The sequence below is a fragment of the Pongo pygmaeus genome, chromosome 12 (assembly GCF_028885625.2).
Source record: "Pongo pygmaeus isolate AG05252 chromosome 12, NHGRI_mPonPyg2-v2.0_pri, whole genome shotgun sequence".
Taxonomy (NCBI): domain Eukaryota; kingdom Metazoa; phylum Chordata; class Mammalia; order Primates; family Hominidae; genus Pongo; species Pongo pygmaeus.
This window is the reverse complement of record NC_072385.2, coordinates 24,719,964-24,841,859: the sequence shown is the minus strand read 5'-3', so window position 1 is coordinate 24,841,859 and position 121,896 is coordinate 24,719,964. Positions and strand designations below refer to the sequence as shown.

General features: G+C 43.2%; 2 long non-coding RNA genes and 1 other non-coding gene across 9 annotated transcripts; 2 read left to right on the top strand and 1 right to left on the bottom strand.

Annotated features, from left to right (window-relative positions):
- Nucleotides 1-8,123: 8,123 nt before the first annotated feature.
- LOC134737837 (uncharacterized) lies at nt 8,124-39,781 on the top strand. Of its 7 annotated transcripts, XR_010123208.1 has the most exons (8): nt 8,124-8,190; nt 8,286-8,363; nt 8,969-9,106; nt 10,144-10,263; nt 12,288-12,461; nt 23,051-23,178; nt 26,094-26,130; nt 26,646-31,048. It is a non-coding gene; the product is annotated as an uncharacterized LOC134737837 (long non-coding RNA). The 7 variants fall into 7 exon arrangements; XR_010123209.1 differs by lacking the exon at nt 26,094-26,130 and having other exon boundaries at nt 26,646-31,047; XR_010123207.1 differs by lacking the exon at nt 23,051-23,178 and having other exon boundaries at nt 26,646-31,046.
- Nucleotides 19,371-19,477, bottom strand: LOC129031051 (U6 spliceosomal RNA). Its single transcript, XR_008500928.1, has one exon. It is a non-coding gene; the product is annotated as a U6 spliceosomal RNA (small nuclear RNA).
- Nucleotides 39,782-39,789: 8 nt separating the features above from the next.
- LOC134737838 (uncharacterized) lies at nt 39,790-48,826 on the top strand. Its single transcript, XR_010123212.1, has 2 exons — nt 39,790-40,076; nt 42,910-48,826. It is a non-coding gene; the product is annotated as an uncharacterized LOC134737838 (long non-coding RNA).
- Nucleotides 48,827-121,896: the final 73,070 nt, after the last annotated feature.

Genomic DNA, 121,896 nt, shown 5'->3' with positions numbered 1-121,896 from the left:
GCAGAAGGCCACAGGGACCTCTGCCTAGGAAAACCAGAGACCTTTGTTCATGTGTCTATCTCCTGACCTTCTCTCCACTATTATCCTATGACCCTGCCATATCCCCCTCTCCGAGAAACACCCAAGAATCATCAATAAATACTTCATTAAAAAAAAAAAAAAGTAAGGTGGGAAGGGAGAAGAGAGTGAGTGGTAATCAGGCAGGATTTGATGAAAAAAAAAATCCCACAGCAGCCATAAAATCCAATCTTAGGAAGCACTTAAATGAGAAGTTTTGGCACTTAATGAAGAAAACTGCAAAACTTATATAGGATGACTGTTATTTGAACTATCAGTTCTCAGATTGGTTTATAAATTCTAAGACAAATTCGTTAAAAATTGTAGAGTTTTTTTGGCTGGATCGTGAGAGAATTCTAAGTTTTAAGTAAAAAACTAGCAAGAGTAGCTAAATTTTTTGTAAATGAAAAGAAAAAAGTGACATCCTACTGAAAGAGACACTAAAACTTATCACAGTTACAGTAATGTGGTAGAATTCTGATGCAAGAATGGTACAGATTAATGTAGCAGAAGAGATAGATACTTCCGCATAACAACAAACAGGTGCCAGGCTCTCTTCTAAGCACTTTACATATCTCAATACACTTAATTCTCAAAACAACCCCCAAGTATATTAGCATCAACACTTTACAAGTGAGGACTCTGAGGCATAAATAGATGAAGGAACTCAAAGTCACAGACTCAGATTTCTTAAGAAACCTCAGGGTCACAGAACAAGTAACAGAGCAGAGCTGCAATTTTAATTCAGGGAGTCTCGTTCCAGATCTATTGTTTCATCAACTAAGCTATACCATCTCAGTAAAGTTTGAAACAGAAACCAATGAAGAAAGAAATTCCTTCTAAGGAATTAGGTTTTTATTTCACTCCACATAGCAAAATGTATTCTGGATGGGTTAAAAAATTTTGTGAAAAATATTTTTTAAAAACCTGGAGTGAAGTACTTGATCTTTTTTTTAACTGACTTCTGGATACAAAAGACTTTTTCAAACTTTAGATACTAAATTTAGGCCAGGTGCAGTTGCTCACGCCTGTAATTCTAGCACTTTGGGAGGCCAAGGTGGGTGAGTCACTTGAGGCCAGGAGTTTGAGATCAGCCTGGCCAACACAGCGAAACCCTGTCTCTACAAAATATACAAAATTTAGCTGGGCATGGTGGCACACACACTCATGGTGACTGTAGTCCTAGCTACTCGGATGGCCGAGGCACGAGAATCACTTGAACCTGGAAGGTGGCAGTTGCAGTGAGCGGAGATTGTACCACTGCACCCCTACCTAAAGTATTTTAACAAATTACAAAGGAAAAGATTGATAGATTTAACTACTTGAAATTGATATGTCTGGTCTACCTCTGGAAGAAATTAATAGATTATAGGGTCTCTTAAAATGTAAAGAAGCAAGTTCCTCATGTAACTTGCTCTTATGAAGAAGCCCATATATAAATTTTAAATGGGTTTTTTAATGGATTTATAAGATCTTTATATATAAGCATACTAATTCTTTGTCATGTATAAATTTAAATTTTCAAATTTCATTACCATATTTTCATATGTAATATAAACTTACGTATAAAAATGTGACAGGATTTAAGGTAGAACCAGAGGTGCTGAAATGTTTATTAATGTTGATCACTTTTAAAAACACATATACCTATGCTCTATTAGGTTCTTCAGGATGCATCATTATAAAGATACTGAGTAATTTTTGGAGTTTGTTAATTTGGCTAGTTTTTTAGTGTTCATATCACTTGTAATAACTTGTATCAGTTTATTAAAAGATCTGAACACACAGGAGTCCTAGAGGGACAATAATTTGTAATTATTCAGATGTTTAGAAGTGTCTACCCTGCATAAGGAAAGTAGGCTCTTGTATGCATGGCATTCGTTTTTGTTCCAAGACTCCCCTTAGGAATAATACTTGATTAAAATCAGAATTTCCCAAAGGGAGCCATTATTTATTACGCCTTGGCATAGCAATTCAGTTTTTACAGCTATTGACAGCAATTGGAACCAGAATGAGTAAAAATGAAGAAGGCCAGATAGAGACTAAGAGGATAAATATCTCTGATTTCTAGAGGAGCCTACCCAAATACTAAACAAGCACAGAGTCTTCTTTCTATGGAAAAGAAAAGACCCTAGTGATACCTCAACCCTGTATGCATGTGTGCCAAGAAGTAGCAAACTCATAAATAAACATAGAAAAACATACTTTGGAAGGCCATAGCTTGAGGATTGCCTGAGGTCAGGAGTTCGAGACCAGTCTGGCCACATGGGGAAACCCCATCTCTCCTAAAAAATACAAAAAAATTAGCTGGACATGGTGGTTGAGGCAGGAGAATTGCTTGAACCAGGGAGGTGGAGGTTGCAGTGAGCTATCGCGCCACTGCACTCCAGCCTAGCAACAGAGCGAGACAACGTCTCAAAAAAAATAGAACATAAGCCAGATTCTAGATTCCCAAGTCTTGTCTTCTGCCACTGAAATCACTAAATGGACAGACTATAAAATCAAAATTCAGATTGTAACAGTCAGCCACCAGTTGAGTCAAATAATTGACCATGTGTAAATGAGAATTAGAAACAAAAGTGCGTTAGTCAAGGATCTGATCTGGGAAGCAAGAGCCGGGCATGGTGGCTCACACCTGTTATCCTAGCACTTTGGGAGACCTAGGCAGGCAGATTGCCTGAGCTCAGGAGTTTGAGACCAGCCTGGGCAACATGGCGAAACCCTGTCATCTACTAAAACTGCAAATATTAGTTGGCTGTAGTGGCACACACCTATAGTCCCAGCTACTTGGGAGGCGGAGGGAGGAGAATCGCTTGAACCCAGGAGACAGAGGTTACAGTGAGCTGAGGTTGCACCACTGCACTCCAGCCTGGGCGACAGAGCAAGACCCCATCTCAAAAAAAAGATTTCGCAAGCACGATCCAAAAGAGCATAAATGCCACACAAGACCCAGCAGAGGCCGGGCTCAGTGGCTCATGCCTGTAATTCCAACACTTTGGGAGGCTTGAGGCATGCAGATCACCTGAGGTCAATTCAAGACCAGCCTGGCCAACACGGTGAAACCCTGTCTCTACTAAAAATACAAAAATTCGCCGGTTGTGGTGACACATGCCTGTAATCCCAACTACCCCGGAGGCTGAGGCAGGAGAATCATTGGAACCCGGGAGGCGAAGGCTGCAGTGAGCCAAGATCGCGCCACTGCACTCCAGCCTGGCGACAGAGCGAGACTCCATCTTAAAAAAAAAAAACCACCAGAGAAGCCTGTGGAGGTGAGCCAAGGACACAAGAGGTCCAGGTCCTCAGGAAAGCCACTGCCAGGCTTCACAGTCCTCTTGGTTAATGTCGTTTCTCTTTTACGCATAATATCTCAGTGGAACTTCCAAATATAAACTTTGCAAGAAAACAAACAGTGTGCTAGCAATAAAACCACAATTAGATACCACCTCACATCAGTCAGGATGGCTACTATTAAAATGTCAAAAAAATAACAGGTGCTGGTAAGGTTGCAGAGAAAAAGGAACACTTACACTTTTGGTGGGAGTGTAAATTAGTTCAGCCATTGTGGAAAACAGATCCCTCAAAGACCTAAAAACAGAAATACCATTTGACCCAGCAATCCCGTTACTGGGTATATACCCAAAGGAATGTAAGTCATTGTGTCATAAAGCCACATGTACGTGTATGTTCTCTGCAGCACTATTCATGATAGCAAAGACGTGGAATCAACCGAAGGGCCTGTCAGTGGTAGACTGGATAAAGAAAATTGGTATATATACACCATGGAATACTACACAGCCATAAAAAAATATGAGATTACGTCCTTTGCAGGGACATGTATGAAGCTGGAAGCCACTATCCTTAGCAAACTAATGCAGGAATGGAAAACTAAATACCACATGTTCTCATTTATAAATGGGAGCTAAATGATGAGAACACATGGACACATACAGACGAGCAACAGACACTGGGGCCTAACAGAAGGTGGAGGGGTAGGAGGAGGGAGAGGATCAGGAAAATAAGTAATGGGTACCAGGCTTAGTACTTGGATGGGGAAATAATCTGTTCAACAAACCCCTGTGACACAAGTTTGCCTACATAACAAACCTGCACATGTACCCCTGAACTTAAAAAAATTTTTTAAAACACCATTTTGCTAGTAATTTTGCAGGCACATTTATGGGAAGAAAATAGAAGTTTTCCAGAAACAAAAGCAAAAACAGGATTTATAAGGAAGGAGAGAGAGAGAAAAAGAACCACATGCAATCTCGAAACTGAATCTCATTTACATATTTTGGTGGATAACCTAATTAGCTTGTGTGTGGCAAAAAAGTCTGATCATTCTGTCCTTCAGTAGGCCAACTAGGAATATCAAAGAAAATTCAGTTGGCTTTGGATTCTTCAGGAAATACTGAAAGTGTCACTGCAGAGTGTGAGAGACTAAATCTATGAATGTCTTCCAGTGTTCTTTCATTAGCACTTTTACCTTATATTAGGTCAGGCCTGGAATATTTCTCTCATCAGAATTCTTCAGGTAGAGTTAGGTATCCAGGTTAAACTTTTTATCCTCTGTCCTTAAATTGTGTTTATTAAACGTTTTATCTATCCTTAAATTGTGGTTACATTTCAGAAGTTCATTTTTGTTAATGAGTAGAATATTTAACCTTGGAGCTATTATATTGTTTATATTTAAAATTTTCTTCTCCTTTCATATGTTTCCCCCACCCTCCAATACTAAAAGTTACCCAAAATATGCTAATTTTATTACCTAATGCTAGTTAGGTATTCTGTTCAACTTGGGTAAATATTTTAAGCATCCGGAATGGACTCATGAATCTTAAGGTGGCTTGATGATAAAGTCTGACCTGTTGAATGCATAATAATATGCCAAAGTTAAATCCTTCTTTTATTGAAGAATCTTTTATTAGAATATGAAAAGCAGTCAGAGCAACTGGATGTGGAAAAAGAACGTGCTGATAATTTTGAGCGTCATATTGAAGACCTTAGAAGACAATTAAGAAATTCGACTTTGCAGGTAATTTTTTAATAAATCCAAAAATGAAAACTATAACAGGTATATTTTAATCTCAATACTTTTTGCATAAAAAATTAAATATAGTCGGAAACAGAATTTATTCCCCCCCACCCCCCCACTTCACCCTCCTTCCCACTTAGGAGAGAAGAATAAGATGAAACAGCTAGCAACTATCTTGCTTATTATTCTAATCTCAGTTCCCCTAGAGAATTGTTTGTTTGTTTGGGGGTTTGTTTGTTTTTCATTTCTGCACTTTGCTCTGCCAGTGCAACCTGATCTCTTGTAAGGTTTACCATATTAGTATTTCAATGACAGATTTTAAAACTGATTCTTAATATTATTCTGTAGCATGGACTTGGAAATCTTCATTTGTCACACTATGCCAATATTCTCATTAATGTACCTGTTCATTCTTCCTCTGCTGTATATGTTTTCTGCATGTTTATAGTAATGAATCATTTGTCATTTCAGTGTGAAAAAATAAATTCTGATAATGAAGATCTCCTGGCTCGTATTGAGACACTACAGTCTAATGCCGAATTATTAGAAGTACAGATTTTAGAAGTCCAGAGAGCCAAAGCAATGATAGACAAAGAATTAGAAGCTGAAAAACTTCAGAAAGAACAGAAGATAAAGGTAAAAACAGTCTTGTGAGATTGATTCACATATATATGATGCATTTACCAAAATATTATTTAAATGAAGGGAAGACTTACTAAAGAGTAGCATTTATGAATACAGCAGAGTTCATTAATTCCTTAATACCAACCATAAATTTGAGAATCCATGCTGTGATTTGGAGGTGTATACATTTTAAACATTGAAATATTCCCAAACTTTCTGTATTTTAGCATGTCAGATTTATTTTATTTATTTATTTTTATTTTTTATTTTTTTTTTATTTTTTTTATTTTTTTTTTTTTGAGACGGAGTCTCGCTCTGTCGCCCAGGCTGGAGTGCAGTGGCGCAGTCTCAGCTCACTGCAAACTCCACCTCCGGGTTCACACCATTCTCCTGCCTCAGCCTCCCGAGTAGCTGGGATTACAGGCAGTCACCACCATGCCCAGCTAATTTTTCGTGTGTGTTTTTAGTGGAGACGGGGTTTCACTGTGTTGGCCAGGATGGTCTCAATCTCCTGACCTTGTGATCCACCCGCCCCAGCCTCCCAAAGTGCTGGGATTACAGGTGTGAGACACCACGCCAGGCTGTCAGATTTATTTTAAAGCCCCTTAAAAATACCTTTTTAATGTTGGTTGGGTTGTGTGGGTTGTTTTTATTTTTAATTTCAGGAACATGCCACTACTGTAAGTGAACTTGAAGAACTTCAGGTACAACTTCAAAAGGAAAAGAAACAGCTTCAGAAAACCATGCAAGAATTAGAGCTGGTTAAAAAGGTAAAATAAAACACTAGGATGAAAATTGATGTAATGTTCACATTGTTCTGTTTTGTTGTTCTATTTGTTCTGTTCTCTCTGCGATCTCACGATGTGGCCCAGGCTGGAGTGCAGTGGCATGATCTCGGCTCACTGCAGCCTCCGCCTCCCAAGTTCAAGCAATTCTTGTGCCTCAGCCTCCCAGGTAGCCGAGATTCCACGCATGCGTCAGCACACCCGGCTAATTTTTTGTATTTTTGGTAGAGATGGAGTTTCACCAATTTGGTTAGGCTCGTCTGGAACTCCTGACCTCAAATGATCCACCCATCTCAGCCTCTCAGAGTGCTGGGATTACAGGTGTGAGCCACCGCACTCAGCCTGCATTGTTAAACTATTCTATACATGTTGAAAAGAAGTATTTTAGAATGTTACTTGTGGTACTAAAATAATGCTTTATAAATTATTTGCTCAAAAAATTGAAAATTTAACTTAATTCTCTAAGTACCAGTCCTTTCAGAAGAATCTAGGCTCCTGATTTACAAGATTTTGGTTTGACATTTCATTTTGTATACATGATTGTTGTATGACACATTAAGATTTAATTAATGTCAAAGCTTGAAATTTGTATTATACTTAAAACTTTGGCTGACTTTACTCCTTCAAAGATGAGGCTAAAAAGAAATGTACTATAAGAGCCACTTGACATATTAGTATTTTATAAATAAGAGCTCTGCAAGCTACAACTGTCAGTTGTAGTTAGTTATAATGAAATAAAATGAAACTAAGAAAGTTGGGTTAAACTACTAGAAAATATTTTGTGAAATTAAAAACTAGAAAATATCCAACTCCTCATTTCTTTGTTACAGTGTAAACGATTTCAGTATTACAGAAAAGCACCCATTTATTGCTGTGGCATCATTTTAGCAATTTTACAAATGACAAAAAAAATTTACAAATGAACTGATCTACTATTGTGTAAATCTTCTACTTATAAAATGTGCAGGATGCCCAACAGACCACATTGATGAATATGGAAATAGCTGATTATGAACGTTTGATGAAAGAACTAAATCAAAAGTTAACTAATAAAAACAACAAGATAGAAGATTTGGAACAAGAAATAAAAATTCAAAAACAGAAACAAGAAACCCTACAAGAAGAAATAAGTGAGTTAAAGAAAATTCACTTTACCTTTTAATTATTTCATCATAACAACTTGATTTGGTGGGGGGCATTACTTGTTTATTTCACCAGTCTTTCACTGTCAGTCGGGTGTTTAACACAGTGATAAATGTTACTGGGGACCCAGAATGGGTGTAAAACTATTTGCCATTAAGATGTTTATAGTACACATTTATTCACTTTAACATTTCTTAAGTACCTTGCTGTTTCCTGGTCTGGGTTAACTAAGATTGTCTATGGGTTGTAATTGTTACAGCCAGGAGATGGGTACAGTAGAGTTTATGGCACTGTTGTTACTACTGTCACATATGTTTGAAGTATTCCATAATAAAAAAGCTAAAACAGGCTTAAAGATAAGCCAATACAAAGAAGACATATTTGTGTATTTAAATTCACTGATAAAAATTGTTACATCTTTTTCTGCTGAAATTATTTCTTGTGCTAGCTTCATTACAGTCTTCAGTACAACAATAGGAAGAAAAAAACACCAAAATCAAGCAATTGCTTGTGAAAACCAAAAAGGAACTGGCAGATTCAAAGCAAGCAGTACGTTAATTTTTCAGTTTTGTATTTTAGTACTTGTTCATAATTTATTTGTGAGTAACATTAAAAAAAATTTAACCAAGATTCTCATTCTGTAGGAAACTGATCACTTAATACTTCAAGCATCTTTAAAAGGCGAGCTGGAGGCAAGCCAGCAGCAAGTAGAAGTCTATAAAGTAAGGGTTTTACTTTTTAAGATTAAAAAAAGTTTTTTCATGTAGAAGTGAAGTACCATTTAGAGATTTTATTAATTATCCTATAAGGATATCTAGAAAGATTCCTCAACATTTTGAGGAAGTTACAACAATAAATCAAGTCTGGCATATAACTGGAGTATATTGGTTAGCTCAAGCTAGATTATTTTCACGTATTTGGAAATTTGTAATATACTATAGAATAGTGCAAAATAAAATAAGCCTGCATCTGAACTTAATGATATTGCAATCACAAGGAACAGTTTATAAAATGATTTTATATGTTTGCTATGTTTGTGTATATTTTTATATATATAATGTCTTGAAGTATTTAAACATTGTATGTTAAATATGTAGTCTGGGATGTTCATTTTTTTGAATTAATGTTGGTTTAAGAAAAGATAGCTTAGTGAGAAAATGTTCTACTTGTCTCTACTTTTTCAATAATAATACATAAAAATATTTCACTACTTAATTATGCCTTATATGTACTTATGTCTCAAACCTAAAGTTTGTATTTTAAGGAAAACCTCTTTAACTAGTGAAGATAGGATTTGCTAAAGCTAAATTTAAAGATTTACCCCCAGATACAGCTGGCTGAAATAACATCAGAGAAGCACAAAATCCACGAGCACCTGAAAACCTCTGCGGAACAGCACCAGCGTACGCTAAGTGCATACCAGCAGAGAGTGACAGCACTACAGGAAGAGAGCCGTGCTGCCAAGGTGCGTTCTTCAGCCACAGCAAGCCACTGGGATTTTATTATCAGCTAGTCATTGGTTTACTCCAGGGCTGTGCTCTCCCTTTTTAGTATTTTGCTGTTAAGAGCACTTATTAGATTAAGACCTGTTCAGTTAATCTGGGTCTAACCCCAATCCCATGCCAACCCTAATCGTAACTTGGATCACTTTTTTTGCCAAAAGGAAAAACATGATGTTTTTTCCATTTCAACCTTGTTTTGCAATTTGTCACTTATTTATAAAGCTTTTTTTATTAGAAAAGTGTTACAGTTCTTAGGGCTAAATGATTATAAAATAACATTTTAATAGCATGGCTGTGGGGGGCCTACTTTCTTGTCATCATCCAAAACAGACACAGTGCAGTGGTTGTGTTAGATGCAGCTCTTATTTAAGCAATCATGGCAACACTGTTGTGGGAGTTTACAGATCACTTCAAGAAAGTGGAAGACCTAGAACTTAACACTTAACCACCCTGTTTTGAAAACTGAAGTTCAAATAACTTAATTTCTTTGAGTTAATTTTTCTCAAATTTATAAAAAGAGGAGATATCATAAGAGAAAATGTTTATAAAGTTCCAAAAGTACATAGTGTCACTATAAAATGTATGGTTAGTAAATTAATCTACCAGGGTAGAAGACATGGTAGAAACGGATCTCTTATCAGAAAATATGTATTATTGAGAGGCCTTTAAAAAGTGTAAGCCCTCCCAACATGAAGACCTGATAAATGTTGGAGGCAATGGATATCCTAATTACCCTGATTTGCTTATTACACATTGTATGCATCCATCAAAATATCACATGCACCCCATAAATATGTACAATTATGTATCAATTAAAATTTTTTAAGTGTAAAGCCAACAGAAGTATGCTTTTTAGCAAGGTTAATCAAGAAACCAAAAAGAATGTCAGCTATCTTTCTCATTTTCAAAAACAGGTTTTTATCTCAATTTGTTAATCTCTGAAAGAAAACAGAAGGACCCTGTTACAATAGAAAACGTTTCTCTCTTTTAAATGTTATAGGCAGAACAAGCTACTATAACCTCTGAATTCGAGAGCTACAAAGTCCGAGTTCATAACATTCTAAAACAACAGAAAAATAAATGTGTCTCAGGCTGAAACTGAGGGCGCTAAACAAGAAAGGTAAAGTCTAAATTAAATATGCAGAGTTTTCCTCCCACAATGCAGGTTCTTCACCAAGTAGATTGAAAATCCTATTATGATTTTTTTTTTTTTTTTTTTTTTTTTTTGAGACAGAGTTTCGCTCTTGTTGCCCAAGCTGGAGTGCAGTGGTGCAATCTCAGCTCACTGCCACCTCTGCTTCCTGGGTTCAAGTGATTCTCCTGCTTCAGCCTCCTGAGTAGCTGGGATTACAGGCGTACACCATCATGCCTAGCTAATTTTTGTATTTTTATTAGAGATGGGGTTTCACCATGTTGGCCAGGCTGGTCTCAAACTCCTGACCTCAGATGATCCACCCACCTCAGCTTCTCAGAGTGATGGGATTACAGACGTGAGCCACAGCACCCGGCCTAAAATCCTATTATGATTTTTAACTGTGAAATTATGTATATTGTTACCAAAGAGAACAGAATTTCTTGGCTTCACTGTGTCTGCAAACAGTAACAGGGAAACTTCATTACAAAGGACACTGTTGCAAACTCTAAAATTAGATGTTAAAGTGCACAGTGAAGCCAGGATATGAGATAATAGGCTCACAGTTCAATCTTGTCTTAATAAGATCTTGTCATGGTAGAAAATACAGGCATTAAAATTACATTATGATTTGTTTTTCCAATTTTGAAAAATTGGAAGTAAAAATTAAAATGCTAAGTATACTTATTTGCCATTAATTTAGGTTAAACAGAAGTTGCTTTAAAATATTTCACTTATTTCAAAAATTTTAAATTTAGTACTGAATTTTGGTCTAGAATTAAACTTTTCTTATTTATGACCATTTCAGTTCTATTTGAATGGTATATTGTTTATGCTGCTTTAAAACTAGCATACAGATCCTGTTTGTACTGGGAGTAAGAGAGAGATAGGGCATTCCATGGCATCTGTGTTGAGCGGTTCAGTATTCAAAGCAGTTTTACATCTGGCTCTTACTGTTCTAAACAAGACTAATTATTCTGAAATTTTTGTATGTTTATGTTTCTGTTACTTTCATTTAGGAATCTATTAAATATAGAGACTGTAGATTGAAACATGGTATTTTCTTTCCAGTAGCTCATTATATAAAGGGGAAATTAGATACTGATACATTTCATAAATATAAATGTCACCATTTTCAAGAGCCATTTTTGACCATGCCTAAATTTTGAGTTCACATTATATGAATGTAAATGTTTTGTGTTCCTTCTACTTTCTTATAATATACATTAAAAAAAAAAGAAACTAATAGTGTATTGTACTCATTGTGGCAGAATCAGGATTTTAACTATTTCCACCTAGTGTTTTTTCCAAGTCTAAAAAGACCTGCTTTTCTTCAGGGATTATCTTTCACTGTAACTTGGTCTGACATACCATTCTTATAACAACAATTTAAGAACTGTGTGAGCGCGCCGGGCATGGCAGTTCACACCTGTAATCCCAGCACTTTGGGAGTCCAAGGCTGGAGGATCACCTGAGGTCAGGAGTTCAAGACCAACCTGACCAACATGGTGAAATGCTGTCTCTACTAAAAATAAAAAATTAGCTCAGTGTGGTTGTGGGCGACTGTAGTCCTAGCTACTCAGGAGGCTGAGGCAGGAGGATCACTTGAACCTGGGAGGTGGAAGTTGCAGTGAGCCGAGATTGCACCACTGCACTCCAGCCTGGGCAGCAGAGCCAGACTCCATCTCAAAAAAAAAAGTAGTGTGAGGTTTTTTCTTTAACTGACATAGTCCTGTAGCATAAAATAGGCTATTTTGATGCCCCTTTTTGAATATGAAATTCTAAATTTTGGAGAAATTTTTTGTAAATCTGTAGTGCCTAAGATTTTAAATCTGGCTATAGTATCTTTTGTATTATATTTAATCCTAGTCTTGAATTCTTCAGACTATTATATTTCCTTTAGAATCATCCAAGTGTATGGCATTGAAAGGTTGAACGGTTAAACTATATTTGAAACCACAAAATCAAATTCACCTTTTTCAAAAAATTTTAAAACTGTATTTCTGTTTTAGGGAACATCTGGAAATGCTGATTGACCAGCTAAAAATGAAATTACAAGATAGCCAAAATAACTTACAGATTAATGTATCTGAACTTCAAACATTGCAGTCTGAACATGATACACTGCTAGAAAGGCACAAGATGCTGCAGGAAGCTGTGTCCAAAGAGGCGGAACTCCGGGAAAAGTAAGGCTGTTAGCAGCACTAACGCTGTACCAGACAGCAATGTATTTCTTTGTTGAAACTTCTAATATGTTGATCCTTGAGATAAATGCAGATTAGAAAATAAAAAATAGACATTTCTAAAGGCTTGGTAACTTTGCTTTATCTACCTTAGAGCTTCGCCTTTTACGTTGCTTTTATATTCTGCATTTTTAAGAACAATTAATGTCTATCTGCTCATCCAGTATTGTGTCTGCTACAGCCTTGTTGGCTAGGATGTTTCTCTAGAAAAACAAACAAAAACATGCTGCTTTTCCAACCCAGGTATCAAATCATAAGCATTTTTTTCTAGAAGAAAACACCCAAATAGTTGCTAACTGAAAAAGAATATGCAACTTATCTTTGCAATTCTGTCTTCAATTTGTCATATTTTGTTCATCACTATAATACTTTAAATAGACATTAGAAGTATTGGCAAAATAAATAGATTATTGTGAACAGAAGTTTTCAACTCCTGTGATAAAGAAATTGGGTAGTAGGAGTATTAGGCTGAGGGAAAGAATTCTTCATTGAGCATCTTTTATCAAGGGTGTTAAGATAATTTTATCACAGATTTGCTTATATAATATATACCTAATCTTATGCTAATCGGAAAAATGAAAGCAGGTTTAGCTTTTTGTGGCTTCTGTCTGTTAACAGTGTAATTTGCCTGTTAATCATGTAAACCAAAGTTTCAGGGAAGATGTACCAGTTTTCTAACTGCCTATCACCAGGGTTTACCATGAGATTATCTTATATATAGTGATGTTTGCTTGATATTCTCCAACACTTATTCTTTAGGAAAGTTATTGCAAATTACATTGCTAACACAAATAAAGTACTGTTGATTCCTCTAAAGTAATTCAGTCTTTCAGTAAGTGTTTTTTGAGCACCTACTGTGTGCCAGTGAGTTTTCATAGCATTTTGAGATATCTTTAGGAGTCTTTTCTCTTCTGCAGTAATATTAAAAACTAATGGTATTGTTAGGTCTGTGCCCAAGTATGAAGAAATAGCCTTCTCTTTATATAGTCTCCACTTTTAAAAAATGTTTTAATATTCATACTTTCTCTATAGCAAATTGTGAAAATGATTCCAGAGGAATGTGATGATTAGGCTAACTAATTAATATCTGTATTACCCAGAGACTACAGTTAATATAAACACCTCTGTAACAACTGAGACAGAACAGTGAACTTCTGTCAGCACAATCATTCTGATTCCAGATGGGGGGTTTAAGCATTTAGCTTTCAAATTGGTAATTCATAAATGTCAGTGATACTGCCTGAGAATAGACACTTTACCCTACCTCTAATTTTTATCCTGCTTAGACTATTTTTGTAACCTCCGATGGTTCTTCCTTCACTTTCTTGGTAGATATTGTTTGAACAAAATGCTTGCAGAGAAATGTGTATACACTAGTATTTTCTAGATTCATTAATCAATATGAACTTAGTAATTAAGATTTCTTTCCTGAAACATGGTATTTTATTGCATTTCTCCTTTCAGCCACTAAACCCTGTTTTAAACCTTGTATGGTGCCCATATGTGTAGCAGGTAGAAAAAATATCTTGGAAAAGTACAGACTAAACTGTTAACAACGTTTATCTACCTGTGGAATTGGGATTTTATCCTTCCAGGCATGAGAGTAATAATAAGGGGCTTTTACTTTTTTCTCTGGCAGCTTTTGTATTTTTTTAATTTTTATGAGAGAATTCTGTGGATCCCCTGTATAAAAGGAAATTTATTTATTTATTTATTTATTTATTTACTTTTTACCAAAGCCAAACATATAAAACATGAAAACTACAGGTAAACCATTAAAAGTGATGGTTCCCAAATTGTAGGCCCACTGGTTAGTTTCAGGCTGAGTACATAAAAATCACATTGAAAACTACTAAAAGTAGGGAATTCCTAGAACCACTACTGAGATCCTGATTCAGTGGGTGTAACATGAAAACTAGACGTCTCTATTTTCAACAAGGTACTCCAGTGATTCTCATGTGCAGTGAGATTTGAAACAGCTATAGTAAACCAAGTCTGTGTTTGTTGTGGTTCATGTTAATCGACTCAAAAATGGATACTGTCCGCTAAAGTTTTCTGAGTAAATCAAAAGAGTGTGGGTTTTTTTTTTTTTTTAATGTTTTCAGGGTAGTAGATAAAAGGGAGATTAATCTTACATTTATGTGAGCTACCACATACGATGATGTGAAGAAGTGGACTAATTAAAAGTATAATTATTTTATGCTTTAAATATAGTCCTATTTTCTGATGAACCATGAAAGAAGTTCCTAGTCTGGACAACACAACACAGTTTCTTAACTGGAGGTCTTCATCTGTCATCACTACCATCCTTCTTTCTGTCTGTCTCCTCAGTTGTAAAATGAAGATAACAGATTTACATTGTTCCTCAGTTGGATATTTTTAAGATGAATGGGTCATTGCACTGGGTGTTCATGTATTTTGGTTTTTTGTTTGTTTTGTTTTGAGACAGAGTCTCTCTCTGTTGCCCAGGCTGGAGTGCAGTGGCGCCATCTTGGCTCACTGCAATCTCCACCTCCTGGATTCAAGCCATTCTCCTGCCTCAGCCTCCGAAGTAGCTGGGATTATAGGTGCCCACCACCACACTCGGCTAATTTTTGTGTTTTTGGTAGAGACGGGGTTTTGTCATGTGGGCCAGGCTGGTCTCGAACTCCTGACTTCAGGTGATCCTCCCGCCTCGGCTTCCCAAAGTAGTAGGATTACAGGAACAAGCCACCATGCCCTGCCTCATGCATTTTAAAATGAGATGTTCCAGGGACTAAAACTGCGCAGGGACCAAAGAAAAAATGAGTCCAGGAAAAGAGTTGGCTGAGAACATTACTGAGGAGAATTTACTCTGCTGCTGCAGGCTGCTAAGAACATAGACGACCACTGCACGGGCAGTGTCTTTATGGGCCAAAGTGGGAAAATGTCTGGCTTTGCTCTCTGCTGCCTTATCAATATGCAGCTGACAAAGGGCTGGGTTACTTGAGGCTGGAACCACTGGGTGCCATGCACGTACTAACAATCCACACAGGCCAGCAGGAACTGCCCCATTGTTCTGCCCATTGATCAAGAATATGACAGTCAGGGCCACCACCACTTTGTTCCTGCAATGTGGGGAAACTGCAAATCTATGAAACTTGAAAACTTTGCTCACAGAATGTGCTTAGGGAAATTGCATTCCTCCCACACATAGCACTCTCGCTGTCTACTTCCCACACAGGAATGGCGGATCAAGTATTTAGAAGGGGCTGCTCTCTGTCTGGGATTCTCCAAGGAGCTATTGGAATAGCAAATGCCACTTTGGCTGGCTAGACTGTTTCAACTGAATCCCAGCCAAAAATGGAAAAGCAGGTGCCCTCTCTCCCTTCTCCAGCTCTCTCTCCCCCTCAGTCGAGCCTTCCAGCCTTTGTCAGAGCAGAACTGCCCTGGGGTACAACACTGGTGGAGGAGGCAGCTGCCCAGTTTTGAGGAGGGCAAAATCTCTCTGCTCCCAGTCCCTAACTCACATCCCCATCAAATGTTGGGAGTTCCACCGTTAGAGATGCAGTTAGGGCCAGGCTCAGTGGCTCACGCCAGCACGTAATCCCAGCACTTTGAGAGGCTAAGGTGGGTGGATCACCTGAGGTCAGGAGTTCAAGACCAGCACGGCCAATATGGTGAAACCCCATCTCTACCAAGAATACAAAAATTAGCTGGGTGTGGTGGCGTGCACCTGTAATTCCAGCTACCTGGGAGGCTGAGGCAGGAGAATTACTTGAACCCGGGAAGTGGAGGTTGCAGTGAGCTGAGATCATGCCACTGCACTCCAGCCTGGGTGACAGAGCAAGACTCTGTTTCAAAAAAAAAAAAAAAAGAGAGAGAGAGATACAGTTGGGCTCAATGCGGTGGCTCACATCTACAATTCCAGCACTTTGGGAGGCCGAGGCAGAAGGATATATTGAGCCCAGGAGTTTGAGACCAACCTGGGCAACATAGGGAGACCCCACCAAAAATAAAAATAAAAAAAGCCGGGCATGGTGGTGCACGCCTATGGTCCCAGCTAATCAGAAGGCTGAGGCAGGAGGATTGCTTGAGCCCAGGAGGTTGAGGCTGCTGTGAGCTGTGATTGCACCTCTGCAGTCCAGCCTGGGCTACAGCACGAGACACTGTCTCTAAAAAAATAAAATAAATAAATAAAGTACAGTTGGCCCTTGAGCAACATGAGGGCTGAGTTGGCAACTCCTGTAGTGCTGTATCCCCAAAACCTTAACTACTGATAGCCTACTGTTGACCAGACGCCTTACCTGTAACATGAACTGTCAATTACCCATGTTTAGTGTAAGTATTCTATACTATATTTATACAATAAAGTAAGCTAGAGAAAAGAAAAGCTTATTGAGAAAATCATAAAGAAGATAAAATATATTTATTATTCCTGAAGTGAAAGTGGATCATCATAAAGGTCTTTATCCTCATCATCCTCATGTTGAGTAGGCTGAGGGGGAGGAGGAAGAAATGGAGGGGTTGGTCTTGCTGTCCCAGCGGTAGCAGAGGCAGAAGTTGTGGAGGGAGTGGGAGTCGAGGCAAGAGAGGCAGGCGCACTTAGTGCAACTTTTATTGAAAAAAAATCTGCATGTAAGTGGACCCCTGCAATCCAAACCCGTGTTGTTCAAGGATCAACTGTATTTCTCTAGGGTTTGTTAGTGACACTGGAGAAGATGCTTTAAAATGCCAGTATGGGCGAGGCATGGTGGCTCACGCCTGTTATCCCAGCACTTTGGGAGGCCGAAGTGGGCAGATCACCTGAGGTCAGGAGTTCAAGACCAGCCTGGCCAACATGGTGAAACCTCGTTTCTACTAAAATACAAAAATCAGCCGGGCGTGGTGGTGGGTGCCTGTAATCTCAGCTACTTGGAAGGCTGAAGCAGGAGAATCGCTTGAGCCTGGAAGGTAGAGGTTGCAGTGAGCTGAGATCACGCCACTGCACTCCAGCCTGGGTGACAAGAGTGAGACGCCATCTCAAAAAAAAGTAATAATAAATAAATAAATAAAAATAATAATAGAAAAATACAAATGCCAGTATGTAAGTATGTGGCCAAAGGAGGCCATATTTTTACACAATTTGTGTTAGTCTAGATTCAGTGATGGCATTTGCTGGCTGTCACCTTGAGAAGCAGGGAAGGGACCAGGAACACCTACTTCCTGACAGAACAGGAGAGGCTTAGGTGCATAGACTCCCATATGAAGTGCTGAAATGGAGACACACACAGCTTGTTTTGGGGGAGAAGAGCTTATGGTGTATGGTGGTGGGGGTGCTCTCTGAGGATAATTTTCTCACTATTTTGCCTAGGGCCTCTAAAATCTAAAACACAGAATTGGAAAATTCCTAGAAAGGCTGTTGTTGCTGTGATGTCATTCACTGTTAGGAAGATTTTTTGGTTATAGCTCTGGTTGAGTAGGATCCAGCTGCTTATCTGTTTACTGTCAAAAGTGTCATCTCAGCTGGGCACAGTGGCTCACGCCTGTAATCTCAGCACTTTGGGAGGCCAAGGCAGGTGGATCACGAGGTCAGGAGTTCGAGACCAGCCTGGCCAACATGGCAAAACCCTGTTTCTACTAAAAATACAAAAAATTAGCCAGGCGTAGTGGCAGGCACCTGTAATCCCAGCTACTTGGGAGGCTGAGGCAGGAGAATCTCTTGAACCTGTGAGGCAGTGGTTGCAATGAGTCAAGATCACGCCATTGCACTCCAGCCTGGGCGACAGAGTGAGACTCCGTCTCAAAATGAATAAATAAATAAAGTGCCATCTCCAGCCTAACATTCTTCAGCTTGAGGGCAATAAATTCTGAGTACTGAAGGCAGATACACAGAGGCGGCTTATGTACAACTACCTTGGTTCAAGTTCAAGGGCATTTTCTTCTAACAAAACCCATCATCTGTTTTCCAGCAACTATAATAGGATGTTGATTTTTTCATTTCATCTCCTATAAAGAAATCTGGAAATTCAGCATTTTTATTTCCTTTAGAATTTTTCTGTGTTAGTTACATGGTGTCCACTATATTTTCAAAAAATCTGGCCAGGCGCAGTGGCTCATGCCTGTAATGCCAGCACTTTGGGAGGCCAAGGCAGGTGGATCACCTGATCTTAGGAGTTCAAGACAAGACTGGTCAACATGGTGAAACCTCATCTCCACTAAAAATAAAAAAATTAGCCGGGCATGGTAGCACACACCTGTAATCCCAGCTACTCAGGAGGCTGAGGTAGGAGAATCACTTGAATCCGGGAGGCGGAGGTTGCAGTGAGCCGAGATTGCACCACTGCATTCCAACCTAGGCGACAGAGTGAGACTCCATCTCAAAAAAAAAAAAAAAAAGAAGTTTTAAATTTTGATGTAGTCCAATTTATCTATATTTTTTGTTGTCTGTGCTTTTGGTGCCATATCCAAGAGATCATTGCCAAATCCATTGTCATGAAGTGCTTTCCCTATGTTTTCTTTTAAGAGTTGTATAGGCCAGGTACAGTGGCTCACAGTTGTAATCCCAGCACTCTGGGAGGCTGAGGCGAGAGGATGGCCTGATCCCAGGAATTTAAGACCAGCCTGGGCAACACAGTGAGACCCCATCTCTAAAAAAAAAAAAAGGTAAGAAAGAAAAAGAAAAAAAAAGGGTTTTATCATTTTAGGTCTTACATTTAGGTCTTGGATTCATTTAGAGTTAATTTTTGTATATAGTGTAAGGGTCCAGTTTCATTCATTTGCGTGCAGATATCTAGTTTTCCTGAAATCATTTGTTGAAAAGGCTAATTTCTCCACTGACTAGTCTTGGGACCCTAATTTAAAAACTATTGGACTATATGTATGAGAGTTTATTTCTGGACCCTGTATTCTTTTAATTTTTTAAAATAATTTTTCATTTTTCTTGTCATCCTTGCACAGGGGCCATGCTAATCTTCTCTGTATCTTTCCAATTTTAGTATGTGTGCTGCCAAAATGAGCACTTCTGGGCTCTCTATTCCATTCCGTTAGTCTATATGTCTGTCTGCTATGCCAATACTCCACAGTTTGTTTTTGTTTTTTGAAACAACATCTCACTCTGTTGCCCAGGCTGGAATACAGTGACTCAATCTTGGCTCACTGCAGCCCCAACCTCCTGGGCTCACATGATCCTTCCTCAGCCTCCTGAGTAGCTGAGACTACAGGTGTGTGCCACCATGCCTGGCTGATTTTTGTATCTTTTGTAGATAGGGTTTTGCCATGTTGCCCAGGCTGGACTATACTGTTTTGATCACTGTGGGTTTGTAATAAATTTTAGAATTAGAAAGTGTGAGATTTCCAACTTTGTTCTTTTTCTTTTTTTTTTTTTTTTTTTCACCAGGTGTCACTCTGTTACTCAGGCTGGAGTGCAATGGTGCAATCTTGGCTCACTGCAACCTCCGCCTTTCAGGTTCAAGTGATTCTCCTGCCTCAGCCTCCTGAGTAGCTGGGATTACAGGCACCCACCACCACGCCTGGCTACTTTTTTTATTTTTATTTTTATTTATTTATTTTTTATTTTTAGTAGAGACGAGATTTATTTATTTATTTATTTATTTATTCTCTCTCTCTTTTTTTTTGATGGAGTCTTGCTCTGTCGTCCAGGCTGGAGTGCAGTGGCACAATCTTGGCTCACTGCAGCCTCCGCCTCCTGGGTTCAAGAAATTCTCCTGCCTCAGCCTCCCGAGTAGCTGGGATTACAGGCGTGCACCACCACACCCTGCTAATCTTTGTATTTTTAGTAGAGACGGGCTTTCACCATGTTGGGCAGGCTGGTCTCATACTCGTGACCTCAGGTGATCTGCCCACCTTGGCCTCCCAAAGTGCTGCAATTACAGGCATGAGCCACTGCAATTACAGGCGTGAGCTACTGCGCCTGGCCTCAACGTTGTTCTTTTTCAAGATTGCTTTAGCTATTCAGGAACCCTGGTGTCTGAAGTTTAGAATGGGTTTTTCTATTTCTGCAAAAAATGCCCTTGAGATTTGAAAGGAATTGTATTAAATCTATAGACTGCTTTGGTTAATATCAACATCTTAGCAATATTACACCTTTTAACCCACAAACACAGTATATCTTTCCATTTATTTGTGTCTTCTTTAATTTCTTTTGGCAATGTTTTGTAGTTTTCTTTTCTTTTTTGAGACTGGGTTTTGCTCTGTTGCCCAGGTAGCTGGAGTGCAGTGGTGTAATCATGGCTCACTGTAGCCTCAACTTCATAGGCTCAAGTGATCCTCCCACCTCAGCCTCCTGAGTAGCTGGGACTACAGGCTCAAACCACCATGTCTGGCTACCTTTTTTAATTTTTATTTTTGTAGAGACAGAGTCTTGCCAAATTGCCCAGCTGGTTTCAAAGTTCTGGGCTCAAGCAATCCACCTGCCTCAGCCTCCCAAAGTGCTGGGATTACAGGCATGAGCTACTGTAACTGGCAGTAGTTTTCAGTGTGTCATTTTTTACCTCCTTGGCTAAGTTATTCCTCAATATATATATTTTTTGATGTTACTGTTAATGCAATTATTTTCTTAATTTCCTTTTGGATTATTCATTGTTAGTATATAAAAGTGCAACTGATTTTTGTATGTTGAGATTGTATCCTGCAGCTTTGTTGAATCTGTTTATTAGTTCTAACAGATGTTTTTGGTGGAATATTTGTGGTTTTCTACCTAAAAGATCATGTTGTCTGGGAACATAAATCATTTTATTTCTTCCTTTGCAATTTGATGCATTTTTTTTTGTCTTGCCTAATTGATCTGGCTAGGATTTTCAGCACTATGTTAAATAAAAGTGGTGAAAGTGAGCATCCTTGTCTTGTTTCTGATCTTAGGGAAAAAGTTCTCAGTCTTTTAGCATTGAACATGATGTTAGTTGTGTGTGCTTCTCATGTATGGCCTTTATTATGTTGAGGCAGTTTTCTTTTCTTTTCTTTTTTTTTTTTTTTTTTGACAGGGTCTCGCTACATTGCCCAGGCTGGACTCAAACTCCTGCGCTCAAGTGATTCGCTTGCCTCAGCTTCCCAAAGTGTTGGGATTACAGGTGTAAGCCACCACACCCAGTTACAGTTTTCTGCTAGTGTCATACATCTTTAATGTCATATATCACATTGTTTGATTTTCATATGTTGAACTATCCTTGCATTCCAGGAATAAATCTTACTTAGTCATCATGTATAATATTTTAGTTGTTCTATTGAACTCTATTTGCTAGTATTTTATTAAGAATTTCTATGTCAATATTCACCAAGAATATTGGTCTGTAGTTTTCTTTTCTTGTAGTGTCTGTCTGACTTCCATATCAAGATAGCGCTGGCTTCACATAATGAATTTGGAAGTATTCTTTCCTCTTCGATTTTTTTGAAATTAATTGAAATGCATATAAATCTACTTTTAATAAAGTCTGTGGTTAGCATTCAGTTTGCAAGATTCCTGAAAACTTAACAGTGGGCTCTCCTGAGCTTGGATGAACTAGCTCCAGCACCATCCTGAAAGTGATCATGCTTGAGGAGTCCCAAAGTGTTCATTTTTGTTGTTAACAAGATTCTGGACAGAGAGAAGGAAAGAGACTACTTTAAATTTTTTTTTTTTTTTTTTTAATTAAGACAGGTTTTCACCATGTTGACCAGGCTGGTCTCAATCTCCTGACCTCATGTGATCCACTCGCCTTGGCCTCCCAAAGTGTTGGGATTGCAGGTGTGAGCCACTGCACCCAGCCAGAAAAGGGACTACTTTTTAATTGAGAAAGGGAACTATTTCTTACTTGATGAGAAGAAATGCTTTTCCTAATGAGTTCATATGCCTAACAAAAGGACATACATAGAAATTTTTATTGAAACTGTACTTACATTATAATGCTTAAAAGGTGAACGCAACTCAACTCTCCATCTGAAATAAAAGAGATAAGTAAATTGTGGTCTATTTATGCAATGGAATACTAAACCACCCATAAAGTGAATGAACTTTAGCTGCATGAAACAGCATGGATAAACTTCATATGCATAATGTTGAGTGAAAAGAGTAAGAGGGACACACAAAAATACATATCACTTGATTCCATTTATACAAAGTACAAGAATAGGTAAAACCAATTCATATTGTTAGAATCAACATAGTGGTTACCTCTGGGGAGCTCTTGATTGGGAGAGGGCAATGAGCAAAGCTTCCAGATGACCGGAAATGTTCTATATCTTGACATGACAGGTGGTTACGTGAGTGTGCACATATGTAAAATCTCATTGAGCTGTATACTTAAGATACGTGCGTGTTACTGAAAGTTTATTGTATTTCAATAAAAAGCTAACAAAATGCCTTTCTTTATTTTTTAATTCTACTTTTAAATTTCAAGAGCTTTTTTAAAAAATAGCCTATAGGCTTTTTTTAAATTTTAAATTTTAAATTAAAAAATTTTTATATTAAAAATGCCTTCATATTTCTACTTTCTTTTAGTTAGTCTGCATCACAGGCTTGTTTTAAGAGGCTAAAAAACAGAGGAGCTAAAAGAAAATTCCTTCCAGCCCCCTGACCCCTTCACTACTCTTTTTTCTAGTGTTCACAGTTTAATGTCTTCCTTCCACTCATTCTTGATACTCATGAATGCTGGAACAAAAATGGTTCTGTCTCATTCAGCCTTCAGAAAAAGAGCTGAAACCCAGCTCCTTCTCACCATCTCCACTGGTAAGACCAGGGTTCAAGCACAGTCCTCTCTTGTTGGGGTTAGTGCAGTCACTTCCTGTTATGAACTGAATTATGTCCTCCCAAAATTCATATGCAGAAGCCCTAACCCCCGGCATGACTATATTTGGAGATAGTGCCTTTAAAGAAGTGAAAGGAGATGATAATGGTGGAGCCGTGATCCAATACGACTGTTGTCCTTAGAAGAGGAAGAGACACAGGGGTGCACAGACAGAGGACAGGCCCTGTTAGGACACAGCACAAAGGTGGCCGTGCACAAGCCGAGGAGAGAGGCCCTTGGAGAAACCAAACCAGCCGACACCTTGATCTGGGACTTCTAGTCTCAGGAACTGTTAAGAACACAAATGTCTGTTGCTGAAGCTGCCCAGGCTGCAGTATCTTGTTATGGCAGCCCTCGCAGACTAGTACAGCTTCTGACGGGTCTCTCTGTCCTGCCCTTGCCCACAGTAGTCTATGGTAACACAGAAGCTGGGGAGCCCATTAAGATGTCATCGGGCATGTCTGTCTTTTGTGTAAAACTGTTGGCTTCTCCTCCACCCAGCAGTAGCCCACAACCTGACGCCGGTCACAGTCTTGTATCATTCGGCCTCTACTCCCTCTCTGACCTTGTCTCCTATAGTCTCACCTCCTCGCCTGTGGCCTCTTTGCTCTTTCTTGGACATTCCAAGCATAGTCCTGCCTTAGGGCCCTTGGCATTGTCCTCCCGCCCCAAACAGGCTTCCTCCAGAGAGCAGCATGACTAGCTATCCACTCCTCCTCCTCCTTCAGGGTGATCCTCAGTGTCCTGTTGTCAGTCAGGCTTGCCTGCCTGCCTGCCTGCCTGCCTGCCTTCCTGCCTTCCTTCCTTCCTTCCTTCCTTCCTTCCCTTCCCTCCTTTCTTTCTTTCTTTTTTTTTGACGGAGTTTCATTCTTCTTGCCCAGGCTGGAGTGCAATGGCGCGATCTCAGCTCACTGCAACCTCCACCTCCCAGGTTCAAGTGATTCTCCTGCCTCAGCCTCCTGAGTAGCTGGGATTACAGGCATGTGACACCATGCCCAGCTAATTTTGTATTTTCAGTAGAGACAGGGTTTCTCCATGTTGGTCAGGCTGGACTCAAACTCCTGACCTCGTGATCCACCCGCCTCGGCCTCCCAAAGTGCTGGGATTACAGGCATGAGCCATTGCGCCTGACCTCTTCTTTTTTTTTTCAAGATGGAGTCTTGCCCTGTCACCCAGGCTGGAGTGCAGTGGCATAACCTTGGCTCACTGCAACCTCTGCCTCCCAGGTTCAAGCAATTCTCATGCCTCAGCCCCTTGAGTAGCTGGGATTATAGGCACCTGTCACCACTCCCAGCTGATTTTTGTATTTTCGGTAGAGATGGGGTTTCACCATGTTGGCCAGGCTGGTCTTGAACTCCTGGCCTCAAGTAATCCACCTGCCTCGGCCTCCCAAAGTGCTGGGATTACAGGCACAAGCCACCAAGCCCAGCCTTTCAGTCAGGCATTCTGACCAAGCAACACAGAGTAACAAACTCTACCCTCATCCTGACATTCTTTTTCTTTCTTCCAGGAGTTAGGTAAAGTTATTTATGCTACATCTATTCCACGGAAAACTAGGCAATGATCCCACAATTCTAAATGACTGTGCAGATGTTAAGTGGCATGGGAGAGAAAGTAAACGTAAACAGAAGATATAGAACAAAATGGAGGGTGTCAGTTTGGATGTTTGTCCTTCCCTCAAACCTCATGTGGAAATTTGATCCCAGTGTTGTGGGTGGGTCTAATGGAAGTGTTTGAGTCATGTGGGTGGGCCCCTCATGGATAGATTAATCCCCTCCCTGGGGTGGGGGGTTTGAGTGAGTTCTCACTCTTAATTCCCTCAAGAGTTGGCTGTTAAGAAGAGCCTGGTGCCTCCCCTCTCTTTCTCTTGCGCTCTCTTGCCATGTGATCTCCGCACACACTGGCCCCTCATCACCTTCCCCAATGAGTGGAAGCTTCCTGAGGCCTCCCCAGAAGAAGATGCTGGCACCATGCATCTTGTACAACCTGCAGAACTGCCAGCCAAATAAATCTCTCTTCTTTATAAATTACCCAGTCTGATTTTCCTTTGTAGCAAGACAAACAGACTGAGATATACTGTATGCTCACCCTTATGTGGGAAAAATATAAACACATGTAAACACACGTAAACGCATGTATGTCTATAACCAATATTTGATGGAAGCTATTTTTGGTGATGGTATTATGGACAATTTTTTTCTTTTTCTTTCACTTTTTTTCTTTCCCTTTTCACTTTTCATTTTAAATTCTTTTTCTTTCTTTTCATTTTCTATACATAATGACTGCAGTCTATAATGAATATATATATATATATATATATATATTTTTTTTTTTTTTTGAGACAGAGTCTTCCTCTTGTTGCCCAGGCTGGAGTGCAGTGGCATGACCTTGGCTCACTGCAACCTCCGCCTCCTGGGTTCAAGCAATTCTCCAGCCTCAGCCTCCCAAGTAGCTGGGACTACAGGTGCCCACCACTATACCCGACTAATTTTTGTATTTTTGTAGAGACGAAGTTTCACCATGTTGGCCAGGCTGGTCTTGAACTCCTGACCTCAGGTGATCCGTCCACCTCGGCTTCCCAAAGTGCTGGGATTACAGGTGTGAGCCACCGCGCCTGGCCAGAATTTGTATAATTTTTATAAGAAGAAAAAAAAATTCAAATGAGGGTGACCATTTCATTGTTCTCAGGACTGGATGCTATGTCAGGACAGGCAGATTCTGATCTTTTGTGCCTCTAAATCTTAGACACAAAATGGGTCTAAAAATGAGCTGAAATCACTGTGGGAAGGTCGGGGTTTCTTTGCCTTGGAGATCTTTTAGAGTTGGCTTGCTGATTTTAAAATGTTTTCAATTTCAGCTCTCTTATCATTGCAATCCAGTTGAACCCTCCTAAGGTAACAAAAACATCCTCTTGATCAATTTGAGACTCCAACATTCTTTAACCAAAATTTACTTCTTTTCATGATTATTCTTCTGATGTTCTACATATTTGCTTCTTTGTTTTATTTATTTCTTTCTTTATGTATTTATTTGAAACAGAGTCTTGCTCTGTCACCCAGGCTGGAGTGGAGTGGTGTGATCTCGGCTCACTGCAACCTCCATGTCCTGGGTTCCAGGGAGTCTTCTGCCTCAGCCTCCCAAGTAGCTGAGATTACAGGCATGTGTCACCACGCCAGGCTAAATTTTTTGTAGTTTTAGTAGAGATAGGGTTTCACCATGTTGGCCAGACTGGTCTTGAACTCTTGACCTCAGGTGATCCACCTGCCTCAGCCTCCCCAAGTGCTGGGATTACAGGTGTGAGCCACCATGTCTGGCCCCAGCCTGCTTCTTTATTGTTTATTGTTTTGAATTTGTTTATTGAGTGAATAAATGAATGAATGAAATTTCTTCATGTTCTTCCTACCTGTAGGCATCCTCCTGAAGTCTGATTTTATTCCAAAGGACCTCTGATGCAAGCCTAAGGAGCCTGTTTGTGCAAATAATTAGGAACAAAGTCCTGGCTGCTTCTCAGATGCTCGGCCTCATGATCTTCAGTGGGGATTTATGAGTCTTCAAGGCTCTCGGGACCTGGGATGTAGCAAAAGATAACAGGTCATGAAAACTCGGTCCTTGTTACTCTGATCCTTGTGCTTAAGTCAGACAAGCACAAGCCAATTGGCTGCTGTGCTCCCATCTCTCAATAGGGGATAAATATATTCCAATTGCATATCATTAACAAAAAGTTGGTGCGTGAACTGGGGTGCCAGCTGCCATCAGCTGTCATTAAAATGGAGTGTTATGGTGTTACAATTCCGGTAAATGCAAAACTGTCTTGCGGCTAGTGGGAACACATGAAGAATGAATCTCATTAAACACAAGTACTTACTCAGATGGTTCCATCAAACTCCCTGAAGTGCCACTTACTGCGTGCCTGGGAGATGGCGGGTGGAAGCACACACCCTTTGATGTGTGTCACAGAGTGGCAGCTGCCCCAAGCAAAACAAAGCTCCTGCTCCGTCATAGCTTCAGTGCGGATTGAAATTGAGAGAGGATGACACAGCTGTATTTCTGAGCAGTGGGCATTTAGCGACATCCAAGGGGACAAATAAGCCTCTTAAATTCATTAGTATCTTGATAAGACTGATTATGCAGTGAGCGGTGAATGGCTCTGACTTCTCAGGAAAATGAAATGAGAAGAAAGGGCAAGGAGGGGGTGGTTCTTTCCTGGAGCAGCTGTGAAGTCCTCTCAGGAGGTGGTGAACCCTGGAGAGCAACTGATGCTACACAAAGGACAGCAGCTGAAAAGGAGCCTCCGTGGGTCACTGTCCCAGAGAGCCCCTAACTTGGCCGGCCCGGAAGGGCAGAGGAGAGGGCTTCCTGAGCTAAGCTGCCAGGTAACAGCTGCAGCCGCAGCCCCAGTGCACCCTACAGGGTCATTTTCCAGGGCTGAAGCTGGAAATGCGGATGGCGGCCCCGATTCAACTGGGTAATGCAGAACATTTGACATCGCATCTGGTGTCAGTGATTTGGTTGCTATTGTAGATATTTCATGTCACACTGGATATTAAGGATGAGGACGTCGCCCACAGAGGCAGGAAGTGTGGAGAAAGAACCCGCTTCTATGCAAGTCATGGGGTCGCGAGGTTAATACGCTTCTGCGGCTCCAGTAAAAACTCTGCTAATTGAGGCACGGCTGGGGTCCAGGAATATAGGAAGCTCTCCTCCTCTGGTCGTCACTGTATGATATGGATGCTTCATTTCACTACCTCCTTCTGGGGGTGACACCCTCACCCCAACTACCTTTCCCAGGAGGCTGCCAAGTGCCAGGGCAGCTCTTCCCCAGAGGTGGGTGTGGGTCATGTTTTTAATGTCAGTTGCCAGTAATTTACTATTAGCTCTGTGAAAAGAGAACATCTCTGATGCTTAACTCAAGTCATAGACATGAGATAGTCTCAAAAGAGGATGCAATTCCCTGAGAGTCAATAAACACGAGGTACAGTTATTAGACGAGGTTACTAGACTAACAGGGACAAGGAGGGCTGTTTGAGGCCAAGTGTGGTAATCTCAGTGCTTTGGGGGCCAAGGCAGGAGGATCAATTGAGGCCAGGAGTTCAAGACCAGCTTGGGCAACATAGCAAGATCCTATCTTTACAAATTTTTTTTTTTTTTAATGAGCTGGGTTTGGCGGCGTGCACCTGTAGTCCCTCCCAGCTACTTGGGAGGCTGAGAAGGGAGGATCTTTTGAGTCCAGTTCAAGGCTGCAGTGAACTATGGTGGTGCCACTGCACTCCAGCCTGGGCAACAGAGTAAGACCCTGTTTCTAAAAGCAAAAAACAACAAAAACAAAAAAACAAACAAAAAACCTTAATATAAATGATGTGTGAATATTGTCTTGTTAGGGAATAATGACAAGGAAAGAAAAGCCTATACATGTTTAGTACAGATGCAATTTTTTTTCCTAATATTTTTCAAACTCTGAGCTCAGGTGACCCTCCTGCCTTAGCAGTGGTGCAGTCTCAGCTCACTGTAACCTCCTCCTCCCAGGTTCAAGTGATTGTCCTGCCTTAGCTTCTCAAGTAGCTGGGACTACAGGCATGCGCCACCACGCCTGGCTAATTTTTGTATTTTTAGTAGAGATAGGGGTTTACGATGTTGACCAGGCTGGTCTTGAAATCCTGACTTCAGGTGATCCACCTGCCTTGGCCTTGCAAAGTGTTAGGATTACAGGCATAAGCCACCACACCCAGCCCTTTCCCTAATATTTTTGATTGGTGGTTGGCTGAATCCATGGATGTGAATCCACTGATGCAGAGGGCATGACTTCCTGCACCTTGCATCTGTCTGGTATTTATGAGTTACGAGGATAAGAACTGGATTTTTAAAGAGTATCTTTGAGGGGCAAAGAAGACTTTGGACTAACACTCCCTTTAGGTCCCTGTAGAATCTAACTTCAGCATTTAGAAAAAAAAGAAGGCCAGGTGCGGTGGCTCATGGCTGTCATCTCAGCACTTTGGGAGGCTGAGGTAGGAGGATTGCTTGAGGTCCAGAGTTAAAGACGAGCCTGGCCAACATAACGAGACCCCATCTCTCTTAAAAAAAAAAAAAAAAGAAAGAAACAAATTTGAAAAAAAGAAAATGAAATTCCCGACATTAACTCCAAGCTCTCCATACAAACATAACACTTTGCCAAAGCGATTTGCATGTTAACAAGGGAGAATTCCATATTAACATATGATATTGAATCATGGAGCTGATGGGGAGAAAGACTGTATACAAGCAGCCACAGATCCTCTCAGTAATCTAGGCCCAGGTTTCTCAGGTCAAGGCTCTTGGTGGATTCAGTCATTGACATATTTGTGAGCAAATGGTGTGTGGGCTTATGTCAGGCAACCACATGTGAATGAGTCAGAAGCACTTTTGAAAAAATCCAAGCTGTTCGTGAAATCAAGAAATTAAACACAGGCAGAAACATCAACACTGTGCCACTCCGAGGCAATCTTCAGACAGCTCTGATGTGGAATGAGTGAACTCAGATGCTGTCCTGAAATCATCAATCTGTCCTTGTTTTCTTTCTTACATTGCAGTATTGAAACTCAGAACATGTAACTCTGCTCAACAAGATGATTTTGACTAACAGTTTCAGGGCCTGAATGGAATTGAGCCAAGCTGCAAAGAAATCACATTTACACTTAAATTAAAGATGCTACTTGTTATGTGGATATGATGAGTTCCAGGTATTATCTCTCTTTGCCATCAAATGCCACTTCTGGCCAGGTATGGTGACTCATGCCTGTAATCCCAACATTTTGAGAAGCCAAGGCATGAGAATTGCTTTAGGCCAGGAGTTCAAGACCAGCCTAGGTAACATGGTGAGACTCTGTCTCTATAAAAAATTAAAAACTAGCCAGGCATGGTGGCTAGTGCCTGTAGGCCCAGCTATGAAGGAGGCTGAGGTGGGAGGATCACTTGAGCCCAGGAGGTCGAGGCTGCAGTGAGCCAAGATCACACCATTGCATTCCAGCCTGGGTGACACAGTAAGACCCTGTCTCTGAAAAAAAAAAAAAAAAAGCTATTTCTGACCTACCTTTATAGGCTGAGGTTGTTACGTTCTGCCTTTAAGAATCTGAACTCTGAACACATATTACATAATAAACCTGCTGAGTAAAAGTTCTTTCACTGTGTGTAGGAATCCTGGCATTCAGTTGGAGTAGGGGAAAACTCACTTCATATCTTCTGAATTTCTGTTTTCTTTAAAAGGTACTTCTTCCACATCTTCTCTCCTTATGAGGTGATCAAATGTTGATATGGAAATAAATTCACCATCTAAGACCTATCTTTGCTTTTTGCATGGAGCACCCCAAAAATTCTGAGGGCTTCCTTTCTAGTTTTACAGTTGCTTCAGATGGAGATTACTTGAGCTTCCACTTTGGCTTCCATCATTACCCACATCTTACTAGACACTTTTCCATGCTGATGTAATTAGTGTTCCTAAGAATCAGTTGTATCCTGTTTCCATGAATAACTAGTTTTTAGAATGGAAAAGAACGTGTAGGGCTGGGCGCGGTTGCTCACCCCTGTAATCCCAGCACTTTGGGAGGCCCAGATAGGTGGATCACAAGGTTAGGAGTTCGAGACCATCTTGACCAACGTGGGGAAACCCCACCTCTACTGAAAATACAAAAAATTAGCCAGGCATGGTGGTGCGCGCCTGTAATCCCAGCTACTCAGGAGGCTGAGGCAGGAGAATCGCTTGAACCCTGGAGGCGGAGGTTGCAGTGAGCCGAGATTGCGCCACTGCACTCCAGCCTGGGTGACAGAGCGAGACTCACTCTCAAAAAAAAAAAAAAAAAAAATGTATAGAAACTACTCATAATGTTTTGTCTTTTTCAAAAAGCACTAATTATTATAGTTAATGACAATGTATTATATATTTGAAATAGCTAATAGAGTAGATTTTAAATGTTCTCACCACAAAAAAAGATAAGTATGTGAGGAAATTGATATGTTAATTAGCTTTAGTTGTTCCTCCATGTGTTCATATATGCAAACGTCATCTTGTACACCATAAGTACATACAATTGTTTTTGTCAATTAGAAAAAAGAACGTAGGCCAGGCACGGTGGCTCATGCCTGTAATCCCAGCACTTTGGGAGGCCAAGGTGGGCGGATCACTTGAGGTCAGGAGTTCAAGACCAGCCTGGCCAACATGGTGAAACCCCATCTCTACTAAATACAAAAAATTGGCCAGATGTGGTGGTGCGCACCTGTAATCCCAACTACTCGGGAGGCTGAAGCAGGAGAATCACTTGAACCCAGGAGGTGGAGGTTGCAGTGAGCCGAGATCGCACCATTGCACTCCAGCCTGGGCAACAGAGCGAGACTCTGTCTCAAAAAAAAAAAAGAAAGAAAAAAAGAATGTGATTGGCCGGGGAACCACTAGTTGTGAGATTTGGTTCTTCTGGGCACAAAGTCGTTTGCATCTCAGAGTGTTCATGGCAGACTGGACGAGAAGATCTTCAGGAAATGAAGACTTTTCCTGCATATTCTTTATCAGGAAAAGTAAAACAAGTTTTCAGCCTGGCATAAGGAGGCAAGCAGACATCATTAGATCATTAGTAGGTGACTTTCCTGAAAATGTTAGTACTATTTCTGCAGATAATATATTGCTTTTTGGTTCAACTTACGAGATGCTTGAGGAAATGGTTACCATTTGAACTACATGATCATCTACTCAAAATGATCAACAAAATCGGCTTAGGTGGCCAGGTAACATTTTCTATGTGCATTTATCTCTCTCTCTCTTTTTTTTTTTTTTTTTTTTTGAGATGGGGTCTCACTCTGTGCTGGAATATAGTGGCATGATCTCAACTCACTGCAACCTCTGCCTCCTGGGTTCAAGCGATTCTCCTGCCTCAGCCTCCCGAGTAGCTGGGATTACAGGCATGTGGCACCACGCCCAGCTAATTTTTTTGAATTTTTACTAGAGACGAGGTTTCACCATGTTGGCCAGGCTGGTCTCGAACTCCTGACCTCATGATCTGCTCTCCTCAGCCTCCCCAAGTGGTGGGATTACAGGCGTGAGCCCCCGTGCCTGGCTTCCCTCCCCTCCTCTCCCCTTCCCTCCCCTTCCCTTCCTTTCCTTTCCTTCCCAAGACAGGGCTTCACTCTGTCACCCTGGCTGGAGTGTACTGGTGCAATCATAGCTCACCACAGCTTAGAACTTGGGAGCTCACCTGAACCTCCTGCCTCAGCCTCCATGCCTGTCTAATTTTAAAATTTTTTGTAGAGACCGGATCTCACTATGTTGTACAAGCTGGTCTCAAACTCCTAGGCTCAAGCAATCCTCTCTCCTCAGCCTCCCAAAGTGCTGGGATTACAGGCATCAGCCATCACGCTTGGCCAACCATGTGAGTTTCTTTATCATGCTAGAGTAATTTGGCCATATGGAGGCTAATTTGAAAATACATTAAGATGAAGCTATGAGATGATAATTTTTAATTAACAAGAGAAATGAGTTGTTCTTTCTCTTTTCCAAATCATTCCACAAGCCAATCCCTCACATGAGGCAGGTGGTCGGCTGTCAGGGACGAAGATGCACTAACGAGAAGCCGACATTCTAGACTTCCAGACTATGGCTGACGATGACAATGTCTAACACTACCCCTAGGATTCTGTCTAAGGAGTTAATTAAATGTCAACCAAACAGCCTCCCTTGGGAAATAACAACTCACACTCACAACCCACAGAATCCGAGAAAATGTCTACAAATCACATATCCGATAAGGGGCTTGTGTCCTGACTATATAAAGAACTCTTACAACTCAACAATAAAATAGAGCTGTGCGTTATTTCAAAGAGCTGGAAATAAACTTTTTTTTGTTTTTGAGACAGGGTTTCACTCTTGTTGCCCAGGCTGGAGTGCAATGGCACGATCTCGGCTCACTGCAACCTCCCCCTCCTGGGTTCAAGCAATTCTCCTGCCTCAGCCTCCCAAGTAGCCTGGATTACAGGCACCCGCCACCATGCCCAGCTAATTTTTTGTATTTTTAGTAGAGACAGGGTTTCACTATGTTGGCCAGGCTGATCTCGGACTCCTGACCTCAGGTGATCCGCTCACCTCAGCCTCCCAAGTGCTGGGATTACAGGCATGAACCACCTTGCCCGGCCAGACAGAAACTTTTGAAGCGGAAGCATCAAGGTAGCCTTCTCAACCATTCCCTTTCCTAGGATCTTGTATTTGTCATGCCTCTTTGCCATGGTTTACATTCAGATGTTATGTAGATCCTACCACTTTGTGGCATGGGGCAGAGCTCACCAAGTCCCTTTTGGCTGGGGCAGGCCTGGAGTGGGGGATTTGGGGCTCTGGTGGTGATGGGAGAGCTGGAGAGGCCAGGAAGGGCAAGGCCAGGCAGTCCTTTCTGCAGAGGGAGAGTTCCCACAGCAGGTGCCGGATGCCTTGTCCCACTAATTCCAGGATGGGGCTGCTTGGATCACCACACTGTCCACTCACATTCACCTCTGAACATCTTAACTTTCCCAGAATGTCCTCCTCATACTGCACTCACTATTTTGTACTATTTTTGTTTTTTTATTTGTTTCTTGAGATATGGTCTTGCTCTGTCACTCAGGCTGGAGTGCAGTGGCGTGATCTTGGCTCAATGCCATCTCAACCTCCCTGACTCAAGTAAACCTCCCACCTCAACCTCCCGGGTAGCTGGGAATACCAACATGCACCACCACGCCTGGCTAATTTTTAAGTTTCTTGTAGAGACGGGGGTCTCACCATGTTGCCCAGGCTGGTCTCGAACTCCTGGGCTCAAGGGATCATCCTGCCTCAGGTCCCAAAGTGCTGGGATTACAGGTGTGAGGCACTGTGCCCGGCCTTGTGCTATTTTTGAGTTAGGCTGTTGATGGAAAGTCAGCAGATACTGTTTTCTGTTTCATAGTGATGCTTTGGACTTCCATTCTGCTCACTCATTTTACATCTCCAGAGATGGTATTTAGAGAGCAAGGGCTGGACACTTGGCAGACGCTCAGTAAACACAGATTGACTGATTGACTGACTGGCTGGTTGATTATAGGCTCCCTGCTCTCTGCTTAGGTCTTGGTGGCAGAGCTAAGGGTAAATGCATCCATCTGATGGCAGGGGGTGGGGAAGGGCGGTGGGCGGTGGGCGGGGAGTGTGCTTTGTAAATTTGGAGAGTGGGCTGTGCTGAAACCGGCTTAAAGGTCTAGAAAACCAGCCAAGTACGGTGGCCCACGCCTGTAATCCCAGCATTTGGGAGGCTGAGGTGGGCAGATAACCTGAGGTCAGGAGTTTAGACCAGCCTGGCTAACATGGTGAAACACCGTCTCTACAAAAAACACAAAAATTAGCCAGGTGTGGTGCCGCACACCTGTAATGCCAGCTACTTGGGAGGCTGAGGCAGGATAATTGCTTGAACCCAGGAGACAAAGGTTGCAATGAGCCAAGATCGCACCACTGCACTCCAGCCCAGGTGACAGAGCGAAAGTCAGTCTCAAAAAAAAGGACCAGAAAACCACTTCATCGGCTGGGAATGGTGGCTCACACCTATAATCCCAGCACTTTGGGAGGCTGAGGTGATTGGATCACTTGAGGTCAGGAGTTCAAGACCAGCCTGGCCAACATGGTGAAATCCTGTCTCTACTAAAAATACAAAAATTAGCTGGGCGTGGTGGCAGGCACCTGTAATCCCAGCTACTAGGGAGGCTTAGGCAGGAGAATCACTTGAACCCAGGAGGCAGAGATTGCAGTGAGCCGAGATGGCAATACTGCACTCCAGCCTGGGCGACAAGCAAAACTTCATCTCAAAACAAAAAGAAAAACAAAATGAAAACCATTTCATCTAAGAGATTCAGCTGTGAGTGATGAAGGGTTGTATGATTAAGACCAGAGGAGCATCAAAACACTCACAGCCTCAGGATGAAAATGTCATGGGGTTGGCAGGGGGTGGGCAGCAGAGTTCATTTGTAGCAGCTCCCAGGCTGCTCTGCAATGTTTTGTGGCTCAGGGCCATGTGTAGCCAAACAAAAACAAGTGTTATAGGCCTGCTGGTTTCTAGATGAATTCACTATTCAGAAATATGGCCAGTTTTTTCCCCCATGAGCTTCATAGTCTCCTACCACAAAGAAGCTAGCAGATTCATGGATTTGAACTGCACTGAGAAAATATAACTCTGCTGGTATTCTTGAACTTTCAGTGTTTGTCTTTAGGTTTTTTTTTGTTTGTTTTTTGTTTTGAGATGGAGTCTCGCTCTGTAGCCCAGGCTGGAGTGCAGCGGCACGATCTCGGCTCACTGCAAGCTCTGCCTCCTGGGTTCACGCCATTCTCCTGCCTCTGCCGCCCGAGTAGCTGGGACTACGGGCGCCCACCACCATGTCTGGCTTATTTTTTGTATTTTTAGTAAAGATGGGGGTTTCACCGTGTTAGCCAGGATGGTCTCGATCTCCTTACCTTGTGATCCCCCCGCCTCGGCCTCCCAAAATGCTGGGATTACAGGTGTGAGCCACCGTGCCCGGCTTTGTCTTTAGGTTTAATGTTAAACATTGAGGATACAAATTTCACTGTAAATCAGAGACATTTTTAGCTGCCGTCCCTGCAGTTGGAGCTGACTCAGCAGACGTATGGTTTTTGATTTACTGTGCCTGGCAAAAGTTATTATACTGTGGCATGTTCTTTATTATAAACTTTTCTTGTATAATAACAGACAATTTGGCCAGGCTAATTGCTAAATTAAGCTCACCCCTAGTCAAGCTCAGCTGATTCATTTAAAAGGTTATTGACCATTGACATTTTTACAAGTGTTTAACCAGACTAGTAAGTACTCTTAAAATGGAAATTTTGTGACAAACACACTCTAAGCCTGATAAGCAAAAATATGCACCATAAAGCCCCACCTACTACCCACAAAAAGAAAAATTATAGCATATACATACACACACACACACACACACACCTCCTGTCAGCTGAAATCCTGTAATTTGTTACATATGATTATAGGACAAGAACAAATAAGAAAATGGTTCAGGCTCTGATGAAATTTTAATAATAAAGTATGTTAGAGTGGCCTGTAGCATGTTTAAATAAAGCTTAAAAGAAAATCACTCTGCCCTGATAGGTAATAAATGTAGAAACACACACCCTTGACTGGGAGCGGTGGCTCACCCCTGTAATCCCAGCACTTTGGGAGGCCAAGGTGGGGGCGGATGACCTGAGGTTGGGAGTTCAAGATCAGCCTGGCCAACATGGTGATACCCCATCTCTACTAAAAATAATTAGCCGGGCATGGTGGCAGATGCCTGTAGTCCCAGCTACTAGGGAGGCTGAGGCAGGAGAACCGCTTGAACTCAGGAGGTGTATGCTGCAGTGAGCCAAGATCGAGCCACTGCACTCCAACCTGGGCTACAGAGCGAGACTTTGTCTCAAAAAAAAAAAAAAGAAAGAAAGAAACACACACCCTATTTTGTGTTTTTAAATGAATAAAATTCAGATGCAAAGGACTTCACCTTGAAGAGCCAAGGCCTTTTTAGCTATCAAAGATATGGTCCTTTTGCCAGGAGATTTCAAAATCCATGCCACATATACCTGAAAAACATGAAGGCTTAATTGGCTGGTTTTCCTTATGTGATAATAAAATGATCTGTTCTCTAATCTCTCATTTTTATGCTTGGCAGGAATGTGACTGTACTCGAACCAAAAAGACATCTGCTAGCAATTTGCAGTCTCAGAGCGGCCCACAGTTTTATGGAGCTTCATCTGAAACTCTGATTCATTCTTGAAAAAGTTAGCTAATGCAAGTGGGGGTGAGGGCAGCCAGCTCCTTGCTGGGGGAACAGCAGAGGAGGAGTTGTTTCTGCCAGCCCGGGTTACAGTTCTGTGCTCTGTCTCCCAAGGTCTGTCCTGATGAACTCAGGGTTTCTGGGCTGCCCCAGAGTGGGCAGTGATAGGTGGGAGGTGCCTGTGTTGGGCCTGAGATTTGGTGCTGAGAATTTGGTCTCCTGCTTAGTAGTCCTACTTTTCGTTTAATTCAATTTTTACTCCTGTCTTACTCTGACAGATGGGTATATTCTACTTGATACAGAAAATTTCCAAACTCATAAAATTGGAAACCGTACACGCATATGCACACAAGTGCACACACACACACACGTGCATATGTATGCACACTCACACATGTACTCTGCAATTAAGGGAAAAGCAGCTCTGGCCTTGGCCTCACACAGAGAGGGCTTCCAATCCAGTTCAGTTACTCAGAGCTCTGTGACCTTAGGGAAATGAATCAACTTTCTCATTTCCTTATTTAGAAAATGAACATCATTATGTCTGCTTTGATGGAGATGACATGATATATGTAATGCTCCTGGAACAGAGGACAGTATTATTTTATATGGCTGGTGTACTTCGTCCTCCTGTCCCCCCTACTTTGTGCTATTTATTGGAAGATCTATTTTAGGTCCTGATGTTTGCACAGACCCATTCAGAGGACAGATTTGGAAATCTGGACAGATTTTCTTTTTCCTATTGCCAGAAGGAAAACAAATGATAAGCCTGTTTTAGGTCTCACTAGTGGTGCAGTTTCTTCTCCGCCTAAATATCTGCATGAGCCTACAGTGGAAAGAGATGAGCTTAGGCTGGGTGAGATTGGGAGCGTTGCTTAATTGCTTTGAACTTGAGTTTGTTCAGATACAAACCAAAGAAATTAATATCTAACTTGCAGGATCATTTCCGTATGATAAATAATATATGTAATACAAACGGTTGTTGCTCTTTATTCTCATATTGCCTAATATTTTTTTCTCTTTCTTTTATTTTGTATTAGGAACTCAATGTGGAATCACTTAATATTTCTTTTTCTTTCTTTCTTTCTTTTTTTTTGAGACAGAGTTTCGCTCTTGTTGTCCAGGCTGGAGTGCAATGGCACTATCTTGGCCCACCGCAACCTCTGCCTCTGGAGTTCAGGCGATTCCCCTGCCTTAGCCTCCTGAGTAGCTGGGACTGCAGGTGCACACCACCACGCCCAGCTAATTTTTATATTTTTAGTAGAGACAGGGTTTCACCATGTTGGCCAGGACAGTCTGGATCTCTTGCTTTGTGATCCGCCTGCCTCGGCCTCCAAAAGTGCTGGGATTACGGGCGTGAGCCACCGTGCCCAGCCTCCTAACTCTTTATAAACCAGAAAACATTTCTTAGAACTCCCTCCCCATTCCCTCTTATTTTGCATATGGCCAGAAATGGGCACAGACACGTCCCTAGATAAATCACTGCCCGGGGGAATGGAGCCATTAGAACTGGCTGAAAATGCTGAGGTTTCCCTCTGAGCCTTAGAGGAGATGTGTGGACACCATGACAAAACTAGGGCTTTCCCAGCAGAGGAGAAATTGGGGAGTGGTGGTGGCTGGCCATGCGGCATGTGCGTCGCAGCAAGTGACATGCTCCAATTTGCTTTGGAAGCTTTTCTGTTCTTGTTAAGGTACTGATGGCCTTTCCCTGTTCCCCTTGCAGATGAAGTGGGAGTGCCTCAGTCCCTGATATTTCCCCAGCCTCACAGGGACGTGCAGAGGCCACTGATCGTGATGTGAGATCTGCCTTCAGTGGCTCCCTGTGGCCAACAGGCTGGGCTGCATCAACTATCGGGCACCAGCTTCATCCTCTTCAACATGCTCCGTGCATCCTGACAGGGTGGTCTGTAATTTCAGCCTCAGAGGTCAGGCTCTCATGCCCTTCCGAGTGGAGTGCCTCGGCAGTGGGTTGTTATTTCAGGACACAGAATCAGTCTCAATACTGGGGGCCAAGACTCTTCACAAATGTGTCTCCCGGGGAAAGCTTTATCCACCAGGACGCCCCATGTGTTTGTGAATCTGACCTGGGAATCTCCCATGAAATGAGGTCCATTTCAGTCATATCTGTTCTTATGGTTTAAACTCTGGCTAACATTTCTTTATCTAGAGTGTGTGGATGAGATGAAGGCTGCAGGGCTTACAATACATATCCAGCAACGCTAAGGCGTCTTGGAATTTTGGTGGGAAAGGTGGTGCGAGCCATCACGATACTCAGAGCAATTCTCCTGTCTTTTGAAAAATAGAATTTGCTTCCTGCCAGAGCCCTAGGTGTCCTGATCAGATTAGAAGTACTCCAGTTTTTGTCCAGCCCAGATTTTGAAAACTGATCTGCTGTGACAATCTCCTGGTTTTCTAATTTGCATGTCTCCCTGCTTCTACCCAATGTGGTGAAGGCTGCTGCAACCAACCAGCCCCATCCGAGGGAAGGCAGGGAAGGCGGATGCAGGCCTGGGCAAGTGCTCTGCAAGCTTGCTCTCTTTGTGTCCTGGATGAAGTGAGCGTCTCTCTTCTAATCCATGTAGACTCAGCATTTAGGAAGAAGCAAGAGTCGATTGTAACACAGGCTGAAAATCTCCCAATCCTTTGCTTCCTACCTTGTTTTTATCCATAAACTTGATTTTCGTTTCCTCTGAAAATTACCCATCAAACCAAATCCTTCTCCCTTAATTCCTCCCTGCATTTAACACGATTCACCTTTGCCTGTGTGTTGTAGGATAAACAGCCCGCTGCCCCAGTGAGAAGAGCAACAAACAGAATAATTAAAAAAACAACCAACTGACAAATCTGAACAAGCCGCTTTGGTGGTGAGGACCCGATTAATTACACTCGTCCACACCCAAGCTTGGCAGAAGGGGGTGCCCTGGGAATGTCTGCAGAAGCCAACCCCGTGCCTGAGGGGTCAGGGGTTAGGGTTGACAGCCCTTCCCTGAAGCTGGATGAGACCCAGCCCGGGAGTAACTCCAGCCTGAAAGAGAACTAATTGAGGAAGCTTCTTCTAAAGGTAGTGACTGCTATGTTCTGTCTGCTGGGTTCCCTTTAGAGTTCATGGGATACATTCCATCCAGTTGCAGGGCAAAGAGAGGGCCTTGGGGTAACCATTAGTTCTAGGCATGGAGACCTGGGCTTACAAGCAAGTGCTCAACTGGGTGCAGCCGAAAAGGGGAGAAATCCCGGAAATACAGGATAGTCGAGTTCCTCCTGGGAACTTGGCAGTCATGATTTAGACAACATGCACCTAAGAATATGCTGATTTTACAAATACCTCAACTAACTTGTGGTAGAAATACCAGATACCATGTGGGTCCCCAGCTGCAGTACTAATAGGCTAGGCTGCCTGTTGAAGCCATCAAAAGTCACTTACACTGTGTAATATGGGAGACGCCAAATGCTTATTAGCCCCCCCACCCCAGTGTCCTTCCTCTTAACAGGACACAGTACCTCCAATGCCTGAATCTTTTATTTAAAGGAGCTAAAAGTGAAGGAAGTCCACAATGAAAACACAAATATGGGCTGGGTGTGGTGGCTCATGCCTGTAATCCCAGCACTTTGGGAGCCCAAGGCAGGAGAATCTCTTGAGCCCAGGAGTTTGAGACCAGCCTAGTCCACATAGCAAGACCCCATCTCTGCAAAACAAACAAAAAATACACAAATATGTTACACCAAAGGGCATCACAGAACCCCATAATCATCCATTAAAGATCACTGGAAATGTTGTTTATCTGAGGAGGCAGCTAGTCATAGGAGGGACCTCTTGAATAAGGGCCAGGAATCTCCCAGTTTTGAAAGAAGGTTCTGGAACTCTCTGGTACTTTCTTTCTTTTTTTTTTTTTTGAGACGGAGTCTTGCTCTGTCACCCAGGCTGGAGTGCAGTGGCGCGATCACGGCTCAGTGCAACCTTTGCCTCCTGGGTTCAAGTGATTCTCCTGCCTCAGACTCCCGAGTAGCTAGGATTATAGGTATGCACCACCATGCCCAGCTAATTTTTGTATTTTTAGTAGAGATGGTGTTTCGCCATGTTGGCCAGGCTGGTCTTGAACTCCTGACCTCAGGTGATCCACCTGCCTCGGCATCCCAGAGTGCTGAGATTACAGGCGTGAGCCACTGTGCCCAGTCTCTCTGGAACTTTCTGATACTATATAAAAAGAGGCAGTAGGAGCAGTGAATGGCCTTGTGCTGCCTGCTGAAAAATGAACCCACGAAGGAATGTGCGTTAAGGGTGTGGTGCTGGGCAGCTATCTGGGAGAGGAACACGGCCATTGGCTGATTTCAGGTCTAGCACCCAGGGTTCACCTGAGGCAACTGGTCCAGACTCGAAGTTGTGTGCATTTTCTAAACAGTGGTCGCAAAATTGTCCCCAAATTATTCCCATGTAATTTTTTGAAAGTTATTTGTTTCTTATGATTTTTGCATTAATACATGAGATGCATTTGTAGTTTTCTTGGTTGAAGTGTGCCATCTCAGGTTCTGAAATCAATGTTATATTTCATAAAATAATTCAAGCATATTCCTTCTTTTCTACATGCTAGAACAATTTATACAGAATTGAGTGCTACCTGCTCTTTAAAGGTATCTTAGAATGTCCCTGTGACACTAGTTGGGCATTTCTGAGGGAACTCTTTGGCAACTTTTTCTCTTTGTTATATGAGAATCAGAATGCTTTGATTTTTTTTCTGTTTGGGATCCATTTTGCTAAATTATATTTTCCAAGAAAATTGTATTTTTCATCCAAGTTTTCAAATTTTACTTTCATGGAGTTAACCAAAGTATTTCCTTATGGTTGTTTTAATTTAATATAGTTTCGTGGTTATTTTTCTCTTAGTCTTTCTTATTTTGTATATTTGCATTTTCTACTTTTTTTTTCTGTATTAGGTTAGCTAGTGCTTTTCTATTTTTTAATTCTTTTCCCCAAAGATTCAGTTTACTTCTTTTTTTTCTGTTTTCTAATTCACTAAGTTAGAAAGTTCTGTTTTTATTTTTATTAATTCATTCTTTCTACATTCCTTCAGTTTATTTTATTGTTCTTTTTCTAAGCTAGACGCTTGGTTCGTTTGGCTTTTATTTATTATTTATTTAAGTATTGAAACCTATGAATTTCTCTTCCACTACTACCTTAACACTATCTCATAGATTCCAAGGTGTGGAAAATGTATTGTTTTTGTTATTTTTATTTTCTAGAAGTCCTGTGATTTAGGTTAATATTATATTTTGATCCAAGAGTTAAGAAGAATTGCTTTAAATTCATATAGGATAAACTTTAAAAATGTTCAGGTGAAAAGGAATTTTTGTTATCTGTTTTTAAAAATTAATTTATCATTTTATTGCATTGTGACCAAAGAAGGTTGCCTATGCTATTTCTACGTTCTGGAATGTATTGAGGTTTTTTTCGTGGCCTCATATGTGCTCAGTTTTCCTGAATGTTCTATTCTTGAATATTCTTGAAATAAGAATATGCTCTATGTGTAAAGAATATATATATATGAACTATCATGTTTAACATAGATTATATGAGAGTTCTATATTATTGATTTCATTTTTATTAATTTGATTTGTCATAGTATAGAGTCAGGAATGAAACCAGCGTGATTCTGTTTCTTTCTCCTTTTGTATCCTGTAATTCCAAGTTTATGAGTGCCATTGCATTGTTATTTGGTACTCAGTTATTTATAACTATTATATCTTCACTGTGAATCATACCCTTATCATTACAAGGTGTTTTATTGGTCTTACTTAATCTTTTTTTTTTTTTTGGCCTGAACTCCAATTTACCTAAAATTAAATTAAAGCCATGACCTGGCCGGTCATGGTGGCTCATGCTTGTAATCCCACCACTTTAGGAGGCCAAGGTGGGCGCATTACCTGAGGTCGGGAGTTTGAGACCAGCCTGACCAACATGGAGAAACCCCATCTCTACTAAAAAGACAAAATTAGCCAGGTGTGGTGGTGCATGCCTGTAATCCCAGCTACTTGGGAGCCTGAGACAGGAGAATCACTTGAACCCGGGAGGCAGAGGTTGTGGTGAGCCGAGATCGTGCCATTGGATTCCAGCCTGGGCAACAAGAGCGAAACTGTGCCAAAACAAACAAACAAACAAAAAAAAAAACATGACCTTTGCTTTCTTCTGGTGTACTCTCCCTTAATACAGCTTTACTCATCTTTTCATTTTCAATATTCTGTTCTAATTGTGTTTCAGATAGAGAGAATTATGTTTTGCCTTACGATTTAACTTAAAAATGTTTTTCTCTTAGTTGGGATGCTAACCCAATTTGTATTCATAGATGTGACTAAGGTATATTTAGTCTTAGATCTGTTATATTGTTTTCCATTTTTTTAAAATTTGTCTGTTTGCTTTTGCTTTGTTTTTTATATGTAGTTCTTCTGATATTTAGAAAGATTAGTATATTTAGAAAGATTAGTATATTAGTATATTTAGAAAAATTAGTATATTTTTCCTAGTAGACAACTTTATAATGATAACTTTATTTTGTAATTTAGTTTTTATTTTTATTTTTATTTATTTATTTTTGAGATAGAGTCTTGCTCTGTTACCCAGGCTGGAGTGCAGTGGCGTGATCTTGGCTCACTGCAGCCTGCCTCCCAGGTTCAAGTAATTCTCCGGCCTCAGCCTCCCAAGTAGCTGGGACTACAGCCACATGCCACCATGCCCAGCTAATCTTTTGTATTTTTGGTAGAGATGGGGTTTCACCGTGTTAGCCAGGATGGTCTTGATCTGCTGACCTTGTGATCCGCCTGCCTCAACCTCCCAAAGTGCTGGGATTACAGGAGTGAGCCACCAAGCCCGGTCCTTACTTATTTATTTTTTTAGATGGAATCTCACTCTATTGCCCAGGCTGGAGTACAGTGGCACAATCTCGGCTCATTGCAACCTCCACCTCCTGGGTCCAAGCAATTCTCCCACCTCAGCCTCCTGAGAAGCTGGGACTACAGGCGTGTGCCACCATGCCTGGCTAATTTTTGTATTTTCCACTAGAGACTGGGTTTCACTATGTTGGCCAGGCTGGTCTCAAACTCCTGACCTCAAGTGATCCACCCACCTCGGCATCCCAAAGTGCTGGGATTATAGGCGTGAACCACTGCTCCCGGCTATAATGATAATTTTTTTTTTTTTTTTTGAGACAGAGTTTCACTCTTGTTGCCCAGGCTGGAGTGCAATGGCACAATATCAGCTCACCCCCACTTCTGCCTCACAGGTTCAAGCGATTCTCCTGTCTCAGCCTCCCGAATAGCTGGGATTACAGGCAGGCACCACCACACCTGGCTAATTTTGTATTTTTAGTAGAGACGGGGTTTCTCCATGTTGGTCAGGCTGGTCTCGAACTCTCGACCTTAGGTGATCTGCCCACCTCGGCCTCCCAAAGCGCTGGGATTACAGGCATGAGCCACCATGCCTGGCCATCCTTTGTTCTTTTAATATGTTTACAGTTTTGTTACTTGAGCTGTCAATTTTAGTATCAGTCAGGATCTAGAAAAACAGAAACTACACTAAAACATTTAAAACTTCAGGTTTTAAAGACTTTAGGCCGGGCGCGGTGGCTCATGCCTGTAATCCCAGCATTTTGGGAGGCTGAGGTGGGTGGATCACCTGAGGTCAGGAGTTCAAGACCAGCCTGGGCAATATGGCGAAACCCCGTCTCTACAAAAATACAAAAAAAAAAAAAAAAAAAAATTAGCTGGGTGTGGTGGCATGCGCCCGTAGTCCCAGCTACTCAGGGGGCTGAGGCAGGAGAATCGCTTGAACCTAGGATGCGGAGGTTGCAGAGAGCTGAGATCGCGCCATTGCACTCCAGCCTGGGTAACAGAACAAGATGCCGTCTCAAAAAAAAAAAAAAAGAAAGAAAGAAAAGAAAAAGCAACAACAACAAAAAACTAATGATTGACTTTAATTCAGGAAATTGGTTATATGGGTGGTAGAAGAATCAAGAAGCCAAATGAGACTGGGTAGGAACCCACAGATTAGTGACACCAGAAAGCCATGACTTCCTCTAGGTGGGTGGGAGGAGGTGGTGTGACTGTTTGGGGACAGGGGTTACCTGGTAGTAGCTGTGACCTAAGAAAAATGTGTGGGCCGGGTGCGGTGGCTCACGCCTGTAATCCCAACACTTTGGGAGGCTGAGGTGGGCAGATGGCCTGAGGTCAGGAGTTTGAGACGAGCCTGGCCAACACGATGAAACCCGGTGTCTACTAAAAATACAAAATTAGTGAAACTCTGTCTCAAAAGAAAAGAAAAGAAAAATGTTGTGGGATAGGAGCTTTAGCCCCAGAGGCAATGCAGCTGCTACTGGCAATGTTGCCCAAGCTTCTCTCCTTCCTGTCACTTTCCAGTTGTCCTCTTGTTTCTTGACATGGCTGACCCAGAAAAAAGTCAGGAGACACAGGAGCTGTGAAACACAGCTTGCAGGGCCCAGCCTTCTCGTGACACTGATCAGAGCAGCAAAGGGGTGAGGACTGGATCTGAGGGCAAGGGGGCCAAGGACCAGGTTTAAACGGTACCCTTTGACGACCAGTTTCTACTTTTTTTTTTTTTTTTTGAGACAGAGTCTTGCTCTGTCGCCAGGCTGGAGTGAAGTGGCGCGATCTCAGCTCACTGCAACTTCCACCTCCCAGGTTCAAGCAGTTCTCCTGCCTCAGCCTCCTAAGTAGCTGCGACTACAGGTGCACGCCACCATGCCCAGCTAATTTTTGTATTTTTAGTAGAGATGGCGTTTCACCATGTTGGCCAGGATGGTCTTGATCTCTTGACCTCGTGATCCATCCAGCTTGGCCTCCCAAAGTGCTGGGATTACTGGCGTGAGCGACCGCGCCCAGCTGACCAGTTACTACTGATGACATGTTCATGAGCTTATCCTCCTTCTTACCTCATTTCCCCACTCACTGTTTGTGTCGGTAGCATCATTTCTGCATTGTCAAGCATATGCCATTTGCAGTCTGTTCTGTCACCCTCCTCCCACCCCATCTGTTTTAGTCTTAGTTCCGTGGCTCTGGATATTCAAGACCCACTCAGAGTATCTTGCCCTCATTACTCCAATTATTTCTTATTCAGCTAGAATAGACACTCTAGTAGTGTCCTTAAGGATGACGCAAGGATCAATATACTCTGCATCTTGGCCGGGTGTGGTGGCGCACACCTATAGTCCCAGCTACTCGGGTAGTTGAGGCAGGAGAATCGCTTGAACCCGGGCTGGGGGGGGCGAGGGGGGTGCCAGAGGTTGCAGTGAGCCAGGATCGCACCACTGCACTCTAGCCTGGGTGACAGAGTGAGTGACAGACACTGTCCCAAAAACAAAACAAACTAAACAAAACAAAACAAAAAACTGTATCTCTAGACTCACACTTAAGGACAGTTAGGCTCAACAGGCCACTCTTGTCCCTTTCTTTCCTTAAATATCTTGTGAGTGTTGTTCTACTGTTTAATATGGGTTAAAATAGTGCACAAAGGAATCCAAGGCCAGCCTGAGTTTTCCCCTTTTGTAAATAACTAGATTTTTGTGTGCTGGGCTGCCCAAAAAAGCCTATCATTTCATTAAAAGTTCAATAACTTTTCTAGAATATTTATCTATGACTATTTGGGGTCAATTTTCTTTTTTTGTATGTGTGACAGGGTCTTGCTCTGTTGCCCAGGCTGGAGGGCAATGGCATGATCATGGCTCACTGCAGCCTCAAACTCGTGGGCTCAAGCGATCCTCCCACCTCAGCCTCCCAAAGTGTTGGGATTACAGGCGTGAGTAACCACGCCCGGCCTGGGTAATTCTGATTGACTTATCTTGCATTTCATTTAGTCTTTCCTCTGAGGAGATTTTCTATTTGCTAAGACAACATGTGTTTTTTACTTCACTGACAGTAGCTACAATATCTACTTTAAAATCCTGTCTGTGAGTTTCAACTGGGTTCAAATTGGGATGTGGCTTGATTGATTCTCTTTTTTCTTGAGAATGAATTCCATTTTCTCATTTCTTTTTCTTTTTTTTTCTTTTTTTTGAGACAGAGTCTTGCTCTGTCACCCAGGCTGGAGTGCAGTGGCACGATCTCAGCTCACTGCAACCTCCGCCTCCCAGGTTCAAGGATTCTCCTGCCTCAGCCACCTGAGTAGCTGAGACTACAGACACACGCCACCACGCCCAGCTAATTTTGTATTTTTAGTAGAGATGGGGTTTCACCATGTTGGCCAGGCTGGTCTCAAACTCCTGACCTCAGGTGATCCACCCGCCTCGCCCTCCCAAAGTGCTGGGATTACAGGTGTGAGCCACTGCACCCGGCCAAATTCCATGTTCTTGATTCTTCATGTGACAGGTAATTTTGGATTGATCCTGGAATTCAAATATTAAATTGCGGAAATTCTGGATTCTGTTACTTTTCTCCAATGCGTGTTTTTCGCCCTTTGTGTTAGCAGGAAATTTTAGCGTGAAGAGTGTCTCTTGGATGGTAGCTGTGTTCTCAGTTTAGATTTAATTTCCTGAGCTGGGCTGCTTTAAGCCTGTTTCACATATGTGTGCCTCTGGGGTCTGTCAGAGATATAATTTGAGCATCCCATTTCTAAATGTTTCCCTCTGGGACCCTGTCATTCTCTTCAGCATTCATGGTTTTCTGGCTTCATTTTTCTTGCTCCCCATGCCAGAAAGCCTGTGGATTTGCCATGTCTACTGGCCTTCATGCTACATGGACTGCCCACGGCCACAGGCAAAAAGCCACAGAGATGGGATTTGCTTGTCTGGCTCTCTCCCTGCATGCACCAGCACTCCAGCTGCTCTCCTCACCCGCCACCGTTACCTTCCGTTCGTGCTCCAGGACTTTCCCGTCGTTGCTTTTCATGTCATTTTCGGGTTTGATCATTGTTTTCTATGAGGGAGGTGTCTATATTCCAGTCCAATATACCCAGGGCAAAATCTAGACTGAAGTTTTGATATCAGAATAGACATGATTAGACTTTTAGCACCTGAAAAAGAGACTTCTTGTTATTACCTGAAAGTCACTGAATATAACATTGTTTCTCTGAGTGGGGAGGAAAACTTCAAATAGTGTGTATTTGAAAAAAAAAGGGCAATGGCTGGGCGCAGTGGCTCATGCCTATAATCCCAGCACTTTGGGAGGCTGAGGCAGGTGGATGGCTTGAGTCCAGGAGTTCGAGACCAGCCTGGCCAACATAGTAAAACCCCATCTCCACTAAAAATACAAAAATTAGCCAGCCTTGGTGGTGCACGCCTGTAATCCCAGCTACTCGGGAGGCTGAGGCAGGAGAATCGCTTGAACCTGGGAGGCAGAGGTTGCAGTGAGCCTGGATTGCATCACTGCACTCCAGCCTAGGTGACAGAGCGAGACTCTGTCTCAAAAAAATAAAATAAAATAAATAAAAAATAGAAAAGGTTCTCTATGTCAACTTATTAATTATACTGGGTGCAAGTGGAGAAAAGCATTTATTTATTTTCCACTCCACACACACATTGCTTTTCAATACCCCCAATCTTATCAATAGGGTTGCAGCACAGTTTTTGTTTAATTAATTTTAATTGTTTGCATTTTATGATCTGTATAGTATTCTTCATAACAGAGCCATTGAGTATACTATGAATACATTTTTTGTCTTGTTCTATTCCCCCCTAGAGATAGTAATTGATTTGAACTTCTTTGTTTCTACATTTGAGTTTTTGTTCACTTGGTTTCACATTTGCCTATTATGCCACCTTCTAACTTTCTCAACACAGCACAATAAGTCCCTTAATAAATTCAGAATCATTGTTATCTATTGGCTTTTGTTTATTTTGTTGAATAATTTTTATTATTTTTATTGTTATCTTACTGTTTTTCCCCCTTGAGAATTCTTGATCTTTCCTGCACGCCCCTGCCTCCAGCTCCCCCTCTATCCTGGTTGTTCTTTGTGGAGCCGTCATCCCGGGAGGCTCTTCCCCACCACCCTGGGGGTTCCTTCTCCACCTCCTGTGCTGGACTTCCTGCTGTCTTCATCCTGTGTCTTTTTTTTTTTTTTTAATTCCCTCATTTAAATGAGGTATATCCTCTAGGATATTCCTAATCTTCTTCTTAAAAATTTATTTCCTGGCCAGGTGCAGTGGCTCATGCCTATAATCCCAGCACTTTGGGAGGCCAAGGTGGGTGGATCACCTGAGGTCAGGAGTTTGAGACCAGCCTGGCCAACATGGTGAAACCCCGTCTCTACAAAAAATATAAAGATTAGCCAGGTGTGGTGGTGCACACCTGCAATCTCAGCTATTTGAGAGGCTGAGGCAGGAGAATTGCTTGAACCCAGGAGGCGGAGGTTGTAGTGAGCAAAGATTATACCACTGCACTCCAGCCTAGGTAACAGAGCAAGACTCTGACTCCAAAAAAAAAAAAAAATTTTTTCCCTCATTTAAATGAGGCATATTTTCTAGGGTAGTCCTAAGAAATAGTACATAGGACATAATATTTTGAAACTTTACCAGTCTAAAAATGTCTTTATTATGCCTCCTGTTTGATTGACAGTTTAGTTGGGTAGATTCTTAACCATTGAGTCTCTGCTGCTTATATTATGGAACAATATTTACAATGAGCAAAAACAAACAACCTTATGAAGAAGTAAAGTTGTCTAAGTAAGAAAGTTCTGGTGGATTTTTCTTTTTCTTTTCTTTTTTCTTTTTAGACGGAGTCTTGCTCTGTCATCTGGGCTGGAGTGTAGTGGCACGATCTCGGCTCACTGCAACCTCCACCTCCCAGGTTCAAGCGATTCTCCTGCCTCAGCCTCCCACGTAGCTGGGACTACAGGTGCATGCCACCATGCCCAGCTAATTTTTGTATTTTTAGTAGAGATGGGGTTTCACCATGTTGGCCAGGATGGTCTCCATCTCTTGACCTCGTGATCCACCTACCTCAGCCTCCCAAAGTGCTGGGATTATAGGCGTGAGCCACCACGCCTGGCCCTGGTGGACTTTTCTACCTCACACAAGCAGTGGACTTTATGTTTTCTTTTGTTGAGGTTATGGTTTTGGAATGGAGGTGACTATGTTGTATTTTTCTGTAAGCATCACTTGCTTAGGGGAATCACCTCTCTCCCATTTCTTGTGGATCTGATCAATCACAGTATCCTCCATCTGACCACAGGGATCAGGAGGCTGAGCTGGGAAGATTGCTTGAGCCCAGGAGCTGGAGGCTGCAATGAACTATGATTGTGCCACTGCACTCTAGCCTGGGTGACAGAGCAAGACGCCATCTCTAAAAAAATAAAATAAAATAAAACCCAAAAGTTATCAAGTGATGGAACAGGATTCAAGTAGAACACTCATTGTCACCACCCCCTGTCACCCCAGGATGACTCAAGGTTAATGACATGAGTGTGGGTTGTAGGTGGTTGATTTTATTATTATCATTTTTTTTTTTTTTTTGAGATGGAGTTTTGCTCTTGTTGCCCAGGCTGGAGTGCAATGGCACTGTCTAGGCTCACTGCAACCTCTGCCTCCCAGGTTCAAGCGGTTCTCAGCTTCCCAAGTAGCTGGGATTACAGGCGCCTGCCACCACACCCAGCTAAATTTTGTATTTTTAGTAGAGATGGGGTTTCACCGTGTTGGCCAGGCTGGTCTTGAACTCCTGACCTCAGGTGATCCACCCACCTCAGTCTCCCAAAGTGTTGGGATTACAGACGTGAGCCACTGTGTCCGGCCTGTTATTATCATTATTATATTTGTTTGCTATAAGCAAAAACAACATTAAAAGTATATGAAGAATATAAAGCAAAACTGAAAAGGAAAAAGGTTTGTTGGGTATTTTTTTTTTCTCTGTCTCAAAATTAAAAAAAAAAAAACACTGGCTCCATGGCAGTTTAACTGTATCCCTTTATATTCTCTGGGGAAACAGGAAAGGAAGCTCAGTTTGGTTTGGGTCAGAAAATGAGTGTTGTTTAATCGGGATTTAAAATTTTCCCCGTTCTATTCATGGAACATACTGGAATAAAATGTAAAGAGTTGACAACACTCAGTGACATATAATCAATTTTGTAGTTTGTAGTATTATTATTATCCACCCTCAGGATAGTGGATGGTTTTATAGGCATGTATTTACACCCGTAGATGTCTATTCTTTTTTCTACGTCTTTAGAAAATAAGAACACAAAACACGACAGCATGAAATGCATGCAATGCGGGAAACAAAGACACAAGATCAGGTTGTGCATTCGTCGTTAGGGAAAAAAAAAGGACTCCTATTACTAAGAACTACAAAAGAAAGCAGCAAACAGTGTTCCTGTGGGAGTCACGTTAGACCATCACTAAGGATATTTAAAGCTACTGAGAGCAAAATGCCAGGTGGTGTCCTGAGGGTTGCAGTCCTGGGGAGACAGCAGCTTGGCTGATAACATGACACAGCATCCAGCTCCACTCTCTATCACGGTGTTTCATGTAGAAACCCCACTTCGTGTACCAATGGCATAATTTAGGTTATACACTTAGGTTGATGACTTTTAAAGTGCCATTTTCACCCTTGATCAGCTTTAACCAGTCAAGCTTTTGGAGAGAAAATAAAGGTATTTTTGTTTCATTTTCAAGTCAAAGCACATGCATTTGTAATGTCAATGAAATCCAGAAGGGGCCAGGAGCACTGGCTCATGCCTGTAATCCCAGCACTTTGGGAGGCCGAGGCAGGTGGATCATCTGAGGTCAGGAGTTCAAGACCAGCCTGGCCAACATGATGAAACCTCGTATCTACTAAAAATATAAAAATTAGCTGGGTGTGGTGGCACATGCCTGCAATCCCAGCTACTCGGGAGGCTGAGGCAGGAGAATTGCTTGAACCTGGAGGTGGAGACTGCAGTGAGCCGAGATCACAATACTACACACTGCAGTTTGGGTGACACAGTGAGATTCTGTCTCAAAAAAAATAAAAAAGAAAAAAAATAAATCCAGAAGGTTAGGGAGCCAGAGGCTGAGGTACACCATGGGAAGAGTGTCCATTTGGGAAGCAGGGTCCCCGGCCAGGCCTTTGAGGAAGGAAAGGTATCGCAGAAGAGCTGCATCTGTGGAGTCCAGAAGGTGGGAGAAAGTGGCTTCACTGAAATCGTTGGGTGGAATTTGGGATGAGACATCACAGGAAAAGATCACAGGAAATAATGAATGCTAGCCTTCTGAGTGTTCAGTATGAATGATTTAAACCCAATGGATGTCATGCTAGTGAAGTCATATTTCCAGTATAATAACTGACATGTCCAGAATCTGACCACTTCTCACCACATCTGCTGCCACCTCCGTGGTCCCCGCCACCCAAATGTCTCATTTGCATGGTTGCCATGGCTCTCTGATTGATCTGTCTCCCTGTGTGCACCCTTGTCTCCTTCAGACCAAGGTGCTGTAAAAATATGCAGGAAGAGCCATGTGTGGTGGCACATGCCTGTAAACCTAGCACTTTGGGAGGCTGAGGCTGGTAGATGACTTGAGGTCAGAAGTTCAAGACTATCCTGGCCAAGATGGTGAAACCCTGTCTGTACTAAAAATACAAAAATTAGCCGGATGTGGTGGCAGGCGCCTGTAATCCCAGCTACTTGGGAGGCTGAGGCAGGAGAATCCCTTGAACCCAGGAGGCAGAGGTTGCGGTGAGCCAAGATCATGCCACTGCACTCCAGTGTGGGCAACAGAGCAAGACTCTGTCTCAAAAAAAAAAAAAAAAAAAAAAAAAAGCAGAAAGAATGCCAGGTTCCAGTCCCTACTGGCTGAAGAACAGCTCTGCTTCAGACTATCACCAACAGAACAGCCAGGGTGACCCTGTTACAGTGTTGGTCTGATTGTGCCACTCCTAACACCAGAACCTCTGCACAGCTGCCCATTTCACTCAGAAAGCAAGTCAGTCTTGGCCAGGCGTGGTGGCTCACGCTTGTAATGCCAGCACTTTGGAAGGCTAAGGCAGGCGGATCACCTGAGATCAGGAGTTCCAGACCAGCCTGATCAACATGGAGAAACCCCGTTTCTACTAAAAATACAAAATTAACCGGGTGTGGTGGCAGGCACCTGTAATCCCAGCTACTTGGGGAGGCTGAGGCAGGAGAATCGCTTGAACTCAGGAGGTGGAGGTTGCAGTGAGCTGAGATCGCGCCATTGCACTCCAGCCTGGACAACAAGATCAAAACTCCATCTCAAAAAAAAAAAGAAAGAAAGTCAGGCTTGACAGTGACCCCCTGCACATTCCCTCCCATGAGCACGCATCTCCCACTGTGCCCCCTCCTCATTCTGTTCCCTTGATGTTTTCTCTCCCAACTCATTTTCCCAGGGCCTGTGTACCTGCTGTTCCCACTTCCTCTGCAAGATACTGGAACTGTCCTCTAATTCCTTCACATCGTTACAAAAATGTCACTTTGAGCAGAGTGTGGTGGTGCACATCTGCAGTCTCAGCTATTTGAGAGGCTGATGTGGAGGATTGCTTGAGCCCAGGAGTTTGAGGCCAGCCTGGGCAACACAGGAAGACCTCATTGCTTAAAAAAAAAAAAAAAAAAAGGTCATCTTCACATGAGCCCTTTCAGGCCATCCCTAGTTAATGTTGAAACCCCTATAGTCAAAACCCTCGACCCCATCCCCTGATTTATTTTCCTTCGTAGTTCTGATGATTAAATCTGTTGGGTCAGCTGCTTAACCTCAATACAACAGTGCCTGGCACATTGTGGGCACTCTATAGATGTTTGTTGAGTGAACAAATGATCAAATGAAGGCATGAATAATGGTGAGTAAAAGAAAGTAGTTCCACAATTTATATCATAATGATGCTGTGGAGGTTAGACAAGGGAGAGTATTACAGGAGTAAAAATGAGCCAAAGTAATATGTATGGTTAACAGCATAAACTGAACAAAGGGATTCTATCAACAGGTCAGGATAATGTTTATATTAGAAAAACCTAGCCATTTTTCAAAAGTAAATAATATCTCCTAAAGGAATTATAATATGATAAAGGAATAATAGAAGAAGTGCATTTGTTCTGCTAAGAGCCCATGTTGATAGGCTTAAAATAACATAAAATCAATTGGGGGAAGTTGGGTCTTTGGAGCAGAGATAGATGCAGATAACCATCCATGTTCCTACCTGTCCAGGCCCCAGGAACACGAGTTTCTGGAGAATAAAGCAGCTTCTGCTGAGAGGGACAGGACGAGTATGTATTTATCCAGCCAGCCATGGGCAAAATTGGGAAATCATCATAAAAGCCTTTATGCAGTGCGTTACGGTTTAAAGAGAGCTTCTTTGTATGCAATACATTTTCTTGATCCTCAAAGAAACCCTATGAGGTTGGGAGATACGAAAAAACTGATTTTCAAGAAAAGATTTGACCTGGATTGCCAGCTATCATCATCCAGCCCAGCAACTTGTGCCTCCATCCCAGATATCCTGCCTGTAGCCTCTGAGCTTTGCCCAGGACCTCCCCCTTGTCCTCTCCCTTGCTGCAGGAGGGTTGCCCTCCCATAAGCATCTAGGTTCTGAGTCTTGTCTCCCCTCCCCTGCTAACACAATACACAGTCACTATAGCTGCTATTTCTCACTTCCAGGCACTTCATTCAACCCAGGACTCCAGTTAATACCCCCAACAACTTTCTGTAGCTCACAGGTACTGTTTTTTTGTGTGCTTTTGTTTTGTTTTGACAGAGTCTCACTCTGTTGCCAGGCTGGAGTGCAGTGGTGTGATCTTGGTTCACTGCAACCTCCGCCTCACAGGTTCCAGTGATTCTTCTGCCCCAGCCTCCTGAGTAGCTGGGACTACAGGCGCACGCCACCACGCCCAGCTAATTTTTGTATTTTTCGTAGAGATGGGGTTTCACAATGTTGGCCAGGATGGTCTCGATCTCCTGACCTCATAATCTGCCCACCTCGGCCTCCCAAAGTGCTGGGATTACAGGCGTGAACAGGTACTGTTATCATCACCATTTGACAGATGAAGACAGAGGTTCAGAGAGGTTACATAACCTGTGCAGAGTCACTCAGCTAGAGATTAGTGGCAGAACTGAGAGACCCTACAAGGACTCACTCTACCTCTGCAACACCAGACCTCTTCTCTCCCATTGAAACATACCTGTTTCGTTTGTTGCAGCTATAAATATTTACTGAGTACCTTTTATTGTTCTAGTCACCACAGATACAGCAGAGAATAAAATAGACAGGATCCCTGCTTTCATAGAGCTTACAATTTAATGGTGGGGGGTGGCGGTGGGAGGGCAAACTAAACAAACATGTATACAGAAAGAGGCCGGGCATGGTGGCTCACACCTGTAATCCCAACATGTTGGGAGGCAGAGGCGGGCAATCACTTGAGGCTAGGAGTTCGAGACCAGCCTGGTCAATATGGTGAAACCCCATCTCTGCTAAAAGTACAATAATTAGCCAGGCATGGTGGCAGGCACCTGTAATCCCAGCTACTCAGGAGGCTGAGGCAGGAGAATCACTTTAACTCAAGAGGCAGAGGTTGCAGTGAGCCAAGATTACACCACTGTACTCCAGCCTGGGCAAAAAATATATATACAGAGAGAGAAAGAGAGATCTACATATAGACATAGATATAGGTGATAATATTTCTTTATTATTCATTGTTTTTTTTAGAGATGGGGTCTTGCCCTGTTGCCTGGTCTGGAGTGCAGTGGCATGATCATAATTCAGTACAGCCTCCAACTCCTGGGCTCAAAGGATCCTCACGCCTCAGCACCCCAAGTTGCTGAGATTTTAGCTATCACCTATTTTGGCTCCTGCCACATAGGCGATGATAAATGCTAAGAAGTAGAGCAGGATAGGAAATAGAGAGTGGTGGCTGGTGGCTGATATTTTAAGTGGGGTGGTGTTGGAGGCAGAAAGATTGAGGGTCGTGATCAACTCAGTATATCACTGGAGGCTATATGAGTAAGCAACAAACTGTCTCTCATAAATGCAGAATGTTGGCAGACCGACAAACTGCATCTGCCACCCAGAAGGAATGCTGAGGGCAGTCACGCCCCACGTGCAGTGTTTCTTGTGACTAGGTACATCTGAAGCCTGTTAGTAATAATACGAACCTGTGATCAGTTAAGCAGCTGACCAATCATTACCTCCTCCTCACTGCTGTTTCTACACAATAAATACGAAGGGCTGTAGAAGCCCAGAGGCTGCTGCCTTTGCTCACTAGGAGCAGGGAGCTCTCTTCTTCTTCCCCTGGCCGCTTCCTTTAAAATAGTTTCTTTTGTCTTACGTTTTCATTTCTACATTCGTCCTTTTGTTCAGTCTCTTAATGACATAATGAGGGTCTCAAGTAGTAACAGTAGTAACTGTCGTAGTGACGGTCTCAAGTAGTAACAGTAGTAACTGTCGTAGTGACGGTCTCAAGTAGTAACAGTAGTAACTGTCATAGTGACAGTCTCAGGTAGTAACTGTGGCAGTCTGCCACAGGGTGGTGGAGAGGACCTTTAAGCAGAGAACAGCATAAGGTTAGTCATTCAACTACCTGCGGAAGGGCAGTCCAGGCTGAAGTCTCTAAGTGCAGAGGCCCTGACGGTGTGCTGGAAATGGTAAGGGACGGCAGCTGCAGGGGGCTTTCAGGCCAAGACGGGATGGGGAGAATGGTGCAATGAGGTCAAAGAGGTAACCAGGGATCTGCACATCTCTGACCTTATAAGCTTGATAAAGACTGTGTGTGGCTGGGCACGATGGCTCATGCCTATAACCCCAGCACTTTGGGAGGTTGAGGCGGGTGGATAATTTGAGGTCAGAAGTTCAAGAGTAGCCTGGCCAACATGGTGAAACCTCGTTTCTACTAAAAATACAAAAATTAGCTGGCGGTAGTGGTTCGCACCTGTAATCCCAGCTGCTTGGGAGGCTGAGGCAGGAGAATCACTTGAGCCTGGAAGGTGGAGGTTGCAGTGAGCCAAGATTATGTCACTGTACTCTGGGTGACAGAGCAAGACCCTTTCTCAGGGGAAAAAAAAAAAAAAACTTTTTGGGCCTGGCATGGTGGCTCATGCCTATAATCCCAGCACTTTGGGAGTCCAAGGCAGAAGGGTCTTCTGAGAGCAGGAGTTTCAGACCAGCCTGGCAATACAGTGAGACCCTGTCTCTATAAAAAAAAAGTTTCTAATTAGCCAGGCATGGTGATGGCTCACACCTGTGGTCCCAGCTACTTGGGAGGCTGAGGTAGAAGGATTGCTTGATCACAGGAATTGGAGGCTTCAGTGAACTATGATTATACCACTCCACTCCAGCCTGGGCAACAAAGCAATACTATGATTCTAAAAGTAGAAGAAAAAAAAGGCCAGGTGTGGTGGCTCACACCTGTAATCAAACACTTTGAGAGGCCAAGGTGGGTGGATCTCTTAAAAAAAGAAAAAAAAAATTTTTTTTTTTTTTTTTTTAACAGAGTCACCCAGGCTGGAGTGCAGTGGCTCACTGCAACCTCTGCCTCCAGGGTTCAAATGATTCTCGTGCCTCAGCCTCCCGAGTAGCTGGGACTACACATGCTCACCGCTGTGCCCAGCTAATTTTTTTCTATTTTTAGTAGACATGGGGTTTTACTATGTAGCCCAGGCTGGTCTCAAACTCCTGGGCTCAAGTGATCCTCCCACTTTGGCCTCCCAAAGTGCTGGGATTACAGGCATGAGCCACTGCGCCCAGCCTCTAAATTTTTTTTTTCTTTTTTTAAGTTAGCTGGGTGTGATGGCACACACCTGTAGTCCCAGTTAGTCAGGAGGCTGAGGCGGGGGCATCACTTGAGCCCAAGGGTTTGAGGCTGCAGTGAGCTAGGATCGAACCACTGAACTTAAAAATAAAAAAGTTATATGATCCTAGGAACTTTGTCCACTTGTAATTAGTGCATAAAAATTTTTTTTTGGTGGGGAAAGCGTATCTCAAGGATAATTGAGTTAATCATAGAATCCACCCATACTAGTTCAAGGAAAAGTGGAGGTCATGGGAAGGTTATAAAGAACTCTCATAAATCAGAAATAGCAAAAGCAGGCAGGCTTTAGAGGGGTGGAGAGGGGAATTGGAAAATGATTTAGAAATAAGGCAAAAAAAAAAAGCCTCTTTCCCTCTTTCTTTCCTCTCCTCCTCTTCCTTTCTCTGTGTGTCTGCTCTGTCTTCTTTTTCCTTCCAGTTATTCACACTCTTCTTGCACAGGGCTCATGGTGGCCACACCCCTAGAAAAAAGTCTGAGCCCTGGAATTAGCATGACCTGTCAGTTTTGCTCATCACAGCAAATTAGCTCAGGCTCTCATTTGTAAATTCCTGGGAGGAAGAAACTGATTGGCACAGGTGTGCCAGGTGTCCACCTTGGCTTAATCACCTGTGATTAGAGAGGAAAAGGCAAGCATGTTGAGCCATCCCTCCCAGGACTGCGGAAGTTTCTTTAACTCAAGACAGTGGTTCCTTCGGGTGGGAAAGAAAGAAGGCATACGCAGGTGGTTTCTACTACTTTACTTGTTTGAGACAGGGTCTTGCTCTGTCGCCCAGGCTGGAGTGCAGTGGTGCAATCATAGCTCACTGCAGCCTTGACCTCCTGCTCAAGCGATCCTCCCACCTCAGTCTCCCAAAGTGCTGGGATTACAGACATGAGCTACTGCACCCAGCCATGTTATTTCTTAAGCTTTATAGTGGGTTTCCTGGTATTTCTTATATTACTTTTTATGCCATTTTGAGTGTCTGAAATCTTTTTTTTAGAATTTCAAAATACAAAGGAGGGGCTTTTTTTTTTTTTTTTTGAGATGGAGTCTCGCTCTGTTGCCCAGGCTGGAGTGCAGTGACGCTATCTCGGCTCTGCAGCCTCCACCTCCTGGGTTCAAGCAATTCTCCTGCCTCAGCCTCCCGAGTAGCTGGGACTACAGGAGCCCGCCACCATGCCTGGCTAATTTTTGTATATTTTTAGTAGAGTTGGGGTTTCACCGTGTTGGCCAGGCTGGTCTTGAACTCCTGACCTCAGGTGATCCACCCACCTTGGTCTCCCAAAGTGCTGGGATTACAAGCATGAGCCATAGTGTCCAGCCCGAGGGGCTCTTCTTTAAAAAGAAGAAAACTTCTGTAAAATTGCATGTATATGCACACATACATATCCACCAGTGATCAGCATTTTATACAATGATGAGATAATTCTGTTAATTTTTTGGTTCTCAAACTCTTGTCCTAGCTTACTGATAGTTTTATTCAGGAGTTGGTGACTCATTCATTCATCCAACAAATACATATTGAATGCCCAACATGGGAAGCCCTGGGTTTACAAAAAAGCAGACCTGAGGCTTAAGCCAGGCAGACCAATATGCAGCTTGTGAACACTTAGTAAACAGTATTCTTTTCTTTTAAAATCTGAAATGAGCCTCTATTTAAAAGTTTCTCACAGTTTCTTTCTAGGGACGTTCTCAATTATTTGGGAGCAGATTGCCTTTGTGTTGGAAAGAAGCACTTGGGTAACCCTTGGTCATGAGAGGGTAAGTGGGCATGCATGACTCGAGGGCAAGGAATGAAAAAGGCATTTGTGTGTGTGTGGCTTGACAGAAGCTGCTTTTCCTAATTCCTCCTGGTGATCAGAGCCTTAGGGAGGAGGTGGGCACACTTGGATAGAGGCCAAGGAACTTACTGGGAAGAAATGAAAGGAGAGCTTTATGGTAGATGCAGTGTTTTAGAACCTTTCAAATGGAGACAGAGCCAGGAACGGTGGCTCACACCAGGCATGGTGGCTCACACACTGTCCCCTGTTCTTGGGCCACAGCTCATCCCCTGGGATTTCCAGTTCTACTTAGGTAAGATATTGACCTGGTCAGCAGTGGTTTCCGAAGAGGATTCACCATGTCTGGGTGACAGGTTCAAGGGTGGCTTAGCCCCAGACTGGACGAAGGTCATCTCCCTGGCCCCCACCTTCTACACCCACCTTGACTGTCCAGATCCCCATGCTTTATCCCGCTCTCCAGTTTGCAGGATTTCCCTTTGTAGCATTTGGCAGTCAGGTTCTGCTCAGATCCACTAAGACTCCTTTCTATCAGTTTTGTGGCCCTGTCCCTTTCACTTCAGAGTGTAGAGAAGTTTGGGGTAAACTGACACCCAAGTCTGCTGTGGGATCCAGCTGAAGCTACTACCCCCCGGGAGCTTTTCCAGAGAGCACATCTCTGCTTGACTCCTGACTCCCTTACCCGTCTCCCCAGGGCTCACCTGTAAACTACTGGCTGACTCCTTGTTTCTCCTCAAAGCATCGGCTGCAGGAGGGTGACCTGAGACCTCTTCCCTCCTCATGAGCTTCCCCTCAGGACCCTAGGTGTTATCTCTGCCAGCAGGTCTCTCAAAGCCATCCAATTTCATTTTTATTTATTTATTTTACTTTTTAAATTTAGAGACAGAGTCTCACTATGGTGGTACAGGTACAGCTCACTGCAGCCTTGACCTCCTGAGCTCAAGCGACCCTCTCTCCTCTCACCTCCCACACAGCTAAGACTACAAGCGTGTGCCAGCATGCCTAGCTAATTGTTCTATGTTTTATAGAGACATGGGGGGTGGTTCACTATGTTGCCCAGTCTGATCTCAAACTCCTGGGCTCAAGTGATCCTCCTGCCTCAGCCTCCCAAAGTGCTGAGATTACGGGTGTGAGCCAGTGGGCCTGGCCGGGGCTAGTTTTTAACAACATGAGGAGCAATAACAGTTAAAAACAAAACCAGTAAACTTGTAAACTGATCAGAGGCTCTATCTTATACTTGTCAAATTATTTGAGATCAGAATTGACTCCTTCAAGCTAAGTAAATCCCTGAAGTTTTGGGGCAATGTGATAGAAGGAGAAAAACTCAAGAGAGGTAACGAGCTTCCTGGAAATGTGGCAAGTGGAAACGAGAGCCAGTTCTGACTTGAAGAAGGCAGTATGAATTAGTTTCACTTCATCTGGTGAAGCAGGATATACCAGTTATACCCAGAAATAGGAAGATAACTTCAAATTGTGACAAGTGCTGTGGCTGTAAAACCTAGGTTAAAATAAGAGAGTAATAGGTCTGTTTGGATATGGAAAAGAGGGGTCAGGGAAGCCTCTCCAAAAGTGTGGTGTTTTAACAGAGCCTGAGGAATGAGTTGTGTCGGGGTGAGGGAGGGATCTGTGCAAAGAAAACAGCATGTGTCAAGGTCCTGAGGCAGGAAGCCATGTGATGAACCCAAAGGAAGATCACGATGGTCTTCATGAGGTAAGTGAGGGGGAAGTTGCTCCCTCATGACATTGGAAAGGATGGCAGGGGCAGGTTGTGCAGGGCTTTATAAGCAGATGTTGATTTTATTTATTTTGACATGGAGTCTCATTCTGTCACCCAGGCTAGAGTGCAGTGGGGCAATCTCAGCCCACTGCAGCCTCCACCTCCTGGGATTCAGCAATTCTCCTGCCACAGCCTCGCAAGTAGCTGGGATTACAGGCATCTGCCACCACACCCGGCTAATTTTCATATTTTCAGGAGAGATGTGATTTCACCATGTCGCCCAGGCTGATCTCAGACTTCTGACCTCAACTGATCTGCCAGCCTCAGCCTCCCAAGTGCTGGGATTATAGGTGTGAGCCACTGTGCCCAGCCCCAGATATTGATTTTAAACATAAATCTTGCTCAGGCTGCTGTGAGGACAATGGCCTGGAGCCAGGGAAGAATGAAAGCAGTAGTGTGTAGGGCCATCATTTTGGGATTCGCTTACTTGGAATCAAAATTTAGTTCTCCACCTACTAACTGTGTGACCATGGGCGAGTCACTTAACCTATCTGAGCCTCGGTTTTGTCATTTCCAAAATGGAAATCTCAATAGTACCCATTTCATTAGGTCATTATGAGGATTGAAAAATAAAATGTATATACACATCTTTACACATTGTGTAAAACTGACACATAATAAGTACCCAGTAGATGTTGGCTGATTTATGGTTTATTGGTAGGCTGTTGTTACTATCTGTAAGAGGAGAGTGTTGGCCGGGCACAGTGGCTCATGCCTGTAATCCCAGCACTTTGGGAGGCTGAGGCGGGCGGATCACGAGGTCAGGAGATCGAGACCATCCTGGCTAACACGGTGAAACTCCGTCTCTACTAAAAATACGAAAAATTAGCCAGGCGTGGTGGCGGGTGCCTGTAGTTCCAGCTACTCGGGAGGCAGAGGCAGGAGAATGGCGTGAACCCAGGAGGTGGAGCTGGCAGTGAGCCGAGATCACACCACTGCACTCCAGCCTGGGCAACAGAGTGAGAATCCGTCTCAAAAAAAAAAGTGTTGGAATTTTAGGAGACAAATAAATGCCGTCTTTCCCTTCTGAGTTTAGGGTGAAATGAGAAGACAGACACAGAAGATGACAGGCATCTGTCATATCTTTTTGACATGTACTATGTGCTATGAACAAAAGTAAATGAAAAGTCTTGCTCTTGTGGAGCTTACATTCTAGCATGGGTGAGGAGAGTGAGGGATCTGGACAGAAATGTCTGAATCAGCAAGTTATATAGTACTTCTCAAGGTACCTCTTTTATTATTGATAATGAAAAGTGTAGCTTAGCTGGGCACGCTGGCTCACACCTGTAATCCCAGCACTTTGGAAGGCCGAGGTGGGTGGATCTCTTGAGGCCAGGAGTTCGAGACCAGCCTGGCCAACATGGTGAAACCCCTGTAAAAATACAAAAGTTACCCAGGCATGGCACCTGTAATCCCAGCTACTCAGGAGGCTGAGGCAGGAGAATCGCTTGAACCTGGGAGGCAGAGGTTGCAATGAGCCGAGATTATACCACTGCACTCCAGCCTGGGCAGCAGAGCAAGAGTCAGTCTAAAAAAAAAAAAAAAAAAGGAAAAATGTAGCTTAGATCTACAATCAGATCAATTTCCCTACAATTTCACCCTAATAAAATCTAATCACAGTCAGAGCTGGGCAATCACAGCCACTCCCTAAGCTCATTGCTTCAGGGGTAGAGCTTTCTCCATAGCTAACCATATAGTAGAAGGAAGACAAGACCCGATCTTTCCTTAAATCAACTTACAAAGAAAATGAACCCAATTAAAGTGTGCAAATAGTTGAGTTTTGATACATTTGTACATTTGTGTATTCATCTTTACAATCAACATGTAGAATATTTCCAGGCCAGATGCAGTGTGGCACATGCCAGGTGGGCAGATGGCCTGAGTTCAGGAGTTCAAGACCAGCCTGGGCAACATGGTGAAACCCTGTCTCTACAAAAAATACAAAAAGTTAACTGGGCATTATGGCATGTGGCTGTAGTCCCAGCTACTTGGGAGGCTGAGGTGATAGGATGGCTTGAGGCTGGGACGTTGAGGCTGCAGTGAGCCATGACGGTGCCACCGCATTCCAGCCTGGGTAACACAGTCAGACCTCATCTCTAAAAAGTAATGATAATAAAATCAATATTTTCACTTTTGGGCTAAAAAAAAAAAGAAATAATATTTCTATTACTCCAGAAAGTTCTCTCATGTCCTTTTGCAGAAAATCTCAACTCCCCTACAACCCAGGCAGCAACTATATTATAGATTAGTTTGGCTTTTTCTAGAATTTCTTTTAAATGTAATCCTATAGTATGTACTCATTTGTGTCTTGCTGCTTTTATGCAGCAAATTTTTAAGACTGTTCTATGTGGTTTTTTGCATCAGTTTTTTTTTGTTTGTTTTGAGACAGAATCTCGCTCTGTTGCCCAGGCTGGAGTACAGTGGCTCGATCTCGGCTCACTGCAAGCTCTGCCTCCTGAGTTCACACCTTTCTCCTGCCTCAGCCTCCTGAGTAGCTGGGACTACAGGCACCAGCCACCACACCTGGCTAATTTTTTGTATTTTTTTAGTAGAGACCGGGTTTCACCATGTTAGCCAGGATGGTCTCGATCTCCTGCCCTCGTGATCTTCCCTCCTCGGCCTTCCAAAGTGCTGGGATTACAGGGGTGAGCCACTGTGCCGGGCCTGCATCAACGTTTTACATTGTGTTGTTGGGTAGCATTCCATTGTCTATACCACAATTTGTGTATCTATTCACCAGTCGGGAGATATGTGAGTTGTTTACAGTTATTGGCTATTATACATGAAGCTGCTAGGACTATTCATGTAAAAGTCTCTGTGAACATGTGTTTTTATTGTTCTTGGGTAAATGCCTAGGAGTGGAATTGCTGGATCATATTATAAGCTTATTCTCTTTTTTTTTTTTTTTTTTTTTTTTAAACAGATTCTTGCTCTGTTGCCGAGGCTGGAGTGCAATGGTGTGATCTTGGCTCACTCCAACCTCTACCTCCCAGGCTCAAGCGATTCTCTTGCCCCAGCCTCCCTTGCCCCAGCCTCCCGAGTAACTGGGAATACAGGTGCAGGCTATTTTTTTGTGTTTTTCCCTGGCTAATGTTTGTGTTTTTAGTAGAGATGGGATTTCACCATGTTGGCCAGGCTGATCGGGAACTCCTGACCTCAAGTAATCCCCCTGCCTTGGCCTCCCAAAGTGCTGGGATTACAGCGGTGAGCCACCGCGCCCGGCTCATATTCTCAACTTTATCAGAAACTGCTGAGTTGTTTTCCAAATTGCTTGTTCCATCTTTTACATTCCGACGAGCCATTTATGAGAGTTTTTGTTACTTCACATCCTGACTAACATTTGGTTTGGTCAGTCCTTTTAGTTTTAGCCATTCTGGTGAGTATGTACAGTTTTCATTGTGCTTTAATGTACTTTTCTCTGATGACTAATGATATTGAGCATCGTTCCATGGACTTATTGGCCATTCCTATTTTTTCTTTTGTAAAAAGTCAGTTGAAATCTTTTGTCCTTGTTTAAATTAGGTGAGGCCAGACACACAGGGGCTTACACCATTAATCCCAAACTTTGTGAGGGTGAGGTGGGAGGATCGCTTGAGGCTGGGAGTTTGAGGCTGCAATTAGCTATGACTGTGCCACTGCACTCCAGCCTGGGCAATAGAGCAAGACCCTTTCTCAAAAAAACAAAAGCAAATAAAGGGTTTTTTTTTTTTTGCCTTCTCATTATTGAGTGTAAGAGTCCTTCATATACTCTGGAAACATGGTCTTTGTCAGATATATGTGTTGCAAATGTTAATATTTTTTCTCCTCAGTGGTTGCCATTTTATTTTCAATGGCTTGAAGGAACAGAAGATCTTAATTTTGATAAAGTACAATTTATCAATTCCTTTCTTTTGTAGGTTGATATTTTTGTTCTATCTAAATAATCTTTGCCTACTCCAAGCAAGAATAGATTTTCTGTGCACCTGTAGTCCCAGCAACTTGGGAGGCTAAAGCAGGAGGATCATTTGAGCCCAGGAGTTTGAGGCTACTATGAGTATGATCTTACCTCTGCACTCCAGCCTGGGCGACCCTGTGTCTAAAAAGAGAGAGAGAAAGATTTTTCTGGAAATTTGATAGTTTTAGCATTTATACATAGGTCTATGATCGAGTTAATTTAGTATATGGTGTAAGAAAATGGTTGAAGTTGTTTTTTATTGCTTTTTTAAATTTGAATGTTATTTTTTATTTTAAAAAATAATATAGAGATGGGGTCTTGCTGTGTTGCCCAGGCTGGTCTTGAACTCCTGGGCTCAAGTGATCCTCCCACCCCGGCCTCCCAAAGTGCTGGGATAACAGGGGTGAGCCACCACATCTGGCCTGTTTTTTCTTTTCTTTTTTACACTTTTTAAAAGAGTAGTTCTAGATTCACAGCAAAACTGAGAGGAAGGTACAAATATATCACATATACCCTCTGCCCTCAGGCATGCATGGCTTCCCCCATTATCAGCATCAACCAGAGTGGTACATTTGTCACACGTGATCAACCTACATTGACACAAAATCCATGGATTACATTAGGGCTCACTCTTGGTGTTGCCCATCCTGTGGGTTTGGACAAATATATAATGACATGGATCCACCATTATAGCACAGAACAGTTGAATTGGCCTAAAAATCCTCTGGTCTGCCTGTTCATCCGTCCCTTCCTTCTGCCTCCTGGAAACCACTGATCTATTTACTGTCTCAAGAGTTTGCCTTTTCAAGAATGTCATATAGATGAAATCACATAGGATGTGACCTTTTCAAATTGCCTTCTTTCACTTCATATGCATTTACGTTTCCTCCATATATTTTCATGGATTGATAGCTCGTTTCTTTTTTTTTTTTTGAGATGGAGTCTCACTCTGTCACCCAGGCTGGAGTGCAGTGGTGCGATCTCAGCTCACTGCAACCTCCACCTCCCAGGTTCAAGTGATTCTTGTGCCTCAGCCTCCCGGGTAGCTGGGATTACAGGTGTGTACCACCATGCCTGGGTAATTTTTGTATATTTAGTAGAGATGGGGTTTTACCATGTTGGCCATGCTGGTCACAAACTCCTGACCTCAAGTGATCTGCCTGCCCTGGCCTCCCAAAGTGTTGGAATTACAGGCGTGAGTCACTGTGCCTGGCCAGCTAGCTCCTTTCTTGTTAGCACTGAATAATATTCCACTCTCTGGATATACCACAGTCTATTTATCCGTTTACCTACTGAGGACATCTTCACTGCCTCCATGTTTTGACAACTAAAAATAAAGCTGCTATAAACATTTGTGTGCAAGTTTTTGTGTAGACATAAGTTTTCAACTCCCTTGGGTAAATACTAAGGGGTGTGATTGCTGCATCATATGGTAAGAGAATGCTTAGTTTTATAAGAAACTGCCAAACTGCCTTTCATACTGGCTGTACCATTTTGCATTCCCACCAGCAATGAATGAGAGTTCCTATTACTCCACATCCTCACCAGCATTTGGTGTTGTCAGTGTTCTGAAGTTTGGTCATTCTAATAGGTGTGCAGTGGTATCTCTTTGTTTTAATTTGCATTTCCCTGGTGACATGTGATGTGGAGCATCTTTTCATATGCTTATTTGCCATCTGTGTATCTTCTTTGGTGAGGCATCTGTTCAGGTCTTTTGCCCATTTTTAAATTGGGCTGTTTGTTTTCTTATTGCTGAGTTTTAAGCATTCTTTGTGTATTTTGAATAACAGTCTTTTATCAGATAAGTCTTTTGCAAGTATTTCCTCCTGGTGTGTGGCTTGGCTTGTCTTTCTCTTGGCATGTCTTTTTCAGAGCAGAAAATTTTAATTTTAATGAAGCCCAGCTTATCAATTCTTATTTTCATGGATCATGTCTTTGGTGTTGTATTTTAAAAGTCATCATAAAAGCCTCAGTCATCCAGATTTTCTCCTACGTTACTGTCTAGGAGTTGCATAGTTTTGCATTTTACATTCAGGTCTATGATCCTTTTTGAGTTAATTTTTGTGAAGGGTGTAAAGTCTGTGTCTAGAATCATTTTTTTTTTTTTTGGATGTGGATGTCTAGTTATTCCAGTAGCATTTGTTGGAAAGACTATCTTTGTTCTATTGTATCACCTTTGCTCCTCTGCCAAAGATCAATTGACTCTATTTATGTGCGTCTATTTCTGGGCTTTCTACTTTGTTCCAGTGATCTATTTGTCTATCATTTTGTCAATACCACACAATCTTTACTTTTTCATTTTATTTAATATTTGTTTAATTTTAATTTTTTTTTAAGAGACAAGGGCTCACTCCGTTGCTCAGGCTGGAGTGCAGTGGCATGATCACTGCAGACTTGACCTCCTGGTCTCAGGTGATCCTCCCACCTCAGCCTCCCAAGTAGCAAGCAGGACTACAGACATGCACCATCATGCCTGGCTAATTTAACACTACATTCTTGATTACTGTAGTTTTGTAGTAAGTCTTGAAGTTGGAGAGAGTCAGTCCTCCTAACTTTGTTCTCTCCTTCAATATTGTGTTGGCTGTTGTAGGTCTTTTGCTTTGCTATATAAATATTAGAATCAGTTTGTTGATATTCACAAAATAACTTGCTGATATTTTGATGGGGGATTGAGTTAACTCTTTAAGTCAAGTTGTAAAAAACTAACATCATGACAATATTGAGTCTTCCTGTTGGTAAATATGGAATATCTCTCCATTTATTTAGTTTCTCTTTGGTATCTTTCATGAGAGTTTTGTAGTTTTCCTCACATAAGACTGGTACATGTTTTCTTAGATTTGTACCTAAGTATTTTACTTTTGGGGGTGCTAATGTAAATGGTACTACATAATATGTTTTAATTTCAAATTTCAAAAAAAAACCTGGGCACGGTGGCTCACGCCTGTAATCCCCACACTTTGGGAGGCTGAGGTGAGTGGATCACCTGAGGTCAGGAGTTTGAGACCAGCCTGGCCAATATGATGAAACCCTGTCTGTACTGAAAATACAAAAATTAGCTGGCCGTAGTGGCGGGTGCCTATAATGCCAGCTACTCGGCAGGCTCAGGCAGGAGAATCGCTTGAACCCAGGAGGTGGAGGTTGCAGTGAGCTGAGATTGCGCCACTGCACTCCAGCCCGGGAGACAAGAGCAAAACTCAGTCTCAAACAACAACAAGAGCAACAGCAACATCAAAACAAATTTCTCTTGTTTATTGCTGGTAATAGAAAAACAATGGACTTTTGTATATTAACATTGTATCCTGCAAACTTTGTAGAATTACTTATTAGTTCCAGTTATTTGGTCGATGCTATTGGATTTTCTACATGGATAATTGTGTCATCTGTGAACAAAAACAGTTTTATTTCTTTCTTCTCGATCGGTATTTTTTTTATTACCTAAGTCTTGTCTTTTTGCATTAGCTAGGACTTCCACTAGAGTATTGAAAAAGGAGTAGTCAGAGGAGACTTCCATTCCTTGTTCCTGATCTTAGCAGGAAAGCTTCTAGTTTCATACCTCTAAGTATGAAGTTAGCTGTAGGATTTTTGTAGATGTTCTTTATCAAGTTGATAAAGAACTTCATTAATTTCTGTTAGATTTTGTCAAGTGGTTTTTCTGCATCTATTGATCGATTTTTCTTTTCTTTTCTTTTCTTTTTTTTTTTTTTTTTGAGACAGAGTCTTGCTCTGTTGCCTAGGCTGGAGTATAGTGGCATGATCTCGGTTCACTGCAACCTCCACCTCCTGGGTTCGAATGATTCTCCTGCCTCAGCCTCCTGAGTAGCTGGGACTACAGGTGCGCACCACCATGCCCAGCTAATTTTTGTATTTTTTAGTAGAGACGGGGTTTTGCCATGTTAGCCAGGCTGGTCTTGAACTCCTGACCTTGTGATCTGCCCGCCTCAGCCTCCCAGGGTGCTGGGATTACAGGAGTGAGCCACCGTGCCCAGCCGTGATTTTTCTTCTTTTGCATGTTGATGTGATGGATTACATTGATTCTCAAATATTGAACCAGTGTTGCATACCTGGGATAAATTCCATTTGCTTGCAGTGTATAATTTTTTTAATACATTTTGCATTCAAGTTGCTAATATTTTATTGAGGATTGTTTTTGTCTTTTGTAGAAAATTAAGCTTTATTTCAAAGCAATCTGAAAACCGCAGTCAGGGGGACCACATTTACAACTGTTAGGAAGGAGCACGCAGATACATGTCCATTTAGCAAGGTCTCAAGTCAAGGAGTCTCACCAATTCCTGCCCAACACCTACTCAGTTTCCTCTTCAGGTTGAAACTAAAAAGTAGGCTTGAACATGCCAGTGATGTCTTAGTTATCCAAATATGCTCCAAGTTCAGGAAAGAGGACATCTGGTCTCAACTTATTGAGGGATTTGCTTAATTATTTTAAAAATATTTACATTGAGAATACAGTTAATTGGTAGCTTTCTTCACATTTTCATTTCTTTTTTTTTTTTTTCGAGACAGAGTCTCACTCTGTCGCCTAGGCTGGAGTGCAGTGGCGCGATCTCAACTCACTGCAAGCTCCGCCTCCTGGCTTCACGCCATTCTCCTGCCTCAGCCTCCTGAGTAGCTGGGACTATAGGCGCCCACCACCACACCCGGCTAATTTTTTGTATTTTTAGTAGAGACAGAGTTTCACCATGTTGGCCACGATGGTCTCATGATCCACCCACCTCAGTCTCCCAAAGTGCTGGGATTACAGGTGTGAGCCACCACGCCCTGCCCACGTTTTCACATTTTTAAAAAGAGCCAGAGAAGTGTCATTCATGTTTTAAGCAGTTGAGTTGGTAAAGATCCTGTCTCCATTTTGTAAGAGATGGATTACATTCAATTACTACTCACAACAGCCAACTGGAAGATTATTCCATTGCTTTTGAAAGATTATTCCATTGCTTTTGAAGTACTGGTTGGGCTGGCATCTGCGATGGTAGCCAAATAAATGAGATTTCTATGTAACACAAGCTGGCACTGGACACAATCATTCGCCTGGCTCTTGTTCTGATACTCCACAATACAGCAGATCAGTTGGTCATTCTCCTCAAGGAGCCGCTGGATAGTCTCTTAATTGACTTTCACCTTGCCCCTCAGCCAGTCCACTGACGTCCTGAGGAAGCTCCGGAACCACAGACCACCAAGCATCTCATTGTTGAGGATTTTTGCATCTATGTTCATGAGAGATATTGATCTGTTGTTTTCTCATAAATAAATGTCTTTGTCTAGTTTTGGCATTAAGGTATACTGGCCTCAGAATGAATTGGGAAGTATTCTCTTTGCTTCTATCTTCTGAAAGAGATTATAGAAAATCGGTGTAATTTCCACTTTAAATGTTTTCTTGAATTCACCTCTAAACCCATCTGAGCCTGGTGCTTTCTGTTTTGGAAAGTTACCAACTATTGATTCAATTTTAAAAATAAATATAGGCCTATTTAGATTATCTATTTCTTCTTGTATGAGTTTTGGCAGATTGTGTCTTTTAAGGAGTTGGTCCATTGCATGAAGGTTATCAAATTTATGGGCATAGAGTTGTTCATAGCATTCATTATTATCCTTTAATGTCTATGAAATACATGAAATATGTCATTTTTGACGTTAATAATGTGTGTTCTCTTTTTTCTTAACTTGGCTAGAAGCTTATCGATTTTATTGAACTTCTTTTTTTTTTTTTTTTTTTGAGACGGAGTCTCACTCTGTCACCCAGGCTGGAGTGCAATGATGTGATCTTGGCTCACTGCAACCTCTGCCTCCTGGGTTCAAGTGATTCTCCTGCCTCAGCCTCCTGAGTAGCTGATATTACAGGCATCTGCCACCATGCCCAGCTAATTTTTGTATTTTTAGTAGAGACGAGGTTTCACCATGTTGGCCAGGCTAGTTTCAAACTCCTGACCTCAAGTGATCTGCCCACCTCAGCCTCCCAAAATGCTAGGATTATAGGTGTGAGCCACCACGCCCAGCCTTATTGAACTTTTCAAAGCATTAGCTTTTGGTTTCATTGATTTTCTCTATTGATTTCTTGTTTTTCATTTCCTTGATTTCTGCTGTAATTATTTTTTTCTTCTGCTTACTTTGGATTTAATTTTACTCTTTAATTAATGCTCTTTCTACTTTCCTAAGATACAAGCTAAATGCTTATAGAGTTTTCTCCTTTTCTAATATATGCATTCAATGCTATTTATTTCTCTTTAAGCACTACTTTTACTGCATCTCACACATTTTGATAAGTTGTGTTTTCATTTTCATTTAGTTCAAAATATTTTAAAATTTTGTCTTGAAGAATTATCGGACCCTCGTGTTACTTAGAAATATGTTAATTTCCAAGCATTTTGGGATTTTTCCAGCTATCTTTGTTATTAAGTTTTTGTTTAATTTCATTGTGGTCAGAAAGCAGCCATTGTATGACTTCTGCTTTTAAAATTTTGTTAAGATACTGTTTTATGGCCCAGAATCTGTCTGTCTTGGTGAGTGTTTTATGTGAACTTGAGAAAAATGTGTAATCTGCTGTTGCTGGATGAAGTAGTCAGTAGTTGCCCTTGTGTCCAGTGAATTGATGGTGTTGTTGAATTCAACCATGTCCTTACTGATTTTCTGCTTGCTGAACCTATTTCTGATAGATTGGTGTTAAAGTCTCCAACTATAATAATGGATTAATCACTTTTCCTTGCAGTTCTATTAGTTTTACTTCATGTAGTTTGACTCTCGTTATGTGCAAGTATGTTAAAGATGGTTATGTCTTCTTGGAGAATTGTCCCCTTTATCATTATGTAGTGTCCTTCTTTATCCCTGAAAACTTTCCTTGCTGTGATGTCTGCTTTCTCTGAAACTAATATAGCGACTCCTGTTTTCTTTTGATTGATGTTAGCATGGTACATCTTTTTCCATCCATTTACTTTTTTTTTCCTTTTATTTTAGATGGAGTCTTGCTCTGTTGCTTAGGTTGGAGTGCAGTGGGACGATCTCGGCTCACTGCAACCTCTGCCTCCCGGGTTCAAGTTATTCTTGTACCTCAGCCTCCCGAATAGCTGGGATTACAAGCGTGAGCCACCACGCCTGGCTAATTTTTGTATTTTTAGTAGAGATGGGGTTTCACCATGTTGGCCAGGCTGGTTTCAAACTCCTAACCTCAGGTGATACACCCACCTCGGCGTCCCCAAAGTGCTGGGATTACAGGCATGAGCCACTCTGCCTGGCCCATCTTTGAATTTTCTGAAATTTAAATATGGTATGCCAAGGTATTTTTCATTTTGTTTTGTTTTGGTATTCATCCTGCTTGCTGTTCTCTGTGCTTCCTGGATCTGTGGTTTGGTATCTGACATTAATTTGGGGGAAATTCTCAGTCATTATTGTTTTAAATATTTCTTCTGTTCCTAGCTCTATTTCTTCTCCTTCTGGTATTACCATTACGTATATGTTATACCTTTTGTGGTTTTCTCACAGTTCTTGAATATTCCGTGTTTTGTTTTGTTTTTCAGTCTCTTTTTGTTTTCAGTTTCAGATTTCTACTGGGATGTTTTCAAGCTCAGAGATTCTTTTGTCAGGTGTGTCCAGCCTGCTAGTAAGCCCATCAAATTTATTCCTAATTTCTGTTACAGTGCTTTTGATCTCTAGATTTTCTTTTTGTTTTTGTTTTCTTATACTTTCCATCTCTCTGCTTACATTGTTCATCTGTTCTTGTATGCTGTCTACTTTACCAGTTAGATCCCTTAGCATATGAATCCTAGTTGTTTGAAATTCCTAATCTGATAATTCCAACATCTCTGCCTAGTCTAGTTCTGATGCTTGTTCTGTCTCTTCAAACTGTTTTCTTTTAGTATGGCTTGTAATTTTTTCTTGATCGCCAGGTGTATTGTACTGAGTAAAATGACTGATGGTAAATAGGCCTTTAGTTTTGTGGTGGTAAGGTGTGGAGAGAGGAGAAGCATTCTATAGACCTATGATTAGGTTTCAGTCCTTTGGTGAGCCTGTGCCCCAAAGTGAACTTCACAAATACTTCAGCACCTTCCCTCCTTAGGTGGGACAGGATGATTGGAGTGGGCTGGAGTTGGGTGTTTCTCTTCCCAAGGTTAGTTAGGCTCTCAGAACCCAAGAAGGTTAGGCTCTGGTAAAATGGTTTCCCCTGACGGCAGGCGATGTTAAGAAGAACAGAATGGCGGCTGGGTGTGATGGTTCTTGCCTGCAATCCCAGCATTTTGGGAGGCCGAGGTGGGCGGATTACTTGTGGTCGGGAGTTCAAGACCAGCATGGCCAACATGGTGAAACCCCATCTCTACAAAAATCAGACGTGGTGGTGTGTGCCTGTAATCCCAGCTACTTGGGAGGCTGAGGCAGGAGAATCACTTGAACCCAGGAGACAGAAGTTGCAGTGAGCCGAGATCACACCACTGCACTCCAGCCTGGGTGACAGAGTGGAACTCCGTCTTAAATAAATAAATATTTGTGTAGGAACAGAATGGTTCTCATGTATTTCAGAATAGTTTCTTTCCTTCTCCCCTTGCCAGAAACACAAGGAGATTTTTCTCTAGTGTTGAGTATGAGAGCCTGGTAGAACTGAACTCACGAAAGTGTGCCCCCCATCACCAGTGACTGGGTGTCCCTGCAGTTTTAACTCAGACTTGTCCACACTGAGCCTCCAGCAATTTGTCAATTATAGTTTAGGTTTTCCTACCCCAGCACTGGTTCCCATGCAGGTTTTTACCCCAGTAAATTGTGATTCTCTGTGTCCATCTGTCTCTCCAAACAGGGTCACCTGTTTGCCCTGTAACCTCTCTCATGAATCTAAGAATTGTTGATTTTTCCACTTGGTCAGCTTTTTACTTAAGACGGAGTGGTCACTTTTAATCTCCTTACATGCCAAATAGGAGACTAGAAGTTCAATGGTATTTTTTTATTTTCCATAGGTATATCCAGTTGTTCCAGCACCACTTGCTGAAAAGACTATGCATTCTATCAGGTTGGTGCAAAGGTAATTGTGGATTTTGCCATTACTTTTCATTACTATTAAGTAATCACAAAAACCAGAATTACCTTTGGACCAACCAGATACATTGAATTAGCTTGGTATACTTATCAAAATCAATTAACCATATATATGTGTGTGTGTGTATGTATGTATCTGGACTCTATTATGTTCTATTAATTTATATGTCTATCTTCACATCGATGCCACATTGCCTTGATTGCCTAATAGTAGATCTGAAATGAGGTAGCATAAGTTTTCCACATTATTGTTTAAAACATATTCTGGTTATTCTAGCTCCTTTGCATTTCTATAAAATTTCAGAATCAGCCTGCCAATTTCTAAAAATAAAGACTACTGAGATTTTTATTGGGATTGCATTACATCTATAGATCAATTTGAGGAGAGCGAACATCTCAACACTATGGAACTCATGATTTATCTCTGCATTTATGGGGGTCTTTTCTCTCAGCAATGATTTGCTGTTTCCTTTTTTTCTTTTTTTTCTTTTTTTGAGATGGAGTTTCGCTCTTGTTGCCCAGGCTAGAGTGCAATGGCGCCATCTCAGCTCACTGCAACCTCTGCCTCCCAGGTTCAAGCGATTCTCATGCCTCAGCCTCCCAAGTAGCTGGGATTACAGGCATGTGCCACCACACCCAGCTAATTTTGTATTTTCAGTAGAGACGGGGTTTCACCATGTTGGCCAGGCTTGTCTTGTACTCCTGACCTCAGGTGATCCACGGTGTGAGCCACCATGCCCGGCCTTCCTGTTTTCAATGTACACATTTTGTAAGTATTAAATATTTTTCTAAGTCATTTTTTTTTTCCGAGATGGAGTCTCACTCTGTAGCCCAAGCTAGAGTGCAGTGGTGGGATCTCTGCTCACTGCAACCTCTGCCTCCCGGGCATAAGCTATTCTCATGCCTCAGCTTCCTGAGTAGCTGAGACTACAGGTGCACACCACCACGCCTGGCTAATTTTTTTGTATTTTGGTAGAGACAGGGTTTCACCATGTTGCCCAGGGTGGTCTCGAACTCCTGAGCTCAGGCGATCTGCCCAACTCGGCCTCCCAAATGCTGGGATTACAGGCATGAGCCACCTTGCCTGGCCCATTATAAATGTTTTAATTTCAATTTAAATAGAAATACAATTGTACTGCTTCACTATACATACTTTATTATATGCACTGTCTCTACTCGTTCCCATAATGTTTTTTAAGCCATGAACTGCATAGCCAATATCTTGAGCACAATGTGCTATCGTTTGGATATGATTTGTCCCCATAGGAACTCATGTTAAAATTTAACTGCCGTAGCCCCAGCTCCTAAGGATGCTGAGGCAGGAGGATTGCTTGAGCCCAGGAGTTTGAGTCCAGCCTGGACAACATAGTGAGAACTTGTCTGAAAAAACAAAAACAAAAACTTAATTGCTGATGTAACAACATTGGGAGGTGGAAACTTTAAGAGGCGGAACCTAATGGGAGGCATTTGTTTCATGGGTGATCTGTTTTTGTGAGTGGCTTGGTGCTGTTCTCACGGTAGTGAGTTCTCACTCTCATGAAACTTGATCAGTTCTTGCAGAAATGGGTTTGTTCCCATGATGGCATGTTGTTATAAAGTACAGGCATCCTTTGTGTTCAGCCCATTGCATGAATCTGTTCCTCTTTGACCTTCCACCATGTTATGATGCAGCCCAAAAGCCCTTGTCTGAAGTCAGGGCCATACCCTTGAACTTCTCAGCCTGTAGGACCATGAGCTAAATAAGCCTCTTTTCTTTATAAATCACCCAGTCTCTGGTATTCTGTTACAGCAACACAAACTAAGACAGGATGTGTTTGGTTCAAAGTTCAGAAAGTTTTGCTATAGTGACATTAACTATAAAGAGCATTTCCCCCCTCACATAATAAGACATCAAAGGATAGGTGATCGCTGCTAAGTAGCAGCGGTTTCAAGGAGAAACTTTTGACTGTTTCCTTACAGTTGCAGAATGGTTACTGCAGCTGCAATCCTCACATCCTGTTCAAGGCAGGAAAAAGGGGAGAGAAGGAGGTACCAGGTACATTAGTTCCCTTTAATCAGCAAGGCAAGATCTTTCCTCTGAAACAGTAGTTCTCAACTGGGGACAATTTTACTTTCCAGGCAACACTTTACAATGTTTGGAGATATTTGTGGTTGTCATAACTAAGGGGGTGCTATTGTCGTCTAGTGGGTAGGGTCCAGGGATGATATAAACATTCAACAATCCCCAGAAAAACCCCTCACAACAGAGAATTATCTGCCCCAAAATGTCAGTGGTGCCAAGGCTGAGAGACCTCGCTCTAAACCACACCTGTAGACTTTCATTTAGGTGTCATTGGCTAAATATGGGCATATGGGCATCCCTAGATTTAGGGAGATTACAGTAGTAGAAAACATTGATTTGTAATGATTAGACTAGGTATAGGATGGTCTATAGCCTAGGGCTGAAATATTGGTGTCCCAACAAATTTGAGTTGAGTTAGCAAGGAAGAAAAAGTAGTAATGGGTACTGAGTAAGCAAATCACGGCGTCTGCCTGTGGCAGACACCAAAGCAGATCTTTTTTTTTTTTTTTTTTTTTTTTGAGATGGAGTCTTGCTCTGTCACCTAGGCTGGAGTGCAGTGATACGATCCTGGCTAACTCCGCCTCCTAGGTTCAAGTGATTCTCCTGCCTCAGCCTCCTGAGTAGCTGGGATTATGGACACCCACCACCATGCCCAGCTAATTTTTATATTTTAGTAGAGATGAGGTTTTACCATGTTGGCCAGGCTGGTCTTGAACTCCTGACCTCAAGTGATCCACCTGCCTTAGCCTCCCAAAGTGCTGGGATTAGAGACGTGAGCCACTGTGCCCCACCAGTGATGAAGTGCATTTTCTATGTTTTCCTTACAAGCCCTCTGTTCCTAGGATTCTGAATTATCAGTACAAGGAAGCATACATGAAACTTCTATGTAATATTCTGAATCTCTTGAATACAATCCATATTCCTTCCAATAATATTCTTTTTTTTATTACTTTTTTAATCTGCCCATTTGAATTGAACCAATAATGTTCTTTTCAACCTTGAACTGCATTGCCAATATCCTTAGCACAAAAGCAAGACTTTCTATTGTGATTTGAATATTTGAATATCTTTTTTTTTTGAGACAGAGTCTCACTCTGTCACCCAGGCTGGAGTGCAGTGGCATGATCTTGGCTCACTACAAGCTCTGCCTCCCCGGTTCACGCCATTTTCCTGCCTCAGCCTCCCGAATAGCTGGGACTATGGGCGCCTGCCACCAAGCCCAGCTAAATTTTTTTGTATTTTTAGTAGAGACAGGGTTTCACTGTGTTGGCCAGGCTAGTCTCAATCTCCTGACCTCAGGTGATCTGCCCGTCTCGGCCTCCCAAAGTGCTGGGATTACAGGCATGAGCCACCGCGCTTGGCCCCCAATTTTTTTTTTTTAGACCGAGTCTTGCTCTGTCATCCAAGCTGGAGTGCAATGGCGTGATCTTGGCTCACTGCAACCTCCGCCTCCTAGGTTCAAGTGATTCTCCTGCCCCAATCCCCTGAGTAGCTGGGATTACAGGTGCCTGCCACCACACCTAGCTAATTTTTGTATTTTTAGTAGAGACAAGGTTTCACCATGTTGGCCAGGCTGGTCTTGAACTCCTGACCTCATGATCCACCCACCTCGGCCTCCCAAAGTGCTAGGATTACAGACGTGAGCCACCATGCCCGGCAAAAAATATTTTTTTTAAGTTAGCCAAGCGTAGTGGTGCACGCCTCTAGTCCCAGCTACTCAGGAGGCTAGGAGGATCACTTGAGCCCAGGGATTTGAGGCTGCAGTGATATGATGGCACCATTGCGCTCCAGCCTAGGTAACAGAGACCCTGTCTCAAAAAATAATAATAATAAAAGAATAATAAAGGGATTATTTACAATGTTGAATACAAATTTGAAGGAAATCCATAAGACCTAGCAGAGTACACACTACCTGGCATTGTATACTCTGGTTGTACAGTAAACCGCAGGGAGCTGTTATTCCTAGGCCTATAGAGGCAGGGGAAATGAATAGTTATTGGGTACCAGATAGGGATTTGCCTGGAGAGGGCCTTCTGAAGGGGACTGTGGCATTTGGTAGAGGCCACAGGGAACCCATGCAGCCGGTCCCTAGCCACTCCTACCACCGATCCCCTGGCGGCACTCCCATTGGTTCAGCCCAACAGGAAACTGAAAGACAAGGGAGCCCTCCCAGGGCACAGAGCAGGGTGAACACGGGCAAGAGGATCTACAGAGGCAGACAGAAGTTAATGAGCACATGGGGCTTTTTTGTTTTTTGTTTTCCTTCTAGGATATATCATTATTATTACATTTCTCTTTCTTTTTCCTTCCTTCCTTCCTTCCTTTCTTTTTCTTTCTTTCTTTTCTGATGGAGTCTCGCTTTGTTGCCCAGTGGCGCGATCTTGGCTTAATGCAGCCTCCACCTCCTGGGTTTGAGTGATTCTCCTTTCTCAGCCTCCTGAGTAGCTGGGATTACAGTCACGTGCCACCATGCCTGGCTAATTGTTGTATTTTTAGTAAAGATGGGGTTTCACCATGTTGGCCAGGCTGGTCTCGAACTCCTGTCCTCAAATGATTCGCCTGCCTCAGTCTCCCAAAGTGTTGATTACAGGCGTGAGCCACCGTGCCCAGCCCTTCTTTCATAATAGAATACCATTCTTCCATTTCTCATAGGACTCAGTGAAGCCTGCATGAGCCAGCACCCCCAGAGATAGAGACAATGCATGCCCTGGTCACCGGAGCCCCTCTCCCAAAGGCCAGGGCCTCTCCTGATGGCCATGCCTCTGCCTGCACCGTACCCTCTGCTAGAGCATCGTGCTATCTTGCTTTCAGTTGCCAAATCCCTATTCATCCTTCAAGAAATATCTCCTTTTAAGGGCTCTGTGCAAACTGCAAAAATAAGTCATTGTCAGGATCAATTAACACTATATTGGGTTTTTCACTCTTTCCTGAATTGCATTAATTTTTCAACATGATCAGTTTGTTTTTCCAAAATTTACAGAAGTCTTCAGTATTATTGGTAAAGCACTATCATATGCTGTTATAATTACTATTAAAATATTTCTCTATCAAATACAAAACTAGTATGACTTTTTGCTACTATGATTATGTTGCAAATCAAATTTAACAACCCGTAGAATAACCAAATTTATAAATAAAATAGCATCTGTACATTGTCAAATGGTTTGGCAAGTTTAAAAAAAGGGATTGGATCCTAGTGGGTGGTGATAAACAACTTGAGAACTGTTTCGCCTTAACTGCACTTTAGTTACTGTAATCCTGGGGAATTTTCTTGATAAATGTCTCCTAGGTTTTCAAATTCTTCAATCCATGTCTTATTACTAACTTTTATAAATCTCTTTGTAAATAAAGAATGTGGGTCAGGCATGGTGGCTCACACCTGTAATCCCAGCACTTTAGGAGCCCGAGGCAGGTGGAAGCTTGAGCTCAGAAGTCCAAGGCCACCTTGGGTGACATAACAAGACCCTGGCTCTACAAAAGAAAATTAAAAATTAGCTGGGCTTGGTGGCACACATCTGTAGTCTCTGCTACCCAGGAGGCTGAGCTGGGAGGATTGCTTGAGCCCAGGAGGTCGAGGCTGCAGTGAGCTATGATTGTGCCACTGCACTATAGCCTGGGTGCCAGAGTGAGACCTTGTCTCTATAAATACACATACATGCACACAGTGAAGGAAAGCGTTTAGGGTAAGATAATTGCTTGTATAGAAAACAACCAACTCTAAGCACTTAACTTGAAATAAAGATTAAACACACTTAGATAGCTCTCTTAAATGGGAATAAAGATTGTTTTCTTGGCCCGGCATGATGGCTCATGCCTGTAATCCCAGCACTTTGGGAGGTCAAGGCGATGGATCACTTGAGGTCAGGAGTTCGAGACCAACCTGGCCAACATGGTGAAACCCTGTCTCTACTAAACGTACAAAAAATTAAAGGCAGGAGGATCAACTGAGTTTAGGAGTTCGAGACCAGCCTGGCCAACATGGCGAAACCCCATCTCTACTAAAAATACAAAAAATTAGCTGCGTGTGGTGGTAGGCCTCTGTAGTCCCAGCTACTCTGGAGGCTGAGGCAGGAGAATTGCTTGAACCCAGGAGGCGGAGCTTGCAGTGAGCCAAGATCATGCCATTGCACTCCAGCCTGGGCAAAAACACGAGACTCCATCTCAAAAAATAAAAATAAAATTGTTTTCTCTTAATGTCATCCTATCTTATTAGAGACTCAGTATTCTCCTGTGGAGAACTTTTATTCAGCATAAACACAAAGCGAGACCTAAATGGGCACTGTAGCCTTTCTCTATTCTGATCTCCTAAAAGCTCAAGACACTTCTGAAACAGAACATTTTGTTATTTGGAAAGTTTCCAAAATCAGTGAATTATTTGCTGTCTGGAGCTCAGCCTTTGGAAAGCAAGTGCTTCTACTAGATTTTCTATAACTATGGCTTTAACTCATGGGTCTTTTCCTGTTATATTTTGTTCTCTTACCTTTTACCAAGCACCACTTTTTGTGTGTGTGAGATTTTTCACTCTGCAGCACTTCATGTAGGGCTAGATTTCGGCTCTATGGCTTGTTGGCAGCTAACTGCCACTGTTTTATTGATAGTTTCTGACCGGGATTAGATTTACTTCCAGATGCCGTGAACAGATAGGCAAGGATACACCACTCATTACATTTACGACTACTTTTTTTTCGAAGAAGTTATTCATCACGATAACAATACGCGAGCCATCTCCTTATTAATGCCCAAACTACCCAGTTAAAGCAAGTGTTAAGACAACAGAAAACGCTAATGAACTATTTACTACAGTACCTTGTCACTCACGTGGAGTAAGCTCTTTCTTCCACCTACAAACTGTCCTAGGTTATTTCTATGACTTCTGAAACCATCTGTTCTAACCTGCTCTCTGCTGCTCTTTGGAATACAAATGTTAATTACCTTTTCAACATTTTGCTGCTCCTTGCTTAGAGCCTCAAACTGAGTTTTTTTTTTTTTTTCCTAGTTTTTTGCTGCAGCAAAACTCAAGACTCTTCTCTCTCAACCATTTTATTTAGAGGGATACGGATCTGCTCTGTTGGGAGGACAACGGAAATGATACTTCATCTGTCTGCACTTAGTACCCAACTAACATTAAGCCTTCTCCCTCTAAGCTGAATACGATCACCTGAATTATAAACATCTGAAATGTGGGTTTTGTTTTGTTTTGTTTGTTTGTTTGTTTGTTTGTTTTTGGAGATAGAGTCTCCCTCTGCACCCAGGCTTGAGCGAAATGAGGCAATCTTGGCTCACTGCAACCTCAACCCCCTGGGCTCAAGTGATCCTCCCACCTCAGCCTCCCAAGTAGCTGGGACCATAGGCATGCACTCATGCCTGGCTAATTTTTGTATTTTTTTGAAGACACAGGGTTTTGCCATGTTGCGCAGGCTGGTCTCAAACTCCTGGGCTCAAGTGATCCTCCTGCCTTAGCCTCCCAAAGGCAGGGATTATAGGCATGAGCCACCTCGCCTGGCCTGAAACGTCTCTCTTCTATTTATTTTTGAGACGGAGTCTTGCGTTCTGTCCCCCCAGGCTGGAGTGCGGTGGTGCAATCTCGGCTCACTGCAAGCTCCACCTCCTGAGTTCACGCCATTCTCCTGCCTCAGCCTCCAGAGTAGCTGAGACTACAGGCGCCTGCCACCACGCCTGGCTAATTTTTTGTATTTTTATTAGAGACGAGGTTTCACCGTGTTAGCCAGGATGGTCTCGATTTCCTGACCTTGTGATCCGCCCGCCTCGGCCTCCCAAAGTGCTGGGATTACAGGCGTGAGCCACCGCGCCCGGCCTGAAACATTTCTTAAACAGGATGCCTGTAAATAGGCCAAGTATGGTGGCAAGACTCCGTCTCAAAAAAAAAAAAAAGAAAAAAAAATTAAGTATTTGTTATTTGATAAAGTCTTATAAAACTTTTTGCTAATTAAAATCCTTCATATTACAAAAAACTGCAGAGGGAAGAATGTCTTACAGTTGAAAAGAGTGGACTTTTGTGCAGTTGAGGGAGCTCTTGAATTTTATGATTCTGCTGCCTTGGTAGTTGATAATTGAGCTAAACAGAAATAAAACAGTGGGAAAAGAAAAGGGCATGGTGCTAGACAAGAATCAATTCTCAACAAAGTGTTTGCTGAACAAATAAATTAAATGGGCTGGGCGTGGTGGCTCACAGCTCTAATTCCGACACTTTGGAAGGCCAAGGCAGACAGTTTGCTTGAGCCCAGAAGTTTGAGACCAGCCTGGGCAACCTGGCGAAACCCTATCTCAACAAAAAATAAAAAATTAGCCAGGCATGGTGGCATGCACCTGTAGTCCCAGCTTCTCGAGAGGCTGAAGTGGGAGGATCTCTTGAGCCTGGGAGGTTGAGGCTACAGTGAGCCATGATCGTGCCACTGAACTGCAGCCTCGACAACAGCAAGACTCTGCGGGGGGAGGGGGTAAAAAAAGAAGAAAAAGGAGAAGAAGAAATTAAATGGAGAAAAGAAAGGAACCCTGAAAACTTAAAAACAGGGTTACAATGGACAGGATCACAGAGCTTCTGGGATAAAATTCTACTAAAAATGGCCGGGCGTGGTGGCTCATGCCTGTAATCCCAGCACTTTGGGAGGCCGAGGCAGGCAGATCGCTTGTGGTCAGGAGTTTGTGACAAGGCTGGCCAACATGATGAAACCCCATCTCTACTAAAAATACAAAAATTAGTGGGGCATAGTGGTGTACGCCTGTAATCCCAGCTATTCAGGAGACTGAGACAGGAGAATCTCTTGAACCCGGGAAGTAGAGGTTGCAGTGGGCCGAGATTGTACCACTGCACTCCAGCCTGGGTGACAGAGCAAGACTCAAAAAAAAAAAAAAACTATTTAAAACACTCAGAGTACCCCATTTTGAACTCGAGTATGGTTTTGTAATGGGAAGAAACGTTTTTTCTTTGATTAAATTCTGTAGGATAGAAAGATGAACAAGAGGAAACAAATGAGATAACGAACAGAAGATAAAGGCAGAGAGAAGAAAAAAGACTACTTTTTTAACACTCTTAAAAAGACAGTGTTTGCAAATTATGTAAATTTTCTCACTTTTCTCTTCTGTTTTTCTCTCTTGTTTCCTTCATTCTAGTATTTAAACTCTGAGTTCCAAAGGGAGGTTTAAGCGCAATTTGGAATTATGTTAAGTAAGACAACACCAGGTGGCAAATAGCAATTTAATTCTCCCTGCCAGCAGAGCTAAAGACTTAGCGTGCTCTTTATTAGGAGAGCTGGGGGTGGGCAGGATGCCTGGAGAGAGAGAGAGGGCGGTAGGAAAAGGCCATTTAGTGTGTGTTGTGATGAAGGATGCACAGCGATTGTTCGGGTTTTCAAAAGAAATTATTTTAATGCACGCATTAATTCTCCTTTTCATCTCACTGCCTGCCAGAAAATTGGTTGTACAAGCGTTCAAGCCATTTTCCCTGGACCAGATATTTACACAGGAGTACTGTGTTGACATTATGTGGCTTCGGATTTCGGCGGGCAGGCTGATGCCTCTTGGGACATGTAAGTGCAGAAGGCAAGGCCTGCCACGCCCGTGAGAAGGGAGCCAGCTTCAGAGAGGGCTCCAAGATTCATGTTTGCTCTCCAAACCAAGTCAAGGGTGGTACTTTTTGTTTTGAAAATATAAGGGTCTGCTTCTGAACTCTTCCATGCATTTATATCCTATTTGGGTTTTATCCAATGGGAAAATTGGGTTTGGGGGACCCCTAAAAACTGTCTTTTAATTTTTGTGTATTTATTTATTATTTTTTGAGACAACGACTTGCTCTGTCTCCCAGGCTGGAGTGCAATGGCACAATCTCAGCTCACTGCAGCTTTGACCTCCTGGGATCAAGTGATATTCCCAGCTCAGTTTTCTGAGTAGCTGGGACCACAGGTGTGCACCACCAGGCCCAGCTAATTATTGTATTTTTTTTTGTAGAGATAGGGTCTCGCTATGTTTCCCAGGCTGGTCTCAAAGTCCTGGGCTCAAGTGATCCGCCCACCTCGGCCTCTCAAAGTGCTGGGATTACAGTCGTGGACCATGGTGCCCAGCCTCCAAAAACTATATAGATGGTGATAAATAAATATCATTTAAGATAAAGTATTGCAGTTATACTTTTAGGAAACGGAAAAAGAAGAAAAGATAATCTGGAAGATGTAGCTGTTGATATTGTTGTTATTTTGGCTCCTATGCACGTTAGAATCTTCAGTCCCTCTCCCTCTGCAGAAGCCCCTGGAGCTCTGTCTTCATCCTTGGCAGGGAGACCCTTTAACTTTTTTTATTTTTCTTGCTCTTTTGTGAAGGCCATTGAGTATGAATTGAAGAAGCAGGTAGAAAGTTTTCTGTTAGCTGGCTGCAGTGGCTCAGGATGGTAATCCCAGCACTTTGGGAGGCTAAGGCGAGAGGATCACTTGAGCCCGGGAGTTTGAGATCAGCCTGGGCATTGCAACAAGACCCCATCTCAGTTTTTGTTTTTTTTTTTTTAAAGGACATTTTTCTCAAAGGAACTGAATATAAAGAGAGAAACAGGCAGATGCAGGGGATAATTTGGTAAGATTTGGAGAGTGGGCACTCTGTCCAACAGCCCCACTGCCATGAAACAGGTCATCCAGAGACCTGCATCTGTGGTGGTCATCCAGAGTGGCCCTCAGACAAACCCAGGAGTGCTGGTGCTTTCACGTCTCCCACCCTACCCTGTCCACAAAGTGGGTTGCATTGCCTCAGTTACAGGAGGAGACCACTGAGGTCTGGGCACAATTTTTTTTCTGTCACCCAGGCTGGAATGCAGTGGTGCAATCTCGGCTCACTGCAACCTCTGCCTCCCAGGTTCAAGCGATTCTCCTGCCTCAGCCTCCTGAGTAGCTGAGATTACAGGCGCCCCCCCACCACACCTGGCTAATTTTTGTATTTTTAGTAGAGATGGGATTTCACCGTGTTGGCCAGGCTGTTCTCAAACAAACCTCAGGTGATCTACCCATCTCAGCCTCCCAAAATGCTGGGATTATAGGCGTGAGCCACCGCGCCCAGCCAGTGCAGAATTTTTGCCCATACTCGTGGCTGCTCATGTGTTTCTGTGAGGAGTCAGCCAGAATTTGGGCTGCAGAGATTCTAGGTCTGAAGACCACACACTATTTGGAATGTTCCTTTTAGAAAAGAATACTGTAGGAGACAATATGAAGACATTTTAAATATTGTTCTCAAAAACACTTTCTGTTCTGTTTTGTTTTGTTTTTGGCATAAGGTTATGAGCGGGGGCTCGAGATCTGACTGGGGTCAAATCCTGTGCCGGTGCCTCAGTTTGCCCATCTGTAAGTGGGGTTAATCGTAGAACCCATGTCATATGTCATGATTAGTATGACAGTTGAATGAGTTCTTGCATATAAAACACTTTGCACAATGCTTGTCTCATAGTAACCATTAAATGTGTTTTGTTGTTGTTTTTGGAGATAGGGCTTTGGTCTCTCACCCAGTTTGGAGTGCAGTGATGCAATCATAGCTCACTGCAGCCTTGAACTCCTGGCCTCAAGTGATCCTCCCACCTTGGCCTCCCAAAATGCTGGGATTACAGGTGTGAGTCACCATGACTAGCCAGCATTAAATATATTTACTACTAATATATTGTGAATAATGTTCATGCACAGTGAGGTTAAGAACCTCTTGCATTGCACAATCTTACTACGTTCTGTTGACGATGGGCCATAGGTAGAAATTATTCCACGTTTACCCAGAGATTCATTTTCAAGGCCTCAGTTTGTTCACTAACGCTATATAATAGCAGGAATGGTTGCATGTTGGTGTGTCAGCCCAGAGGTTTAGATTCACATTGGATGGCAACCTTCCAAGGCTCTGGTGTATCTGGTCTTTCTTGTTAGCTGCTGAAGGACTTGATCTCCACACACAAAGCAAAATAGAGAATTAAGGACATTTTCTGATAGTTGAGGTTATCAGTGTTAGATTTATTTGGGAAATTGTTTCAAATCTCTGGGAATTTGCCCTTTGGAAAACTACTATTCTCTACTTTCTCAGACTATTGGGTCTTGGAATTGTGACTTATCTGCAAGAAAAAGAAAAACAAAAACCACAGCTTCCATTCATACATCCATTCATCAAATATTTATTTGATGAACTTACATAGCAGCATACTGTGTTGTCTGTTGGGAGTTGGATATAAAAAGATGAACAAGGGCTGGGCACGGTGGCTCACGCCTGTAATCCCAGCACTTTGGGAGGCTGAGGCGGGCTGATCACTTGAGGTCAGGAGTTCAAGACCAGCCTGGCCAACGTGGTGAAACCCCATCTCTCTACTAAAAATACAAAAATTAGCTGGACACAGTGGCACATAACTGTAATCCCAACTACTGGGGAGGCTGAGGCAGGAGAATCACTTGAACCTGGGAGGCAGAGGTTGTAGTGAGCCAAGGTCGCGCCACTGCACTCCAGCCTGGGTGACAAAGCAAGACTGTCTAAAAAAATAAATAAAATAAATAAATAAACAGCCAACAAAGACCCTGGATTATTTTCTTTTTGTTTGAGTCTCTTGCTACATTGTCCAGGCTGATCTCCAACTCCTGGGCTCAAGCCATCCTCCCACCTCAGCCTCCTGAGTACCGTCTGGGATTATAGGTACACACCATCACACCCAGCTCAGAGACACTGGATTATTGAGCAGATGGATGAGAAGTTTTGGGTGACCAGGTTACGTTATCCTCTCTCTGATGGTAGAGATGCCCCAGAAGCCATGTCCCTCCGAGCTGAGTAGAATGCAAGGGCAGTGATTACTCAGGTGCCCAGACTCAGAGAGGGATCATGAGCTCATTTCCAAGACAAAGAGCCAAAGGTCAGCCCCAGAAGCTTACAGAATGACTTGTTTGAGTAAGGGGCCACGGTATAAACCCCGCACAGTCAGTGGAGGGTGGTGAGATTCATTGCACAGACCTAGAACAGTGCAGATGCCTGAAAGCAAGAGGCCCTCAGGGCAGAGCGGTGCCCCATGAGTCTGAGGGTGCAGGTGTGGGGATTGTGAAGTGCCTTTCATGTCTATCCAGTGTGTTGAGTTTTTGCCTTTTCCTGCCGGCGAGGGTGAACAGGTCAGCTATCTTTACATCTCTGCAATGTGCAGAATGTTTGGGAAGGAAATGGGGCAAGATAGGAGTTCGTGTTTAGTTAGGACGCTATTGCAATGCTTCCATTGCAATAAGGTCTGTTAAGGTCTGAAGGAAGACAATGGTAGCCAGCATGGAGAGGAGCGTAGGTAGACTCCGAAGGTGTTTCTGGGCTAGAAATGGCAGGATCTTGCTGTGGTAGATAAAGGCGAGGAGGGAAGAGCAACAGTTTTGCAGAGGATGGTGCTGGCCAGAAGTCTGCCTGGAATTGTACTCTTGGCGATAGGGATCTGGGAATAATAAAAGCAGCAATGGTGAGAGCTGACTTTGCCCCTGATGCCATGCTCACCACTTTACCTGAGTTGTTTCATTTAATCCTTACTGTGAAACCTGTCAGGGATATGGTTATCCCCACTTAAAAGAGAAGGAACTGAGGTACAGAAAGGGGCAGTAGCTGTCCTAATTGACACAACCATCAGTGCCATGCTGGATCTGGGACCCATGAACACCCTGCTCGGGAGGCTGAGATGGGAGGATCACTGGAAGCCAGGAGTTTGAGACCAGCCTGAGCAATATAGTGAGACCCTGTCTCTACAAAAAATGAAACAATTGCCTGGCATGGTGGCACATGGCTGTAATCCTAGCTACCTGGGTGGCTGAGACAGGAGGATCGCTTGAGCCCAAGAGTTCAAGGTTGCAGTGAGCTATGATTGCACCACCGCACTCTGGCCTGGTGGACAGAGCAAGACCCTGTCTCGAGAAAAAAGGGAGGGAGGGAAGAAGGGAGGGAGAGAGGGAGGGAGGGAGGGAAAGTCTGAATCATTCCGGCATTTTGGAGAACAGGTTGGGCAGATCCTCTAGAGCCACCCCAGGCAAATAACTCAGCAGAAGGAAGACATTGGGCAAGAGAAAAGGGCCCGGATAGGAGGGGATGGAATACGTGCTGGAACCCTGAGCAGAACAGGTGGTAACAGTGAAAGTCCTGCTCCATGCCTGTCTCCTTAAGGCATCCTAACAGGCAGGTGAAGGGTAGAAGGCTTTGGTGGCCTCAGGAGGACCTGGCTGGCTATGTCCAGGGCAGATAAGTAGGGCTGCATGTGGCCATTGTCAGAGTGTTTGGACGCTCAGGAAAAACGACATCAATGTTGGAGCAACTAAGAGGGCTCACTTCTCAAAACAGATTCATGATGTTCCTGCAGGGTTCTCTGAAACAGTGGGAAATAATTTACAAGAAGACTGGGGTTCTTTTTTTTTTTTTTTTTAAGATGGAGTCTTCCTCTGTTGCCCAGGCTGGAGTGCAGTGGCGAGATCTCGGCTCACTGCAGCCTCCGCATCCTGGGTTCAAGCGATTCTCCTGCCTCAGCCTCCCGAGTACCTGGGATTACAGGTGCATGCCACCACACCAGGCTAATTTTTGTGTTTTTGCTTGAGACGGGATTTTGCCATGTTGGCCAGGCTGGTCTTGAACTCCTGACCTCAAGTGATCTGCCTCCCTTGGCCTCCCAAAGTGCTGGGATTACAGGCATGAGCTATCACACCCTGCCAGAAGCCAGGGGTTCTTATGATGCTGCAGGTGGACAGGTCATAGATATAACACCAGGCTTTTGTCCCCCTGTTTCTCCTCAGGCAGGTACACATTGCCTCAGCTACACAGAAAATAACAATAACAGCCAACATTTGTTGAAGAATTGCTCTGCTCAGGCATGGTACTGTTGACATATATTTTTGTTTGTTTGTTTGTTTTTGAGACAAGGTCCTGCTCTGTCACCCAGGCTGGAGTGCAGCAGTGCCATCATAGTAGCTCACTGCAGCCTCTACCTCCTGGGCTCAAGCAATCCTCCCACCTCAGTCTCCCAAGCAGCTGGGACTACAGGCATGAACCACCATGCCCAGCTAATTTTTAAATTATTTTTGTAGGAGTAGTGTCTTGCTATGTTGTCCAGGCCGGTCTCAAACTCCTGAACTCAAGCAATCCTCACACCTTAGCCTCTTAAAGTGCTGGGATTACAGGCATGAGCTATATGTCCAGCCAACCTACATTACCTTATTGAATTCCCTAAATAACACCAAGAGGCCAATGTTAATCACTTTCCCTCCTACACATGAGAGATGGGGAGGAGAAGCGGTAACCATAAGCACTGTCTAGAGTTAAAAATTTATAAACTGGCCGGGTGTGGTGGCTCATGCCTATAATCCCAACACTTTGGGAGGCTGAGGCCGGTGAATCACAAGGTCAGGAGATCGAGACAATCCTGGGCAACATGGTGAAACCCTGTCTCTACGAAAGATACAAAAATTAGCCGGGCATGTTGGTGTGTGCCTGTAGTCTCAGCTACTCTGGAGGCTGAGGCAGGAGAATTACTTGAACCCGGGAGGCAGAGGTTGCAGTGAGCCGAGATCGTGCCACTGCACTCTAGCCTGAGTGACAAAGCAAGACTCCATCTCAAAAAAAAAAAAAGAAGAAATTTATAAACCAATGATCCTATAAGCCTATCATGATCACCACCTTTTCTTATTAAATGAAAATGTCCAGGCAGGGCACAGTGGCTCATGCCCGTAATCCCAGCACTTTGGGAGACCGAGGCGGACAGATCATCTGAGGTCAGGAGTTTGAGACCAGCTTGGCCAACATGGTGAAGCCCTGTCTCTACTAAAAATACAAAAATTTAGGGTTAGGCACAGTGGTTCATGCCTGTAATCCCAGCACGTTGGGAGGCTGAGGTGGACAGATCTCAAGGTCAGAAGATTGAGACCATCCTGGCTAACACGGTGAAACCCCATCCCTACTAAAAATACAAAAAAATAGCCAGGCATGGTGGCACATGCCTGTAATCCCAGCTACTCAGGAGACTGAGGCAGGAGAATCTCCTGAACCCAGGAGGCAGAGGTTGCAGTGAGTCGAGATCGCACCACTGCACTCTAGCCTGTGTGACAGAGTGAGACGCCATCTCAAAAGAAAAAAAAAAAAAATTAGCCAGGCATAGTGGCAGGCACCTGTAATCCCAGCTATTTGGGAGGCTGAGGCAAGAGAATCACTTGAGCCCAGGAGGCAGAGGCTGCAGTGAGCCGAGATTATGCCACTGCCCTCTAGCCTGGGTGACAGAGAGAGACTCCATCTCAAAAATAAATAAATAAATAAATAAAACATCCAATTTGAATATATCTTAGACAAATTCTAAGCCTACTTTGAAGATGGTCAACACGTTCTTGTCTTCCTTATCAAGCTCTAATTTTAAAGTTTGTTTTCTCAGCTGACTGGATTTGTCTTGGGCACCCTGGAGGTGCAAAGTGACATCACCATCTGATCAGCATCTAAAAACATTTTGGCTCATTTAAAAAATAGAGATTTTGAATGTGCCCTCTTAGTTATATTTGCGCATCTGAGCATGCAGCGTGAAAACCCTGGGTGGACAGCCTGTTCTGCAATTTGTTTTTAAAACAAGCTTTTCATCTTGCAGGCTGAGAGGATTCTGTTTAAAGGGTGTACACTGTGAATCACAGTTTCAAAGGAAGACGGCAAATATGAACCTCAGCCAAGCAATTTGTGAAGCTGGATTGCTGACAGAAATCCAGGAAGCAGCAGAAAAACAACAAACAAAAAAAGAGTTCAGGGGCTGTGTGTAACCTGGAGGAACACAGTGGGATGAGCCCCAGGATGAAACGGGTGATGTGAGGGAGCAGAGGTCTGATGAGGCAGCCTTGTCTTGAAAAGCTGAGAAGCCCAGCCTCGGGGACAGAGTGGACAGAGTGAGACTCTGTCTCCACAAAATTTTTTTTTTGTTTTTGTTTTGTTTTTAAGACAGAGTCTTGCTCTGTCGCCCAGGCTGGAGCGCAGTAATGCAGTCTCAGCTCACTGCAACTTCTGCCTCCCAGGTTTAAGGGATTCTCGTGCCTCACCCTCCCAAGTAGCTGGGATTACAGGTGCCCACCACCACACCCAGCTAATTTACGTTATTTTAGTAGAGATAGGGTTTCACTATGTTGGCCAGGCTGGTGTCAAACTCCTGACCTCAAGCAATCTGCCCGCCTTGGCTTCCCAAAGTGCTGTGATTACAGATGTTAGCCACCACACCCAGCCTCTACAAAAATTTCTAAATGTTAGCCAGCCATGATGACACATGCCTGTAATCCCAGTTACTCAGAGGCTGAGGCAGGAGGATTCCTTGAGCTCAGGAGTTCAAGGCTGCAGTGAGCTATGATGGCACCACTGCACGCCAAAAAAAAGAAAGAAAAGAAAGAAAAGAAGCTGAGAAAGCATAGCCATTCAGAGCCTCAAGAACGTTGGTGGAGGGGGCGCAGGGGGTGGGTGTGACACTTCTGCATTTGAACAAGCTGTCTTCACAGGTTCCTAATGTGTATTCAGTTACCATAGGAACAGGGAACTGAATATTTCTTCAATTAGATGCATAGGCTTTATTAAATAATATATATTTATTTAATTATTTATTAAATACAACTTTTCATTAACTCAACCAATCAATACAAATCTGTCTACATGATTGTCATGTATATTATGTTCTTTTTCTCAGTAATAATAATGACTGGGTGCTGTGGCTCACGCCTGTAATCCTAACACTTTGGGAGTTGAGGAGGGAGGATCACTTGAGCCCAGGAGTTTGGGACCAGCCTGGAAAACATAAGAAAACCCTGTCTCTAACAAAAAATTAGCTGGGCTTGGTGGTGCGTGCCTTTAGTCCCAGCTACCTGGAATGCTGAGGTGGCGGATCTCTTGAGCCCAGGAGGTGGAGATTGCAGTGAGCTGAGATCGCATCACTGCACTCCCTGTCTCAAGTAATAATAACAGTAATAATAATAGTAATAATAATAATTGACCCTTATTGAGCTCTCTGCCTTCAAAACATATCCAGATTGTCTCTGCCCCTCACATGAATGTAAGCTCCATGAGGGCAGGAATTTTGATCTTTTCTGTTCACCGATGCATTTACAGTACCTAAAACAGTGCCCTGCACAGAGAAGATGCTCATGAAATGTTTCATGAATTAATGAATGTATGAACAAATGCATGCTGACACTTTGCCAACGAATATGTATTTTATTGATTAATCTTCATCACAATTTCATGAGGTAGGTGTTTATTATTATTTCTATTTTACAGATGAGCAAACTGAATCTCAGCAAAGTTCACTGATGTGGCCAAGGTCACATGGGTGTAAGTGGCAAAGACAGAATCAAACCCAGGTAGTCTGGCTCCAGGATCTACCTCTTAGTACTGCAGCTCTTCCTGATAATACAACTGACCTTCCAGCCTCCTGTATTCACATTTAGTTTTTCCTTGATTTCCCTGCATTTAGTTTCCTGTAATACTCTTCTAACAGGTCAAACTATTTTATACTAAAGCCTTCTTTCACGCAAAATAAAACTTTTATTTTAAAACATACATTATTCAATATTATTAATGCTCATGCCAAAGAACCTTAAATTAGTTTAGATTTTTTTTTTTTAAAGGCAGGAGAGTAAAAAGATTACCTTCAGGAGAACTTTAAATTTACATTTTCTTTTAAGAGAGAATATAAGCTATTATGATATTTTTAATGAAAATGTATTTATGCTCAAGTTTTCTCCATGCTATGATATTTTAAAAAATATTTTTATGAGACTGACATGCTGCCTACTGCAGAGGCAACTTAAAAATCATTTTTAAAAAGAAGGTAGTATGGGCTGGATGTGTTGGCTCACACCTGTAATTTGGGAGGTCGAGGTGGGTGGATCACCCAAGGTCAGGAGTTGGAGACCAGCCTGGCCAACATGATGAAACCCCATCTCTACTGAAATACAACAATTGGCTGGGTGTGGTGGCAGGTGCCTGTAATCCCAGCTACTCTGGAGGCTGAGGCAGGAGAATCGCTTGAACCTGGGAGGCGGAGCTTGCGGTGAGCTGAGATCGTGCCACTGCACTCCAGCCTGGGTGACAGAGCCAGACTCTGTCTCAAAAAAAAAAAAAAAAGGTTAGAAGATAGTATGAGGCAAAATTACCCAGGCCATAACATTACAAATATAAATTTTTAATTCTTAATTTTTATACAGCCTTAATTTTTCAGGGCAATGTTATGTATTTAAAACAATCAGAGGCCAGGCGCGGTGGCTTACGCCTGTAATCCCAGCACTTTGGAAGGCCAAGGTGGGTGGATCACGAGGTCAGGAATTTGAGACCAGCCTGGCCAATATGATGAAACCCCGTCTCTACTAAAAATACAAAATTAGCTGGGTGTGGTGGCAAGCACCTGCAGTCCCAGATCCTCAGGAGGCTCAGGCAGGAGAATCGCTAGAACCTGGGAGGTGGAGGTTGCAGTGAGCTGAGATTGCACCACTGCACTCCAGCCTGGGTGACAGAGCAAGACTCCAACTGAAAAAAAAAAAAAAAAAAATTAGGTATATGTAAATGATAACACGTTTAGAGATCTACAGGCTTAACAGTAAAGAGATAGATAAAAGCATATTATCTTGCCACAAATTGCAGCCTGTGATGTGCTATCATTTTTTTAAAGAGACTTGTGGTGGGGTAAGGTGGCTCATGCCTTGTAATCCCAGCACTTTGGGAGGCCGAGGCAGGTGGATCACAAGGTCAGGAGATCGAAACCATCCTGGCTAACACGGTGAAACCCCATCTCTACTAAAAATACAAGAAAATTAGCCAGGTGTGGTGGCAGGTGCCTGTAGTCCCAGCTACTCGGGAGGCTGAGGCAGGAGAATGGCGTGAACCCGGGAGGCGGAGGTTGCAGTGAGCCGAGATCGTGCCACTGCACTCCAGCCTGGGCAGCAGAGCGAGACTCCATCTCAAAAGAAAAAAAAAAAAAAAAAACCTCAAAACAGCTCACAATTTTAGAGCCATAGACTCTTAATAATCATCTCAGACAACCTCCCAGGTAATTCGGAAATTGTATATTTGCTAGCTCATGGCTGAATTATATTAGTAGAAAGCCAAAGTTACAATGGCATTCTTAGGTTCTTATAAAAATGTTATTTTTCCTATTGGAAAATGTTTTATGATTAACATGGAAAAATGTGGCTGTATAATTTGTGTCTATCTCAAATTTAGCTGAGTTAGTGAAAATAATCCTTAGGGAATGAGATGAAGCCTCTTTTCATGTGGACATCACTCTATTTGATGAGGCCTCTCAGACAATGCAAATGTGAAATCTGAATCTGATTTGAATGTGTGGGGAAATACACCATGAAATGGCCATATCCGAAAGGCCTATTCCTATGCCACATGTGAGTTTAGAAGGATCTCTCCCAGGAGAAAGCAGGTCATCTCCTACTTGAAGTTTTCAGATGATCATTTTATCATGACTCCGGCTGAATATTTTTGTGTAACTTTAGGAGGAGCCTCTTCAGCAGTTGCAGAAGGAAGGTTCTCCTTTTGTAAAAGTAGATACTTCTGGAAAAAACAAAACCAAAAACAAATTTTCTTACCAATTTTCATAAGTTTTAATTCCATCAAGTTTTCTTAAGACATTAGATTGCTATCTTTTATTTATTTTATGTCCCCTTGATTGGGTCTAAGGGTATAGAAGTGCATGCAGACCTCAATTTTATTTTTTTCTTTCTTTTCTTTTCCTGTCTTTCTTTTGTTCTTTCTTTCTCTCTTTCTTTCTTTTATTCTTTCTTTCTCTCTCTCTCTCTCTTTCTCTCTTTCTTTCTTATTTTGAAGACACAATCTTGCTCTGTTGCCCAGGCTGGAGTGCAGTGGCATGATCTTGGCTCCCTGCAGCCTCTGGCTCCCTGGTTCAAGCAATTCTCATACCTCAGTCTCCCAAGTAGCTGGGATTACAGGTGCTCACTACCATGCCTGGCTAATTTTTTTGCATTTTTAATAGAGATGGGCTTTTGCCATGTTGCCCAGGCTGATCTCAAACTCCTGAGGTCAGGCAATCTGCCCACCTTGGCCTCCCAAAGTCCCAAAGTGCTGGAATTATAGGCGTGAGCCACCACACCTGGGCCCCAGACCTCAATTTTATAATCCAGGTCTCTGCGTCTTTAATTTTAGGGGAAAGATCATATTCCTCTTTTATATCACCAATTACAGCATCAAATCTTCCCCTGCTTTAAGGAACATTTCCGAATATCTGCTAAGATCTCTTCCCCTCCATGTGTTGGTCAATACAGCCTTCCCAAGGATGTCTTCCTGCAAACAGCATGTCTTCTCTGATCTAACATTGCTTCTCTCCCAATAGTATATTCCCAAATCTTTCAGCTTTTCTTTCAAAAGGAGTAATTGTTATTATTATTAGTAATTATTATTATTATTTGTGAAATGTGGTCTCACTCTTGTTGCCTAGCCTGGAGTCTGATGGTGCTATCTCGGCTCACTGCAACCTCCGCCTCCTGGGTTCAAGCTATTCTCCTGCTTCAGTCTCCAGAATAGCTGGGATTACAGGCAACCGCAACCACGCCCAGCTAATTTTAGTTTTTTTAGTAGAGACAGGGTTTTACCATGTTGGGCAGGTTGGTCTCGAACTCCTGACCTCAGGTGATTCATCTGCCTTGGCATCCCAAAGTGCTGAGATTACAGGCGTGAACCACTGCACCCAGCCAAGAGGAGTAATTTTTGAATGACTAATAATTAAATAAAGGCTGGGCTCAGTGGCTCATGCCTCTAATCCTAGCATTTTGGGAGGTTGAGATGGGAGGATTGCTTGAGCCCAAGAGTTCTAGACCAGGGTGAGCAACATAGGCAGACCCTATCTTTTAAAAAATAAAAATAAAAAAAATTAGCTGGGTGTGGTGGTGTGTGCCTATAATCTCAGCTACTTGGTAGGCTGAGGTGGGAGGATCACTTGAGCCCAGGAGATTGAGGCTGGCTGTAGTGAGCCAAGATTGTGCCACCGCACTCTAGCCTGGGTGACAGAGCAAGACCCTGTCTCAAAAAACCCACCACCACAACCACAAAAGAAATACGTTTTGTAAGGCTATAGCTACCATAGATAGTGATTCCTCTGATGGATCTGGGCAAAGTAAATTGAAAACCTTCTGGGAAGGATTTACTATTCTAAATGCCATTAAGAACATTCATGGGCTGGGTGTGGTGGCTCATATCTGTAATCCCAGCATGTTGGGAGGCTGAGGCAGGAGGATCGCTTGAGTCCAGGCATTCTAGACCAGCCTGGGCAGCATAACGAAACTCTGTCTCTAAAAAAAATTACAAAAAAAGAACATTCATGAGTCATGGGAGGGGGTCAAACTATCAACATGAAAAGGAGTTTGGAAGAAGTTGATTTCAACCCTCATTGATGACTTAGGATCAAGGCTTCAGGGGAGGAAGTAACTGCTGATGTGGTAGAAATAGCAAGAGAACCAGAATGAGAATTGGAGCCTGAAGATGTAACTGAATTCCTGCAATCTCATGAGAAAACATGGATGGATGAGAAATTGCTTCTTGTGGATGAGCAAAGTGGTTTCTTGAGATGTCATCTCCTGAAGATGTTATGAACATTGTTGAAATGATAAAGGATTTAGAATATTCCACAAATTTAGTTGATAAAGGAGTGGTAGGGTCTGAGAGGGTTGAATACAGTTTTTTTTTTTTTGGGGGGGGGGGCAGGATCTTGCTTTGTGGCCCAGGATGAAGTGCAGTGATGCGATCGTAGCTCACTGCAGCATCAAACTTCTGGGCTCAAGTGATCCTCCTGCCTCAGCCTCCCCAAGTGCTGGGATTATAGGTGTGAGCCACACTGCCCAGTCCAGACTCCAACTTTGAAAGAAGTCCTACTGTGGGTAAAATGGTATCCAACAGCATCACATGCTGCAGAGAAATCTTTTGTGAAAGGAAGAGTTGATCAATGTGCAAACTTAACTGCTGTCTTATTTTAAGAAATTGCCACAGCTAATGCTGTAAACAGATGTGCTGTCATCCAGGCTTTGTTGTTGTTATTTCTAGAGCATGAACAGAGTAGACTTAGCATAATTCTTAAGGGCCCTAGGATTTTCAGAATGATAAATGAACACTGGCTTGAACTTAAAGTCACCAGCTGCATTAGCCCCTAACTAGAGGGTCAGCTTATTTTTTGAATCTTTGAAGCCAGGGATTGACTTCTCTCTAGCTATGAAAGTCTTAGATGGCATCTTCTTACTGTATAAGGCTGTTTCATCTACATTGAAAATCTCTTGTTTAGAGTGGCCACCTTCCTCAGTAATCTTAGCTAAATTTTCTTTTCTTTTTTTTCCTGAGATGGCGTCTCACTATGTCACCCAGGCTGGAGTGCAGTGGCACGATCTTGGCTCACTGCAATCTCCTCCTTCTGGGTTCAAGCAATTCTCGTGCCTCAGCCTCCCAAGTAGCTGGGACTCCATGTGCACACCACCATGCCTGGCTAATTTTTGTATTTTTAGTAGAGACAGGATTCCACCATGTTGGCCAGGCTGGTCTCAAACTCCTGACCTCAGGTGATCCACCCACCTTGGCCTCCCATAGTGCTGGGATTACGGGCACAAGCCACCATGCCCAGCCTTAGCCAGACTTTCTGGACAACTTGCTGTCGCTTCTAAATCAGCATTTGCTGCTTCACTTTGCACTTTAATGTTGTGGAAATATTCCTTAAACCTCATGAATCAACCATTGCTAGTTTCTTTTTTTCTTTTTTTTTCTGCAGCATCCTCACCTTTCTCAGTCTTTACAGAAATGAAGAGAGTTAAAGTCTTGCTTTGATTAAGTTTTGGATTAAGAGAATGTTGTGGCTGGTTGGATCTTCTATCCAGTCCACTCAAACTTTCTCCATATCAGCAATAAAGCTGTTTGGCCTTATCATTTGTGTGTTCACTGGAGTAGCATTTTCATTTAAAGTGAGAGATAGGCAACGCTTCCTTTCCCTTGAACACTTAGAAGCCATTGTAGGGTTAATTGGCCTAATTTCAATATTGTTGTGTCTTTGAGAATAGGAAGGCCTGAGGAGAAGGAGAGAGACAGGGAACACACACTTTTGGCTGGCCGTGGTGGCTCATGCCTGTAATCCCAGCGCTTTGGGAGGCCAAGGTGGGCAGATCACTTGAGGCCAGGAGTTCAAGACAAGCTGGCCAACATGGTGAAACCCTGTCTCTACTAAAAATACAAAAATTAGCCAGACATGGTGGCTCACACCAGTAATCCCAACTACTTGGGAGGCTGAGGCAAGAGAATAGCTTGGACCCGGGAGACAAAGATTGCAGTGAGCTGAGATCCTGCCATTGTTCTCCAGCCTGGACAACAGAGCGAGACTCTGTCTCAAATAACAATAATAATAAAGTTTGGGATATTGCAAGAATTACCAAAATGTGACACAGAGACACAATGTTAGCAAAAATGGTGCCAATAAACTTGCAGGGTTGCCACCAACTTTCAATTTGTGTTTTAAAATGTGACATACGTGCAGAGCAATAAAACTAGACATGCCAGACCAGGCCGGTGGCTCACACCTGTAATCCCAGCACTTTCGGAGGCCGAAGTGGACGGATCACCTGAAGTCAGGAGTTTGAGACCAGCCTGGCCAACATGGTGAAACCCCGTCTCTACTAAAAATACAAAAAGTAGCCGGGCATGGTGGTGCGTGCCTGTAGTTCAAGCTACTCGGGAAGTTGAGGCAGGAGAATCGCTTGAACCTGGGAGTCAGAGGTTGCAGTGAGCCAAGATGGTGCCGCTGCACTTCAGCCTGGATGACAAGACAAGAGTGAGACTCTGTCTCAAAAAAAAAAAAAGAAAGAAAACCACATGGCTACGGCCACCTAAGTATTTGTAGTCTCAGGATCGGGGTGGGGGAGAGGGGAGGCACTCTCAGACAGTACTGGTTGATTCAGAGAGGACTTCAGAAACCACTGGCTTGACTCCTTCAGACATCAAGAGCAAAAATGAAGCTGAGGCCGGGTGCGGTGGCTCACGCCTGTAATCCCAGCACTTTGGGAGGCTGAGGCTGGCGATCACGAGGTCAGGAGATCGAGACCATCCTGGCTAACACAGTGAAACCCCATCTCTACTAAAAATACAAAAAAAATTAGCTGGGCGTGGTGGCACGCGCCTGTAGTCCCAGCTACTCGGGAGGCAGAGGCAGGAGAATGGCGTGAACCCAGGAGGCAGAGCTTGCAGTGAGCCGAGATTGCGCCACTGCACTCCAGCCTGGGTGACAGAGTGAGACTCTGTCTCAAAACAAAACAAACAAAAAAAAACCAAAAATGAAGCTGAGAAAAGTGCTGTGGTCTGAACAACAAACAAAAGCTAGACATGCCTTCACATCCAAATACACAAGTATAACCTCAATAGTGAATATTTTACAACATAATTCACAAGTTTTAAGTTGACTGAAGTAATTTAGTAAAATTCTAAAAGAAGACTGGTGGTATTGATGATAATGGATAATGATGGTGCTAATACTGCTCATTTACTTTTATTTTTATTTTTATTTTAGTTTAGTTTAGTTTAGTTTAGTTTACTGTTTTGAGACAGAGTCTCACTCTGTCTCCCAGGCTGGAGTGCAGTAGCGCAGTCTTGGCTCACTGCAACGTCCGTGTGAGCCACTGCATCTGGCCTGCTCATTTATTTTTCAAGACTCCTGGCAAAATAAATCTATGTGGTTACATTGAATAGATATTGTACTTTGCAAACATGTAATATAAAAGGTTGACATCATCAGTATCCTTCATAAAAGTTGGTGATGGTAAAAGTTACAGACATGATCCCATTCTATACAGGTTAACAAATCTATACCAGTTAAGACAAATTGACCAGTCTGTGTATGTTATTTGTTTTTATTTAATTAGTTTTTCCTTTTATAGTCTTTTGGGTGGGGACATTGTCTGCCACCGTATATAGAATATGACTGGGGAAATATCCTTGACTCTTCCTTTTCTCTCAGTAAAAGAAAACACTGTTTCTATGCTCTTGACATGTCTGAGAAATGTGTGGGGTTTTTTTTTCCTCCACAGTAACAACCAATTCTCCAACTCTGCAGACACCAACTGGATGTTGCACAGTTTATTTCAATTCCATTCTGATGCTATCTACCTGGAGTTAGCATTGCACCCCACAAGTTAAGGGCCTAGTCCCACAAGACTGTCCCCACTTCAGATGCCAATCTCAAGTCCAGGGCCTCCAGGACTTCTGACTGATGGCTACAAATTGGGGGTTCCCATAACGACCTCTGCATGCTTGATAATTTGCTATAACAGCTGTCAGAACTCAGAGAAACACTTTACTTGCTATGATGGGTTTATTATAAAGGATGTCATAAAGGAGACATATGAACAGCCCAATGGAGAGGTGCGCAGAGTGAGGTCTGGAAGGGTCCCGGGTGCAGGAGCTTCTGTCCCTGTGGAGGGAGGTACCACCTTCTTGGCACATGGATGCATTCACCAACCCAGAAGCTCTCCAAATCCTGTTTTTTAGGGTTTTTATGGAGGTTCCATTACATTGACATAATTGATTAAATCATTAGCCATTGGGGATTGAGCTCAATCTCCAGATGCCCTCTCCTCCCTGGAGACTGGAGGGTGGGGCTGAAAGCTCCAATCCGCAACCACATGGTGGCCCCAGCAGCCAGAGACTCATCCTGAAGCTCTGGGTACCCCAGTCACCTCATGAGCATAAAAAAGGACACTCATCACTCTGGAGATTCCATATGGGTCTTAGAAGTTCTTGTGTCAGGAACCAGGGACCAAGACCAAATATTATAACGAAAGCTGCTCCTGTCACCCCATCCTTCAGGAAGCTACAAGGGTCTTGGGGGCTCTGTGTCAGGAACTGGGGATAGACAATACATATTTCTTATGTCACATTCACCCCTTTAACCCAGTACATCTCAAAACTTTCTGATTATAACTCCAAAATATGTTTCATCTGTGTCCACCAATGCATTGGTCCTATAATCCCGGGTGATCAGGCTTTCGCTAACTCTTTCCTGGAATACTCAACAACCTCTGAGCTGGTGTTCATCCTTCCACTTTCATCTTCATTGGGTCAGCCTTCCACAGGGCCACCAAAGTAACTGGTATACTTAACATCGCAATCCGACCCATTATGCAAGGGTTTCTCTTGTTCCACGTCACTCGTAAGATAAAGTCCTGGCTCTTTCATACAGCGCACAGGGCTGGAGTGAGATAAAGCCCCAGCTCTTTCACACAGCACACAGGGCTGGGGTGCAGTCGCTGCTGTTTCATCTCATTTCTCATCACACTTACAGAAGTAGACGTTTCTGGGCCGGGAGTGGTGGCTCACGCCTGCAATCCTAGCACTTTGGGAGGCCAAGGCGGGCAGATCACTTGAGGTCAGCAGTTTGAGACCAGCCTGACTAACATAGTGAAACCCCATCTCTACTAAAAATACAAAAATTAGCCGGGTGTGGTGCCAGGCGCCTGTCATCCCAGATACTTGGGAGGCTGAGGCAGGAGAATCACTTGAACCCGGGAGGTGGAGGTTGCAGTGAGCCGGGATTGAGCCACTGCACTCCAGCCTGGGCAACAGAGTGAGACTCCATCACACACACACACACACACACACACACACACACACACACACACACACAGGAATTAATTTTGCTCTACGAGCAACTTCCTTTCTACTTTCTATTCTGGTTTACTAAGAATCATCATGAATGGATGTTGAATTTTACAAATGAATTTTCTGCAAATATGCAGATGACTCTATGCTTTTTGCTCTTTAATTTGTTAATGTGGTGAATCACATTAATCAAAATAAATTTGTCTCACTCTGTCACTCTCAGACTCAAGTGATCCTCCTGCCTCGGAGACTACAGGCATGTGTCAGCACACCCAGCTTACTTTATTTTATTTTATTTATTTTTAGACTGGGGCTGCTTATGTTGCCCAGGCTGGTCTTGAACTCTGGGGCTCAAGTGATCCTCCCACCTTGGCCTCAAATCAGTTTTCTAATGTTAAGTGACCTTTCAGGTAAACTCAACTTGGTCATGATGTACTTGCTCATTTATTGTTTAGGACTCTTCTTTCTTCCTTTTTCTTTTTCTTTCTTTCTTTCCTTTTTTTTTTTTTTTTTTTTTTTTTGAGATGGAGTCTTGCTCTGTCACCCAGGCTGGTGTGCAGTGGCGCAATCTCGGCTCATGGCAGCCTCCGCCTCCTGGGTTCAAGCCATTCTCCTGTCTCAGCCTTCTGAGTAGCTGGGATTACAGGCACGTGCCACCACGCCCAGCTAATTTTTGTATTTTTAGTAGAGACAGGGTTTCACCATATTGGTCAGGCTGGTCTGGAACTCCTGACCTCAGGTGATCCACCCGCCTCGGCCTCCTAAAGTGCTGGGATTACAGGTGTGAGCCATCGCGCCCCACCTCTTCCTTTTTCTTTTAGAGACAGGGTCTCGCTCTGTCGCCCAGCTTGGTGTGCAGTGGGGTGATCATGGCTCACTGCACCTTCAACCTCCTGGGCTCAAGGGATCCTCCCACCTCAGCCTCCCAAGTAGCTGGGACCACAGACATGAGCTGTTGCACTCAGCAGTGTTTAGGACTCTTGCATCCATGTTCACGGGTAAGACTGATGGGCAATCTTCCTGTTTCACACTATCCTTTCTGGTTTTGATATCAATATTTTGCTAACCTCAATACATGAGTAAGATGACTTCCAGCTTTTTTTCCCCAGTACAGTTTGTACAAGACCGGAATTATATATCTCTAAATGCCTGAGGGAACAGTGTCTCCCCCTCTCTGTATTCCTCTTTCTTTGCAAACAGCTCCCACTACAGCAATGACCCCCACAGCTCCAACTTCCTCCAGGAGCAGCCCCTAGCTGAAGCAGGCTCACTTTCTCCTGGTCTAATAGCACAATCCTGAGTGAGAGAATGTGATTAGAGGTGTATGCCTGTGTCACACAGATAGGAAAGGGTGGGCTGAGCTGCATAATACAAATGAAGATCCTGGCCAGAAATATCTACTTTTTTTTTTTTTTTTTTTTGAGATGGAGTCTCACTCTGTCACCCAGGCTGGAATGCAGTGGCGTAATCCCAGCTCATTGCAACTTCTGCCTCCTGGGTTCAAGTGATTCTCCTGCCTCAGCCTCCCAAGTAGCTGGGACTGCAGGCACCTGCCACCATGCCTGGCTACTTTTTGTATTTTTAGCAGAGACAGGATTTTACCATGTTGGCCAGGCTGGTCTTGAACTCCTGACCTCAAGTGATCCGCCCGCCTCAGCCTCTCAAAGTGCTGGGATTATAGGCATGAGCCACCGCGCCTGGTCGCAAAATTAATTCCTAATGGTGGAAGGTTTAAAACATTTCCTCCAAGACCAGGATCAAAACAAACATTTGCATTATCCTTCCTTCTATTCAACATCCTGTTAAAGGTCCTAGCCAGTGAGGAAAAGAAATAAAAAGGCATGGAGATTAGAAAGAAAATAATAAACATATTATTTATTGATAATATGATTATACACATAGAAAACCCAAAAGAATCTACAGAAAAATTATGAAAATCAATGAGAGAGTTTGGCTGCATTGCTGAATACAAAATCAATGCATAAATGCCAATTGCATTTTTATGCATTAGCAAAAGTAGTGAGAAAATGTAATTTTGAAAAAGACACCGTTTGCAGTAGCAGCAAAACTATAGAATAACAAAGGAGAAATCTTTCAAAATGAGCAAGTTCTTTATGAAATTTAAAATTTTTATGGGTTGCATTAAGGAAGAGCAAAACAAATAGAAAGCTGTATCATATTCATAAATGGAAAGACTTAATATCAATTGTTCCTAAATTGATCAATTCATTTTATTTTCTCTTTAGAGATGGGGTTTTGCTATGTTGCTCAGGTTGGAGTGCAGTGGGGTGATCATGGCCCACTACAACCTTGAACCCCTTGGCTCAAGTGATCCTCCTGCCTCAGCTTCCGGAGTAGCTGGGACTACCGGCGTGCACCACCACACCTGGCTCTAATCAATTCATTTTAAATCAAGGTCTCAAGAGGTCTCCCCTGCCCCTCCCTGTCTGGAACTTCATAAACCCATCCTAAAATGTGTGAAGAGCAAAGGGTAAAGAGTGGTCTAGAGACTACTGAAGCAGTGGATTGGTTTAGTGTATGAAAACTTATCATCGTAAAGTTATTGTAATAAAGGCAGTTGGTGCTGGGCGCAGTGGCAATTTGGAGGCCAGGGTGGGTGGATCATTTAAGGCCAGGAGTTCAAGACCAGCCTGGCCAACATGGTGAAACCCCTGCCTCTACTAAAAATACAAAAATTAACTGGGCATGGTGGCACATGCCTGTGATCTCAGCTACTTGGGAGGCTGAGGCAGGAGAATCACTTGAACCCGGGAGGTGGAGGTTGCAGTGAGCAAAGATTGCACCACTGCACTCCAGCCTGGGACAGAGTGAGGCTTCGTCTCAAGAGAAAAAAAAAAAAAAACAGCAACAGACTAATGAAAATATGGAACATCTATTTATACCTAAGCAGGCATTACACATCAGTGCAAAAAGGATGGAGAATTCAATAAATGCTATTGAATCAATCAGCTATCCAACAGGAAGTGGTAAATTGGATTGCTCCCTTACACATCACAAATCTATTCTAGATTAATTAAAGACAACATTAAAAAGCAAAACTATGAAAAAATTCTGAAGACCATTAGGAGAATACATTTATGACCTCAAGGTAGGTACCGATTTTTTAAACAAGACACAAAAAGCACTAAGTATAAAGGAAAATAATCGACCAGGCCCAGTGGCTCGTGCCTGTAATCCCAGCACTTTGGGAGGCCGAGGCAGGTGGATCACCTGAGGTCAGGAGTTCAAGATCAGCCTGGCCAACATGGTGAAAACCTGTCTCTATGAAAAATACAAAAATTAGCTGGGCGCAGTGGCACGTGCCTGTAATCCCAGCTACCTGAGGCTGAGGCAGGAGAATTGCTTGAACCCGGGAGGTGGAGGTTGCAATGAGCCAAGATCATGCCACTGCACTTCAGCCTGGGCAACAGAGCGAGGCTCCATCTAAAAAAAAAAGAAAGCATATACTACCATACAATTTCACTTTTTATAAAATTGGCAAAACTGAAGGAACATGTTGCTTAGGGATGTGTACTTATCACATAAAACAAAGGAAAAAGGGGAGACAGTTAACATGAAACTCAGGAAAGAGGATGAATGGAAGGGGCTTAGAATCACAGTGTTTCTGTGGCTTACTTAGAAACAATGTCTCTAAGGCCGGGTGTGGTGGCTCACGCCTGTAATCCCAGCACTTTGGGAGGCTAAGGCAGGAGGATCGCTTGAGCCTAGGAATTGGAGACCAGCTTGCCCTGACCAACATAGACCCCATCTCTACAAAAAATTAACTAGGCATGGTGGTGTGTGCCTGTGGTCCCAGCTACTTAGGAGGCTGAGGTGGGAGGATCACTTGAGCCAGGGAGCTAGAGGCTGCAGTGAGCCGTGTAGCACCACTACACTCCAACCTGGGTGGCAGAGAAGACCCTGTCTGAAAAAAAAAGAAAGAAAAAAACAAGATATGTAACTCTGTTAGTATTCTAACAGATACTAGAAGTATCTGTTTCTTACAGAAGAGTTATATAGATGGTTATTATCATTTTTTTAACTGAATATCTATACAATTATATGAAAGAGAGAGAAGGAGAGATGTAAGAATGAGGGGGCCGGAGAGAGAAGAAAAAAGAGAGACAGAAAGGAAGAGAGACTTTTCACATGCTGAGCTGCTTTTTTTGTGTGACAGGGTCTGGCTTTGTCACCCGGGCCGGAGTGCAGTGGCATGATCTTGGTTCACTGCAACCGCTGTCTCCCAGACTCAAACGATCCTCCTGCCTCAGCGTCCCAGCAGCTGGGACTACAAGTGCGTGCCACCACGCCCAGCTAATTTTTGTATTTTTTGTAGAGATGGGGGTCTCACCGTGTTGCCCAGTCTAGTCTCAAACTCCTGGGCTCAAGTGATCTTCCCGCCTTGGCCTCCCAAAGTGCTGGGATTCCAGGCGTGAGCCCCCTGTGCCTGGCCTCAGTGGCATTCTTGTCATGTGAGGTCTTGGCATCTTCATGATAAAATGTCCTCCTTTGTTTACTAATTTTATGTGCTGAGTTGTGCCCCAGCATCTCCCTGCCTCCACCCACTTCATCTGTTTAAATCTTAACCCCCTGTATCTCAGAATGTGACTATATTTGGAGATACAGTGTTTAAAGAGGTAATTAAGTTAAAATGAGGTCATTCAGGCAGACCCTAATCTAATATGACTGGTGTCCTTATAAGAAGAGATTAGGACACAGACACACACAGAAGGATGACCATGTGAAGACACAGGGAGAAGACAGTCATTAATTTCTGTGTCACTGTTTCTGTGGCCACAGCCACCCAGTCTGTGGCACTTTGCCATAGCAGCCCTAGCAATCTAACACAAGCAGACTGAGCTCTTTTCTGTGATTTTTCTTTCTTTTCTGCAGAGTTCTTTCTGTTCACCTGCTGTGCACTTTAATCTCCAGTGTTAGCCGTTGCTCCTGCTGTCCCCCTGTCTGGTTGGCCATCCCCAGCTCATGCCTTCAGAGTCAGCCTTGTGGTTCCACCTCCAGGAAAAGTTTTTAAAACTGGGTATCCTGGCCCAGGACTTCCAAGCAATCCTGCCCTGTCTGGCATTAAAAGGACCACTGCAGATTGCAACCATCTGTGTGTCTCTCTGTTCCCTAGAGTGTGAGCTCCTTGGAGGCAGAGTGACATTCATATTTGCAGTCTCAGCAGTTGAGTTCCTGGTGCACAGTAGGGGCTCTGTGGCTGCTTCCTGGGTGCAGGCAACCGTACAATGCAGACCTCAGCCAGAGAATGCAGTTCCAGGTCAGGCGTGATAGCTCACACCTGTAATCCTAGCACTTTGAGAGGCCGAGGTGGGTGGATCCCCTGAGGTGGGGAGTTCAAGGCCAGCCTGGCCAATATACTGAAACCCTGTCTCCATTAAAAATACAAAAATTAGCTGGGTGTGGTGGTGGGCACCATGTTTCACCATTTTGGTCAGACTGGTTTCGAACTCCCGACGTCAGGTGATCTGCCCACCTGGGCCTCCCAAAGTGCTGGGATTACAGGCATGAGCCATCGCGCCCAGCTACAAAAAATTTTAAAATTAGCTGGGTGTGATGGTGTGTGCCTGTGGTCCCAGACACTCAGGAGGCTGAGGTGGGAGGATGGCTTGAGGCTACAATGAGGTATGACTGTGCTACTGCACTCCAGCTTGGGCAAAAGAGCATGACCTTTCTCAAAACAAACAAACAAACAAAAAAAAAACAACTGTGTCTCTCTATATATATGTGTACATATATGTATATCAGACAGTAGTATGTGTGTGCAATGCAAATGATTAACAAGGTTGTGGGATAGGCAGTAATATGGGTTCCTTTAGAGTGAGTGGTCAGGGAAGCCTTGTCTGAGGAGCTAACAACTGTGCTGAGAACTAATGACAAGAAGCAGACATGTTGGGAAAATCCTTGGGAAGAACATTCCCAATAGAGGGAATAGAAAGTACAGAGGCTGGCCGGGTGTGATGGCTACACACCTGTAATCCCCACACTTCGGGAGACCAGGCAGGTGGATCACTTGAGGTCAAGAGTTCAAGATCAGTTTGGCCAACATGGTGATACCCCATCTCTACTAAAAATGCAAAAAATTAGCTGGGCATGGTGACTTGCGCCTGTAAGTCCCAGCTACTCGGGAGGCTGAGGCAGGAGAATTACTTGAACCTGAGAGGTGGAGGTTGCAGTGAACCAAAATCCTGCCACTGCACTCCAGTCTGGGCAACAGAGCAAGACTCCATCTCAAAGAAAAAAAAAAAAAAAGAAGGCCAAACATGGTGGCTCACACCTGTAATCCCAGCACTTTGGGAGGTCAAGGCCGGTGGATCACAAGGTCTGGAGTTTGAGACCAGCCTGGCCAATATGACGAAACGCTGTCTCTATTAAAAATACAAAAATTAGCTGGCCATGGTGGCAGGTGCCTGTAGTCTCAGATACTTGGGAGGCTGAGGCAGGAGAATCACTTGAACCCAGGAGGCAGAAGTTGCAGTGAGCCTAGATAACACCACTGCACTCCAGCCTGGGCGACAGAGTGAGACTCTGTCTCAAAAAAAAAAAAAAAAAAAAAAAAGAAAGAAAGAAAGAAAAGAAAGAATGTACGGAGGCCCAAGGGTGAACAGAGGAACAGAAGGCCGGCCAGTGTGTCAGGGTGTAGGAGTCGGGAGAAGTGGGTGGGGAAGAAATGTGGACAAGGCAGGGACCAAAACACCCAGGGTCTCCTGGGATGCTGCAAAGCTTTTATTCTGTGTGTGGTGGAAGGCCACCTACAGGTGTCAGAAGAGGAATGATCAAGATGAAGAGTGTGGTGCTTGCAAAGAATTTGGAGACAACTGGGCAGATTCAGGGGAAGGTTTGCAGATGGAGTCAATGAACGAACCATGAGGTCAGGGGGAAGGGAAGACTTGGTGATTTTCAGGTTTATGACTTAAGCAACTGGGTGAACAGTGGGGCCATTTACTGAGTTTCAGAAGTCTGGGGGAAGTGAATGGATGGGGTATCAGGGAGTCTCTTTCGGCGTGTTCAATTTCAAACGCCTTTTCTGCATCCAGGAGTCGATGTCGTGAGCAGACAGAAAGAGGAGCCTGGGATTCAGAGAGAAAGTGGGGGCTAGATAACTATACCCTTCCCTCTGCCCACGGACCTGTCTCTCTAGCAGAGACAAAGGCGTGGGTGCTGTTTAAGCCCATGTGACTTGGTGGGTTATCTAGGCAGCCAGGAGATATGGAGAAGACAATGGGGCTGATGAAGCCCTTCACAAAGTTTTGCTCTAAATGAGATAATGATAAAGATAATGGGGCTGATCTTTGGGGTACTCCAAAGTTTAGTGACTCTTTAGATTCCAGACATCCAGCCATGGTGAAGGAAAATGAGTAGGTAAGAAAGTAGAAGAAAGATAGAAGAGTATGATATTATGGAATCCAAGAGATGAAGAGATGCTTCAAGATGGGGGATATAGGCTGGGCATGGTGGCTCACGCCTGTAATCCTAGCACTTTGGGAGCCCAGGGCAGGCGATCACTTGAGCTTAGGAGTTTGAGATTAGCCTGGCCAACATGGCAAAACCCCATCTCTACTAAAAATACAAAAATTAAAAAGAAAAAAATACCCAAATTAGCCAGGTGTGGTGGCACATGCCTGTAATCCCAGCTACTCAGGAGGCTAAGGCAGGAGAATCGCTTGAACCTGGGTGGCACAGGTTACAGTGAGCTGAGATTGTGCCACTGCACTCCAGCCTGGGCAACAGAGCAAGACCCGGTCTCAAAAAATAAAATAAAATAAAATAGGAAAAATAAAGAGTAACAGAAAAATGGGAGCATTTTTCTGGAGGAGGTGAAGGGAAGGTGTTTGCTCTTTTTGTTGTTGTTGTTGTCATTCAATCCATGAGATTTTAGAACTTGTTAGTACACTAATGGGAATAATTCAATAGAGTGAAATGTTGGCCAGGAGCGGTGACTCACACCTGAAATCCCAACGCTTTGGGAGGCCAAGGTGGGCAGATCTCTTGAGACCAGGAATTTGAGACCAGCCTGACCAACATGGTGAAACTCCATTTCTACTAAAAATACAAAAATTAGCCAGGTGTGGTGGTGGGCCCTTGTAATCCCAGCTACTCGGGAGGCTGAGGCAGGAGAATCACTTGGACCTGGGAGGTGGAGGTTGTGGTGAGCCGAGATCGCACCATTGCACTCCAGCCTGGACAACAAGAGCGAAACTCTGTCTCAAAAAACAAAAACAAAAACAAAAACAAAAAAAGCCAGGCATGGTGGCACCCACCTGTAGTCCTAGCTACTCAGGAGGCTGAGGTGGGAGGATCACTTGAGCCCAGGAGGTCAAGGCTTCAGTGAGCTATGATCATATCACGGCATTCCAGCCTGGGTAACAGCAAGACTTTGTCTCCCCGTGCACCGCCCCCAAGAAAAAGTGATAAGAAACATAGAATGTGAGTTACTTTAAACAGAATGTTGCCACAATTTTATTTTGAAAAAAAAATCAAGGTTCTTCTGTAACTCTGAAATGCAGAATAAATATTATTTTAAAAAGTGACAATGGCCATGGTGCAATAATAGATACCGCTTAATAAAAATGTTTCTAAGTCAGGTACTCTGCTGCTTTATTTACTTTATCACGCAGATAACACCCAGACTAAAAGAAATTACTATTTTTACTGATTCTTATGAATGAGGACGTTGAGATCTAGGATCTCAGTTCGGACTAGTGGGTGCCAAGGTGCTTCGATTGCCCAATGATGCGCAGACTCAGGTTTCGCAAGCCCCCGTTCCAATGCCTCTCCACCGTGTTTCCCACAACCCCACAGGCCCTGGGCTCTTACCAGAGGACCTCTTGGCTATGTTGCATCTAATGGTTGCCAAGATACTAGTCACCTGTCACACTATTCTGTTTAGAAGCTGCTTCATTTTTTTCCCCATTTGAAATTATTAAATTTTTTCTCCCATGACTAAAATAGTCACCATTGTTAATGCAAGCACTATTTTCTTCTACCAACCATTGCCTGAAAACAAAAAGTCTCGTGGGAATAGATGTGATCTGTTCAGGACAAGTTCTAGCAAGCTGTGTTTAAGGTTTTTATATTTTCTGAAGACTCTTTATTTGGAGTTCATAAATAACTGTGTGTGTTTGTATTGCAATCTGCTTGAGAACAAGAAATGTGTGGGGTTTTTTTAAAATTACATTTTATTTCCTTTGTAATTCTCTAAGAGCTTGATATGCAGAAAAGATGCTCAACAGTGGAATTATTGCCTGGGTGATGGGAAGTGTTTATGGAAAGCTAAGACTGCTACTGAGTTTCCTCCTATCTAGGTCATGAAGAGCTCCAGGGAATGAGAACTTTATTGGCTTGGACCCTTGATTGAAAAAGCCTTCCTTCCATTTTTAACATCAACCTGGAAAATGATCCATTGCTAAGCTTTAAAAAATATGCTATTCTTTGTGCATGTATGCCACATAAGAGGCCTTTATTATCTGAGGATAAAAAGCCACTTTCAACTGGGCACAGTGGCTCACGCGTGTAATCCCAGCACTTTGGGAGGCCAAGGTGGGCGGATCACCTGAGGTCAGGAGTTCGAGACCAGCCTGACCAATATGGTGAAACCCCATCTCTACTAAAAATACAAAAAATTAGCCAGACACGGTGGCTTGCGCCTGTAGTCCCAGCTACTCGGGAGGCTGAGATAGGAGAATTGCTTGAACCCAAGTGGAGGTTGCAGTGAGCTGAGATTGTGCCACTGTACTCCAGCCTGGGCAACAGAGTGAAACTCTGTCTCAAAAAAAAAAAAAAAAAAAAAAAAAAAAAGACACTTTCCTGGAATCCACTTCCAATGGGAATAAAATTTCATATGAATTTATTTTTTAAATATTTGATTGAAATTTGTCTAGAAAAATGAAACAAAAAATGTGAGAAACTTTAAAATTTATGTTTAGGAAGAGTGAGGTTATATCATATTATAATGATGAACTAAGTCTTTTTTCTTTTCTTCCTGTCACCCAGGCTAGAGTGCACTGGCATGATCTTGGCTCACTGCAGCCTCAAATTCCCAGGTTCCTAGGCTCAGGGGATCCTACCACCTCAGCCTCCTGAGTAGCTGGGACTCAGGAGTGCACAAGCATGTGCCACCACGCCTAGCCAATTTTTGTTTTTGTTTTTGTTTTTATTTTTGTTTGGTAGAGATAGGGTTTCACAGTGTTGCCCAGGCTGGTCTCAAACTCCTGGCCTCAAGCAATCCACTTGCCTTAGCCTCCCAAAGTGCTGGGATTATAGGCACGAACCATGGCACCTGGCCTGAACCATGTCTTTTTTTCCCCATGGATAATGCTTGATTTATTAGTTTTAAAAAACAGTTCTTATCTACAAAACAAGCTGATTTTTTAGGGTTAAAAGCACTCTTTAAAAATTTAAATAAAAGTTAAAGCATGGATTACATGGGGTTGTTTTTCCTGGAAGCACTTAAGTGAATGAATATGCTACAATGAAGATATCAAACACACAACAAGAGGGCAATGGACAGGAAGTTGGACTACACAGCCCCTTGTCACAGCCTCTTCTTCTTCTTCTTCTTCTTCCTCTTCCTCTTCTTCTTCTTCCTCTTCCTCTTCCTCTTCTTCTCTTTCTCCTTCTTTTTCTTCTTCCGCTTCTTCCTCTTCCTCTTCTTCTTTTTTTTTTTTTTGAGACAGAGTCTCACTCTGTCGCCCAGGCTGGAGTGCAGAGGTGCAATCTCGGCTCACTGCAACCTCCGCCTCCTGGATTCAAGCGATTCTCCTGTCTCAGCCTCCCAAGTAGCTGGGATTACAGGCACGTGCCACCACGTCCACCTAATTTTTTATATTTTTAGTAGAGACAGGGTTTCACCATGTTGGTCAGGCTGGTCTTGATCTCCTCACCTCAAATGATCTGCCGCCTTGGCCTCCAAAGTGCTGGGATTACAGGTGTGAGCCAGCACACCCAGCCAACTTGTCACAGCTTCTGACCCAGCAGATGTTAACTGTGGATGGTACATGCCCATATTTGAAAGCAGAAGTGAATTACTGCTAAAGCCAGGGGTGCACAACGTGTAGACAATTCACTCGCATGTTGGAATACCAACAAAACCATAACATGGAGTTGTGAATCTCAGGTGATGGATGAAAGTTTGCTGGACAGTTACAATGTAAACGTCATGACCCATCAGTGCCCAACACTGATTCAGTCTCTACAGTAGCCATAGGCACTGCAGTGGCCTCAGAGCAGAAGGCACAGGATACCAAGGCAGCATCCCGTGGCCTCAACATGGAGGACGTGAGGCCACTACCTTTAACCAAACTGAGGTGCAGAAGAGGCAGGCCCACAGAAAGCCATCCAAAGCACTGGTAGTATTGTTCAGGCACACCTCTAATTGGGCTCCAGTTCCTTGAGGGTAGGTATGGGGAAGGCTTGTTCCCAGAACTAGGCTTTGAATGTCATCTGTGCCCAAGGTGTTTGGGGATCAAAAGTCTAAGCAGCGCTTATTGGTGTGCACAAATCAAGAAAAGAAAATGTAAAATGCAAACGTTGTATTATCTTTTAGGACCATGATTAAAAATGAAGAAAAGACTGGGCATGGTGGCTCGCCTGTAATCCCAGCACTTTGAGAGGCTGAGGTGGGCGAATTACTTGAGGTAAGGAGTTCGAGACCAGCCTGGTCAACATGGTGAAACCTTGTCTCTAAAAAATACAAAAATTGGCCAGGCGCAGTGGCTCATGCCTGTAATCCCAGCATGTTGGGAGGACAAGGCAGGTGGATCACCTGAGGCCGGGAGTTCGAGACCAGCCTGACCAACATGGAGAAACCCCATCTCTACCAAAAATACAAAATTAGCTGGGCGTGGTGGTGCATGCCTCTAATCCCAGCTACTCGGGAGACTGAGGAGGGGAATCGCTTGAACCCAGGAGGAAGAGGTTTCGGTGAGCTAAGATTGCTCCATTGCACTCCAGCTTGGGCAATAAGAGTGAAGCTCCATCTCAAAAAAAAAAAAAAAAAAATTAGCCGGGCGTGGTGGCGAGCGCCTGTAATCCCAGCTACTTGGGAGGCTGAGGCAGGAGGATCGCTTGAACCTGGGAGGTGGAGGTTGCAGTGAGCCAAAATCGTGCCACTGTACTCCAGCCTGGGCAATCGAGGAGACTCCATCTCAAAAAAAATAAAAAATAAAATAAAAAATAAAAATGAACAGTAGTCTCACATAAAAGGTTTATTTAGATGTAAAGACTAAGTCTTGAAATAAACCAAGAATGCATGATTGGAGATGGGAGGAACTTTTCTGACACAACTGTACATTTGGTTTTTGCTTCCTGGTTGATTTTACAATCTTATAAAAAGAATTGTTTTTACAAAAATATCCCCTAGCTTGATTCGTTTTCCCAAGGGCCTTTTTTAATCCTTACATGTTTAAACCATTCTTTGAAGCACCTACCTTGCATTGTGCTTGCAAATGTTCTCTTCAATTTTAACAGTCTAACACTGATAGATCCTCCCTGCGCAACAGCTCTGCCTGTGATGACAGCAGCTCTCCAACGTCGTTTCCATGAAAACCCCCCTATTTCAGGAGATTGCAATTTCACTCTGTGCATATTTGCACCAGATGTTTACAACCTCTGACAATCAGATGGTTAATGAATTATTATCACATTGATGAGCCGCGTCGGATAGAGCAAGAAATGGTCATGAACAGCGCTTTGTTAGTTTTTTTCTTCCCTAAGGTATGCAATTTTGGAGCTAAGATAACTTTGCTCACGTCTCTTTGTAGTGGAGCGGAAGTAGGGGAAGAAAGACAGGAAAGAATGGGGATGATTTAGAGAGAAAGTGTTTGCTCTTGCTTCCTTTCTCGCTGCATCTCATTCAAGCTTCTTGCTGCTTCGTATTTCTCTTGAATAGCACCCACCTTCCCCCTTCAATGGTAACTGCAATTATTAACATTTCCTACTCATCTTCTCTTCCCCTCAACCCCAAGCATTGAGGGGGAAAGAAGGGAAAAGTGGAAGAGCCTGAAGAATAGAAGTGCTTTTCCAAGATGCATTTGGACCATGCAACAATGATGAGCTGGACCCAGGGCCTGGAAAAGGCAGGAGGGTTGCACTTTTACTCCCTACCCCATTATTATTATTATTATTATTTTAATTTAATTAATTTTTTTTTTTGAGATGGAGTCTTGCTCTGTCACCCAGGCTGGAGTTCAGTGGCGTGATCTCGGCTCACCACAACCTCTGCCTCCTGGGTTCAAGCAATTCTGCCTCAGCCTCCTGAGTAGCTGGGATTATAGGCACCAGCCACCACAGCCAGCTAATTTTTGTATTTTTGATAGAGACGGGATTTCACCATACTGGCCAGGCTGCTCTCAGACTCCTGACCTTGTGATCTGCCCGCCTCAGCCTTCCAAAGTGCTGAGATTACAGGCGTGAGCCACCGGGCCTATTTTGTTTTTTTGAGACAGAGTCTCGCACTGTCGCCGAGGCTGGAGTGCAGTGGCACAATCTTGGCTCATTACAACCTTCACCTCCTGGGTTCAAGTGATTCTCCTGCCTCAGCCTCCCGAGTAGCTGGGATTACAGGCACCTGCCACCACAACAGGCTTATCTTTGTATTTTTAGTAGAGACCGGGGTTTCACCATGTTGCCCAGGCTGGTCTCGAACTCCTGGCCTCAGTTGGTCCACCCACCGCGGCCTCCAAAAGTGCTGGGATTACAGGCATGAGCCACCGTGCCTGGCCTCCACCCCATTATTTAAATACTCAGGGCACCCAGGGACCAGGGTGTCACTCTGTGGAGCAGCTACTCTAATCACAGCCCTTCAGTGAATGCTGTCATACTACCCCAGCTTCCTGTCCCACCACCCATCACCCACCACCCGCCACCTACCCATCACTGCTGCCCAGCCCAGGCCTATAGCCATCATCTTCCTTTCTGCTGTCAAAGCCAAAAGCTAGGTTAAATAACCATTTTCTTCCGGAAGCAGTTTTAAATCACAACAGAATTTCTTTACATTTACAGGGTCTGTGCTCTCCACGGTAATTGTAACACTCTGCATTCATTAGGTGGATCTGTTTGTACTGACATGAAAAGATGTCCAAGATATAAGTGGAAAACATTAAATTGCAAAACTTTCTCCATAATATAACATTTTATTTAAAAATATATTTACATATATGTTAATACATGGAACTGTGTTAAAATGTAACTTTCTACTGCATGATTAAGGTCTGATATCAGATATTAAATGGAGTGTGACACAGCCCACCTTGGAGGCATCTTCAAAGTAAATACTGAAAACTGGGGTTCTGCGACTGTTTGTCTTACCCCCCCACACTTTTTTCTTTTTTTTTTTTTGAGACAGAGTCTCGCTCTGTCACCCAGGCTGGAGTGCAGTGGCGTGATCTCGGCTCACCGCAACCTCTGCCTCCCGGGTTCAAGCGATTCTCCTGCCTCAGCCTCCCAAGTAGCTGGGACTAAAGGCACGAGCCACCATGCCCAGCTAATTTTTTTGTATTTTTAATAGAGATGGGGTTTCACCATGTTGGCCCCGGCTGGTCTCAACTCCTGACCTCAGGTGATCTACCCGCCTCGGCCTCCCAAAGTGCTGAAATTACAGGTGTGAGCCACCAAGCCTGGCCTCCCTTCTCTTCTCCATCCCCCCTGACTTTGCCAATAAGCAAGAGGGAAAGAGGATAAAAGAGAAAGAAGACCAGACCACACCACCTTCAGGAAAGGAAACGTCTTTGAATGAAAGCTGAATTGATGAATGAAATCTCAAACCTCATTTCTGATTTGACACTGTATTTTGTGATTGCACGACAGTCTTCTGAGCAAGAAAATTGAGGGGACTGCCAAGTTTCCAGCCAGCAAGAGAGGAAAAGTTCCCCACTGAATAAACTTTTTTTTTTTTTTTTTTTTTTTTGAGATGAGAGTCATTCTGTCGCCCAGAATGAGTGCAGTGGTGAGATCACTGCAACCTCCACCTCCTGGGTTCAAGTGATTCTCCTGCCTCAGCCTCCCGAGCAGCTCAGACTCCAGGCACGTGCCACCATGCCCGGCTAATTTTTATATTTTTAGTAGAGATAGGGTTTCATCATGTTGGCCAGGCTGGTCTCGAACTCCTGACCTCAGGTGATCCACCCACCTCGGCCTCCCAAAGTGCTGGGATTACAAGCGTGAGCCACTGGGCCCAGCCTCCACTGAATAAACTTTAAAAAGGCAGAGGGAAACAAAAATAAAGTGGAATTTCTATGACATTTCCCTGTTGGGCTTAATGGAGAGACTAGGTTCATAAACAGAGGAAGATATCTGGAAACAGGATGTAGCAAATTCCAGATATCTCTTGTGGGGGCGGGGGGGGGAGGTGGTTGCGGATGGGTGTTACTCACTTTTTCTATTTACATTGTGCCTGAATTGTGTTAACAGAGCATGATTATTTTTGTAATCAGAAAAACCATAATGATAAACATGCGCCCCTAAAATATTAGTGGAAAAAATCACTGCCCTTGACGTTTCAAAGACATTTGTAAAATATTAGAAAGAGGGCAAGCTGAAAAATCAAATAGGAACCATAATCACTGACATCTATAGAATGTATTACCTTTAACAAAATATTTTCATTTAAGAATCTTATTTGATGCCGGGCCTGGTGGCTCATGTCTGTAGCCCCAACACTTTGGGAGGCTGAGGTGGGAGGATCACTTGAGCCCAGGAGCTTAAGAGCAGCCTGGGCAACATAGTGAGACCCTCTCTTTACAAAAAGTTAAAAAATTATCTGGGTGTGGTGGTGTGCACTTGCAGTCCCAGCTACTTGGGAGACTGAGGTTGGAACGATTGTGTGAGCCCAGGAGGTGAAGGCTGCAGTGAGCCATGATCATGCCACTGCACTCCAGCCTGGGTGACAGAGCAAAACCCTGTTTCAAAAAAACAAAAAGAAAACACCTCATTTGATTGTTACAGCAACCCCAGAGTTATGCACTTGAGTTTTTCACATTGTACAGAGGTAGAAATAGTGTCATAATTATTGGTTACTTAACGTGGCCAACCACACTGCCAATGGAGAGAAGGCTCAAATTCAGGTCTTCTGGGTTTAAGTCTCGTATTCTTTCCATTTCACAATACAGAGTGCTGTTCTACAATGATATTTACTTGCCAGAAAATATTCTCCCAGCCCACTCTCAATGGATGCACAAGATTCCCTAGTGCACATGATGTAATAAAGCCATACAATTACAGTCTGCAATAACAGTGTTCTTCTGAACTATATTCCACATTCCCCTATAAACTGTGGAATCTTTACATATTTAACAGTTTTCCTCATCTTAAAACTGATACTTCTAAGCCAAGTGTGGTGACTCACGCCTGTAATCCCAGCACTTAGGGAGGTCGAGGCGGGTGGATCACCTGAGGTCAGGAGTTCGAGACCAGCCTGGCCAACATGGTGAAACCCCGTCTCTACTAAAAATACAAAAATTAGCCGGGCGTGGTGGTGTGCATCTGTAATCCCAACTACTCTGGAGGCTGAGGCACGAGAATCACTTGAACCCAGGAGGCGAAGGTTGCAGTGAGCTGAGATCATGCCACTGCACTCCAGCCCGGGCAATAGAGCAAGACTTCATCTAAAAAAAAAAACAAAAACAAACAAACAAAAAACCTGATAATCCTACTGAGTTCCATACCTGTCAATGACCCTATAATTTTCCTGTTATCACAGTATTGAACTTTAGTTATCTTTGTTCTCTTCATCCATTTTATTCTATATCTGCTCATTTTGCAGTTGTGTGTGTGTGTGTGTGTGTGTTGTTTTTGAGACAGAGTTTCACTCTGCCGCCCAGGCTAGCATGCAGTGGCTTGATCTCAGCTGTAGTGGTGAAGGAGGCGCTGCAGTCCGGGGACCTGAACTTCGCCCACCTGAACCTGCCTACTACACACTATGCCCTGCCTCCAGGTGTACTCACCTTGCTTCTGGTCACCTGTGAAGCTGGACACTCACCCCAGAAATGCGGCCAGTCACAACAGCCCAGTCACACCACCATTAACATCTCATGCTACTGAACCTGAATAGGTGGAGTCCAGTTTGTATCTAGACCCTTATCTGCAGAAGAGCCTGGGAAACAGAGCATTAGCCTTCCAGCCTCTGCAGCACAGGAAGACATGTTAGGAGAGCGCTGAGACGCTCATTGCCAATTAACCACATCCACCTTGTTGACATAGTTTCATTTTTAAATTTTTATTTATTTATGTTTTTGAGACAGGTTCTCGCTCTGTCGCCTAGGCTGGAGTGTAGTGGAGCTATCTCAAATCACTGCAGCCTCAACCTCCTGAGCTCCAGTGACCCTCCCACCTCAGCCTCCTGAGTACTGGGACTATAGGTGCACGCCACCACACCTGGTTAATTTTTGTATTTTTTGTAGAGATGGGGTTTTGCCATGTTGCCCAGGCTGGTTTCCAACTCCTGATCTCATGCAATCCTCCTGCCTTGGCCTCCTGAAGTGCTGGGATTACAGGTGTGAGCAACCATGCCCAGCCTGCAGTCTTTTTGATTCTTTCTTAGAGGAACTCCTCAATCTGTTTGTAATCCATTTCCATCCTGCCCCACAGAGGTTTCTAGTCTTTGTTCCCGTAGTAAACTACATATTGTATTACAGTGGCCTATTTATATCAATCTCCAGCCCCCTCCTTGCAGGAAGAGAACATCCTTGAGGGCGGATACTATATCTTATCTTTTTATCACCATTAGTTAACATAGTGCTTGACAAAATACTAATTGCCCAGTAAAAGTTGAATGAAGGAATGAATTTCCTGCAGAAGACTGGAAGATCTACAAGGATGCCTTGGAGGCATGTGAAATCAGGGGTTGTGCTGCAGTGGAAAACAGGCTTGAAGGTGGCTGAGGCACCAGGATCCAGGGTTAGGACCCAGGTATTCAAAGAGAGGACACTGGGAAGGATCTGTGGCCTCAGGGCCACAGCTTACAGACCCCAACTTATTTCTGACTCTGGGCAGCTTTAGGCCCCTGGGAAAGTTTCTGAGGGACTTAGGAGGAAGCATGCCGCCTTGGTCTCTAGCTGTGGCCAGTGAGGTGGGTGAACAAGCTTGGGGTTCACCCTGGAGCTTGGGGAGCAGAAAGGTGTCCCAGCCTGGGGCAGGAGGGATAGGCTGCAGCAGCGCAGTGGAGAGTGTGGCAGTGGCCATGCCAAGGAGGGCAGCAGAGGGAGCTGGAGGCCCCAGAACCTCGGGGAGGGGAGCAGCTGTCCATTCAGGGGGAGCCCTGATATCTCCAGCTTTAGCTGCAGGGGGTGGGGCACTCCCCACCCCAGAATGTCTGCTTGTTACCATTCTGCCAGGATGGTGAATTGGATGCCACTTTAGCTGATGTGACTCTTTTCCAAGGCACTTTCTCAGTCCCAGTCTTGTACTCCAAATCCTTCAAAGACCTCTGTCTGAATAAACAGAGTAATTTATGCACAAAAGGCCCACCACTATCAGGTCCCCAGATATACTTTTTTTTTTTTTTTTTTTTTTTTAGACAGTCTCACTCTTTCACCCAGATTGGGGCTCACTGCAATCTCTGCCTCCAGGGTTCAAGTAATTCTCATGCCTCAGCCTCCCAAGTAGCTGGATTACAGGCATGCGCCAGCACACCTGTCTAATTTTTGTATTTTTTAAGTAGAGACTGAGTTTCATCACGTTGGCCAGGCTGGTCTCAAACTCCTGGGCTCAAGTCATCTGCCCACCTCAGCCTCCCAAGGTGCTAGGATGACAGGCATAAGCCACCGTGCCTTGCCCCGTAATATACTTTTCACCCTTTTCCTCCGGCCACTCACTTCCAAGAATCCTCCAATTCCACAAAGCTTCCTGGTCACCAGTGCTCCCGTTCCTGCTTCCTGCACTTGCTCCATGGGACACCCTGCCTGAATTACCCTCAGCACCAGCCTTAGGATGCAGGGAAGAATGGCTAATGTTCTCAGCTCCACATCATTGCTGGGCTCATGAGGATCCAGAGCAGCAAAGGGAGGTTGTGCTGGCAGGCACACATGCACACACACACACACACGTGTGCACTCACATATACACAGACACCTGCAGACACTAGTGTGTCCAAAGCAAACAGGGCCACCCTCTCCACTTTCATGGCCACCTCACACATTGCATTCCGTGTTCACTTTAAAGCTTTTGAGATACTTTCCTCTGCACTAAATGTTCTCTTGACATTCATTTTAACCTGATTTCAATTACATAAAACTAGAGGGGACCATGTAATTCATTTTCCAGTATTCTAGGCCCCACATCACACTAGGAATGACCGTAAGTTCAAACATCCATAACATAATTTATTCAACCATTACATAATATATTCATCCATTACATAATTTATTCAACCCATGAATTAAGAACTTTTTATGGGCCGGGCGAGGTGGCTTATGCCTGTATTCTCAGCACTTTGGGAGGCCAAGGTGAGCAGATCACCTGAGGTCAGGAATTCGAGACCAGCCTGACCAACATGAAGAAACCCTGTCTCTACTAAAAATACAAAATTAGCAGGGCATGGTGGCACATGCCTGTAATCTCAGCTACTTGGGAGGCTGAGGCAGGAGAATCGTTTGAACCCAGGAGGTGGAGGTTGTGGTGAGCCAAGATCGCACCATTGCACTCCAGCCTGGGCAATAAGAGTGAAACTCCATCTCAAAAAAAAAAAAAAAAAAAAAAAAAAAAAAAAAAAAAAAAAAATTAGGTACTGATTTCTAGGGTCTCACATTGAATATATTACAATACCTTGGATCTAATTGGTAGACAAGTTTGAGACAAGTAGTGGCTCTCAAACTTCACTGTGCATTAGAGTCACCAGGAGGTCATCCTAAAATATAGATGACCAGGCCAGGCATGATGGCTCATTCTTGTAATCACAGCATTTTGGGAAGCCATGGCAGGATGATGGCTTGAGGCCAACAGTTCAAGACCAGAAAGGTAACATAGTGAGATCCTCGTCTTCATTTTTTTT